This window comes from Pongo abelii, chromosome 1 (assembly GCF_028885655.2).
Source record: "Pongo abelii isolate AG06213 chromosome 1, NHGRI_mPonAbe1-v2.0_pri, whole genome shotgun sequence".
NCBI lineage: Eukaryota > Metazoa > Chordata > Mammalia > Primates > Hominidae > Pongo > Pongo abelii.
Genome location: NC_071985.2, coordinates 99,785,634 through 99,929,812, shown reverse-complemented (window position 1 = coordinate 99,929,812; position 144,179 = coordinate 99,785,634). Strand labels below are relative to the sequence as shown.

At 40.9% G+C, this 144,179-nt stretch overlaps 3 protein-coding genes, 1 non-coding gene and 1 pseudogene across 19 annotated transcripts; 1 reads left to right on the top strand and 4 right to left on the bottom strand.

Annotated features, from left to right (window-relative positions):
• Positions 1 to 3,216: 3,216 nt before the first annotated feature.
• CTSS (cathepsin S) lies at positions 3,217 to 37,143 on the bottom strand. The gene is made up of 8 exons (XM_009244702.4): positions 36,888 to 37,143; positions 35,821 to 35,947; positions 29,063 to 29,185; positions 26,219 to 26,368; positions 21,748 to 21,975; positions 19,972 to 20,137; positions 17,760 to 17,862; positions 3,217 to 3,982 (listed from the first exon to the last, which is right to left on the bottom strand). Exons 2-8 carry the CDS (start codon positions 35,944 to 35,946, stop codon positions 3,883 to 3,885), a joined length of 996 nt encoding a protein of 331 aa, XP_009242977.2. The 5' UTR covers position 35,947; positions 36,888 to 37,143; the 3' UTR covers positions 3,217 to 3,882.
• An 11,423-nt stretch (positions 37,144 to 48,566) lies between these two features.
• On the top strand, positions 48,567 to 51,480 carry LOC129057813 (short coiled-coil protein B-like; annotated as a pseudogene).
• A 13,201-nt stretch (positions 51,481 to 64,681) lies between these two features.
• On the bottom strand, positions 64,682 to 77,329 carry CTSK (cathepsin K). Of its 2 annotated transcripts, none has more exons than XM_009244699.4 (8): positions 76,659 to 77,329; positions 75,138 to 75,258; positions 74,551 to 74,673; positions 74,310 to 74,465; positions 72,479 to 72,697; positions 67,992 to 68,157; positions 67,620 to 67,725; positions 64,682 to 65,337 (listed from the first exon to the last, which is right to left on the bottom strand). In XM_009244699.4, the coding sequence occupies exons 2-8, from the start codon at positions 75,255 to 75,257 to the stop codon at positions 65,238 to 65,240; spliced, it is 990 nt and encodes a 329-aa protein (XP_009242974.1). In that variant the 5' UTR covers position 75,258; positions 76,659 to 77,329; the 3' UTR covers positions 64,682 to 65,237. The 2 variants fall into 2 exon arrangements, with proteins under 2 accessions (XP_009242974.1, XP_024102311.1); XM_024246543.3 differs by lacking the exon at positions 76,659 to 77,329 and adding an exon at positions 75,624 to 76,290.
• Positions 77,330 to 78,526: 1,197 nt separating this feature from the next.
• On the bottom strand, positions 78,527 to 143,058 carry ARNT (aryl hydrocarbon receptor nuclear translocator). 15 transcript variants are annotated; one of them, XM_024247751.3, is made up of 23 exons: positions 142,840 to 142,997; positions 128,221 to 128,255; positions 125,192 to 125,303; positions 119,503 to 119,547; positions 114,687 to 114,731; positions 110,830 to 110,874; positions 107,860 to 108,073; positions 104,706 to 104,919; positions 102,976 to 103,078; positions 100,776 to 100,841; positions 100,260 to 100,345; positions 98,345 to 98,421; positions 97,536 to 97,670; positions 94,932 to 95,006; positions 91,580 to 91,731; positions 86,318 to 86,428; positions 85,758 to 85,830; positions 85,479 to 85,599; positions 85,189 to 85,291; positions 84,660 to 84,807; positions 82,476 to 82,638; positions 81,588 to 81,754; positions 78,527 to 80,551 (listed from the first exon to the last, which is right to left on the bottom strand). In XM_024247751.3, the coding sequence occupies exons 3-23, from the start codon at positions 125,299 to 125,301 to the stop codon at positions 80,462 to 80,464; spliced, it is 2,343 nt and encodes a 780-aa protein (XP_024103519.1). In that variant the 5' UTR covers positions 125,302 to 125,303; positions 128,221 to 128,255; positions 142,840 to 142,997; the 3' UTR covers positions 78,527 to 80,461.
• LOC112130947 (U6 spliceosomal RNA) lies at positions 81,021 to 81,128 on the bottom strand. Its single transcript, XR_002913115.1, has one exon. It is a non-coding gene; the product is annotated as a U6 spliceosomal RNA (small nuclear RNA).
• Positions 143,059 to 144,179: the final 1,121 nt, after the last annotated feature.

Here is a 144,179-nt window from a genome sequence, read left to right as displayed (position 1 = left end):
GGCTGGAGTGCAATGGCATGATCTCGGCTCACTGCAACCTCTGCCTCCTGAGTTCAAGCAATTCTCCTGTCTCAGCCTCTAGAGTAGCTGGGATTACAGGCACCCACCATCATGCCCAGCTAATTTTTGTATTTTTAGTAGAGACGGGGTTTCACTGTGTTGGCCAGGCTGGTCTCCAACTCCTGACCTCAAGTGATCTGCCTGCCTTGGCCTCCCAAAGTGCTGGGATTATAGGCGTAAGCCACCACGCCCAGACTAGGTTGTCTCATTTTTAAATTTTATTTATTTTATTATTTGCCAATTTATTTATTTTGAAACAAGGTCACCCAGGCTGGAGTGCAATGGCACTATCATGGCTCACTGCAGCCTCAATCTCCTGGGCTCAAGTGATTCTCCCACCTCAGCCTTTCCCCTAGTAGCTGGGGCTATAGGCACATACCACCACACCTGGCTAACTTTTTTATTTTTTGTAGAGATGGAGATCTTTTTATGTGCTCATAACAAGAGGCAGGAGGATCACTTGAGCCCAGGAGTTCGAGACCAGCCTCTTGAACTTCTGGCTCAAGTGATCCTCCCACCTCAGCCTCCCACAGTGCTGGGATTACAGGTGTGAGCCATTGCACCTGGCTTTTAAAAAATTTTCTTCAAATCGTCTTGCATACTACTGTCTAGAAATTGTTTGAGAATAAGTTCTAAATGTTTTTGTTTTAAATTTATATTTTTAGATAATTTTTTATAAGTTTGAAATTACTTATTGTTAATAATTTCCCTTTATATTGGGCATACAGTGAAGATTTTTTAAAAATATTTTATTATTCTACTTGCTTAGTTCAGGCATTCTTTACTTGAGAGCCACAACTCTCAAAGTCTCCTTGGATAGAATTCAGGGAATTTATGAATTTGTATGGGTAAAAAATTCCATTTTTATTTTTACTAATGTAGGGGAAAACATATGTTTCCTTCTATCCATCCTAGGTTTAGGGCTGAGATCTCTATAACAAAAGAGAGATTAGCAAGAGAAAAACATGCACATTTATTTAATATAAGTTTTACGTGACACAAGGGCCTCCGTAAGGAAATAAATGCCGAAAGAAACAGTTGAACTTGAATGTTTTTTATAGTAGGTTTGATGAAGAGCAATCAGTGATGGAGAAATGTCATAGGGCAAAGTGTGAACAAGCTAAATGTAATAAACTGGGGGAAACTGAGCAGGCCTGTTTGTTTAGATTCCTCTTTGTGTCCCTGTGCTTTTGGAGGTAAGGATACTCCTTTTCTCTGGGTGCCAGGAGAGCACCTCTTACATGAGAGTCTTACGATCTACTTCAGGGGAAGGTCAGAAAATCCTTCCCAGGTTTTATGGCTGCTTCTGGGGAGAACAGCAGGCAGAAGGTCAGAGTCACCTTCCTGCTTCTGCAATTTCCTCAAATGCCTTCAGCTTAAAATATTCAATATGTCAAGATGCTATATTTTGTGTAGGGTGTCCTGAACCCCGTCACTAACCTCTAACTGAAAGTTAGGATTTTCTTCAATTCTGAACATAGTTCATAAACCACAGTAATATTAGCAATACTTCATCATCAAAAGAAAACCCAGATATTTTCATATCACATTACTTTTTTGCATCTATTTTCATTATGCTCATCACTATTTCAAATTTAGGATAGCTATTAACTCTTATTTAATGCACTTATAAAGAAGCATGCATATTAGTGTATAACAAACTTATCTTTTAACATTTTAATAACTGTATTTCGATATAATTAGATTCCTTTGTAATCCTATATATTTTATGCTTTAAAAACATGATTCTGAGAAGGCATTCATAGGCTTTATCAGATAGCTAAAGACTAAGAACCCATGTTTTTGTTCTACTTTCAATACTTGAAAAGTTGTGGATAAAACAAAAATTATGTTAAAAAATGAAAAGTAGGCTGGGCTCAGTGGCTCACGCCTGTAATCTTAGCACTTTGGGAGGCTGAGATGGGTGGATCACCTGAGGTCAGGAGTTTGAGACCAGCCTGGCCAATGTGGCAAAACCCTGTCTCTACTAAAAATACAAAAATTAGCTGGGCATAGTGGTGCATGCCTATAATTCCAGCTACTTGGGAGGCTGAGGCAGGAGAATCGCTTGAACTCGGGAGGCAGAAGTTGCAGTGAGCTGAGATGGTGCCACTGTACTCCAGCCTGGGCAACAGAGTGAGACTCCATCTCAAAAAAAAAAAAAAAAAAAAAAAACAAACTGAAAAGTAATCAACTAAATACTTTTTACCTATAATATTCTATACACTTTTGATGATAGCCATGTATTACGGTATTATTTATGTTTTTATATTTAGCAATTCTTGTTCCTTAAAATGTGCTTTATGGAGAAGGAGCCAGAGTTAGTGAAATTAGTTTAGGTTAATTTAGGATATATTAATGACATTATCCCACACATTGTTCATGTCATAGGCATGAACTTAAAAAGTTTAAAGTTCCTGCTGCCTGCTTAGATGCATCTACTAATCTAGAGCAGTTGTAAGGAAGATCCATCTGAATTAGATAAAAATATGAGTAGTGGAGTATTGGTTATTTTATTCTGGTTGGCTCAGTTATTTGCCAAAAAAAGGCCCTGGTCAAATTGTTGATGACTAGGTAAAAATAATTTTGACTAATACATTAAATTGTTGATCATTAAAATAATTCTTCCAAAGTGCTTGTCTTTTATGCATTTGTTTACTTTAACGTAATATAAAAATATGTGTTGAATCCTCTTTTTTTAAGACAGGGTCTTGCTCCGTCACCCAGGCTGGAGTGCAGTGGTGCAATTACAGCTCACTGCATTCTCAACCTCCTAGGCTCATGTGATCCTCCTATCTTAGACATCTGCATAGCAGGGACCACAGGCACACACCACCACTCCTGGATAGTTTCCTTTTTCTTCTTGTGGAGACAAGGTCTCACTATGTTGTCCAGGCTGGTCTTGAACTCCTGGGCTCAAGACGATCCTCCTACTTCAGCCTTCCAAAGTGTTGGGATTACAGGCATGAGCCACTACACGTGGCGTTTTGAATCCTCTTATGTGCAAAGATACAATCTGAGTCCTTAGGACATTTATAGCCTAATATTTTCTCCCATCAAAGTTGCTAAACTCCATCACCAGAATACCACAATTAATATTCTCAGGACAGATTATTAATAGTTGCCTAGGAATAAGAATGGTATGTGGCAATGATAGAAATTTGAAATGGCAGATTTATTAAGTACTTTTAAGCCATCAAGTTACAAAAGGCTATTAGGGGTCTTAAAAAGACAAAGAGTATACAATAAAACAATGAGCAATGACAGATTGTTTTAGGTTGCATAATTTTTGTACAGTTACATCTATAGTACATTACTAATTTACTTAGCATACTTTTTCCCGAGATTTGCAAATTTAAAAAAAAGGAAGAATCAAACTATATTTTCTTTGCTGTTTTTTTGAAACAGAGTCTCCACTCTGTCATCCAGGCGGGAGTACAGTGGTGTGATCTCAGCTCACCACAGCCTCAACCTCTTGAGTTCAAGGAATCTTGTGCCTCAGCCTCCCAAGTAGCTGGGATTACAGGCATGCACCACTGTGCTTGGCTGATTTTTTGTATTTTTAGTAGAGATGGGGTTTCACCGTGTTAGCCAGGCTGCTCTTTAACTCCTGGCCTCAAGTTGATATGCCTGCCTTGATCTCCCAAAGTACTGGGATTACAGGCGTGAGCCACCGTGCCCGGCCTCAAACTATATTTTCTGATTAGTACAATAAATACACATTAATCATGACACAATTATTTCTTCTGGATACAGCAGGAAAAATTAAGTTAAGAGAAAGTGCTTCATATTTCTTGATTTGTTATAAAAAGAAGAGATCCTCTAGATTTCTGGGAAAGAGGGAAAGCTAGCAATCCCACAATGATTTCCTTTATTTCTTGCCATCCGAATATATCCTTCTTCACCAAAGTTGCGGCCCCAGCTTTAGAAAAAGAAATAACACAAAATTAGAAATGCTTACAATCAAATCATGTTATCAACTTTTTATCTCATAGTTTTTCTCCTATAAGTGATTACATATGAAAGGCCGTAAAACAAAATTAGAATGCAATAATATAATAATTTCTCCAGGGATTTCAGGCAACTCAAAATAATGGTTTGGAAAGCTTTAGTGCTATATTGATAAATAGACTTAATACCTAAGGAAAACTATAGTAAGATCCATCCCAGTCCTTTAATCCTCCTACTTTGCAAATATGCCTTCTCTAAAGAAAGAGTATTAGTATCCTTTATAAGGCTTTATCTCTAAATTTTTTGATAACAGTATCATGTGTAATGATTTTCTATCAAACTTAAATTCCTCTAGAGAATGTCAATTAAGAAATATTTTTGAGTGACTACTATGAAAAAGGTATAGGGCAGGGAATTCTAAAGCAAATAACAAAAATGCAGCTCTGAAAGAGCTTTTTGATCTAGAAGTGGAGCTGAGATAAGACTTTCTCATAATTAAAGCTATTGAAAAATGAGCCAGGCATGGGGGCTCACACTTGTAATCCAAGTGCTTTGAGAGGCTGAAGTGGAAGAATTGTTTGAGGTCAGAGTTTGAGACCAGCCTGGGCAAAATAGCAAGTCCCTGATTCTACAAAAAAAAATTTTTTTTAATTAGCCAGACATGGTGGCATGCACCTGTATTCCTTAGCTACTCTGCAGGCTGAAGTGGGAGGATCACTTGAGCCAAGGGGTTTGAGAGTACCGTGAGCTATGATTGCACCTCTGCGTTCCTGACACTCCAGCCTGACCCTGTCTCAAAAAAAAAAAAAAAAAGGGAATATTTCTACCTGGCACTGGACGTGTTCAAGCAAGCGGAGGCTACTTGTTAGAGATGTTGCAGAGAGAAATCATGGGTTGGATTAGGGTTCGAGTAGATCAGTGTTTCACTTTTTGATTTAATGGACTTAGAGGAGTTCAGAAAGCTTTTACAGATCGATATACAGTTATCAATTTTAAAATTAGCATGTATGGACTTTTTTTTTTTTTTTTTTGGAGATGAAGTTTCGCTCTTGTTGCCCAGACTGGAGTGCAATGGTGCAATCTCAGCTCACCGCAGCCTCCACTTCCCGGGTTCAAGTGATTCTCCTGCCTCAGCCTCCCAAGTAGCTAGGACTGCAGGCATGTGCCACCACGATGGCTAATTTTGTGTTTTTAGTAGAGACAGGGTTTCTCCATGTTGGTCAGGCTGGTCTCCAACTCCTGACCTCAAGTGATCTACCCGCCTCGGGCTCCCAAAGAGCTGGGATTACAGGTGTGAGCCACCATGCCCGACTGTATGGACATTTTTTTAAAAAGCATACTATTGGCCGGGCATGGTGGCTCACGCCCGTAATCCCAGCACTTTGGGAGGCAGAGATGGGCGGATCATTTGAGGTCAGGAGTTCGAGACCAGCCTGGCCAACATGGTGAAACCCCGACTCTACTAAAAACACAAAAATTAGCTGGGCATGGTAGCGTGAGCCTGTAGTCCCAGCTACTCAAGAGGCCGAGGTAGGAGAATCGCTTGAACCTGGGAGGCAAGGCAGAGGTTGCAGTAAGCCGAGATTGCGCCTGTGCACTCCAGCCTGGGCAACAGAGTGAGACTGTCTCAAAAAAAGAAAATAAATAAAAACCATACTACTTACTGTCACCATTATGTTGTAAAAGAAAATACATTTTAACACCAAAAGCAAAAAATCCAAAGACATAATCTCTATTTTAAGGATAGTCTTTTGAGTAAATAAATTTAGATTAATGAAAAAGTCACCAAAATATTCTTATTTTTCTTACTTTACCAAGACTGATGAAAAAACTTAGAAAATCCTTGTAAGAGGAATGATTTCTGAAGCTCTTTATCATTCTGAGATTTTATAGTGGTAGGTATATAAATATCATACAAGGCAAAATTCATTAAGTCCTCTAGGATACAAATAAAAGTGTGAAATTGAGAAAATGCCTAGTGTGTCTGGAGAGCAGTAAGAAATTTAGTTGAAAGGAAAACTGGATATCTTTAGTAGAATAGTGGAAAAAGAGGATAGAAAGCTGGTTTGGGGCCATGTTGTCAACAGAACAGCAGGTGGAGGAACATGTACTTCAATTACAAAGGCAAAGGGAAGCTGTTATAAATTTTGGCTCAGGGACTCAAAGGTTGTGTTTTTGCATGCAGCGGAGAACCTAAGAAATGCTGGTTTATTGTTGGAAGACAAATGACACCATTTAAAAGGACTGTGCTTTAAGAGGCCTTAAATATTCTATGTATCAGCCCTCACTGGACATTTTGCAGGTCCTATTTTTTTCTCTCTGTACCATTTAACACAGTTGTCTACTCCCACCTTACTGGTCTCTTGGCTTCAAGACATTACTACGTTCTGATTTTCTTATCTGTCTCTGGTCATTCCTTCTCAAACATTTTCATGAGCTCCTTTCTTTACTTCCTTTCACTTAATTGCCACTCCACTGCTTAGAAATTGTCAATGGCTCTCCATGCCTTTACAATAAAATTCAAACTCCATCGTCACCTCTAATCAACCAATGGCTGTAGTGGGTTTGTTTGTTTGTTTTTGACAGAGTCTCACCATGTTGCCCTGGTTGGAGTGTGGTGGTGCAATCACAGCTCACTGCACCTTCGACTTCCTGTGCTCAAGCAATCCTCCTGCTTCAGCCTTCCAAGTAGCTAGGACCACGTGTGCATACCACCATGCTTGGCCAATTTTTTTTTTTTTTTTTTTTTTTTGAGATGGAGGCTTGCTCTGTGGCCCAGGCTGGAGTGCAGTGGCACAATCTCGGCTCACTGCAAGCTCCGCCTCCCGGGTTCACGCCATTCTCCTGCCTCAGCCTTCTCAGTAGCTGGGATTACAGGTGCCCACCACCACACCCGGCTAATTTTTTTGTATTTTTTAGTAGAGATGGGGTTTTACCGTGTTAGCCAGGATGGTCTCGATCTCCTGACCTTGTGATCTGCCCGCCTCGGCCCCCCAAAGTGCTGGGATTACAGGCGTGAGCCACTGCGCCCAGCCCAATTTTTTATTTTAGTAGAGAAGAGGTCTCACTATGTTGCCCAGGCTGTAGCAATGCTCTTTTAATATCTAGTTTGATAAGCAAAAGCAATAACAATAATCTGGCCAGGCTATTATTAATATTAATAGACACCACTTATTTAGCACTTACTCTGTGCCAAACAGATTAACATAAATTATCTAATTTAATCATCATCCTGTGAGGTGAATATTATCTTCTTTTACTAAAGAAAAAAACGGAAGGGCAGAGTGGTAAAGTAGCTTGCCAAAAGTCATGTAGATAGTAAATTGTGAAGCCGGAGTTCAAATCTAGGATTATTTTATTCATTCCAAAGCCCACTCTAGCTTTTATCTATGCCAATCCCTACAGTTATCTCTGTGAGTGAAGTCATATGGGGAATGAAATTCAGACCAGTACATCTAGGATCTCATGTAATTTATATCCTACTATGGTCACTGCCTTAAATAATAGGTAAAATAAATCATTTTAGGTGAACTGAATTTGGACCTGAGTTCTAGTATGAAAATTGAATTGAGGGTCTAGTACTAGCAGTATGAATTCAGTCAGTGGGACCAAGGAATCCCAGACCCCATTCAACATCTAGACAATTTACTTTTCTCAGTTTTACTGACCAAGATCAATTGCCCCCAATTTTGCAAAAGATCCCAGACCTCTTTTTGACTGAGTCCTGCTAACTTCCCTTAAACAATGAAACTGATAAAAAAAAAAAAAATCTTAAGCTAAATAAAGTATCTGAGGACAAAGTCTTGCCTTCAGAATTATACAAGATCTGCCCCAAATGTTCATTTCGGTACTTATCAAGTTGTATATTTTTATTAATTCTATAGCTCTTTCGCTCAAACTGTTCAACTTTAGGTAAGTTTGTTAACTAAATGCCTATCTCATAAGAGTACTTTAAAAATTAAATGGGAAAATATATTTAAAGTACTCACACAATATTTGGTATATAGCCAATGCTTACTAAGTGAAGGTAGCTATTTTTATTATTATCCAGGTATGAGTACATCTGATTGGACTCAAGTAGAGTCCATCTACTTTTTTTTTTGAGACGGAGTTTCACTCTTGTTGCCCAGGCTGGAGTGCAATGGCACAACCTCGGCTCACTGCAACCTCTACCTCCCAGGTTCGAGTGATTCTCCTGCCTCAGCCTCCTGAGTAGCTGGGATTACAGGCGTGCGCCACCATGCCTGGATAATTTTGTATTTTTAGTAGAGATGGAGTGTCTCCATGTTGGCCAGGCTGGTCTCTCGAACTCCCAACCTCAGGTGATCCTCCCACCTCGGCCTCCCAAAGTGCTGGGATTACAGGCGTGAGCCACCGAGCCGGGCTGAGTCTGTCTACTTTTAAAAATATATATAGCCTTCTTCTAGGGTGATCACCAGTCCCAGTTTGCCTGGGACTGTCCTGTTTTTAAAAAGAAAGTCCTATGTCCCAGAAAGCCTCGTAGCCCTTAGCAAAGTGGGAAAGTTGATCACCCTACCTTCTCCTTGCATATTATAAGGCTACTAACTTATTATTCCTTCTAAAATCAATGCCAGTTTCCTTTGTAATAATGAAGTCCTGGGCTTCTTAGGCTGTGCCAGACACTCTTCTAGGCATAAGGATTGCAGAGACAAAGTCTTTCTAAAGCCTAGGTTCTAGAGGAGAAACATACAATAAACGAAGAAATACTTGATGATATATATGATTAGTACAATAAAGAAAAATAAAGCAGGATAAGGGATACAGAGTGTTAGGAGACAGGGCTCAATTTTAGGTGGAATGGTCGGGAAAAGCTTCGCTGAGTGGATGTTTGAGCAAAGATGCAAGTGAGGCAAAGACCTGGATAAAGGGCATGGCAAGAAATAGCAAAAAGGCTAATGTGCCAGGAGCTGAGTGAGAGAGGGGAGAGTAGTTGGAGAGGTAGTTGGAGAGGCAGGCTAAGGCCAGATAATGTCATGCTTTTCAGGTCATGGGTTTTATTCTGAGTGGGAAGGAAAGCCATTAGAGGGTTTGGGGTAGAAGGGTAACATAATCTACTTTATGCTTTAAAAAGATAATTCTGGTTACTGTGTAGAGGATTGATTCCAAGCAAACAAGAGGGAAGCAGCTACCAGTTATGAGATTATTGCAATAGACCAGGAGATGGATTGGATGGTGGCTTGAACTCTAATGGTAACAGTAGAGGTATTGAGAAGTGCAAGCATATCTTGTTTTATTGTGCTTTGCTTTATTGTGCATTGCAAATTTTGCATATTTTACAAATTGAAGGTTTGTGGCAACCCTGCATGGAGCAAGTCCATCAGCACAATGTCTCCAACAGCCTGTGCTCACTTTGTGTCCCTGTGTCACATTTTGGCATTTCTCATAATATTTCAACTGTTTTCATTATTAGCAAATCTGTTATGGTTGTCTGTGATCAGTGATTTTTTTTTTAAATTTTTGAGATAGGGTCTCACTCTGTCATCCAGGCTGGAGTGCAGTGGCACAATCGCAGCTCACTGCAGCCTCAGCCTCCAGGGCTCAGGCTCCTGCCTCAGCCTCCCAAGTAGCTGGGACCACAGATATGCACCACCATGCCCGGGTAATTAAAAAAAAAAAAAAACTATCTGTAGAGACAGAGTCTTGTTATGTTGCCCAGGCTGGGATCAGTGATCTTTAATATTACTATTGTAATTGTCTTGGGGTGCCATGAGCCACGTGCATATAAGATGGTAAACTTAATTGATAAGTGGTGTGTGTTCTGACTGCTCCACTAACTGACACTTCCCCCATCTCTCTCTCTCTCCTCAGGCCTCCCTTTTCCCTGAGACACAATGATATTAAACTTAGGCCAATTAATAACCTTACAATGGGCCAGGTGCAGTGGCTCACGCTTGTAATCCTAGCACTTTGGGAGGCTGAGGCAGGTGGATCACCTGAGGACAAGAGTTCGAGACCAGCCTGTCCAACGTGGCGAAACCCCGTCTGTACTAAAAATACAAAATTAGCAGGGTGTGGTGGTGCGTGCCTGTAATCCCAGCTACTCTGGAGGCTGAGGCAGGAGAATTGCTTAGAACCTGGGAGGCAGAGGTTTCAGTGAGCCGAGATTATGCCACTGTACTCCAGCCTGGGCAACAGAGGGAGACTGTCTCAAAAAACAAAACCAAAACCAAAAACAAAAAACAACCTTACAGTGGCTTCTAAGTGTTCAAGTGAAAGGAAGAGTTATACATCTCTCATTTTACATCAAAGCTAGAAATGATTATGCTTTGTGAAAGCCAAGGTAGGCTGAAAGCTAGACCTCTTGAACCAGTTAGCCATGTTGTGAATGCAAAGGGAAAGTTCTTGGAGGAAATTAAAATGCTACTCCCGTGAACACATGAATGATAAGAAAGCTAAACAACGGGCCAGGTACAGTGGCTCATGCCTGTAATTCCAGCACTTTGGGAAGCTGAGGCGGGTAGATGACTTGAGCTCAGGAGTTCAAGACCAGCCTGGGCAACAAGCTAAAAATACAGAAATTATGCGTGCCTGGTGGCACATGCCTGTAGTCCCAGCTACTTGGAGGGAGGCGGAGGTTGCAGTGAGCTGAGATTGTGCCACTGCACTCCAGCCTGGGTGACAAAGTGAGACCTGTCTGAACAACAACAACAACGGGAAAAAAAAAAAAAAAAGAAAGAAAGAAAAAAAAGAAAAGTAAAGAAAGAAAAAAGTGAAACAGCCTTATTGCTGATATGATTTGAGTGGCCTAGATAAAAGAGCAAACCAGCCACAACATGACCTTAAGCCAAAACCTAATCCAGAGCAAGGCCCTAACTCTCTTCCACTGTAAGAAGGCTGATGAAACTAAAATTAAAGAAGTTAAATAACCTGCCGAAGTTCTTCTATGCCTCCCATGCAACCTATGCCACCTCGATTTTAGCATTTATCACATTGAGTTGCAATGGACTACACATGCACCTGCCTGTTTCCTTCACTCCATTAGACTATGAGTACCTTGAGGTATGGTAGAAGAGCTGCATTTTTCATTTCCAATCGCTAGTTCCTAGCTTGGCACATGGCAGGTACTCAATACATGTTTGTTGAATCAGTGTCCAAATGAAGATGCAAAAATGAACAAGAGACTATCCTACCTTGAAGAAGTTTACATTTTAGTGAATGGAGCATGGTTTGCACAAATAGCTATAACACAAGGGATATCTGTAAAATACTATAATAGAATTCATAAAGCATTGCCAAAGCTTAGGAATTAGAGAAACAATTCTAAGTGAATGGGGTATGAAGGAGATAGTATTTGAGGCAGGATTTAAAAAATGAATAGGATTTGTAATGACTTTTTTTTTCATTTTAAAATTAATACCTTTCTTTTTTTCTTTTTTTCCTTCCTTTTTTGAAATGGAGTCTCGCTCTGTCACCCAGGCTGGAGTGTGGAGCACAGTGGTGTGATCTTGGCTCACTGCAAGCTCTGCCTCCCAGGTTCATGCCATTCTCCTGCCTCAGCCTCCCGAGTAGCTGGGACTACAGGCATGTGCCACCATGCCTGGCTAATTTTTTTTGTATTTTTAGTAGAGACAGGGTTTCACCGTGTTAGCCAGGATGGTCTTGATCTCCTGACCTAGTGATCCACCTGCCTTGGCCTCCCAAAGGGCTGGGATTACAGGCATGAGCCACTGTGCCCGGCCTCCTTCCTTTTTTTTTTGAGATAGGGTCTCATTCTGTCACTGAAGCTGGAGTTGAGTGACATGATCATGGCTCACTCACAGCGGCCTCAACTTCCTGGGCTCAAGTGATATTCCCACCTCAGTCTCCCAAGTAGCTGGGACCACAAGTGTGTGTCACCATGCCTGCTCCCAGTTCAGCCTCCCAAAGTGCTGGGATTACAAGCATGAGCCACTAAGCCTGGTTGGACATACTGTGTTTAACTTAAATTTTTTTTTGAGATAGGGTCCTGCTCTGTCACCTAGGCTAGAGGGCAGTGGTGTGATCATGGCTCACTGTAGCCTCAAACTCCTCAGCTCAAAAAATCCTCCTACCTCAGCCTCTGGAGTAGTTGATATTACAGGCACATGCCACCATGCCCAGCTAATTTTTTAAATTTGTTTGTAGAGACTGGTTCTCCCTATGTTGCTGGTCTTAAACTCCTGGCCTCGAGTGATCCTCCTGCCTTGGACTCCCAAAGCTCTAGAGTTATAAGCATGAGCTTACCACATTCAACTAATGTTTACTCTACATATAAATTTTGTATTTATGTGTATCTTTTTTCATTTAAATATATATTCCAAGTATTTTTTTAGGTTATTAATAATAGTCTGAATAATTCTAATGCATGGAGTTGATTATTTAATCAATACAATAGTTTGATTATTTAATCAATACAATAGTTTATTTAATCATATACCTATTGTTAGGCGTTTTTGGCTACTTACTAGTTTTTACTATTAAAGAATAGTGCTACAATTCACATAAATTGTATATGAAAGTTTTCCCATATTTAGGATTATTTTCTTCATATAGATTCCAAGAAATAAAAGTAATGGGACACTGGCTGGGCGCAGTGGCTTGCGCCTGTAATCCTAGCACTTTGGGAGGCCAAGGCAGGCAGATCACCCAAGATCAGGAGTTGGTAGACCAGCCTGGCCAACCTGGTGAAACCCCATCTCTACTAAAAATACAAAAATTAGCCAGGTGTTTTGGTGGGCGCCTGTAATCTCAGCTACTTGGGAGGCTGAGGCAGGAGAATCACTTGAACCTGGGAGACGGAGGTTGCAGTGAGCTGAGATTGTGCCACTGCACTCCAGCTTGGGAGACAGCGAAACTCTGTCTCAAAAAAAAAAAAAAAAGGGAAAAAGAATATGAACATTTAAAAAGTTCTTTATCATATTGTCAAATTGCTTTCAAGAAAGAGAATAGACAGGGTAGGGTGGCTCATGCCTGTAATCCCAGCACTTTGGGAGACCGAGGTGGGCAGATCACGAGGTCAAGAGATTGAGATCATCCTGGCCAACATGGTGAAACTCCATCCAACGTGGTGAAACCCCATCTCTACTAAAAATACAAAAATTAGCTGGGCATAGTGGCACATGCCTGTAGTCCCATCTACTCGGGAGGCTGAGGCAGAAGAATTGCTTGAACCTTAAAGGCGGAGGTTGCAGTGAGCTGAGATCATGCCACTGCACTCTAGCCTGGTGACAGAGCGAGACTCCGTCTCAAAAAAAAAAAAAAAAAAGAAAAAAGAATAAATACAGCTTACTTTTCCATCAAACTGTATAAGAATGCCCATTTCACCAAGACAGGTGGGATTTCTGTAGACAGCATTGGACTTCACAGGCATTTCAGAAAGATACAGCATATATAAAGAAACAGAGGTAGGGATGTATCTGTAAACTTAGGGAATGATGAATAAGTACACTGTGGCCAGAGTATGACTGTGGGTATATGAAAATATAGTGGAAGAAATGTCTAAGGTTATGTTAAAAGCTAGATAATGGAGTACCTGGAATGCCTGGCCGGGAGTTTGGACTTCATTTTTAGACAATGGTGAACTATTCAGAATTTTTGAGCAGGAGTTGACATGATCTATATTTTAAGAAGATACCTCTATAGCTGGGTAGAATGGAATCTGAATTACAGCAGCGCCATTGGGGATGGCAAAGAGAAAATACATATAAAATATGATTCACAGGCTAAATGGATAGGGCTGTGTGGGTTGAGGGGGAAAAAGGGGAAGGCCAAGATGATGCTTAGGCTTTAATAATCTGAAGATGGTAATATATTACCCAAAGTAAGGAATAGTTTTCCCTTGAGCTTGTTTGAAAATCCTTTTCAGGGATGAGGGATGAAAGGAAGAGAAGAACATTGTAAACTTATTGAGTATGAGAGTGTGTATATGTTGGTAGTAGAGTGATGTAGGTGGGGAGTTTGGATTTTTCAAGGAGAGCTGCCAAATTGGAAGCTGGACAAGGAAGTCTGTCACTTAGGAGGTCATTTTCAGAGATTATGAACTGGGGATCATCTGCATAATGGCAATAGTTGAAACTGAAGGAGCAGATGAGTTTGCTTTGATATAGATGAGTTTGCTTTGATATAGCAAACTCATGTAACAGACAGGTGGATAAAATAATGTAAGATATGAGGCTAAAGTTGATGTAGCAAAATGAATCAAGATAGTGAGAAATGTGCCATTGCATATGTTTTTTGGGTCATTGAGAGCAACTTTCCAACCTCTAACACACTTTCCTCCTCCAATACATGAACAATTCCATACATCTGAAAACTTGATGCAAATAGTGTCTTCTCTGTGGAGGTTTAGGCTGTTAGGCATTTCTTTTTCAATAGTCCCATAGCCATTTAGACATGTATCATTATACCACGATGTGTTTTTTGTATCGTTTAAAAATATATCTAGGCTGGGTGCGGTGGTGGCTCACGCCTGTAATCCCAGCACTTTGGGAGGCTGGGATATATATATATAGAGAGAGAGAGAGAGAGAGAGAGAGGAGAGAGAGAGAGAGAGAGAGAAAGAGAGAGAGAGAGAGAGAGATTTATATGTATGTATACATAATATATTATATATTATGTATGTATATTATGTATTATATATTATATATTATGTATTATATAGTATGTATAATATATATCATGTATGCATACATGATGTATATTATGTATGTATATATAATATATAATATATATTTTCTTCATGTTAGATTGTGCGTGCCTTTAGGACAGGATGGTTTCTTACTATTTTTTGTATCTCCAGGGCCTAGATAATGCCAGTCACATTGTAGATGCCTAGTAAGTGCTTGTTGAATGAATGAGTGAAGAGAAGCAGATTTGAATTTCAACACTAAAAGTTATAGATGATCTTCAAGAGCAACTTCAGTAGAGAAGGGAATTTAGAACACCTGCTGTAGGGAGTTCCTTAGAGAGTCAATAAGATATGAGGGAAATGGTTTCATTTTAAAAAGCTATCACTGGTCTACACCCAAGCTGATCAGTGCTGTGAATAGGTTATCAGTGAACCAAGATATTGATCCCCTCAGCTACTTTCCCCATGGGCCATACAAATATCATCATCTTCTATGTGTGCCACAATGGGAAAAGGGTAGGAAGGCACCTTTTGTTTGATTTGTAGACTGTGTACTTCAAGTAAAGATTTAAGGGGTGTTATGGGTTGCATTGTGTCCCCGCAAAATTCATGTTGGAATCCTAACCTCCAGTACCTCAGAATGTGAACTTATTTAGAGATAGGGTTGATGTAGACATAATTAATTAAATTAAGATGAGGTCATTAGGGTGAGTCCTAATCCAACACGGACGATGCTCATGAAAAGGGAAAATTGGCCAGGCGCAGTGGCTCACACCTGTAATCCCAGTGCTCTGGGAGACCAAAGCAGGAGGATCACTTGATCCCAGGAGTTTGAGACCAGCCTGGGAGACATAGAGAGATACTGTCTCTACAAACAGAAATTAAAATTGGTCTGGTGTGGTGGTGCATGCCTGTAGTGCCAGCTACTTTGGTGGCTGATGTGGGAGGATTGCTTGAGCCCAGGAGTTTGAGGCTGCGGTGAACATTGATCACCCCACTGCACTCGAGCCTGGGTGACAGAGTGAGACCCTGTCTCAAAAAGGGGAAGAAAGTAAAATTATGAATAGAGACAGAAATGCATACAGGGAGAATGTCATGTGAAAATGAAGGCAGAGGTCAGGGTGATGGTTCTAAAGGCTGAGGAAAGTCAAAGATCACCAGCAAACTTTCAGAAGCTAGGGGAGAGGCATCAAACATATTTTTTTTTAATTAAAAGAACATATTTAATTGACAGACTGTATAAACTCAAGGTATACAGTGTGATGACTTGATGTATGTGCACATTGTGCAATGATTGCCATAATCAAATGAAATAACGCATCCATCTCCACCTGTGCTGTACCTTTGATTCCCAGAACCTGTTCATCTTATACCTGAAAGTTTACACTCTTTGATCAGTATCTCCTCATTTACCCAGCCTCCAGTCCTTGGCAGCCATCATTCAACTGTCTGTTTCTGTAAGTTTGACTTTTTTAGATCCCACATATAAGTAAGATCATACAGTTGTTTTTTTTTTTTCCTGTGTCCACGAATATTTTCTTCCTCACAGCGTGAGAAGGAAGTAACACCTTGATCTTAGACTTCCAGCTTCCAGAACTGGGAGACATAAATTTCTGTCATTTAAGCTGCTCAGTTCGTGGCACTTTGTCATGGTAGCCATAGCAAACTAACACAAAGAGAAACTCCAGGTGTGCCCCAAAGTCTCAACTCTTCATATTTCCTCCATTTTTTCCCTCTAGAAGTTATGTTCCTTTTGTTTATGAGTGATATAGATGTCAGTTCAATGCATATATTGAGGGGCCTTTAGGTGCCACCCACTTAGTCTGTGAGACATAATCTCTCCCCAAAGGCACGTACAGAACATTGGAGTGACAGACAGGTAAATATACAATTTAAATATAATGCCTAAAATGCTGTGATCCAGTATGCATAGGACATTTTGGCAGCATAGAAAAAAGACATTTTGCTCAGCCCAAGGATTCAGGACAGACTTTCTGGAATAGATTGTGCCTGAGCTGCTTCTGAAGAAAAGGAGAAGTAAACCAAAAGAGAAGACAGGATGTTCTAGGCAGAGGGAACACAAACCGAGATATGAAGGAAGGTATTACAGATAAAGTGGAATGTATGGAAACTACAACTGTGGATAGTGCAATATAACCAGAGTGAAAATAGGAGGTAACAAATGCCAGGAGGTGAGGCTGGCAAGGCAGGGAGCACAGCCTATAGGATTTGTCTTCTGTCAGGGAACATTAATTTTACACCGAATGAAACTCAGTAGAAGAGTTATAAGCCCAGACTTGTTCATATTTTAGACAAATAAGTTTGGCAGCAGTATGAAAGATGGATTTGAGGGTAAAGGGGAAGAAAATAGAAAGTAAAGGAGACCAGTTAGAAGGGTACAGCAATAGTCCACACTAGAGATGCCTGAACTAGAGCCGTAATAGAAGAAACAGAGAAGGAACAGAATCAAGGACATAGATGAGGTAAAATTGGTTTGACTAATTGGTTGCTTGGTTGGACTTGGGGAGGTCTCAGATGAATCCATCATATCTTATTGGGTGATTGTGTTGTGTGGCCCTTTACTGATATGGGAAATTCTGAAGGAGGAACAGTATGGGGGAGAGAGTACTGAATTATTTGGATGTATTGAGTTTGGAGAGACTAAGATATATGTAAGTGGGTGTGTCCAGATAAGTCTGAAGTTCTGGGAAGATGTCAGAACTAGAGCTAGAGATTCAAAAGCTATTGGCATATAAAGGTTATAGCTAGAGTCCTAAGAGTGGAATTATAGCACCCAAGAAAAAATAAAGTAAGAAGAGGAATGGGCAGAGGATAGAGCCCTGGGGAAAACTAACATTTTTGGGCTAAATAGAGGAGAGGAATAGGTTCATAAGAGAGGCTGAGAAGGAATAATCAGAGAAGTAGTACAGAAGATAAACCAGGAAAACAAAGCGATGAAGGCAGAATCGTAAGTGAAAAGATGGGGGCACTGAGTAATTTAGAATGTCACTTTGTAAGAAGCTATAAAGTTCATCATTGTCAATATCGTGATCATAATGATCATCATCAAAATCATGAGAGTATTTGCTGAAACTCCCTCAAATTCCTGGTTCCAATTAAATATAAAGTGTAAATATATTACCTGTTTTTCACAAGCCAGTATTCTTTCCCATTAAGATCACCATAGCCAACCACAAGTACACCATGATTCACATTCTGAGTACAGGATGGTTCATAGTAGACACCTGAGAATCAAATATGGGTGGGAAAAAAGAGTGAATACTATAGGATAATAAAGGGCATTTTAAAACGGTATTACTTTTTATTAGCCTGCTTTGGATACATAGCAAGGTTAATTTAAAAAGTTAAGGACATGTCCAGGCATGGTGGCTCATGCCTGTAATCCCAGAAGTTTGGGAGGCCAAGGCGGGCGGGTCACAAGGTCAAGAGATCAAGACCATCCTGGCCAACATGGTGACACCCTATCTCTATTAAAAATACAAAAATTAGCTGGGCGTCATGGCACGCGCCTGTAGTCCCAGCTACTCAGGAGGCTGAGGCAGGAGAATTGCTTGAACCCGGGAGGCAGAGGTTGCAGTGAGCTGAGATCGTGCCGCCTCACTCCAGCCTGGCAACAGAGCGAGACTCCATCTTAAAAAAAAAAAAAAAAAAGTTAAGGACATATACTCTCATGCATAAACTAGGGCTCATAATTATTTGCCACCAATGCTGTATTTGTCAGTGTTCTTGCCAAGCTTAGCATCACTCCAATCATAGTTCCCCCAGAAACCTTCTTTGATAAGCACACCACCTTTTTCTAAGTTTTTTCTTTTCTTTTTTGTTTTTTTCTAAGTATTTTTAAACTTGCATACAATCAGTTATTTTAATTCTCTGTGTATACAGGCATATCTTATTTTATTGTGCTTTGCTTTATTGTGCTTTGCAGATATTAGCTTTTTTTTTTTTTTTTTTTTTTTTTTTTTTAAGGAACAGAGTTTTGCTCTGTTGCTTAGGATGTAATACAGGTGGTATGATCATAGCTAATTGTAACCTCAATCTCCTAGGCTCCAGTCATCCTTCTGCCTTGGCCTCCCAAAGCGCTGGAATTATAGGCATGAGCCACTGCACACAGCTAGATATTGCATTTTTTACAAATTGAAGGTTTGTGGCAACTCTACATTTAGCAAGTCTATTGGTACCATTTTCCCAAAAGCATGTGCTCACATTGTGTCCTCGTATCACATTTTGGTAATTCTCACAATATTTCAAACTTTCTCATCATTATTATATCTCTTATGGTCATCTGTGATCAATGATTTTTGATGTTACTTTATAATTTTGAGGGTGAGCTACAAATCACACCTATATAAGATAGCAGACTTAACCCACAAATGTTGTGTGTGTTCTGACTGATCCACGGACTGGCCACACCCTTGTCTCTCTCCTCAGGCCTCCCTGTTCCCTGAGACACAATGATATTGAAATTATGCCACATAATAACCCTATGATAGCTCCTAAGTGTTCAAATAAAAAGAAAAGTTGCATATCTCTCACTTTAAGTCAAAAGCTAGATGTGATTAAGCTTGGTGGGAAAGGCATGTTGAAAGCCAAGACAGGCCAGAACCTAGCCTAGGCCTCTTGTACCAAACAGTCAGCCATGCTGTGAATGTAAAGGACAAGTGCTTGAAGGAAATTAAAAATGCTGCTCTGCTGAACACACAAATGACAAGAAAGTGAAACAGCCTTATTGCTGATACAGAGAAAATGTGAGTGGTCTAGATAAAAGAGTAAGCCAGCCCAGCATGCCTTTAAGCCAAAACCTAATCCAGAACAACACCCTAACTCTCTTCTATTGTAAGAAGGCTGAGAGGCGAGGAAGCTGCAGAAGAAAAGTTTGAAGCCAGCAGATGTTGGTTCATGAGGTTTAAAATTGCCTCGCCTCTCCCCGCCCCGCCCCACCCCGCCTTGCCCTGCCCTGCCCCTCTTTCTTCCTTCTTTCTTTCTTTCTTCCTTGTTTTTTAGAGACAGGTTTTCACTCTGTTGCCCAGGTTGGAGTGCAGTGGTATGATCATAGCTCACTGTAACCTCAAATTCCTGGGTTCAAGGAATCCTCCCGCCTCACCCTCCCAAGTAGCTGGGACTACAAGTGAGTGTTACCATATCTGGCTAATTTTTATTTGTATTTTTTGTAGAGATAAGGGTCTTGCGATGTTGCTCAGGCTGGTGTCAAACTCCCAGGCTCAAGCAGTCCTCCCACCTCAGCCTCCAAAGCTGGAATTACAGGCATGAACCACCGTGCTCAGCCAAAATCCTTTCTTTCTTTCTTTAAATTCTATTTATTTATTTTTTTTTACCACTTCTGTAGAGGAAGAAAGAAGGATGACGCGCATCTACACCAACAGACACTGGGCCTTTATTGGCCACAGCTTCTTTCAGGACATCTTCTCTGCCATAAGGAAGTTCAGTGTACTTTGAACATGTGGCAGCACGATATTTTGAGTCATATTGACATTTCTGATCCTGCAAAAAGAAGTATAAATCAGATAAAGAAGTATACTTCAACTCCTTTATAAATCACCAGCATCCTAAGCCTGGATTTTAAATGTCTTCCTTCCTTTCTTTAACTTTTTCATGTGTCTAAGGCTCCTTCCTTTGCAAATCTTCCAAATCCTAACAGTCCCGGGTTTCAGCAATAATGGAGGAAATACAGAACTATTCTGTTCTTTCAAATTGTGAACATCCTCATACATGCAAAACTTGCCAGGACAATGGCCCCTCAGACTTTGAGGTGGACTGTAGGGAAATATTACATAGAGATAATAAGCTGTAGATGAGAGCTTTAAAATTTTTTGATGCCTGCAAGATGATCTGCAGCTAAAATGATGGTATATAAAGACCATATAATATGGGAAACACAAGTGTATTTCAAGTGGGAAAAGGAAAGTTACAAATTCATGTTTGTTGTATATACAACTATGTTTTGTATTTATTTATATTATTTATTTTTTTGAGACAGGCTGTCACTCCATTGTCCAGGCTGGAGTGCAGTGGCATAATCATGGCTTACTGCAGCCTCCAACTCCTGGGCCAAGTGATTCTCCCACCTCAGCTTCCTGAGTAGCTGGAATTGCTACTCAGGTGTCCACCACCATGCCTGGCTAATTTTTTTGATTTTTAGTAGAGGTGAGGTCTCACTATGTTGCACAGGCTGGTCTCAAACTCTTGAGCTCAAGCAATCCTCCCACCTCGACCTCCCGAAGTGCTGACATTACAGGCGTGAGCCACCACACTTGGCCAACTATGCTTTTTAAGTGCTTAACAAGAAAATAACTTGAAAGAAATAAACCAAAACAATAGTGGTTAAGGTAGAAGGTTTTTGAGTGATATTTTTATATTTTTAAAATCTTCTGTAACATGGACACAATCCTTAGGTTATCGTTATATCAAAATGTATAATGAATTTGCAAGGAAGAGGAGAGCGTTATTTAGCTTCTCAGTGGGTGGAAGAATGATGTAGTTAATGAACTGAGAATAAGGCTGAGCATAGGAGGCTGCAGAAGAAAAAGTTTAAATACAGAGAAATAATTTTAAGGATAGTTTGCTTAAAATCTGTTTAATTTTGGGACGGAGTCTTGCTCCGTTGCCGAGGCTGGAGTACAGTGGCATGATCTTGGCTCACTGCACCTCCGCCTCCTGAGTTCAAGCGATTCTCCTGCCTCAGCCTCCCGAGTAGCTGGGACCACAGGCATGCACCACCATGCCCAGCTAATTTTTGTATTTTTGATAGAGACAGGGTTTCACCACGTTGGCCAGGCTGGTCTCAAACTCCTGACCTCAGGTGATCCACCCACCTCGGCCTTCCAAAGTGCTGAGATTACAGGTGTGAGCCACTACGCCCAGTCATTAAAATCTGTTTTTAAGCATGAATGCTACTTGCTTATTTGTACTACTGATATATTAAGAAGAGTACTTCATCAGAAACAGAACTCTTGAGAATTTAAGAATTCCTCTTCAGGGTTCTCTCACACACAATACTGCTTCTCAAGCAATTGGCATGGTGGCAAGCCCAGTGCAGTCAGTCAGAGATCATGAGATCATGGGGCAGCACAAAAAGTTTGCTTAAGACGCACCATGGCTTTGTAGGGATAGGAAGCGTCTGAGTCGATGCCCTTGTTATCAATGATGTACTGGAAAGCCGTTGTCATGAAGCCACCATTGCAGCCTTTGTTTCCATATTTTTCAGTTGAGCAATCCACCAGATTCTGGGCACTGAGAGACACCAGCTTTCCTGTTTTCAGCTTCAGCTGTGCTTCCAGGGCCCCCACAGCACTGAAAGCCCAGCAAGCACCACAAGAACCCTAAAACAGATACAAGGTCACAAACGCAAATCACAGAAAATCATTCGGAATGACTTCCATAACCCAAACTGGACAACGCTCAGCTACATCAGTTCTGTCCCTAGTTCCCAGAAAGAGCTCCCCCACTACAGTTTCCTTCTGTCTTTAACAATGGGAATGAAGACTAAATTTAACTCGATTGTTATCTAGGCAAGGTCCAACCTTGATAGAGATTTGCAATCAGCCAAGCTCAGAACATAATGGCCATATTCAAATATACTTAGAAACAATACTCACTGAGCATGTACCAAATTGCACCTATTTTCTCCCGTAAGTAAGGGAGATAGTTGCCTACAGTAATGAGATTTTGAGAGAGCTAGGATGATTTCCTTGACCTAAAGTACCCTTTCTCCTGTCAAATGATGCCTGAAACATAAGAAGTTTAATCCTAGGTTGGCATTTTTCAAACCTTTGTTAACTTCAGAATTTTTTTGATCAAAAAATATTTTACAAGGAGGCATAAACAAACAAAGGCAAAGCTGCTTTAGTTTTAAAAGGGGCAGAGTGTCCAGAGCCCCATCATAATTATTCTCTTTCTCTTTCCTTCCCTCCTCCCACCTTGCTCTCCACCCAAAGGAAGCAAACTGACATTGCTTTTGATTGAAGCAAAATTCTTCATTAAAATGCAAGCACCCAGAGAAAGGAGCTCATTAACTTACTCAGAGTTAACATCTAAATATGTGGTTTATTGGGTCTTCTAAAAGCTGTTATTTTAGAGAACCTCGGGTAAGAAATCCAAAACTAATTGAAAGAAAAATATGTAGGCGGAAAAGAATAAGAGATTAGCAGTACCACTTACTTCTTTTTTTTGTTTGTTTTGAGACAGGGTTTCCCTCTGTCACTCAGACTGAAGTGCAGTGGTGTGATCATGGCTCACTGTAGCCTCAACCTCCCAGGCTCAAGCGATCCTCCCATCTCAGCCCCTCAAGTAGCTGGGACTACAGGAGTGCACCATGCCTGGCTAATTTTTATTTTTATTTTTTGTAGAGACAGGGCCTCACTATATTGCCTAGGTTGGTTTCTAACTCCTGGGCTCAAGCGATCCTTCTGCCTCTGCCTCCCAAAGTGCTGGAATCACAGATGTGAGGCACTGTGACTGGCCACCGTTTACTTCCTAATAAATTTTTACTTTCTTCGTTGATCACAAGCTGGGGTAGCTGCTCAGAATGCTTTGATTCCTCTCACTTACCCTGACCTCTATGGTGATACATGTGTTTTACCTCTAACTAATTTAGGATTTTTGCAATTTTTTAAAACAAGCAAACTAAAGGAAAATACAACAGCATAGGAACAATAATTTTACAAGGCACATATTTCATATTCTAACGATGCAAGACTAGCCATGAATTAACTTGAGTGGCTCAATTTATAGACCACTCTAGCTCTAGTTCTTTCTTCTCCTTCAACTTTGAAATTCACAAGTGAAATGGAGAAACTTCCTGATCACCAGGGCTCTCTCACGCAACACTGCTTCTCAAGCAATTGGCTTATTGGAGAGTCCAGTGCAGTCAATGCGTAGTGTGAGCAATAAAAGTCTGTGTTAAACACCTATTTGCTTAGTTCAGTGTTTGTCTAAGTAGGTGGCTCTATGATCACTTAGAAAAGCACTGTGGGGGCTGAACACGAGGGCTCATGCCTATAATCCCAGCACTTTGGGAGGTGGAGGTGGGAGGATCACTTGAGCTCAGGAGCTTGAGACCAGCTTGGGCAACATGGCAAAACCCATCTCTGCTAAAAATACAAAGAAAAAAAGAAGTGGTGGTGTGTGCCTGTAGTCACTATGGAGGCTGAGATGGGAGGATCACTTGAGCCCAAGAGGCAGAGTTTGCAGTGAGCCCAGATTGTACCACTGCAGTCCAGCCTGGGCAACAGAGGGAGACCCTGTCTCAAACAAAACAAAACAAAACAAAAACCACTGTGGAGAATCCAGTTGTCCCTCAGAATCCACAAGAGATTGGTTCCAGGACCTCTGAGCATACCAAAGTCAAGAATTTTCAAGTTCCTTATATAAATGACTATTTGCATATAACCTACACATCCTCCTATACGCTTTTTTTTTTTTTTTTTTTAAGACAGGGCCTCACTCTATCGCCCAGGCTGGAGTGCTGTGGCAAGATCTCAGCTCACTGCAACCTCTGCCTCCCAGGTTCAAGTGATTCTCCTGCCTCACCCTCCCGAGTAGCTGGGATTACAGGCGCCCACCACCACGCCAGGCTAATTTTTGTATTTTCAGTAGAGACGGGACTTCACCATGTTGGCCAAGCTGGTCTCGAACTCCTGACCTCAAGTGATCTGCCTCCCTTGACCTGGAAAAGTGCCGGGATTACAGGCATGAGCCACTATGCCCAGCCCTCCCTTATACTTTACTTACTTTTTTTTTTTTTTTTGAGATGGAGTCTCGCTCTGTAGCTCAGGCTGGAGTGCAGTGGTGTGATCTCAGCTCACTGCAACCTCTGCCTCCCAGGTTCAAGTGATTCTCCTGCCTCACTCTCTTGAGTAACTGGGATTACAGGCGTGTGCCACCAGGCCCAGTTAATTTTTGTATTTTTAGTAGAGACGAGGTTTCATCATGTTGGCCAGGCTGGTCTGGAACTCCTGGCCTCAGGTGATTCGCCCGCCTCAGCCTCCCAAAGTAATGGTATTATAGGCATGAGCGCCTGGCCTATTTTTTATTTTCATTTTTTTCTGGGTATTTTTGATCCATGGTTGGTGGATCTGCAGATGTGAAACCTGTGGATATGGAGGGCCAACTGTATAAATAAAATATAATATGTGATCCCTTGCTGGGAAAACTGGCTAGCCATATGTAGAAAGCTGAAACTGGATCCCTTCCTTACACCTTATACAAAAATTAATTCAAGATGGATTAAAGACTTAAACGTTAGACCTAAAACCATAAAAACCCTAGAAGAAAACCTAGGCATTACCATTCAGGACATAGGCATGGGCAAGGACTTCATGTCTAAAACACCAAAAGCAATGGCCACAAAAGCCAAAATTGACAAATGGGATCTAATTAAACTAAAGAGCTTCTGCACAGCAAAAGAAACTACCATCAGAGTGAACAGGCAACCTACAAAATGGGAGAAAATTTTTGCAACCTACTCATCTGACAAAGGGCTAATATCCAGAATCTACAATGAACTCAAACAAATTTACAAGAGAAAAACAAACAACCCCATCAAAAAGTGGGCGAAGGACATGAACAGACACTTCTCAAAAGAAGACATTTATGCAGCCAAAAAACACATGAAAAAATGCTCACCATCACTGGCCATCAGAGAAATGCAAATCAAAACCACAATGAGATACCATCTCACACCAGTTAGAATGGCAATCATTAAGAAGTCAGGAAACAACAGGTGCTGGAGAGGATGTGGAGAAATAGGAACACTTTTACACTGTTGGTGGGACCATAAACTAGTTCAACCATTGTGGAAGTCAGTGTGGCGATTCCTCAGGGATCTAGAACTAGAAATACCATTTGACCCATCCATCTCATTACTGGCTATATACCCAAAGGACTATAAATCATGCTGCTATAAAGACACATGCACACGTATGTTTATTGTGGCACTATTCACAATAGCAAAGACTTGGAACCAACCCAAATGTCCAACAATGATAGACTGGATTAAGAAAATGTGGCACATATACACCATGGAATACTATGCAGCCATAAAAAATGATGAGTTCATGTCCTTTGTAGGGACATGGATGAAATTGGAAATCATCATTCTCAGTAAACTATCGCAAGGACAAAAAACCAAACACCGCATGTTCTCACTCATAGGTGAGAGTTGAACAATGAGAACACATGGACACAGGAAGGGGGACATCACACACTGGGGACTGTTGTGGGGTGGGGGGGGGGAGGGATAGCATTAGGAGATATACCTAATGCTAAATGACAAGTTAATGGGTGCAGCACACCAGCATGGCACATGTATACATATGTAACTAACCTGCACACTGTGCACATGTACCCTAAAACTTAAAGTATAATAATAATAAAATTAAATTAAAAAAAAATATGTGATCCTTGCCCTTAAGGAACTTACAATTTAGTTGGGAAGACAAGAATAACAAAAATAATTAGAAAGTAACACGTGGGACTGTAAGATTCATTGTCAAATTCTGTAGCTAGACTAAGCATTTAAAGAGCTCTACCTAGGGTTCAGAGGCTTGGGATGGCAATACTCACTTGATATTTCACTTCAGTAACACACCCTTTCTCTCTCCAGTCCACAGAATCAGGCAATATCCGATTAGGGTTTGACTTATATGTGATATTTCTCTGCCACTGGCTGGGAACTCTCAGGGAACTCATCAAAGACATCACTTCTTCACTGGTCTACAAAGCAAATATACAGTCAGGCATCGTTTAATGACTGGAATATGTTCTGAGAAATGCATTGTTAGGTGATTTTGTCATTGTGAAAACACCATAGTATGTACTTACACAAACCTAGAGCGTATTGGCGCCTACATACCTAGGCTGTATGGTAGGGCCCATTGCTCCTAAACTACAAACCTGCACAGCATGGTACTGTACTGAAGGTTGTAGGCAATTGTAGAACAATATGAAGTACTTGTGTATCTAAATATATCTAAACATAGAAAAGGTACAGTGAAAATACAGTATAAAAAGTAAAAATGGGGGCTGGGCATGGTAGCTCACGCCTGCAATCCCAGCACTTTGGGAGGCTGAGCCAGACAAATCACCTGAGGTCAGGAGTTCGAGACCAGCCTGGCCAACGTGGTGAAACCCCATCTCTACTAAAAATACAAAAATTAGCTGGGCATAGTGGTGTATGCCTGTAATCCCAGCTATTTGGGAGGCTGAGGCAGGAGAATCACTTGAGCCTGGGAGGCGGCGATTGCAGTGAGCTGAGATCACGCCACTGCACTCCAGCCTGGGCGACAGAGTGAGACTCTATCTCAAAAAAAAAAAAAAAAAAAAGTAAAAATGGTACTTCTATATAGGTCATTTACTATGAAGAGTCTGGAGTTGCTCTGGGTGAGTCAGTGAGTGAGTGGAGAGTGAATGTGAAGGCCCAGGACATTACTGTAGACTTTATAAACACGGTGTACTTAGGCTACACTAAATTTGTTAAAACATTTTTCTTTCTTCAATAATAAATTAACCTTAGTTTAATGCAACTTTTTTACTTAATAAACTTTTAATTTTTTAAATGTTTTGTCTTTTATAGTAACCCCTTAAAATACAAACACATTGTATAGCTGTACGAAAATATTTTCTTATCACCTTCTTCTATAAGCTTTTTCTGTTTTTAATTTTTTAAAAGTTTTTACACTTTTTTGTTAAAAACTAAAATACAAACACACACACACACATTAGCCTAGGCCTATACAAGGTCAGGATCATCAGTATCACTGCATTCCGTCTCCACCTCTTGTCCCACTGGAAGGTCTTCAGGGACAGCAACACGTATGGAGCTGTCATCTCCTCTGATAACAATGTTTTCTACTGGATACCTCCTGAAGGACCTGCCTGAGGCTGTTTTACAGTTAACTTTTTAAAAGTATAAGTAGGAGTACACTCTAAAATAACAATTAAAAGTATAGTATAGTAAATACATAAACGAGTAACATAGTCATTTATTATTATTAAGCATTTTGTACTGTGCAAAATTTTATGTGCTATACTTTTATACCACTAGCAGAGCAGTAGGTTTGTTTATAGCAGCATCACCACAGACAAGTGAGTACTGTGTTGTGCTACATTGTTATGGTGGCTACAACATCACTAGCTATGCAAGAGGAACTTTTCAGCTCCATCATAATCTTAAAGGACCACCATGGTATATGTGGTCCATCAGTGGCTAAAATGCATATGACACATGACTATGTATCTCTTTCACTTATATCCTTCTTTCTTTTCTTTCTTTTTTTTTTTTTTTTTGAGATGGAGTTTCACTCTTGTTGCCCAGGCTGGAGTGCAATGGCGTGACCTGGGCTCACTGCAATCTCTGCCTCCCAGGTTCAAGCGATTCTCCTGCCTCAGCCTCCCAAGTAGCTGAGATTACAGGCGTGTTCCACCACACCCAGCTAATTTTGTATTTTTAGTAGAGACGGGATTTCTCTATGTTGGTCAGGCTAGTCTCAAACTCCCAACCTTAGGTGATCAGCCCACCTCGGCCTCCCAAAGTGCTGGGATTACAGGCGTGAGCCACTGTGCCCAGCCTATCCTACTTTCTAATATTCTAATAACTGTAACTGTGAATATATTTAAAAACTGCCATGGAATAAAAAAACTGAGAAAAACCAGTAATAGTTGTGACCAACACAGGTTCCGTTAGGATCTGGTGGGGTGAATTACCTGGGTTTGTTTAGTTTCATTCTTGGCACTAGCATCCCAGTTAGACACCCTCATGGGGAAGGAGAAAAAGAGAATGGTAAAAACTAGAAGTTACAGGGAGGCAGATTTTTGTTTCAAAGCAAGGCAGAATTTTATAAAAGGGCTGTCTAAAAAGTGAACTAAACTGGTTTCCCATGTGAGAAAGAATGACAAAGGAGATTCCTGCATTTAAGAAGGAATTTAGTCTACCTAGGGCGTTCCCTTCTTCACTTTGGCAACAGTGGTAAAGTTTTGTAGGACAGAACAGAATCTGAAAACCAACAGAGGATTATTTGTGATATTAAATACTCACATGCTCCCATTAAGAAAGCAGATGGATCATACTAAATTGTCAATCTAGACTTAAATAAGTATAGCAACTTTCTATAAAAGCCTGTCAATAGTCTTTAGGTAATACTTTCTAGAATTTATTTAAAAAAAAAATGGTAGTCTGTGAGTTTAAAATTTCCTCTAAAGAAGTGATTTGTTAAAGAAAGAAAGCAGTCAAAATAGAACTAAGTAAGAAATTTCTGTACAAGTTCTTATGTCCTTAAATTCTACTGTTTTCCAACTTTGTACTATACATTCCTTTGTTATTGTTGTTTACCTTCAAATTGCTTTTGGGGAGACAGAAAGGAAATGATATTTACCCAGACATGAAAGTGGGATTCCTTGTAATGTACCTACCATATCTCCCAGGTGGTTCATGCCCAGATCATATGAGTGCATTCCCATTGAATGCTCCAGGTTGTGAATCATCACAAACTTTAGATTCTTTTCCCAGATGAGACGTCGTACTGCTTCTTCATTCTGAAACATAATGAAGACGAACATAGTCATACTGCATCCTGGACAAATAAGTGTTTGATGATGAAAATGGCATTTTTTTTTTTTTTTGAGATGGAGTCTCACTCTGTCACCCAAGCTGGAGTCAGTGGCACGATCTCAGCTCACTTCAACCTCCGATTCTCAGGTTCAAGTGATTCTCCTGCCTCAGCCTTCCGAGTATCTGGGATTACAGGCCTGTGCCACCACGCCCAGCTAATTTTTGTATTTTTAGTAGAGATGGGGTTTCGTCATGTTGGCCAGGCTGGTGTCAAACTCTTGACCTCAGGGGATTCGCCTGCCTCGGCCTCCCAAAGTACTGGGATTACAGGTGTGAGCCACTGCACCCGCCCAAAAATAGCACTTTTGAAGCATTCTACCAAATGTAGATCTGCCTGAGAGCATGCAAATACATAAATATATCCAGTATAACTGTTAACTTCACATATTAATCTTAATTCTTGCTCTTAACTGCTTTGATGGTTTAATATTATTTTATGATAAACATGAATTTCCTTCTCTTTTTAAAATTTATTATTATTATTATTATTTTGACAGAGTCTTGCTCTGTCACTCAGGCTGGATGGAGTGCAGTGAAGTGGCCTGATTACTGCTCACCGTAGCCTTGACCTCCTGGGACCCCGCAATCTTCACACCTCAGCCTCCTGCATAGCTGGGATCACTGGTGTGTGCCACTGCAGCCAGTTTTTTTGTTTGTTTGTTTTGGTAGAGACTGGGTCTCCCTATGTTGTAGGCTCATATTGAATTCCTGGGCTCAAGCAATCCTCCCCTATCAGCCTCCCAAAGTCCTGCAATTATAGGTGTGAGCCACTGCGCCCAGCAATTTTTTTTTTTTTTTTTTTTTTTTTAAGACAGGGTCTTGCTCTGTTGCCCACCAGGCTGGAGTGCAGTGGTATGATCACAGCTCACTACAGCCTCAAACTCTTGGGCTCAAACTATCCTCCCATCTCAGCTGCCCAAGTAGCTAGGATTGCAAGCCTGCACCACCACAACCAGCTTATTTTTAATTTTTTTTTTTTTTTTTTTTTTGTGGAGACAGGGTCTCCCTATGTTGCCCAGGCTGGTCTCAAATTCCTGGCCTTAAAGGATCCTTCCCCCTTGGCCTCCCAAAGTGCTGGGATTACAGGCATGAACCATACACCCAGCTATGATTTGCTCTTTCTTTTTGATGTTTTACAACTTCGTTACATGTATCTGGGTGTCGGTTTCTTTATTTACCTTCAGCTGTGTGCTTTTGATTGGAGGACTCAGGACCTTTTCTCATATCTGGAAAATTCTCAATCAGTGTCTCCACATATATTGCTTCTCCACCATTCCACTTAATTCTCTTCTTCAGAAACTCCTATCCGAAGTATTTTGGAGCCTCAAACTCTCTTTCATCTCTCTTACTTGCATTTTCATATATTTTTCTTTTTATTTCTAGGTGCTGCATTCTGGGTGAATCCCTCAGTACTATCTTTCAGATTACTGATTCTATCCAGCTCTTCCCAGTCTGGAAATCCTTTTGATTTTTATTGCAATGACAATATTTTTTATTTTCAAGATTTCTAATTTATTTCTTGGCCATTAGTGTGCATATTATTCCTTTATATATAGTCTTTTGAAAATTCATTTTTGGTTCTATTATTTTAATTTTATTCAGAGTGAATTTACATGCTGACCTACGATTTTCTTGTCCTTCAGGAGATTCATTTACGTAGAATACAATGATGTAGAAGGCAAGGTGGATAGTGCCTCCTAGAGTAGCTGAAGCCAGAGTTTCCAATAAGCTAGAACCCCAGGGAGCAGTCAGCAACAACTCCGTTCTGCCTCATTTCATTGAGCGAGTGAGCCCAGGCCCAGAGGCACTGGGTAGCAAGTCTGGATGCAGGTTTCTTTCCCTTGGAGCAAGGTTTTACTGTTACCCCAGTAATGGACATAATGGGCATGCGTGATGGGCTTACTTCCAAACCACAAGATGAGAAGCAATGGTATAAAGGCAAACAAATCTAACTAAGTGCAAGAAAGGAAAAAAAAAAAGTGCACTTTGAGATCAATTATAAAGGTAGGATATGAATCAAAAGTCAGGTTCATTCCTCCTGAGGGACTGGAATTATTAAACAGAGGGATAGCATTCATTTAACCAGATAGTGGTGCTAATTGCACATCTAACTCCAGTCAATCTTGAAATGAGGAACCTGTTAATAAAGGGTGTGGGTGAGGGTGAAATTCATCACCACCAAGGAAACCATATGATCATTTAAATAGATGCAGGAAAAGCATTTGACAGAATTCAACATCCTTTCATAACAAACATTCTCAACAAATTACATATAGAAGGAATGTTCCTCAGCACAAATAAGCCATATATGGCAAGACTACAGCTAACACCATACTCAATTGGGTGAAAATTTAAAGGCCATTCTGCTAAGATCAGAAAAAGACAAGGGTACCCACTCTCACCATTTCTAGTCAATATAGTGCTGAAAATCCTAGCCAGAGCAATTAGGCAAGAAAAATAAATACAAGACCTCCAAATAAGAGAAGGAAGAAGTGGAATTGCGTTTGTTTGTTGATGACATGATCATATAGAAAGTCTTGGCCAGGTGTGGTGGCTCATGCCTATACTTTGGGAGGTTGAGGTGGGAGGATTGTGTGAATCTAGGAGTTCAACACCAGCCTGGACAACATGGCAAGACCCCTTCTCTACAAAAAACAAAAATAGAAATTAGCCAGGTGTGGTGGCATGTGCCTACAGTCCCAGTTACTTGGAAGGCTGAGGCAAGAGAATCACTTGAGCTGGAGTTTGAGGCTGCAGTAAGCTATGATCACACCACTTCACTCCAACCTGGGTGACAGAGCAAGATCTCATCTCAAAAAAAAAAAAGAAGGTTGGGCAAGGCGGCTTATGCCTGTAATCCCAGCACTTTGGGAGGCCAAGATGGGTGGATCACAAGGTCAGAAGTTCGAGACCAGCCTGACCAACATGGTGAAACCCCGTCTCTACTAAAAATACAAAAATCAGCTGGGTGTGGTGGCTTGTGCCGGTAATCCCAGCTACTCAGGAGGCTGAGGCAGGACAATTGCTTGAACCTGGGAGGCAGAGGTTGCAGTGAGCCGAGATTGCGCCACTGCACTCCAGCCTGGGTGACAGAGCAAGAATCTGCCTCAAAAAAAAAAAAAAAAAGAGAGAGAGAAGAAAGACTCCATCAAAAAACTATTAGAACTGATATATGAATTCAATAAAGTTGTAAGACACAAAGTCAACATAACAAAAGTCAGTAGTATTTTTATACACTAACAACTATTTGAAAAAGAAAGTAGGAAAACAATTCTATTTACAACAGCATTTAAAACATACTTAGGAGTTAACTTAAGCAAGGAGTTGAAAAGTTATATGCTGAAAACTATAAAACATTGATAAAAGAAACTGAAGACAAAATAGGCCAGGCGTGGTGGCTCACACCTGTAATCCCAGCACTTCGGGAGGCCGAGGCAGGTGGATCACCTGAGGTCAGGAGTTTGAGACCAGCCTGACCAACATGGAAAAACCCTGACTCTACTAAAAATACAAAATTAGCCGGGTGTGGTGGCACATGCCTGTAATCCCAGCTACTCAGGAGGCTGAGGCAGGAGAATTGCTTGAACCCCGGAAGAAGAGGTTGCGGTGAGCCGAGGTCACGCCACTGCACCCCAGCCTGGTCAACAAGAGCAAAATTCCATCTCAAAAAAAAAAGAAAAAAGAAAGAAAAAAATTTAAGATAAAATAAATAAATGGGAAGATATTCCATGCTTATGGATTGGAAGAATTAATATTGCTAAAATGTTCATACTATCCAAAGCAAACTAGAAATTCAGTGCAATTTCTACCAAAATTCTAATGTTATTCTTCACAGAAATAGAAAAAACAATCCTCAAATTCATGTGGAACTACAAAAGTCCTTAAATAGTCAAAGTAATCTTTAGCAAGAGGAACAAAGCTGGAGGCATTACAAAATGCCTGGTTTCAAAATGTATTACAAAACTATAGTAATTTAAACAGCATAGTACTGGCATAGAAACAGACATGTTTACCAATGGAATAGGATATAGAGCCCAGAAATAACCTGCAACTTTATGGTCAATCGATTTTCAGCAAAGGTGCCAAGAACACACAATGGGGAAAGGATAGTCTGTTTAATAAATAGTATTGGGAAAACTGGCTATCCAAATGCAGAAAAATGAAATTGAACCCTTATGTCACCCCATATACAATAATCAACTCAAAATGAATTAAAGCATAAACATAAGGCCTGAAACTATACAACTACTAGAAGAAAATATAGGGGAAAACTCCACAACATTGGTCCGGGCAATGGTTTTTTGAATATGACCCCTAAAGAACAGGCAACAATAGCAAAAATAGACAAACGGGACTCCATCAAACTAAAAAGCTTTTGTACAATAAAGGAAACAATTAACAGAGTGAAAGGATAACTCATAGATTGGGAGAAAATATTTGCAAATCATACATTTGATAAGGGGCTAATATCCCAAATATAGAAGGAACTCAAAGTAACTATCAAGAAAACAACCCTGTTTAAAAATGGGCAGAAGACCTGAATAGACATTTCTCAAAGCAAGACACATACAAATGGCCAACAGATATATGAAAAAAATGCTTAACATCACCAGTCATCAGGGAAATGTAAAGTAAAACCACAATGAGATATCACCTCACATCTGTTAGAATGGCTATTATCAAAACGATGAAAGATAAGTGTTGGTGAGGATGTGGAGAAAAGGGAAGCTTCATACACTGTTAGTGGAAATGTAAATTAGTACAGCCATTTGGGAAAACAGTATGGAAGTTCCTTAAAAAACTAAAAATATAATTACCATATCATCCAGCAATCTCACTTCTGGGTATATGTCCCAAGAAAGCGCAATCAGTATGTCAACGAGGTAGCTGCACTTCCATGTTCATTGCAGCATTATTCACAATAGCCAAGATATGGAATCAACCTTATAAAGTGTCCATTAAAAGATGAATGGATAAAAAAGTGTGGTATATATTGTGTTCCATACATAATGGAATACTATTTAGCCTTAAAAAAAAAAAAAAGGAAATTCTGTCATTTTCAACAACATGGATGGGTCTAGAGAACATTATGCTAAGTGAAATAAGCCAGGCACAGAAAGACAAATACTGCATAATCTCGTTTACATGTGGAATCTAAAACAGTTGAACTCATAAAAGTAGAGAGTAGAATGGTGGTTAGCAGAGGCTGGAAGGAGGGTAGACAGGGAAAGGGGAGATGTTAGGCAAAGAGTACAGAGTTTCATTTGACAAGAAGAATACATTCTAGCAATCGATTGCATAGCATGGTGACTACAGATAATAATAATAATGTATTTTATATGTCAAAATTACTGAAAGGGTAGATTTTAAATGTTCTTATCACAATGAAAGGATAAGTATGTGAGGTGCTGAATATGTTAATTAGCCTAATTTAATCATTCTGCAATGTATATTTGTATCATAACATCACATTGTACTCCATAAATATACACAATTATTAAATTATAAATAAATAAAAATAAAACTTAGAGTGTATGACCTAAGAGTGTCATTTTTATGCAAAATAATATGTCAAATAAATAAATATATGATGCTAGCTTACAAACAGAAATATTACATAGTTACAGGACTTAGTTATTTAAAGCAGTAGGGTTAAGGTCTTAACATCAGCAAGTGTGCTTTGAAATAAAAACAAAAGTACAAAATGGGAAGTGATAGTCAAGAAACAATATCTGGCCACATTATGTGGGTAATAACGCCTTTTCGCTCCTCGGCCATCCCAAATGTGGCCCTTTCTCAGAAGCTTCTGCTCGTTTGCCCTTGGCCTGAGACCTTCACTCTATTATGTATTTTGCTTGCTCCCTGGCTTCCATGAATTCTCTGCTCAAATGGCACCCTTATCTGTGAGGTCTTCCCTAACCCTCCTGTCATATAGATAAACTTCTTACCACCACCACCACTCAGGGCACTTCCTACTCTCCATGCCTTCTGTTATTTTTATCTACAACACTTATCACCATCTAGCATACTACATATCTGCTTGTTTATCTTCTTATTTCCTGTTTCTCTCACTATAATATAAGCTCCATAACAGGAATTTTGTTTTGATTCCTGCTGTATGGTACCAAGAACAGTATCTGGCAAAAACAAGTACATAATATTTATTTATTTATTTTTGAGATGGAGTCTCACTCTATCACCCAGGCTGGAGTGCAATGGCACAATCTTGGCTCACTGCAACCTCCACCTCCCCAACTCAAGCGATTCTCTTGCCTCAGCCTCCCGAGTAGCTGGGATTACAGGCGCCCACCACCACATCCAGCTAATTTTTATATTTTGAGTAGAGACGGGGTTTCGCCATGTTGGCCAGGCTGGTCTGGAACTCCTGACCTCAGGTGATCTGCTCACCTTGGCCTCCCAAAGGGCTAGGATTACAGGCGCGAGCCACCACACCTAGCCTAAATATTTACTGAAAACACTGCCTGTAAGAACACAATTTTGAGAGGTAGAAATCAGTACTCCTTTAAAAGCATATCGCTCGAGTGGCAATCCAATCTACCTTTTCCTTGTATTGTTTGCCATAGGTTTTCTTCCAGAGATGCCAGTGGTGATCCAGGGTAGGATCTTTATGCAACTGCGCCACTGCAGAGGAGCACACCAAGAGCACACAAACCAGCTGTTTCATTCTGTGTAAGGAAAGGTAATATAGGAAGTGTTGCTATTAGCTGCATATGTTGTGACCACATGTTTTCATAAGAGAAAATAACAATGCAAAGTCTATCAAAGGGACAGACTATTATAAACAGAATTATACAGGAAAATTCCTCGGATATATAGTCACAGGGAACAGCTGCAGATTTATGTCTGAAATACTACTTCCAATGCTTAGTAGCACTTTAAAAAGTGATTTCCAGGAATTTCCCAATATCTGGTAAACCAAACACATCTAGAGGGTTAGAAAACAGGGACTTTCCAGGATTTGCCAACAAATCTAATCAAAGGAAATCTCTTTCTCTCTCTCTCTCACAAAAAAAAAAAAAAAAAAAAAAAATCCTTAAGAGAGACAAACCTCTGAAAAATCAGTTTATCTCCTGAATTTTTGAATACATGGGCTCTTCTTAACTGACCTATTTAAATATCCACAGTCTTTACAGATAGTTAAAAGACAATTCTCATCTATTGCTTTCACATCTTTAGGTAGGTAATTTTCCTTTTTACTTTTTTTTTTTAACGATCAGACATCTGTTTCAAATGAGGCAATTAACTACTCTTTAAAATGCCACTTCTGTATTTAATTCAAGAGACTTCAACAGAAATTCAGCGACTAGCTCCCTCAAACTGGATTCTACTTTCTTTTCCATTTCTTTTTAATTGAAAACATCTAGAATTTTAAACATGTAAACCTTTACATTATATTCCAAAGAAAGCCATGTTTCAGTCTCAACTTAGATGCTTAGATGCTCAAGCAGACATTAACTTTTTAAAAATAGAGAAGAGGCAAATTGAACGACACAATTTTTTAGTTTACTTCCTGAAACCAAAGATTTAAAACCTAGCAGGCAGAACAAGTTACAAACACAGAGTGTTTGAAGACCAAATGGGAGAAAAAGGACAAACAGTACATACGTGATAGAACCAGCAGGTGCTCCCACAGTAAGAGTCCTTGAATTAGTGGGCTCTCTTCTAAGATTTCAAAGCAACAAGGAGATTTCAGTTAAATTGACTTTAAAAGAAATTGGAACTTGTCACATGAGGTACTCATAATGAGGAAGTGAACTTTCATTTCAGTTTCGTTTAAAATCTAGCTAGTACAGTCACCTCTAGTCATTTCCCTATGGTTTTGGGGACAAAGTGGATACAGTAAGCCATCAAGAAGAGCCCTTATCTGAGCCCAGTGGCTCATGCCTATAATCCCAGCACTTTGGGAGGCTGAGGCGGGAGGATCACTTGAGGCCAGGAGTTCAAGACCAGCCTAGGCAATATAGCGAGACCCTGTCTCTGCAAAAAAATTTTTTTTAATTAGCTGGGCATGGTGGTGCATGCTTGTAGTCCCAGCTGAGAGGGAGGGTGAGGTGGGAGAATTGCTTGAGTCTAGCAGTACAAGGCTGCAGTGAGCCATGATTATGCCACTGTGTTTCAGCCTGGATGACATATCAAGACCCTATCTCAAAAAAAAATTAAATTAAATTTTAAAAACACCAACTTTTACATGGAAAACATTTAGTTATAAAGAAATTAAGATAAAGCTCCCCAAATCCCAGCTCCTTCTATGATTTCCTAGGAAAACCTGTCTTACTGCTTTTAACACAACTCATTCATGATCTGATATTGTCTGGTTCTCACTCAGCCATTACTTCGTTCATCAACTCAAAATGTCTTTATTAATATATACTATATGTATAGTTTAGTAATATGCATGTGTGTGTGTGTTAGTATATTCATGGAAAAAAGGATACACTCAAATATATCCAATTGAGAACGGTTACCTGGGTGGGGTGGGAGCAAGATGAACTATCATCTTTTAAATTTGCATTTTCCTAATTACTAATGAGGTTGAGGATCTTTTCACACATTTATTGACCGTTTGAATTTTCTGTGAATTTCCTGTTCATCTTTTTTGCTCATTTTTCTCTTGTTGCATTTTCTTAGTGATTTGTGGGAGGGGTGTGTGTGTGTGTGTTTGTGTTTTCCGAGACGGAGTCATACTTTCTTTCCCATGCTGGAGTGCATTGGTGCGATCTTGGCTCACTGCAACATCCGCCTCCCAGGTTCAAGCGATTCTCTGCCTCAGACTCCCAAGTAGCTGGGATTACAGGCACCTGCCAGCATGTCCAGCTAATTTTTGTATTTTTAATAGAGACAGGGTTTCACCATCTTGGCCAGGCTGGTCTTGAACTCTTGACCTCGTGATCCACCCACCTCAGCCTCCCAAAGTGCTGGGATTACAGGTGTGAGCCACGTGCCCAGCCAAGGTGTATGTGTTTTAAAAATATATTCTGGCTTCTAATCTTTGACAGTTATATACCCTTAAAAACATCTTCCCTTAGTCTTCCATTTGTCTTTTATTTTATTTTTTCTTCCTTTGAATAAGCCTATGAAATTCCACTTGTCCTTTAGCCTTGTTTATAGTGAGTTTTTCTATATGAAATTTTTTTATGTTGAGGTAGAACATTTTATTCAGCTTTTCCATATAATCAATCTATACTGTTTGTGTTTTGTATAAGAAAGTTTTCCTCATCCAAATGTAATAAAGATACACTCATCTTGTTTTTATACTTTCAGAGAGTGTTTTATTTATCTTTTCTGTGGCTACTGCTTTTAGGTGTTTAATTCACCTGGAATTTAGTTTTGTGTATGGTATGAGGTAGGGAGCTTATTTTCTTTGTTTTCCAATTTTGATTCTACCTCTATCGTACACCAAATTCTCATACGTAGATAGGTCAGTTTCTGAGCTCATGAAGCTGTTTCTTTTTATCTTTTGCTACTTCAGTATCACACAGTTTTAATTAAAACAGCTTTGTAATATGTCTTGATGTCTGGTGAGGCAAGTCATCTAGGCCACCCTATCTTTGTTCTTCTTTTTAAACATTGTCTGCATTTTGTACTTGTTAACTCTTCTTTATATGATTTTTTTGAATCAGTTTATCAAGTTCCCTGAAAAACTCTGTTAGTTTTTTGCTTTTTTCTTTTGGAGACAGGGTTTCATTCTGTCACCCAGGCTGCAGTGCAGTGATGCAATCATGGCTCACTGCAGCCTTGACCTCCTGGGCTCAAGTGACCCTCCTGCCTCAGCCTCTGGAGTGGCTGGGACTGCAGGTGCACACCACCATGCCTGGCTGATTTTGTTTTTTGTTTTTTGTAGATAAGGGGTTTCACCATGTTGCCCAGGCTGGCCTCAAACTCCTGGGCTCAAGCAATCTGCCCACCTCGGCCTCCTGAAGTGCTGGGATTACAGGCATGAGCCCCCACATCTGGCTATTAGACTTTTTATTTGAATATATGCATAAATTTAGGGAGAAGTAACATCATTATAATGTTGATTCATCTCAGCTGTAGTAGACATGTTTGTGTTTGTAGCCATACAGTTTTTTTTAAAAGATACTTCTTATGGAAAATTTAAAACACATGTAAAAGTAAAGATAGTAGTAAAATGAGCTGCCATGAAACCATTGTCTTGTTTCAACAATGATCAGTATATGGCCAATCTTATTTTATTTATATTCCCACTCCCACTACCTGAATTATATTAAATAAATTCTAGACATTCTATCATTTCATATGTAAATGTCCCTGAGTGTGTCTTTAAAAGACAGAGACTATTAAACAAATATAATACCACAATACCATTATCACATCTAAAATAAATGAACAATAATTTTCTTTTTTTTTTTTTGAGGTGGAGTCTCGCTCTGTAGCTCAGGCTGGAGTGCAGTGGTGTGATCCCAGCTCACTGCAATCTCTGCCTCCCGAGTTCAAGCGATTCTCCTGCCTCAGCCTCCCAAGTAGCTGGGATTACAGGCATGTGCCACTATACCCAGCTAATTTTTGTATTTTTAGTAGAGATGGGGTTTCACCACGTTGGCCAGGCTGGTCTCGAACTCCTGACCTTAGGTAATCTGCCCACCTCAGCCTCCCAAAGTACTGGGATTACAGATGTGAGCCACTTTATTGTCATAAGAAATTAAGACAATAATTTCTTAATGTCATCAGCCATCCTATCAATGTTCACATTTCCTGGACTGTCTTATACATTTTTTAATAGTTTGTTTGAATTGAGATTTAAATAAGCTTCATATATTGTGAAAGCATTGAGTTATGTTTATTTCATTATGAATTCATGGATTTAAACATATTTGATGTGTTTCAATCCATTCCAGTTTTATCCTTATTGATACTCATATTGTCTCATTTTTGGTCTGTAGGAATTTATTCAGACTGGCTCTTTAGTGCAGACAGAGTTTGTATATTTGGCATAATATTAGTACTCGTTAAAAGCTCCCTTTCTTTCTAATATGACAGGCTATTGCAGGTTTGTCTTGAACAATTCCTGCCCCAGACCTGGAATCAGCCATTTCTCCAAGGAGCTCTGGTTCCTTTTAGTGGAAACAATGTTTAAATACCATAATCTAGGAACTAACAGTGTTTGGGATAGCGGATTGACCATTGTTGCTAAGCCTTTTCAGTAGACAGAGCTAAGAAATATCTTTTTTAAAAAAATTAAATAGATCACAAGCTGACACTAATTCAAATTCAAATTCAAGACTACAGGGTTTACTCACCCCATCAATCTTATATCTGCAGTTCTTTTCAAACATGCTTAAAAAATCTGGGTTCTCTAAAATATCAACTCAAGTACTTGTTTAATTTATCCTGTAAAATTGCAGAATAACAACAACAAGCCTACGCCAATAAGATTATTAATGAAAACAAATTAGAGATTTTAAGTGGAGGGGGACAGGTTTTTCTCCATTAAGCCAAATGTCGCTAACGATGTAAGTCAACTACTGTGTTTTGAAGTCACCTGGAATAGTTCCCTGTATGGTTATGCTCCACCTCCATGCACAGGTTTATTTGTTTCATTTCACTTCTTCCTTTTAGGGATTGCTTTTTACACTTATGTAATTTCATTTTATAATTATGTAAAACATTTATGTGGATCCAAAGTGAAATCAACACAATAAGGTATATTCAAAGAACTCTAGCCTCTCCTTTTGTCTGTTTTACACGATTTCCTTTTTTCCTTAATTGGTAATCATTTAAACAATTTATGGTTTATCTTCCTATTTTTAAAAATATGCAAATATGCCTATATATTAATATTCTTTCATCTTAAGTGAACACTTAACATTATACATACTTTATCTTGTTTTTTCACTTAGCATTTTTTTTATTTCAGTCAATCACTTAACATTTTATTAAGAAAAATTATTCAGGCGAAAGAGATTAGCAGGTGTCCTTTCAGTGATGTGCTGGGTATTATTTAGTGGACCTTTACAGGAATTGTTTGATTCTTTTTAGAGTTAAGTTGTAAAAAACTGATAACTATGCAAATGTTCCCTATACATGGCAATGCAAATAAGTTTTGTATTGTAGATTTTACTGAATAGAGAAATAGAGAACGTAGATCTCTGTCAGTCAAATTCTTTTTTTTTTTTTTTTGAGACACAGCCTTACTTCATTGCCCATGCTGGAGTGCAGTGGTGCAATCTTGGATCTCAGCTCACTCTAACCTCCGCCTCCCGGATTTAAGCGATTCTCTTGCCTCAGCCTCCCCAGTAGCTGAGATTACAGGTGCGCACCACCACGCCCAGCTAATTTTTGCATTTTTAGTAGATACAGGGTTTCACCATGTTGGCCAGGCCAGTCTCGAACTCCTGACCTCAGGTGATCCACCCACCTCGGCTTCCCAGAGTGCTGGGATTACAGGCATGAGCCACCATGCCTGGCCTCAAATTCTTATTTGAACTACCTTTAATCTTACTGATCCCTTATTAATTAATGAGTTAAAGAAAATCTTTGATGCGTTCATTGTATATTTGTTCTCAGCTTTTTAGAAACTATAGCAATTAAATCCTGATAACTCCACAGTAGTATATATAGTGTTCATTTATTTTTATGGCCACCTAGCATCTTTTGAACAATATTCCCATGTTTGGAGAATTTCCCACATTATAAATTTTGCTTCTCCAAGTTGAAGCCAAAACTCCATCTTCAAGGCTCCAATGCAGTTAAGGCACAGACATGAGACCTAGCCTTTGCCAGTCAGGCACACCTGTATAGAACATCATTTTGCAAGTGGGTAAGTGAGGAACCAGGAGTATGTAAAATCCTCCTTTTGGTGAGAATGGCAGTAGAGATGTCTCCCAGCAGCAGCAGCACCAGCAGGAGCAGGAACAGCAGCAGATATTCTAACATCTGGTCCCCAGTGTCACCTGTTCAAACTGTAGTGTTTATGTCAAATATTGTGTCTGCTCAGTGGCATCATAGGTTGAGCAGTCCTCTCTGTGTGGTTTTGGTGATGTTTGTGGTTACACAATAAACAAACCTCACCTACTTTCTGGCCTTTCATAGGTTCTTTGAGTTTCCTGCACTTTTTTTTTTTTTTTTGAGATGGAGTTTCACTCTTGTTGTCCAGGTTGGAGTGCAATGGCACGATCTTGGCTCACTGCAACCTCTGCCTCCCGGGTTCAAGCGATTCTCCTGCCTCAGCCTCCCAAGTAGCTGGGATTACAGGCATGCGCCACCATGCCAGGCTAATTTTGTATTTTTAGTAGAGACAGGGTTTCGCCACGTTGGCCAGGCTGGTTTCAAACCCCTGACCTCAGGTGATCTGCCCGCCTTGGCCTCCCAAAGTGCTGGGATTACAGGCGCAAGCCACCGCGCCCGGCTGCTTCCTGCACATTTTAAATAAACTGTAGTACCCGGATAGATGAACCCAGTATTGTCATCCACAGCCGTGTTGCGTTTGGAAAAGCAAGGGTGGGGTGTCAGAAGCTAGAATGGGGAAGGTGCTTTTCTCAGGCTGCGAACACAGGAAACTCAAGAAGAAAGCTATTGTGGAGCTCTCAATAATTTCAGATTGCCTTCTCTATCCTTCTTTACACATCTGATCTCATACCTGATGTTTTTTGCTTTTAGCCTTGATACCTTCATATGTATTTCTATCCACAGAAATAGATAGTTCAATTTCCTTAATGAGAAATTAGCATAGGAACAAATTTCTTTCCATTAAGATTAAAATGGTAGACAACTGCTTTTACAAGGGACCATGTATTTTTCCAGTCATTATTTCTCTGTCTGATGAGGTCTATAAATCTACACTCAGTACAGAGCATAAATGTGGTGATTAGGCAATAGCACACCTTCTGCCTCTATTCCTGGGTATTGCCTACATGGAATTGTGTATGAAATTATGTCTCTAGCTGTTTCCGGTAATCCTCTACCAAGTGGGAAAAAATTTGGGGGTTAATTGTGTTTTCTAATGGTACTCTAAACCGGATTCAGGACGGCAGCGGCCATCTAAATGTCTTCCCTTGTTTATTTCTAAATCCATAAATTAATTCCAGATTTACCAAGAAACTAAGTTGAGTTGGTCCCAAAATGAAACAGGGCTCTCAGGGACAGACCCACTTCTTCCCAGCCTGCCTTTGGACTCAGTAAGTAAGCATAGACTGTGTTTATTTGTCTGATATACATGACCCCTGGTTAATATGTAGGTTGTAGAAGAAACCAAAATTTTACTTATGGAAGGCAGGGAGAATAGAGATGAATTACCTTTTGTGAGAAAAAGAACAAGTGACATATTAACTGCTGTTGTATTTTCTGTTGTCAGGACGTGGGCTGAGTAAAAAGCTTAAAAGCTTTTGCATATGTCTTGGTTCTGCCATCTATTGGTTATAAGGCCTGGAGCAAGTGAGTTAACATGCCCATGGCTCACTTTCCCTATGCATAAGTATGGAAATGCTGACTTAGTGGCAAATAAACAGTGGAAGACACCAGCAGTAGAATGTAATTATAATATCGCTCCATGAGATGGTAAGATTTTACAGTTCCAACTAATTATTCCTGAGTCCGTTCCTTTTGCAGAACAAGTTTCTAATAAAGTACTCAGGATTAAGATAGATGGTTATGAGCAAGTGCTACCATTTAGGATATTCATTTGAAATACTAATGCTCCTGGCATTTTTTATTTTTATTTATTTATTTATTTGTTTATTTTTTTGAGACAGAGCCTTGCTCTGTCGCCTAGGCTGGAGTGCAGTGGCACGATCTTGGCTCACAGCAAACTCTGCCTCCTGGGTTCAAGTGATTCTCAGCTTCCTGAGTAGCTGGGATTACATGCATGCCACTACGCCTGGCTAGTTTTTGTATTTTTAGTAGAAACGGGGTTTCGCCATGTTGGCCAGGCTGGTCTCAAACTCCTGACCTCAGGTGATCCGCCCACCTCAGCCTCCTAAAGTGCTGGGATTACAGGCATGAGCCACCACGCCTGGCCAAGAAAAACATCTTTAATACAAAAACACAGAAAGGTTGACAATAATAGGAAGCTAAAAGCTAGATCACACAAACGCAAGCAACAGCAAAATGTGGGTATAATTATTCAAATATCAGTCAGAGTAGACTTTAAAGCAAGAGGCATTATGAGGCTAAAGAGGGAACTTTCATAATGATAAAGAAATAAATGATAAAGAGACCCGCCAGGAAGAGATTACAATCTTAAATCTGTATGCTCCTCAAAACATGGCCTCAGAGTCCCATAAAGCAAAGATTGCCAGAGCTAAAAGGAAAAATAGACAAAATCTGCAATCATAGTGGGAGGCTTTGAGATACCTCTTTCAATAGCTTGTAGAATAAGCAAATGGAATAAATTAATAACGATACAGAAGATTTGAATAACGCGATTAATGAATTTGTCCTAATTAAGATATCTAGAGCCTGTCCTCAACAACAGAATCCTTTTTTTTTTTTTTTTTTTTTTTTTCACCCAGGCTGGAGAGCAGAGGCAGGATCATGGCTCACTGCAGCTTTGAACTGCTGGGCCCAAGTGATCCTCCCAGCTCAGCCTCCCAAGTAGCTGGGACCCCAACCCCAAGCCACTGCACTGGGCTCAGAATATTTATTTTGAAGGGCACATAGAATATTTAACAAAATTGACTCTGTATGTGCTGGGCCATAAAATATTCAAGTCATTTAGAGTATGTTCTCTGACCACAGTGAGATTAAGCTAGGCCCAATAACAAAAAGGTAATTAGAAAACCTCCCATTTAAGTGATATACTTCTTAATAACATGGTTATTAAGAAGAAATCATAATGGCAATTAGAAAATATTTTGAACTGAGCAATAATTTTTTTAAATGACAAATAAAAATGTGTGAGATCCAGCTAAACCAGTGCTTAGAAAGAAATTTATAACTTTTTAATGCATATATTAGAAAAGAAGAGGCCGGTTGCGGTGGCTCATGCCTGTAATCCCAGCACTTTGGGAGGCCGAGGCGGGCGGATCACGAGGTCAGGAGATTAAGACCATCCTGGCTAACATGGTGAAACCCTGTCTCTGCTAAAGATACAAAAAATTAGGCGGGTGTGGTGGTGGGCGCCTGTAGTCCCAGTTACTCGGGAGGCTGAGGCAGGAGAATGGCGTGAGCCTGGGAGGCGGAGCTTGCAGTGAGCCGGGATCGCACCACTGCACTCCAGCCTGGGCGAGAGCGAGACTCCGTCTCAAAAAAAAAAAAAAAAAAAGAAAAGAAGAATGGCTAAAAATCAGTGGTCTAAGCTGCCACCTCGAGAAGCAAAGGGAAGAACATCAGAGGAGATGTTTTGATGTTCTGTATTTCCCGCCTTTTTTTTTTTTTTTTGAGATGGAGTCTCACTCTGTCACTCAGGCTGGAGTGCAGTGGTGCAATCTTGGCTCACTGCAATCTTGGTTCAAGTGATTCTTCTGCCTTAGCCTCCCTAGTAGCTGGGACTACAGGCGTTCACCACCACACCCAGTTAATTTTGTATTTTAAGTAGAGTTGGTGGGGGTTCTCCATGTTGATCAGGCTGGTCTCAAACTCCTGACCTCAGTTGATCCACTTGCCTTGGCCTCCCAAAGTGCTGGGATTACAGGCATGAGCCACCGCACTTGGCCATCTTTTGGACTAAATAAAGACTGTTGAGCTACTCTGGCAGTACTCTTTCTAGAAAAGCACTTGCAGCAAAATTGTGCTTTCAATAAATGATATTAAGTTGTGCATTTTATCTTTGAACTCTCAAACTCTGTTATTTTTTTTCAAAATAGGAAGTTTCTAGCAAATATGGAAAAGAGGAAATACCCAAATCAACATGTTTTAATGAATTAAATACAGATATTATGCATCTTCTGTGCCAGGCATTGTACAGGGCACTGAAGCTCTTTCCTGCCCATTATTTTATTTGATCCTCCCAACAACATATGAGGTGGTAGCGGTAGCAATAGTATCCCTATTCTATAGATTAGGAAACTGGGACTTAGAAAGCCTTGTCTAAAACCATTGTGGAAATAAGTGGTGGAACTGAAACTCGAAGTCCACACCATTTTCAACATCCTTGATGCCTGGGCTAGATATTGTATTTCATACCAGGCTGGAGCAGTGGTGTCTCAGAGCTGGCTTGTATTGACACTCGTTCACGAAAGCTACTTATACCCATTTCATCCTCACGCCATCTTTAATAGCATTGCATTGGTAGCTTAAAATAAGCAAACTCTACAAATCAGGTCTCCCTTATTTTATTTTATTTTATTTATTTATTTATTTTTTTGAGACAGAGTCTCACTCTGTCACCCAGGCTGGAGTGTGGTGGCGTGATCTTAGCTCACTGCAGCTTCCACCTTCCAGGTTCAAGTGCTTCTCCTGCTTCAGGTGCCCACCACCATACCTGGCTAATTTTTTTTTTTTTTTTTTGAGACAGAGTCTTACTCTGTCGCCCAGGCTGGAGTGCAGTGGCATGATCTCGGCTCACTGCAACCTCCGTCCCCAGGGTTCAATCAATTCTCCTGCCTCAGCCTCCTGAGTAGCTGAGGATTACAGGCATGCGCCACCACACCCGGCTAGTTTTTTGTATTTTTAGTAGAGACAGGGTTTCATCATAATGGCCAGGCTGGTCTCAAACTCCTGACCTCAGGTAATCTGCCACCTCAGCCTACCAAAGTGCTGAGATTACAAGCGTGAGCCACTGCGCCCAGCCCACGCCCGGCTAATTTTTGTATTTTTTTGTAGAGATGGGGTTTCACCACATTTGCCCAGCTGGTCTCCACCTTCCTGAGTTCAAGTGATCTGCCTGCCTCGGCCTCCCAAAGTGCTAGGTTTACAGATCTGAGCCACTGCGCCCAGCCTATTTATTGTTTTAATCTGGAGAGCCAGTTGTTAAACACTTACCAGCATGCAACTGGGCTGGACTCAGAAGGCACAGCATCTGCTTAAGTTCCTTTTCTTTGAATCTTTCTTATTTTGTTCAAGACTTGGCATTGTAAGAAGTCGCAATACTGGCTTGAATTACTATAGTTTCTCAGTTTCAGATTTTACAGAATAGTAAAACTTGAAGAAAATATTAGAGGGCCAACTTAAGTTTTTTTTTTTAGTTTATCAAATAAGGATATTTAAAATGTATTATCTTCACTCATCATCATTTCAAAATTGAAGGAGCATTTTAACACCAAAAAAGGATAAAAAGGAAATAATCTCAGAATTTAGATGTTGATTATATTTAGTTTTGTTAAAAACTCACTCCAGCTGGGTGTGGTGGCTCATACCTGTAATCCCAGCACTTTGGGAGGTCAAGGCAGGCAGATCACTTCAGGCCAGGAGTTCAAGACCAGTCTGGGCAAGATGGCGAAACCTCGTCTCTACTAAAAATACAAAAAATTAGCTGGGCATGGTAGCGTGTGCCTGTAATCCCAGCTACTCAGAAGGCTGAGGTGGGAGGATCATCTGAGTGCTGGAGGTCAAGGCTGCAGTGAACCATGATGGCACCACTGCACTCCAGCCTGGGTGACAGCGAGAGAGAGACCCTGTCTCAAAACAACAAAACAGAACAAAAAAGTCTCACTCCATTGTCTATATTTTAATCATTTAACTGAAGACTAATGAAAATACTGTCAGGGACAAATATCCCACAAAACAGGGATTTTTGTTTGTTCAGATGTATCTCAAGCACCTAGAACAATATCTAGCACTTAGTAAATATTTAATGAAAGAATGAAGGATTTGCAGGAATCTGGTGATTAAAGTTTGGCCACCAGAGGTGTAAGCTACCCAACTTGGCATCTTAGCTAGTCAGTCAGCTAACATATTTGAAGTATTTAAGAAGATATGAAAGAAAAAGTGCACAAATCCTATCTTAGGTTGCAAAAATCTAGTTGGGAGTTATAGAAGATGGATGCCTAAACATGGCTTAATCTCAAGGACAACTAATATCAAATTAGTTGCTCTACTTTTAAGAGAACTATGTAGTGCCTTTATTCAAGATATTAGAAATGCCTTTGCTAGAAATGGGAGAGTCTTTTCATGGTTCACTAATTTTCCCTAGGAATCTGCAGAACCAATGAGAATGAAAGCTTTTGAACGTACGATGATGAGGCAGGATTCTGAAGCTTCTATTTAACTGTATTGTCAGGGACATTGAAAACATCAGTTGTAACTGTACCAATGAGACGGTGTTGGTAGCAGCGGTGTCCCTCTTCTATAGATGAGGAAACTGGAACTTAGGGAGGCTTAAGCAAGATCATTGCGGAAGGAAGTGGTGGAAGTGTGGGCATAGTGCCACAAACATTAAAAACACGAAACATGAGCACAGAACAACTTTCCTTCAAGTCATTTCTCCTTCTTACATCTACGTGGTAAGTCAGCCCAGCCCTTTGGTAGAAGCACCTGTTACCAATGGCAGCAATAACAGAAGAGGCAGAGGAAGTGAAGATACCCAAGGTGGTGCTAAGGCTGAAGATGAGTGACAGTTGCTTCATTTTATTTGTAAAGTTCAAGTGCAGGCCAGTAATAGCCTTCTTTAACCAGTGTATTTTAAGTCCTATACATACAAGCAGTTTCCAACTTGCAAAAGGGTTGTGTTCTAAAAGACATGTAAAGAGGCTGTTTAAAACCAAAAATAGAGGCCAGGAGCAGTGCCTCACGCCTGTAATCCCAGCACTTTGGGAGGCTGAGGCGGGTGGATCACCTGAGGTCAGGAGTTCAAGACCAGTCTGGCCAACATGGTGAAACAAAAAATACAAAAATCAGCCGGGTGTGGTGGTGCATGCCTGTAATCCCAGCTACTCGGGAGGCTGAGGCAAGAGAATCACTTGAACCTGGGAGGCAGAGGTTGCAGTGAGCCGAGATGGTGCCACTGCACTCCGGCCTGGGCGACAGAGACTCTGTCTCAAAAACAAACAAAAAAAAAACAAAAATATACTCTCCTTAAGAAGTATTATAAAGTGGTTATTTTTTTCTTAAACATGTCAATAAAAATTCATATGATTTAGTCCATAATGTAGCTGAAAAATTATGTGTACACAATGGAAAACAGTACTAGAAATATTGCTGTAAACATAATAGACTTGACCTCAATTAGACTTGTTCCAGCAGCTCCTGAGACTGGGCTTCTATTGAATGAGCCTGAATTTCATTCCCACTGATTCAACAGTGGTAGCCAACTCTCATGTAGCAGACATTCTGACTCTGGCCAGGCACTGCTCTAAGCACTTTACATATGTTGACTCATTTCATCACCACAAAAATCCTGCGAGGTAGGTATTATTCTTTTCTCTATCTTACAAAAGCCCTAACCCTAGCTCAAGATCACCTTGCTAGTAAATGGAAGAGGCAGAATCAGGATCCAGGCTGCCTGGCACCAGAGTTCATGCTCTTAACCACTATGTTATGTTGCCTTTCACTAAAATATAATTGGCTTCTTTCATATCAACCTTTAATTCAATAGAGAGGAAAGGGAAAGTAATTCTCGAGTGTGTTGGTGTGGCAGGTAATCATGCAATTCTATAGAGAAGATACTCAGAATTTTTTTATTGAATGCAAGTGATAAATTATTACTGCTTTGAGTGATGGGGGTCTTACAAATTAATTTGTGTACTTTCATGATAGCTAGAGTAAGAAGGTATTCAATAGAAAGACACATGGTATCCAGAAGCAGGTATGAAAACAATAAAATAAAATAAAGATGCAGATGGAATTTTCTACTGAGGCTAGGAAGATGCTAGCCTTTCCCTGGTTACTTAAATATTCCATCATTACACTTCAAACCGCAATGCCATGTAAGGTTTCAATCTGTCCCAGTAAGTCCTTGCTATTTTGTTAAGTCTCTGAGGGCTTCAAGTAGATACTTTTGATGTATTTTCCAGCTTTTCTATTTGCCCTCAGTGGGAAGGCTGGTCTGAATTATGTAGTTCACCATGCTGGAAGGGCAAGTCCCTGAGTCCCTGATTCATGATTTTACCATCCTCCACGACCTCTGAAACAGCGCCGTCCAACAGAAATGCAGTGTAAGGCACATAGTAAATCTAAGTTCTCTAGTGGCCATGTTTAAAAAGTAAAACACAGGCCAGGCACGGTGGCTCACGCCTGTAATACCAGCACTTTGAGAGGCTGAGGTGGGTGGATCACCTGAGGTCAGGAGTTTGAGACCAGCCTGGCCAAAATGGTGAAACCCTGTCTTTACTAAAAATACAAAAATTAGCCGGGCGTGGTGGTGGGCACATGTAATCCCAGCTACTCAAGCGGGTGAGGCATGAGAATCATTTGAACCCAGGAGGCAGAGGTTGCAGTGAGCCGAGATCATACCACTGCACTCCAGCCTGGGCAGCAGAGCAAGACTCCATCTGAAAAAAAAAAAAAAGGAAAACAAAAAAGCGAGATAACATTAATTTTAAACCACATTTTAGGCCAGGCGCAGTGGCTCACACCTGTAATCCCAGCACTTTGGGAGGCCGAGGCAGGCAGATCACAGATCACGAGGTCAGGAATTCGAGACCAGGCTGGCCAATATGGTGAAACCCCGTCTCTACTAAATATATATAAAAATTAGCCGGGCACGGTGGTGCGCACCTGTTGTTCCAGCTACTTAGGAGGCTGAGGCAGGAGAATCGCTTGAACCCAGGAGGCGGAGGTTGCAGTAAGCCAAGATCGCACCACTGCACTCCAGCCTGGGGGATAGAGCAAGACTCTGTCTCAAAAGGAAAAAAAAGAAGAAAAAAGAAAAACACATTTTATTTAACTCAATGATAATATCCATAACATTATCCTTTCTATTTATAATCAATAAATTATTAATGAGATTATTTTTGGTATCATCTTCAAAATTCAGTTTTGGAGAGCACCGTTGTCAGTTGGTCCAAGTGTCCAGGTCTGAGGCATCTGCCCGAACCCTCCCACTCCTGGCCCCTCAAACTGGAAGAACATTCATCATGCATTTTGTGTCCAAGGCTCAAAAGTTTGTTACCCAAGATGATGAGTGCTGACATGGATGCAGTTGATGCTGAAAATCAGGTGGAACTAGAGGAAAAAAACGTGACTTATTAATCAAGTGTGGAAATTCCAACACACACTTGAAGATCTCTCTGCAAGAGCAAATGCAGGTAAGGAAGAAAATCTGAAGCTAAAATCAGAAAACCAAGTTGTTGGACAACATATAGAAAATCTCATGTCAGCTTTTGGTGTTTTTCAAACAACTGACACAGAAAGCAAAAGAAAGTAAGGAATTGACACACTTCTGTTTTACAGAATTGCTGCTGATAATTTTTTTCTTTTAAACTTGGACAGATTCCAAAAAGTTATAGCACCTTTGTTTGTGGCTTCATTGAATATTTATGAAGAAAATGTCAGGGGAGGCAAAATTAACAGCATTAACAGGAGACTTCCCTAAGTTTGTATATTATATTAGTCTATGAAAACATGCAAATGAATTGTAGAAACTTTATCATTACAGTTGCACATATTGGCCAGGTGCAGTGGCACATGCCTGTAATCCCAGCACTTTGGGAGGCAGAGGCATGTGGATTGCCTGAGGTCAGGAGTTCGAGACCAGCCTGGCCAACATGGTGAAACCCCGTTTCTACTAAAAATACAAAATAATTAGCCAGGCGTGGTGGCTTATGCCTGTAATCCCAGCTATTCGGCAGGCCGAGGCAGGGGAATTGCTTGAACTTGGGAAGTGGAGGCTGCAGTGAACTGAGGTCGCTCCATTGCACTCCAGCCTTGGTGACAGAGCGAGACTGCATTTAAAAAAAGAAGAAAGAATTGCATATATTTATGAAACTTAAAGATGAATGTTTTATCAAATTTTCCTTGATTTGTAGATTTAGCACTGTCTTTTATTAGAGGCTTACTAAGATATACAAGAAAAATAACCACATGTTGTGAAAAACTGACCGGAATCATGCACTGAATGCGCAGCCTCATGTACCCTGTCCGTCATCTTATGCCTCTTCTCCACTTGCCTCTTCCTCTTTACCTTCCTCGAAGGAAAGAATTGGTTTCACATTTGTAAAAGTCATTTTAATAGTTAATCATCTCAGAGAGTAACCTGCACTTTAATTGTTGAAACTTAACCAAAATAAGATACAGAAAGTGTCTGTATCTGAGAAACAGCTAGCGCTTGTCATTTTTTATATTTAGTATTAAGACAGGAATGCTGGTTTCTCTTTAATCCATTTAAAACAAAGGGAAGCTATAAAAATAAAGATTTTTATTTGAGGCTGAATTGTCAACTTAGGAAGATTTGTTGTTAAAAATTTGTTTTTGCACAAAGTAACTCACTTCATCTTATCTGGAAAGATAAGCTGGTCATGTGTATGTTTACAATACAAAATTTAGAGGAAAACTAGAAATAGGGTGAAAAAGTACTTGGTAAACAGTAGTGACGAACTGTAAATATTTTCACTCCAGATTTTGTTATCTCTGGCACAGAGTAGATCTTTTGGGAAATATATATGAAAGTGGATTAAGTTTGACTAACCTTATGTAAGCCACATCTAGAAGAGAACAGTTACAAAGAGTTTGGTCTCTAGATTTATTTGTACCCAGCAGATCAACTTTTGCAAAATTCCTTTGCAGTGCAGTAGTATTAGAATTGTGAATTAAATAGGAGTGTTTCACATATATGCTTACTGACAGTCTTGCTCAGCATTTTATCTTACTGGTTCTCTCAGAATTTTCTGTCAACTCAACTACTTGATTTGCAGTCATCCTTTGTTATTATCCTTTAACAAGTTTTATCTTATTTTATTTATTTTTTGAGACAGGGTCTTCCTCTGTCATCCAGGCTGGAGTGTAGTGGCACAATCTCGGCTCACTGCAACCTCTGCCTCCCAGGCTCAAGCAATTCTCCCACCTCAGCTTCCCAAGTAGCTGGGACTAAAGGCACATGCCATCACACCTGGTTAATTTTTTTATTTTCTGTAGAGACGGGGTTTCATCATGTGGCCTAGGCTGGTCTCAAACTCCTAGACTCAAGCGATCTGCCCACCATGGCCTCCCAAAGTGCTGGGATTACAGGCATGAGCCACCACGCCCAGCCTGGCCTCAAATTTTAAAAATTTATAGGTTCCATTTGGTAAAGAAATCAGTATCAGAAGTAATGCTAAAATCTTATAATAGGAAAAGAGATCCACTAATATAGCCTATGGTTATTAGATTTGGGCTACTTTTAATCATGGAATAATCTTATGCATTGGTGTAAGAGTTGATGAATGACTTTACCTGTATGAATTAGAATATTCAAACTGCAAACATTTTGTATCCCTTTTGTGACCTCATTTACAGACATTTAAATTGTGCTGCAATTCTGCTTTGCCATTTAATAAAAAGCTGTTTCAGAAAAAAAAAAAAATCCAGTTTTGTATTTTATACTTACAGCACATCTCAATTTGAACTTTTCAGTGTCACATCTCAAGTGCTCAATAGCTTCTTGCAGTTAATGGCTACTGTATTAGACCACACAGGTCTAAGCCCTCATCGCTTTTCCAAAAGCAGAGTTCTGATCAAAAGATTGCCTGTTTTGGCCAGGTGCAGTGGTTCGTGCCTGTAATCCCAGCACTTTGGGAGGCTGAGGCAGGAGGATTGCTTGAGCCCAGGAGTTCATGACCAGCCTGGGTAACATGGCAAAGTCCCATCTCTACAAAAAATACAAAATTTAGCTGGGTGTGGTGGCATGCGCCTGTGGTCCCAGCTACTCTGGAGGCTGAGGTAGGAGGGTTGTTTGAGCCCAGGAAGTCAAAGCTTCAGTGAGTCGTGATCATGTCACTGCACTCCAACCTGGGTGATAGAATGAGACTCTGTCTTAAAAGATATAGATAGAGATAGATAGAGATAGAGATAAATATAGCTATAGATATGGAATAATATTTTTAAAATATATTATTATATAATTATAGATCTATTTCCTGTTTCGGCACTGTGGCTCACACCTGTAATCCCAGCATTTTGGGAGGCCAAGGGAGGGAGGATCCCTTGAAGCCAGGAGTTCTCAAGACCAGCCTGGGAAACATAGTGAGACCCTGTCTCTGCAAAAAATAAAAGCCAGACATAGTGGTACACCCCTGTAGTCCCAGCTACTTGAGAAGCTGAGGCAGGAGGATCCCTTGAGCCCAGGAGGTTGCCACTGCACTCCAGCCCGGGTGACAGACTAAGACCTTCCCTCTAAAAAAATAAAAACAAACAAAAATATTTTCTGTGTCAAAACTCTTCAATAATTCCATATTGCCTACTAATTTGAACCAAAGTCCTTATTCCAGTATTTCAGATGCTGTACAAAACAAAAGCATCGCCCTATCTTTGCAGTTTCATCTTTGCTGTCCTCACACAAGAACCTTATACTCTAAGCAACTAGTTTTCCTCGTATTTCCAGATCATCTATGCTTGTCACCCTCTGAACTGTTGACTTGCTTAATGATCATAATAGTCCTAGCTAACATTAGTTGGATGCCAATTATATGCCAATGAGTGTGCTAGACTCTTTGTGCATTATTATTTAATCTTCACAACTCTATAAGGTAGATATTATTATCCTCATTTTACAGAGGAGAAGTTAAACTTCTGAGAGACTAACTTGTTCAAGAGGACAAAACTGTCCATTGACCTAGAAGTGAACCAATCTTGTTTTTAAAGTAGTGCTTTCCCAAAATTATTATGTTGCCTTTCTGGAATTTCCTTTTCTCATTTGTGCCTCTTGAAATTCTGCTCCTCCTTCATGGCCCATCTCTGCTCTTACAAAAAGCCTTTCTCGGCCGGGCGCGGCAGCTCACGCCTGTAATCCCAGCACTTTGGGAGGCCGAGGCGGGTGGATCACCTGAGGTCAGGAGTTCGAGACCAGCCTGACCAACATGGAGAAACCCCGTCTCTACTAAAAATACAAAATTAGCCGAGTGGGGTGGCACATGCCTGTAGTCCCACCTACTCGGGAGGCTGAGGCGGGAGAATTGCTTGAACCCGGGAGTTGGAGGTTGCAGTGAGCCGAGATCGCACATTGCACTCCAGCCTGGGCAACAAGAGTGAAACTCTGTCTCAAAAAAAAAAAAAACAACCTTTCTTTATCCCCAACTTGATGTCACTTTTTGAGCTTCTGCCAAGCTTTGAGGCTTTGAGGCTCCTTGTGGCAGACACATAGACTGAGTGCAGAAAAACCATCCTCTTAATTTTCTGCCTAATATGATAATTATTTGTATTTTTGCCTTATGTAACTACCTGTTAGCCCATAAAGTACAGGGACCCTGTAGCTCCTACTCTTCTTCGTATCCTCCACAGTATATGATGCGATGGTCAGCAGACACTAAATAAATATTTTCTGATGATTTAAATTATTTCAGCACCTTCAATCCAGTCTGTTGTGGAATCTCATCCTGCACATCACTGCCAAACTGTGCTCCTAAAACACATTTTTATCATGCTATTTTCTAGAAATGTTTTCTGTTGCCTGCTGCATGAAGTCCTGCGCCCCTGCCTTCCAAGGCTCTTTCCCCATGCTCTGGCCCCCTTTCCTGAGCATTTTACTCAATTTGTTTTTGTTTTTGTTTTAAAGAGGGGGTCTCACTCTGTTGCCCAGGCTGGAGTGCAATGGCATGATCTTGGCTCACTGCAAACTCTGCCTCCCGGGTTCAAGCAGTTCTTCTGCCTTAGCCTCCCGAGTAGCTGGGATTACAGGCACATGCCTCCATGCCAATTTTTTGTAGTTTAGTGGAGATGGGGTTTCACCGTGTTGCCCAGGCTGGTGTTGAACTCCTGAGCTCAGGCAATCTGATGGCTCATGCCTGTAACCCCAGCACTTTGGGAGGCCGAGGCTGGTGGATCACTTGAGGCCCGGAGTTTGAGACCAGTCTGGCCAACATGGTGAAACCACGTTTCTACTAAAAATATAAAAATTAGTGCCTCATCTGTAGTACCAGCTACTTGGGAGGCTGAGGCACGATAATCGCTTGAATCCAGCAGGCGGAGATTGCAGTGAGCTGAGATTGCACCATTGCACTACAGCCTGGGCGACAGAACAAGACTAGTCTCAAACAACAACAACAACAAAAACAAACAAACAAACCAAACCCCAGATTTTGAAAACTCAGCCTCTGATGTAGCCATGCTGGTCCCATGGACCTCCCCAGTTGCCCAATCATTCTTGCCTCCTTTCTAGAATGGCTCTCTCCATTCCTTGGCCTCTTTGTTCTGCAAGATCCACTTCAAGTACTGCCTCCTCACAGAGCCTTCTCTAACTACCCCAACTCTTATTCCCTCTAGATATACTTGCATGACACAAATTGTACCACGAAATTCTGATTCTGTATTTGTAGCACATAAGATAGTTTTATCTCACTAGCTAACTTGAAAACACAGGATCTTATCTTACTCATCTTTGTATTGCACTGTGGCTTAACATATATTTAGATAATAATCAATAAACATTCGTTGAATTAACTTTTCCTAATTATAATATTCTACATGGTTTGTCTTCATTTCTGGTTCATCATGACTTGGCAGTGGCTTCCGAGGCTTTAAGCTTTAGATTTCTCTTTGAATCTCCTCCTGGTATGCAAAAGTCTGTAAACACATACAGTGTTTGAATACATTAGGGGAACATGTCATTAGTTATCTATCCTTGTATCACTTAAGGTATTTTATAAACTTACACATAATCCTGTGACATTCCAAAGCTGTAAATTGGATTTTTCCAAAGCTGTAAATTGCCCTGAAATGGGGCACACTTGTTGTTGCAAATTTATTTCAGTAGCGATTGAAAACAAAAAAACAAGGCAAATGTTTTGCACAACAGTTGCGCAACAACTAAGTCTTATCCAGAATGCTGCACAACACTAAGTCTTATCGGGAATGCAGACTCCCTTTCATCACAAACGAGGCAACATCTCCTGAATAACGTGGAAAAGGAGAAATGAAAGCAAAATAAGGAAGCTTTGTCCCTACGTGTTACAGTTGTGCCTTCTCCAGCTTTTGAAGTCACCATCTCTTAGCTTCATGCCCCCTGAAAATCAGCTGCTTCAAGTTTCTCTGTCTTAGTCTGTGCGTGTGTGTGTGTGTGTGTGTGTGTGTGTGTGTGTGTGAGAGAGAGAGAGAGAGAGACACAGTCTCGCTCTGTTGCCCAGGCTGGAGTGCAGTGGCACAATCTCGGCTCACTGCAACCTCCACCTCCATGTTCAAGCAATTCTCCTGCCTCAGTCTCCTGAGTAGCTGGGATTACAGGCGCGCCATCATGCCTGGCTAATTTTTGTATTTTTTTTTTTTTTTTTTTTTTTGTAATAGAGACAGGGTTTTGCTATATTGGCCAGGCTGGTCTTGAACTCCTGACCTCAGGTGATCTACCTGCCTCAGCCTCCCAAAGTGCTGGGATTACAGGCGTGAGCCACTGCGCCCTACCCTTGTTTAGTCTTAAAGAAAAGGATTTTGAATTTTAGGATGATTCCAATACTAGTTCTGGTCTCTGTTAATTTACCCAAGTGTGCTAGGAATTTAATAACATGCATTATTTTCATAATAAAATAGCTTACTTCTTACTGACCTCACTGTCCAAGAAATGCACGAAGGTGAGGTGGGGAATACCCTTCATGGACTATAGGAGAATATGGGACTAGAAAAGAGAATTTTACCATAATGTTGAGTTTCCCCCTCAATTTATGTTAATATTATGCAATAACTTTCTGAAGAAAGAAAACAGAATTATTGAGTCATTAGGGAAAATAGGAATGTTCTGAATTGAAAATATATATTCTTTCTGATATTCTGTGTAGCTTATCTGCTTGGTGCATTATTTGATCCTAGTAGACATCCCCCATTATCCTACAAGTACTCCCTGTCACCTAGCAATGTGTGCTCAAAGAAGGAACTTAATTTTACCAAGAGAACAAAATAAGACATAATTAGGGAGTACTCTAGAAGCCAATGATAAGACCCCTCCCCTAACAAATGAATAACAACAATTGGTGTGACACATTTGATGTGTTACAATTAATTACAAGGTAAGTCACGAGAAATGTGTTACTAATAAAAAAGTACCAACATTTGAAAGTGATATGTTTAACAATTAGAGCCAATTCAGCAGATTATCCCTATAATAATATTATGTTGATATATGTGCATTCCAGTATGCTTTCTGGGAGAGAGAAGGGGAGAATTATGGGTAGCTACCAACGACTGATATTATTTTGTGAGCGTGTCCATGGAAGTGTGTCAAAAATGTGAACAACATCTGTCTTCTGTATAGTAATATGGGAAAGTTGAGAATAGCTAAGCTAAAAGATGTTGGAAGTATACTTTTTTTTTCACCAGCTTCCATTCCTCCTTCTCGTGGTAACAGCACCCTGATTTTAAAATGGGGAAACCCCGACACTCCTGGGCTTAAGATAGAACCAATCTTGCCCCTAGCTTCAAGAGTGGGCATAGGACCCAAGGCCAGCCTGTCAAAGCTTTGTATCCCTCCGGCTACAATGACTGGTTGGGGAATGAGCATGTGACACAATCACAGCCTGCAAGACCTGTATCACGAGGTTCTTTGTTGCAAAGAAGACTAGTCGATTTTGGCTGACTCAGAATTTGGTAGAAGTTACAAACTCTAAAATGTGGAATTGGCTGAATGGAGGGCGTGGGGATAGGGCAATGAGGACTCTAGTCCAAACTGGAAATTATGAATTCATGAAATATCTGTTGCCTATTGTTTTGGGGTAAGACCACAGGCCCACTGGAGTGTGGTATGAGAAGAAATGATAGTGCCGGGCGCAGTGGCTCTCCCCTGCAGTCCCAGCACTTTGGGAGATAGACAAGTGGATTGCTTGAGCCTAGGATTTAGAGAACAGCCTGAGCAACATGGCAAAACCCTTCTCTACAAAATACATGCTGGGTGTGGTGACACACACTTGTAGTCCCAGCTACCTGGGAGGCTGAGGCAGGAGAATTGCTTGAACCCGGGAGGCAGAGGTTGCAGTGTGCCAAGATCACACCACTGCACTCCAGTCTGGGCAACAGAGCAAGACTTCGTCTCAAAAAAAAAAAAAAAAAAAAACAAAGAATACAAGAAAGTTACTTAATCTGAAAGTGTTCTATATAAAAGCATAGAGAGAATAATATATCGCTTTGCTAAGTGAAGTTCTTTCTGCCTATAGCCTGCAATATAAAATCTCATAGTTTAGAGCCCTATAGGGTAGAAAAAGTACCAAACTGGTTGGACGCGGTAATCTTACACCTGTAATCTCAGCACTTTGGGAGGCCGAGGTGGGCGGATCACTTGAGATCAGGAATTTGAGACCAGCCTCACCAATATGGCAAAACCCCATCTCTACTAAAAATACAAAAGTTAGCCGGGTGTGGTGGTGGGAGTCTGTAATTCCAGCTACTTTGAGGCAGGAGAATCACTTGAACCCAGGAGGCAGAGGCTGCAGTGAGCCAAGACTGTACCACTGCACTCCAGCCTGGGCAACAGAGCAAGACTCCATCTCAAAAAAAATAAAAATAAAAAGCACCAAACTAAACTTAATGCAGAGGCAAGGAGGCAAAAGATTTAGCAAGAAATAAGACCAGAGTTCCAGGCTTCTGTCATGTACCTCCAGCTAAGCATTTTCCCAGAAAAGAGGGCATAGCTCAGATTATGGGTATACATCTGCTCTTATGGCTTTTATTTTGAGCTACTTAGGACAAGTACCATTAAATGGAGATCAGGGGATGGCACAGCACTGAGGTTGATTCCTAGGAGTTTGAAATTCTCAGGTTTAAACATTTTATCTAGAAAAACATTTTTTGGGTGTGACAACTCAGACCAAAAGCTACTGAGCTTTTATGGGAACGTATTGCCAAAGAAACCCCAGGCCCAGCAATCTATTGTATTTTCTAGGTTTCCAATTTGTACCACAACTAAAGTTGAGTAGGGCATGCCCAGAAAGGGCATTTCCGTGTGCCCATCTCTGGCATAGCCATGGAGAATAAGAGACAAGTAAGATCCTCTAGCAGGAAGAAGCAGGAGCCATGCTAGACCATAAAGAAGATCCCCATAGAGAGCGAGCCTCGAGTTTCCCAGTTACCTCGCCAAGGAACTCATTCTACTGCCAGGCAGGGAGTCTTCCATATTCCTGCCTAGCAGGACATAATTTATGCTACAGATCAACAATAACTGTGTGCTATTTTTCATCCATTCTCCTCTTTGCAGAATTAGAGTTTTCATTGTAATTACTCTGTTCCTTTCCATTTTTTTTAAGATATATTGGCTAAGATAGTTTAAGTTTTACCCAGTATAACCGAATCTGGCCACTTCTCTCTCCCTCTACCATGACCACAGTTTAAGTTCCCACCATTTCCCCGCTGTTACGTAACAGCCCTCTAACTTCCCTACTTCCACGCCACACTCCGCCCTACAGTCTATTCTTCCCTGTACCCCAGTTCACATCACTCCCCTGTACGAAACTCTCCCGTTTCTCTTTCATTTATTTAACAAATATTAAGCATCTGCTTGCCAGGCCTCAAGGAGCCATATCCAAATTTGAGAAAGAAATCATCAGCCAGAAATCTTGGTCTTAGAGTTGAACACAGTAACCAAGTAAGGCCCTGGGTTGTCTCTGGGGAAGAGGTGTTGATAAGCACTCTTTTATACAGGCATGAGCATTTCTTGAACAACTCATTTCTAACGGCATTCTAATTTTGTTTAGATAACCACTTTCCATAACACCACAGACTGAAATGAAGTCAGACAGGTGGCCTGGGCCGGGCACGGTGGCTCACGCTGGTTAATCCTAGCACTTTGGGAGGCTGAAGCAGGTGGATTACTGGAGTCTAGGAGTTCGAGACCAGCCTGGGCAACATGGCAAAACCTCATCTTTACAAAAAATACAAAAATTAGTTGGGCATGGTGACATGTGCCTGTAGTCCCAGTTACTCGGGAGGCTGAGGTGGGAAGATCGCTTGAGCCCGGGAGGTCGATGCTGCAGTGAGATGTCATTGTGCCACTGCACTCCAATCCGGGTGACAGAGTGAGACCCTGTCTCAAAAAAAAAAAAAAAAAAAAAAAAAAAAAAAAAAAGTCCGGGCCTGGTGGCTCACGCCTGTAATCCCAGCACTTTGGGAGGCCAAGATGGGTGATCACTTGAGGTCAGGAGTTGGAGACCAGCCTGGCCAACATGGTGAAACCCCATCTCTACTAAAAATACCAAAAATTAGCCGGGCAAGGTGGCAGGCACCTGTAATCCCAGCTACTCAGGAGGCTGAGACAGGAGAATCGCTTGAACATGGGAGGCACACGTTGCAGTGAGCTGAGATCATGCCATTGCATTCCAGCCTGGACAACAAGAGCAAAACTCAATCTCAAAAAACAAACAAAAAAAAACAGCCTGGGACCAGATCACGCTGCTTGTAGGCCACTTAAGACTTCTGTATTATATTCTAAGTTCACTAAAATATAAACCCAATGAGGTCATGAATTTTTGTCACTGTTGAATTACCAGAACAGTGCCTGCCTCATAGCAGAGGCTTAATATTTGTTAAATAAATGAAACAGTAATGGGAGAGTTTTGTACAAGGAAAAACAGACTGTAGGGCAGAGTGTAGTGCAGAAGTAGGGAAGTTAGAGGACTATCACATAAGACTAGGGGGAAACAAAGGGAACTGAAACGGTGTGGTCATTCATGGTAGAGGGAGAGAGAAATGGCCAGATTCATATTATATTTTGAAGAGGCAGGGACAGAATTTGCTAATATGGACCAAAAGAGAAGTAGAGAAGAATAACAACAAAATGATTGAGCAATATTTGATTTGGAATCACATGGCTAAATAATAAAGTCTTTTTTTTTTTTTTTTGAGATGGAGTCTCACTCTGTCGCCCAGGCTGGAGTGCAGTGGCGCGATCGCAGCTCACTGCAACCTCTGCCTCCAGGGTTCGAGCGATTCTTGTGCCTCGGCCTCCCAAGTAGCTGGGATTACAGGCATGAGCCACTGCGCCCAGCTAATTTTTGTATTTTTAGTAGAGACAGGGTTTCACCTCACTGGCCGGGCTGGTCTCCAACTCCTGGCCTCAAGTGATCCACCTGCCTCAGCCTCCCAAAATGCTGGGATTACAGGCTTGAGGCACTGTGCCCGGCCTCTTTCTTTCTTCTCTCTTTCTGTTTTACCTGAGATGGGGTTTCACTATGTTGCCCAGGCTGGATTCAAACTTCTGGGCTCAAGCGATCCTCCCACCTCAGCCTCCCTAGTAGCTGGGACTATGCAGGCATGCCACCGTCCCAGCCAGAATTTTATTTCTTTTTATGGCTGAATGATATTCCATTGTGTAGAATATTACCACATTAGGCTATCCATTCATCTGTTAATGGACACTGGGTTGTTTCTACCTTTGGGCTTTTGTGAATAATGCTGCTAAGAACATTGGTGTATGAGTATCTGAATCCCTGCATTCAATTATTTTGGATCTAAACCCAGGAGTGGAATTGCTGGATTCTATGGTAATTGTATGTTTAAGTTTTTGTGGAACCAACACACTATTTTCCACTGCAGCTGCGCCCTTTTACATTCCCACTAACAATGTACAAGAGTTCAGTTTCTTCACATCCTCATCAACACTTGTTATATTCCAGGTTTTTTGTTGTTGTTGTTGTTGTTGTAATAGCCATTCTAATGGGTATGAAGTGTATCTCACTATGGTTTTGGTTTACATTTCCTTATAGGCTAGTGATGCTGAGCATATTTTCATGTGCTTATTCACCATTTGTATGTCGGTTTTGGTGAAATATGTATTCAAGTCCTTTGCCCATTTTAAATTTTTCTTATTGTAGAGTTGTGGGAGTTCTTTGCATATTTTGGATATTAATTCTTTCATCAGATATATGACTTGTGGATATCTTCTCCCATTCTGTCTTGTCTTTACCCTCTCTTAATAGTGTCCTTTGGTGCAGAAAAAAATTCTAATTTTGACAGAAGTCCAATTTATCTAACTTTTTTTCTTTTTTTTTTTTCTTGAGACAGAATCTCACTCTGTCATCCAGGCTGGAGTGCAGTGGCATGATCTCAGCTCCCTGCAACCTCCGCCTCACAGGGTCAAGTGATTCTCCTGCCTCAGCCTCCCAAGTAGCGAGGATTACAGGGGCCCGCCACCACGCCTGGCTAATTTTTGTATTTTAGTAGAGACGGGGTTTCACCATGTTGGCCAGGCTGGTCTCAAACTCCTGACCTCAGGCGATCCGCCTGCCTCAGCCTCTCAGAGTGTTGGGATTACAGAGTGAGCCACGGCGCCCGGCCCTAATTTTTTGTTGTTGTTGCTTGTGCTGTGGTGTCATAACCACTGCCTAATTCAAGGTCAGGTAGATTTACCCCTGTGTTTTCTAAGAGTTTTAGCTCTTACCTTTAGGTTTTTAGCCATTTTGAATTAATTTTTTATATGAGGTGGAGTAGTGTTCCAACTTCATTCTTCTCCATGTTGTTATTCAGTTGTCCAGCATGACTTTTTGAAAAGACTATTCTTTCCCACCTTGAATTGTCTTGGCACCCCATGTCAATTGAACGTGGTTTATTTCTACACCCTTAATTCTATTCCATTGATCTGTATGCCTTGACTACTATTGGTTTGAAGTTAAGTTTTGAAATTGAGAAGTGCAAGTCCTCCAACTTTGTTCTTTTTCAAGGTTGTTTTGGCTATTCTGAAGCCCTTGAATGTCCATATAATTCTTAGAGCCAGCTTGCCAATTTCTGCAAGGAAGCCAGCTGAGATTTTAATACAAATTGTGTTAATTCTGTAGATCAATTTGGGGATTATTGCCATATTAACAGTGTCATGCTGGGTGCAGCGGCCCACACCTATAATTCCAGCACTTTGGGAGGCCAAGGCGGCCAACATGGGGAGACAAGCTGGTCTCAAACTGCTAGGCTGAGGCGATCCTCTCACCTCGGCCTCCCAAAAAATAATTTTTAAAAAATCAGCTAAGCATGGTAGTGTTCACTGTAGTCCAAGCTACTTAGGAGACTGAGGTGGGAAGAACTCTTGAGCCCAGGAGATCAAGGCTGCAGTGAGCTATGAGTGCCACTGACTCCAGCTTGGGCAACAGAGGGAGACCCTGACGAAAGAGACAGAAAGAGACAGAGAGAGAGAGAGAGAAAAGAAAAAATAAACTTAAAATGTTTTTCAAGACCCAAGTTTCCATATCACTTAATTCAGTCTCCCCTCAGGCAGATTAAACACTGAGATCTCCTTATATCCACTTAATCCCAGAAATGTAGTATAGTTCTTGTTACAGAGTAAGAACTCAATATATATTGGCTGAAGGAATGAACAAATAAATGAATTGGGATTAAATGTTTAGGTGACAGTCTCTACAACCAGACTGTGAGCGCATGAAGTACAGAGAAGATGTTCTATTCATCTTTTTTCCTCCAGCACCTAACACAGTATCCAACACAAAATGAATGTGTACTAGATGCTATTTATTAAACCGTAGTCAAGAGATAAATACTTTATTTCAAAAGTGCAAAGAAGGGAAGATAAATCACATTTCTTTTTATCATGTAAACTTGTACCAAAGACTTATGAATAGATTTATGAATTGGAGTAGAAAACACAGACATTTCTACCTTGAGGATATAGAAGGGAACTTAGGAAGTGAGAAGTCAGGTTACTCTAGTCCTCTAGGGTGCTTAAAGCTAACTAGTCCTGTGAATGAGAATCTAACCTATGTGAAAATCTCCAGCCTGTACCTATACAGCATCAGCCCTGGGACAACACAGTCAGGGGCAGGCTGTAGTCACATCTCTTAGCCTAAGAGTACACAGCTGTCAGGGAAAGTCCTGATGGCCACAGTGAAAAAGGTCATGGGTGGAGAGAAGCAAAGTAGGAAGGATCGTTTGAAGCACAAACAAATGGGGAAACTGAACAGACAATCTCAGTATCACCACATCTGCTTCAAAAATGGCACACCAACTCCCTTCCAAAGTGCATCGTTACACTGCACCATCGTGGAAGAAATGGAAGAGCAGGATGGATTTGGCTGGCTGGAGTCACATCTTGGGGAAGCTGGCCAGGTTGGCAATGCCACAGGCGTTGTTCTTATTTCGAGCCATGAGGATATATCCTTTGTTTCCCCAGTTTTCTCCCCAGCTGTAAGACCAATCAAGAAAAATACTTAGTACTCTCAGTTTATTTATTCATTAAAATATTTACTGAGTATTGTGCGAGGTACTGATGGTACACAAAAATGAATATGATGCTTTTTACCTTTAAAGAGTTTAAAGTCAAGAAATAGGGAGAAGGCATAATACTGTAGGTATCAAAGGAGGGAAAGATTCCTTCTGATCAAGAAAATCTTAGAGGCTTGATGTAAGAGACGGCATTTGAGCTGAGCCAAAAGGCTGAGTAGAATTTCGACCTGTGGGAAGGGGATGCCAGTGGAAGGGTGTGAAATGAACAACAGAGGCAGGAAAGTGTGGGGCACTGTTAGGATCATGTAGCTGAAAAGCAGTGTGCCTAACAGGGTGTAGTGGGAGAGATGTCTGGAAAGGCAGATTGAGATCAGGTTGAATTACCTTTACTGCAAGGTTAAAGAGCTTCACCTTTCCTCTGTGACCCATCATAGTGAGGAGCCAGTGAGGGATTTTGACTGGGAGAGTGATATGATCAGAGCTGTATTTGGGGAATATTAATCTTGAAAATGTAAGTTTAGAGCATAAGAAAGAGGCTGAAGCTGGTGATCTTGATGTGGGAGTAAACGCCATAGGAGAGATGGATGAAACTATGAGAGTGGATGAGATTACTAAGGAAATGAGTAGCGAGACTAGAAGACAAGAGAGACGACGTGAGACAGAGGAGAGAGAAAGAGGAGAGAGGACAGATTGTCTGTATATCTTCCTAAATTGTTTTCAGTCCTCTTTCCCCAACCAGCAACTTCTCTAATTACCCAACACATTTTATTTAAAACCTGTACCCTCCCCAACTCTCCCCTTCTCCAGGGACTCCCAGTGTTCCTGATCCTGCCCGGGTGTGTCTTTCTTCCTCCCAGCTCTCTTGGAAGCTATCTCCACACATGGCACCTGATCATGAAAGAACAGGGTAAGTGCTTGGACCTGGGAGTCAAGAGAAGAGACAACACAGGGCAGAAGCTGTGGGAGACTTGGGAAGATGCTCAGGTTCACCTTGAGTTGGAACTGTGATATAAAAAGTTGCTTCAGGTTTGAACAACACCACTGCGTGAGTCTGTGAGCGACCCAGAGTCTAGGGCTCCTGCTCCTTGGAGGGCACTAAGGACAGGAGATTTAGCCAGTGCTGCTGCCAGGTTAATGGTGATCAGCCAGGAAAGGAAAACTATAATTGTTATCAATCTGCCCCTCCCCAAAAGTCACAAGGTGCTAAAGAGAAATGGGAAGCAAGGTACCCTGGAGTTTTCTTTGTTCCCCAGCATAGGAAAGTAAACACTAACTTTTTTTGTTTATATCTTATTTCTAAAAAATGTTTCTCTTCACAATCTTTGGCAAGTTCTTATATACGTGTATCCTAAGTGTATCTTGAAGGAAAAAAACTGTTCAAAGGAATATTAAACCTTTATACTGTTCCCCTACTGTTAAAGACAGACTGCTAATGGAAACCACCCTAAGAAACTGATCACATTAGAGACAAAAGAAAGTAAAAATATGTAATCCCAAAGCTCCTGCTGGTTCTTTGTATTGCTTTATCTCATGGTTAGTTAGGTCTGTCTTATTGGGCTCTGAGCTCACTGAAGGTATCATCTGCTCATTGGTTTATGTATGTCACTAAGCACCTTGCACACAGGGAGCATCTGCCCAGCACATAATTGAGCACTATTGTCTGGCGGATATGGTTTGGATGTGTGTCCCCTCCCAGTCTCATGCTGAAATGTGATCCCCAATGTGGGAGGTGGGGCATAGTGGGAGGTGTTTGGGTTATGGGAGTGGATTCCTTATGAATGGCTTGGTGCCATCGCCTTGGTGATGAGTGAGTTGTCACTCTATTAGTTCATTGAAGAGCTGGTTCTTTAAAGAGTCGGCACCTCCCTCTCTCTCTTGCTCCCTCTCTCACTATGTGACATGCCTGCTCCCTCTTTTGCCTTCTGCCATGAGTAAAAGCTCCGAGGCCTTATCAGAAGCTGAGCAGATACTAGTGCCACGCTTTATATAGCCAAACAAACCTCGTTTCTTTATAAATTACCCAGTCTCAGGTATTCTTTTGTAGCAATGCAAAATGGACTAACACACTGGCCATTAAGTGTCGGACTCAGAATTAAGAGCCTCTGACTGAGAAGACAGAAGTGAGAACTCTGAGATAATTTTTTCTTGATTTGGGACAGAGAAAGGAATATTGGGAAGCTGGAGGTGAGGCTGAGTGTTAAAAGGGTGACTGAATAACAAAAGTAGTGTTCCCATCATTACCTGTTTTTAATTATCCAGTGCTTGTTTCCCTTCTGGATTCCATATCCCACTGCCAAAACCGCATGGTTCAGATTATCGCTATTGCAGCTTTCATCATAATACACACCTAGAATACAAACTACCAGTGTGAGGCTCTGTGCAATCCAAGGGTCACCCTGTGGGATCTCCCAGTCTAGGAGACTGAAGAATTCCATCCGTGTCAGGAGGGTTTACCACAGAGATGCTGCTCCATACTGCAGCAGTTGTTAATTTCTCTCTGGCCACCTCCATGTGAATACAAAAACTAAGTACTGAAAATACTCAAGGTCCTTCGAGAAGCCATCAAGTTTGTATTATAAAAGACAGTGCTGTATAGGATCAGCAGCTTCTTACCTTTGCTGTAAAATTGGAAGGAAGTCAGGCTTGCATCAATGGCCACAGAGACAGGTCCCACTCGGGCCACTGCCCTCTTCAGGGCTTTCTCATTCCCCTCGGGGATCTCTCTGTACCCTCTGCATTTAGCTGCCTTGCCTGTTGGGTTGTACATACAACTCTCCTCCTGGAAGAAACAAGATTGTAATAGGACTAGGACAAAGCAATAGGCAATGAGTCCGTGAGTGAGAAACTCAACCAATATTTTGAGTGATGACAGTGAACTAACAGAGGCAGCAGTCTAGGGTTTCTAGAGAGGGTCTGTTCTTCCTCAGAAAAATGAATATGAAAAGAGGATTCCCTCCTTCCACCACACATAAAAATCAACTAACTACAGGCCGGGCGCGGTGGCTCATGCCTGTAATCCCAGCACTTTGGGAGGCCGAGGCGGGCAGATCACGAGGTCAGGAGATCAAGACCATCCTGGCTAACACGGTGAAACCCCGTCTCTACTAAAAATACAAAAAAATTAGCCAGGCGTGGTAGCGGGCACCTGTAGTCCCAGCTACTCGGGAGGCTGAGGCAGGAGAATGGCGTGAACCTGGGAGGCGGAGCTTGCAGTGAGCCAAGATCACGCCACTGCACTCCAGCCTGGGCGAGAGCGAGACTCCATCTCAAAAAATAAAAATCAAATAAAATAAAATCAACTACAGGTGTTTAAAGACATAAATGTGGGAGGAAAACCTGTAAAACAGTAGGGAAAGATTTCTGAAATAAGATTTTTTTAAAAAGCATAAACCATCTTCTGGCCACATAGTATGTATTAGCCTCAGGGGGCAGGAAGGCACCAGCTGCTGTGTGGGTAGGAGGCCAAGGCCAAGGCTTAGCTAGAGGGAAGACCTGGGCCCTCTGCACCTATATCAGGGGAACTGGTGTGATCCTTATGCTCTCATCAAAGACAAAATATGAAAGTACATAACAAGACACTAAAATAGATTAAAGAACTTAGCAATTTAGCCTATGACTTCCAACACTATATTTTACAGGTAGTTAGCAATGTTTTGTTGGCAAGCCACAATTATGGAATCGAACAATAGCCCATGTCAAGGTGGTGTATTATCTTCAGCAATTCATTTTCCTACAGACTACCCCTTCAGAACCCTAAGGTTGCATCCACAAGAACATATTATCTACTACTCAGGTGGCTGAGGCAGGAGGATTGTTTGTGCCCAGGAGTTTGAGGCTTTAGTGTACTATGATCATGCTGTGAATAGCCACTCTACTCCAGCCGGTGCAAGATAGTGAGATACCCTCTAAAAAAATACATTATCTAACATTATCTAAATATTAACAGCAATAGCAGCATTTGATATGCTATTTTAAGATTACAGTGGTCTACTGCCTTGATATTTTTCAAGATACCTTTGTTTCTCCATGTGCTCCAAATCCCTGATGCTTCCTCGTGCCAAAAATTACACAGAATTACAAGTGAAACAGAATATCTTGGAAATTTACTCAAAAAGATATTATGTGATGATACTTTAAAGTCAAAATAACCTGCATTATAGCTGGAACAAACTTATAATACCATCCCTTTAAAATGTTATCTGGCCGCCCTATCAGATCTCTTCTTTTTTATCTTTTTATTTTTTGAGACAGACTCTCTGTCACCCAGGCTGGAGTGCAATGGCATGATCTTGGCTCACTGCAACCTCTGCCTCCTGGGTTCCAGCAATTCTCCTGCCTCAGCCTGCTGGGATTACAGGTGTGCGCCATCACACCTGGCTAATTTTTATATTTTTAGTAGAGATGGGGTTTCACCATGTTATCCCAGCTGGTCTCAAACTCCTGACCTCAAGTGATCTGCCTGCCTCAGCCTCCCAAAGTACTTGGATTATAGGTGTGAGCCACCATACCTGGCCATATCTCTTCTTTTTTCAATTTTATTTTTTCTTACCTTTCTCCATTCATAAATGAATAAAACACATTACAAAAATTGCAAAGGAAAATTAATCATTTTACTATATTAAAATTAACTTTTTTTTTTTTTTTGAGACGCAGTCTCGCTCAGTCGCCCAGGCTGGAGTGTAGTGGTGTGATCTCGGCTCACTGCAAGCTCCGCCTCCCGGGTTCACGCCATTCTCCTGCCTCAGCCTCCCGAGTAGCTGGAACTACAGGCACCCGCCACCACGCCTGGCCAATTTTTTTGTATTTTTAGTAGAGACAGGGCTTCACCGTGTTAGCCAGGATGGTCTCGATCTCCTGACCTTGTGATCCACCCGTCTCAGCCTCCCAAAGTGCTGGGATTACAGGTGTGAGCCACCGCGCCCAGCCTATTAAAATTAACTTTTCTAGATTGAAAGACATCATAAAGAGAATGAAAAGACAAACCTCAACTTTTAAGTACATAGTATTATATCCAAATATTCTTTTTAAACTTTTAAGAATCACTAAGAAAGAGAAAAAACAACCCAATTAAAAATGGGTAAGAGGTGGGGCATGGTGGCTCACACCTGTAATCCCAGCACTTTGGGAGGCCGAGGCGGGCGGACCACCTGAGGTCAGGAGTTCAAGACCAGCCTGGCCAACATGGTGAAACCCTGTCTGTACTAAAAATACAAAAACTAGCTGGGCGTAGTTGTGGGTGCCTATAATCCCAGCTACTCAGGAGGCTGAGGCAGGAGAATTGCTTGAACCCAGGAGGTGAAGGTTGCAGTGAGCCAAGATCGCGCCACTGCACTCAAGCCTAGGCGACAAAAGCAAAACTCCATTTCAAAAAAAAAAAAAAAAAGGGTAGGCCTGGCATGGTGGCTTACATCTATAATCCCAGCACTTTCGGAGGTGGGAGGATTGCTTGAGCCTAGGAGTTTGAGACCAGCCTTGGCAACATAGCAAGACAATGTCTCTACCAAAAAAAATTTTTGTTGTTTTTGGGGACAGGGTCTCACTCTGTCACCCAGGCTAGAGAGCAGTGACATGATCATAGCTCACAGCAGCCTTGAATTCCCAGGCTCAAGTTGTCCTCCCAACCAGCCTCCTGAGTAGCTAGAACTACAGGTGCACGCCATCATACCTGGCTACTTTTAAAAAAATTTTCTGTAGAGATGAGGTCTTGCTATGTTGTACCAGGCTGATCTGAAACTCCTGGGCTTAAGTGATCCTCCCACCTCAGCCTCCCAAAGTGTTGGGATTACAGGCATGAGCCACCATGCCTAGCCTCTACAAAAAAAAAATTTCAAAGGTTTTTTGAAATTGGGTGGGCATGATGGCATGCACCTATATCCTAGCTATTTGGGAGGCCGAGGCGAGAGGATTGCTTGAGCCCAGGAAGTGGAGGCTGCAGTGAGCTATGACTGTATCACCACTCCCCAGCCTGGGCAACAGAGTAAGACCCTGTTTCAAAAAAATAAAAAGAAAAACAAATGAGCAAAAGATAAAACAGTTAATTCACTGAAGAAGAAATGCAAATGGCCAGATAAACATACTGATAAAAAGGTGATTGAATGGGATTTCTTATACATTGCAGGTATAAATTTTTCCAAATATTTTGGCAAACAATTTGACATTGTGTAGTAAAGTTGAAGATAGACATACCCTAAGACCCAGACAATTCAGTTCCAAGGCATTATATCCTAGTAAGAAATTCTTGCACATGTGCATGGGAGACATACCTAGGAATGTTTGCAGAAAATAAACATCCCTGGTAGATACATCTTACATTGTTACATACTAGTGGTATGAATTATACTGTCTTATCTCCTTAAGTGTCCATTTCCTCACCTATACATTGAAGATAAGTCTACCTTACAGAGTTGTTATGAGATTAAATGAAAAAAAGAAAAAGAAAAAATGCACTAAGGACATGGCTTAGAACACAGTAGCCATCATTTTTATTCTCAAACTTGCTATCCCTGTTTCAGAGGTTTCTGTTGTGAAGGCCCTACATTATATTATCTATCAGACCCAGCCCTATGTGTATAAAAAAACCCCTCAGGTTGCCTCCCTTTCAGATATGATTTCCTTCCTATGCAGGAGGAACTGAGTTAATCCCTTATCTCTTATATGAAGCAACTTGTTTTTTCTCTCATTTTATACATGTTAGCATGTAAACTTACATAATTTGCTGAAATGTTCTGAAAACTCACACTGAGATCATATAAAATAAAGCCACACAATTTGTGAAAATAGCATGGGGGTTTGTGGGTTTGTTGTGGGAGTGAGGAATTGAGCAGAGGGTTATAGAACCCTGCTCAGAAGTCTATGGGGTAGGTAGCCTAGCCTCTGTTTTCTCTCCATGGCAGAGATGCAAATAGGAGCTATAGTAGCTTAAGCTCCCTAAATTCTCCCAGATTGTGGAAATCTTCTTGGCCTTCTGTGGGAAATTATTCCATCAAGAAAGCAGGATAGGATAACAGAAAACAGTATTTCTGGAATTGTTTCCAGTACAAAATATCATGCTGGGGAAGGAGGAGCCGACAGAGCTGTATAATTGTGTGGCGCAATCTCACCTGTCCCACATATGGGTAGGCATCTTCAGAGTCAATACCCCGGTTCTTCTGCACATATTGGAAGGCATTGGTCATGTAGCCCCCTCCACAGCCATCATTCTCAGACACACAATCCACTAGGTTCTGGGGACTCAGATTTAACAGTTTGCCAGTTTTCTTCTTGAGTTGGCCCTCCAGGGCACCCACAGAGCTAAAAGCCCAACAGGAACCACACTGACCCTGAGAGGCATACAGAGAAACTATCAATCTTTGCTGTTTACATTTTCTATATCTTTTCTCTACCTGCCTGAAGAAATTCCATGTGTTCTAAAAATTTCAGCACAAATGTTGTCTTTGTTGTGAGTCTTCCTCTTCCCCTTAACATCTGTTGCATTGTTCTACTGCTATTGATTTTTGCTACCATTTTTACTATTAGCTACAGTAAAGCAGAGCACAGTACCAGCTTTGGAGGCATTTGTCCTGGGTGCTAACCCTGACTTTGCCACCCAGTAGCTATGTGACCCTGGGTAAGCTACTAAACTTGCCTGTGTCTCAGTTTCTCTATGCATAAAATATTGTTATGAGGATTAAAATATTTAACTCATGTAAAGAGTTAAGAAGTTCCTGACAAACAATAAAATCTCGAAAAGTATTAGCTATTATTGTTTGTGCAGCTAGATTGTAGATTCTTCTTTCTTTCCTGTTCTATTTTTTTAGATTGAGATTTCCTGAGGACACAGGTTGTATCTTAGTCATCTTGAATCTCTGCTGCCTAACACTGCATCTGGTAGGTTCTGGGGGTCAAGAAGTATTTGTTAAATGAACGTTAAATCAATTGTTTATCTTGCTGATACAATCCTGTGTTGTTTGGGTTGTGAAAAAACTGACATTCTCATGCTAGTAAGAATGTAAGATTGCAAAAACTTTTTTGGGCTGGGCATGGTGGCTCAGGTCTGTAATCCTAGCACTTTGGGAGGCCGAGGCAGGCAGATTGCTTGAGCCCAGGAATTTGAGACCAGCCTGGGCAGCATGGCAAAACCCTGTCTCTACAAAAAATTTTAAAAAATTAGCTGGGTGTGGTGGCATGTGCCTCTAGTCCCAGCTACTAGGGAGGCTAAGGTTGGAGAATCACTTGAGCCTGAGAGGTTGAGGCTGCAGTGAGCCATGATTGCGCCACTGGACTCCAGCCTGGGTGACAGAGACGCTGTCTCAAAAAAAAAAAAAAAAATTTTTTTGGGGGGAGGAAAGGATTATTTGTGACCTAACAATTCCAATTTTAGGACTTATTTTGCATAAATATTTGTACATGTGCACAAAAACATATGCACAAGGGTGCTTATTGCAACACTATTTGCAATAAAGAAAAACCAGGCCGCGATGGCTCATGACTCTAATCCCAGCACTTTGGGAGGTTGAGGCAGGTGGATCACCTGAGGTCAGTTCAAGACCAGCCTGGCCAACATGGTGAAAACCCATCTCTATAAAAATAGAAAAATTAGCCAGGCGAGTGGCGCATGCCTGTAATCTCAGCTACTCGGGAGGCTGAGGCAGGAGAATCGCTTGAACCCGGGAGGTGTAGGTTGCAGTGAGCCAAGATTGCACCACTGCACTCCATCCTGGGCGACAGAGTGAGACTCCATCTCAAAAAAAAAAAAGGAAAAGAAAAAGAAAAACCAGAAACAACCCAAATGTACAGAAACAAACGAGGTTAAATAACGGAATGGGAATGGGGAGATGTACCTTAATTCCTTGCCCTCTCTTCCTGGTGCCCTTTCACCTCAAGAACAAAGCAGCAGAAAAAGGAAAAGGTCATGCCAGATTACATATGCACACCCAGAAGAAAGGAGAGTACCTGATTTTTGACAGGAGTAACATATCCTTTCTTTCGATAGTCGACAGAATCTGGGGCTCTACCTTCCCAGTCTGGGATATAAAGGGTGTCATTACTGCGGGAATGAGACAGGGGTACTTTGAGTCCAGTCATCTTCTGAACCACCTCTTCACTGGTCTGAGACAAAGAAGAAAGAGGCTAGGCATCAGCAGGGAACTAAAGCAAATGGTGCAGGCGGGACAAGAGCTGAAGCTATATTTACCATGTCCCCCAAGTGGTTCATAGCCAGTTCATATGTATGGACACCAAGAGAAGCCTCAAGGTTATGGATGGAAATATACTTCAGGTTTTTTTCCCAAATTAAACGCCGAGAGATTTCATCCACCTAAACAAAGCATAGTCAGTACTTGCATAGACTGTGTACCGTTACATATGTAATATTGTGAAAGGTTTTAGGAGAATAAAGGAAACTCACAATCATAAAAATTTACAGTTTAGTTGGGGAACTAACCATGGAATTATTAAGAGCCTGCAAGAAGAGATAATATGTAAACAAATACAACACAAAGCTCTGGAGAGACAGAAAAATTGCTTATAGATTAACAGCATTAATCTTAGAACTCTTCCCAAAAGAGAAATGTAACACACTTATAAAGCAAAGGAAGGATACAATTTGACAGAGGATGATTTGAAGCATAGGAATGAAAACCGTATGTTAACATGAGTTAGGGAAGAGGGACTGATTTGCTTGGAATAAAGCATTTGGATTGAAGAAGGGAGTCTGGAAGCTAAGATGGGAGAGCTCAGGTCTCAGCCTTCCTGCCATGCCCCCTCCAGGACCCCAGGCACCTTGTTGTTATATTGCTTCCTGTGGGTCTTCTTCCATAGCTCCCAGTGGGTGTCCAGTATCTCCTCAGGGTACAGAGCAAAGCTCACCACAGGTAGCAGCAGAACCTTGAGCCCCCACATCCTGCAGAAGAATGTAATTAGGGAAAACTCTTCCATTTGGCAGGGCAACAGGGGAAAGCTAGGCTTTATGAGGAAGAGGAAGGTAGACGGAAAAAGAGTGATAAAACAATGATAGTTAGGAGGGGCCTGTGTTTAGATAGAGTGCTGGAACATCTGGTTCCAAGGACTTTGATCTAGGGAGATTTCGCCATTTCTCTCTTTCTCTCTGTCTCTCTCTCTCTCTCTCTCTCTCTCGGGAGATTTAGCCAACATACACACTCTGTTTCTCTCTCTCTCTCTCTCTCTCTCACACACACACACACACACACACACACGTACACAACCAGAAATGGGATAGAAACTGGACAATCAGAATGGGCTCAGTGCCTGTTTCCTCCAGGGTCCCTAGCAGGCTTGGAGACAGACAAAGAGCAAGATGGTAGTGGGGTTCAGAATACACAAAGGAGAGACTTCCGTCTAAGTTTTGCTTCCTGATCATTTCTTCGAAGCATTCTTCTCTTTCTTGCCTAAATTCTGGTACTTTCCCAGATCTTGTCAGAAGAGGACAAGGGAAAATATGACAATGCTTCCTGTTTTCTGAGACATTTTATATCTCCTCATTCTCCTTATGCATTTCTTCCTCCTTTTTCTCTCCCCTCCCTCCTTAGGCAGGAAACTGCCCTAATCTTAACCAGATGCTGCGGGCAAGATTTTTTATTTTTCCCCTAACAACAAAAACCCACTGTGGCTGCCGCAAAGGACAAGAAGCCTCAGATCCAAGGTTTGTTAGAAGAATGTTCAGACTGAAAAGCAACGTTCTATGATGATGAAATTCACAGCTTTTCATAAGTTTACTCTAGTTAGCTTCACTCATTTCTTGCATTGGCTTTCTTAATTACAAATCCTCCATTTTAAGAACAATTTGCAGCCTGCAGCATGACATATGGCTTACACAATTGCTTATAGTCCATTTACATGTAATTTTGCAAACTGGCAAAATGTCCAGTAGGACATTTAAAAACTAGAGTGTTAAGGGCTTTGAGATGTCTCAGTGAATAGGAAGCACTCAGCTACTACCTCCCCATACCACTCTCCTCCTCCTCACTAAGGAGTTAACCCTTTTGATCCTTGTTGGCCAAAGTAGAAAATGCTGCAGAAAGGCCACTCTTGAAGGATGGGCAAATGATTCCCTATATACTTTGCTTTTACTAACAATCATGTATGTATATATATAAATCATACAAGGAATTCTACAGATTTCCAGGCAGATTTTATTTAGCCAGAGAATGACCTAAGAAGTGCATCTCTGTTTTCATCTGCAGAGGCTAAAAGTTTATGTGATCCTCAAGTCACTACATCCCTAATACTCAGAGAATTGACAGGAATGAAAAGCTAAAAGATCTAAGAAGTTGCAAACGTTACCTGCTGATGGAAATCTGTTGTCTGGCTTCGTTTCGGCAGCAAAGTGTGGGCACACCATCAGGGGTGCTAGATTTATTCCATCGGGATTGCGGAAGTCAGCTCCAGTGGTCGGCTGGAAAATTTGGGTAAGAGGAGGAGGCGGGGATAGAAATGCTGAGAGAAGGAAGGGTAGGGAGGAGGGAAGGAGGCAGTGGATTTGTAGTGTTTCTGTGTGTGTGCAGCATGTGTGCCAGGGTAGGGAATTACTAGGTATTTAGTCTCACAAGACTGTCTTTGGTGGCAAATAACAAGACCTCAATATCTATTGACTCAAATAGGAGCTTACTTTCTCTTTTGGTGAGTAAAAGGAAGGACACAGCCCTAGTCTCTCCCATCCTTCTTCTTCAATATCTTTATTTTAATATTGGGGGATTACATCTTTTCCTACCCCTTTCCTGTTATGATTTACCTCTCCAACATTGAAACCTATTTTCAAATTTGTGTCTGACTCTCACCTCTGGGACGTGGTAATGAACATAAAAGGCTATAAAAGAATAACGTAATGGAAGCCATAGGCTCCAGAATTCTTTGTATTTTTATAAGCTTGTTGGTTGCAAGTTGTCATTACTTCCAGGCAGAAGAATAGTTTTCCCAGCCTAATGTGGTTTTGCTGAAGGAGGATATGCCCAGAAAGTCCAGGTGAAACTGTCTTTAAAAGTAACCAAAAACAGCAGTCCTGGTTATTTATGACAGCACTTGAATCAATGCCGTAAGTTCTGATGGACTCACATGTGACCCTGTTGCTAAAACTCTCAGGTGGTGGGATGCCCGATAAACATCATCTGTCTCAATTAAAATCCCCAATCTAGGACAAGTCACATGAGCTTCTCCAAATGCTTCCCCAACATCCAGGCATGTGACAGATCATAAGAATCTAGCTGAGTCCTCAAACCACACCCCAAACTTCATTTTCTTCCATAAACAGATGTGGGGAAGGAGGAAAAAAGGCTTCTTGGAATAGAAAAGATAATAAATGGGATCTGTAATAGACTCAGTTTCTAGCTGGATTCCATGCATAAACCCTCAAGAATACAGGCTTATGCCTCTGGATTTTAAGAGTTGCTAATGGGCTAGGCGCAGTGGTTCACGCCTGTAATCCCAGGCCTTTGGGAGGCCAAAGCATATGGATCACCTAAGGTCAGGAGTTCAAGACTAGCCTGGCCAACATATAGTGAAACCCCATCTCTACTGAAAAAAAATACAAAAATTAGCTGGGCATGGTGGTGCACACCTGTAGTCCCAGCTACTTGGGAAGCTGAGGCAGGAGAATTGCTTGAACCCAAGGGACAGAGGTTGCAGTGAGCCAAGATCGTGCCACTGCACTCCAGCCTGGGTAACAGAGCGAGACTCCATCTCTCACAAAAAAAAAACACAAAAAAACAAAAAAACAAAAAAAAACTTGCTAATGAACCAACATAGTCTCCTTGAGGGAAACCAGGTCCAGACTTGAACAGTTTAAATTTCACTCATCTTAATCCAGAAAAGGACATACTGGGGGAAGGCATCCAGATGTGCCCTAGTGGTTTTCCCAACTCTTCCCCTCTCCCCCAAGAACCCGGGCAACGCCCACCCCAAAACCCCCACCTCATAGTCAGAGCATTCCTGCTGATGTTACTCAGAATGTGTCAGGATCAGGAGGACAAGTGGGGGGGAGGCATGCAATGTGATCAGAACCCTATGATTTCTGATTCCTGAAATTAAAGACACAATGTGCCTTATGTTTGTATGTCTGGAGCTTAAACTATAGATTCCTCTAGTTGTGGGTGCCTGTTGTTTATGAACTGGAAAGGAATGATAAAGCCGCAATCAAGATCACACAACACAAGAAATTTTACAAAAGGAAAAAATATTTTGTTTGAAAATCTTTGCTACATGTCATTATTTTTGCCACTGTAAAGCTTAGCACAGATGCCAGCAATACAGAAATGGCCAACAAGAAAACAAAACAATCAAAAATAAAACCCTGAAGGAAAAGCAAAAACAAAACCCCCAGAGCATCTTCTCGCTATCCTCCCCTTCCCCAAAAGCCCTATAATAACTGTACAATATTATAGTCCTGATCACATTTAAAAACAGTCGATTATTAAAAAACAAGGGTTCTATTGGAAACTCAACTTTTTGGTTTCATAAATTGTGATATAAATATATATGTATACTGTAAGTGTGCACATAGAATAAAAAAATAAACTGTCTCCTTTTTTACTCCACTACCTGGCATCAGACTGGAGACATAAGGAAGGGAAACCCAGCAAATGGACATTCCTTTGGCCTCTTCAAGGCCATCCTTGCTCCTCAGTCCCCTATGACTACATTTAATATATCTTCTCATTAATTCAGTCTTGCACTTTAGCTACTGGCCAAAGCCAATTAAAAAAAGAAAAAAAAAAGCTGGTATCTACGACTGTTACCTGAGGAAGGTAAAGGGTGAGGGTAGTAACCTGTATCCACATTTATATGGCTATTGTCAATTACCAAGTGACCCTGTTGAGATGGGTGTCCAGGCCCCATCTATCATACGGAATTATGATACTTGCACTCTAAAGCAAAACCCAATCTCAAGATTGGAGGGAGCAAAGAGGAAAAATCTCTTAGGGCCAGAGAGACTTAAATCTCAGTTTCTTGCTAAACTGGGTATTTTGAGTATGGGATGAAAGAGGCTACTTTGCAAGAGGGCTTCGTATTTGGTTTACACTCCAACAATGAGGATTTTCACTGGGACGGCTAATCCAAGAAGTTGAGTTTCCATGCAGAAATAACCTCTACAGAACACACATCATATGTGATTCTGACAGAAAAATGCAGCATTATCTTTATGGCCAAGTCTTGGGTTCCAGAAAGTGTTTATCTTGCCAGCCTATTTAGGTAATGTTTGCAGATCTTCCAGATAAGGTGAGAGCACCAAAAGCAGGAGTAACCCAGCTTTATCACTGAATGTGTTCGATAACAGACAACCGTATTAACAGCCGACTTTCTATATTTGCTTTACAGTTGTATATTGGCTGGGCATGGACGCAAGCGCAGCAAAGACATTTATTTAAATATTCTTTGGCTGCAATACTAAGTGGAAAACACCTGGAAGATTTAACTCCTTAGGACTCTTTGAAAAGTACACAGAAAGACAAAGGTAAAATCGGGGACAAATTTTGCATAACTCCCTAATAGGGAGAAAGAGTGAAATACAGAAGCACATGCGTGTGCGCACACACACACACATACACGTACACACACATATACACTCTCTCACTTACTCACATGTTTCTTTCCAGAGGGATTGCTCACAGGCAGCAAAAAGAGCCTATGCTCACTTGCTAAAGCCCCATATATACCTACCATGTTTCATGGTCCTCAAATATGAGGACATTTCTCCTCTCCTCCACTCTCTTCAGAATTTCTTTCTAAAAACAAGCCATACTATCCAAGGCAAACAGTGGATGTCAGGTTCTTCTAACCTGCCTCTTGATCTTAGCACAAATCAACACTATACAATTTCAGGTCAGGAGACATAAGGAAAGGTGTTTTAACTTCACCCAGCCTTAAATTTTCAGAGAGTCCTAAAAGCCTTGGAGATTCATTCCATTTCTTCTATAAATGTTACCTTAGAGAGGCAACAGAGCAGGGGAACAGCCAGAAGGGAAAGGGGGTACATGTCAGGGGTGAGGAAAGGGAAAGGAGAGGAACTTTTATTCCGTTTACACAAAGATTTGCTTTTTAAAAACAAACAGTGATTTTTTTCTCCCCCACCCCTTATCCTCACCCCAATAGTTCTATTCTGAAAAGGGGGGAAACATAGTTAGATCAGGGAATTCTTCATTGTTGTAGCTGTTGCTCTGATCTCCCAGCATGGACAGCATCTCCTGATAAAAGAAAAAGATTAAGTTTGGGTCACACACCTTGATCTCTTACACTGACCAAGTTCTACTCCACCATTCCTCTGCACTACCATCCTTGACCCCGAGTCTTTGCTGTGCTGAGCTCTTAGCCTTCCTTACTTCCAACAACTTTGACTCCTTTAGATCGCAGCCTTTTTTCCTAATCCCTTCTGTCTTCCTCCTACAGTTCCACCTTTTTCCTTTTCCTAGTTCTCAATATTTTCAAAGGGAGAAAAATCTGCTTGCTGTATTTCATATAACCCCCTATAGACATATATGGAGTCTTGTTTTCCACCAAGACCTGTTTTGCTTTCTTTCAATCTTTGCTTTAAACCAGCTCTTCCTTTGTCTTGCCTAAGATTACTCCCTTCACTCTTGCAGTCCCTCAGGACTTGTGTAAATAGACCATTATGGCTATAATCATTATGTTCTATTTCATTTACTTTTTATAATTTTTTAAATGGAACACTTCATGAATTTGTGTGTCATCCTTACGCAGGGGCCATGCTAATCTTCTCTATATTCATTCCAATTTTAGTATATATGCTGCTGAAGCGAGCACTACTTTTTATTTTTAATCATTCTGTCTCTTTTAAACCCAAAGCTACTGGGACTTGGGTATGTGGAGCTATTTGAATGAGCTAAAGTAACTTTCTTTGGCATCTTCCTATAGTGCTAAATTTGTCTGTTCTGGTTAAATGGTATGTATCACACTCAATTCATACCCTTTTTTGTTTGTTTGACAGGGACAGGATCAGGCTAGTTGCTCAGCCTGGGTTTGAACTCATGGCCTCAAGTGATCCCCTGCTTCAGCTTTCTAAGGGGTGACATTATATACACAAGCACCACTGCATCTAGCTTCCGTAATCTTTTCAATAACTGACAGTGATCCCTACATTTATCCCTCTCTGTCTTCTCACATATACCCCCAACCAAACACCTCAATCGAGGCATGCTTCCTTCACTGTCTCTCCTCCTCCTGGACCCTTTCTAATTTCTGAAAGTCTTTTCACTCTCTTACCTGGAAGACCTCAGGCTGGCCAGGTTGCTGTGCTGACGGTTGTTGAACATGTTGCTCACTAGAACTTGAACGATGATGAGGCTGCTGGCCCTGCCACTGTGGCCAGACACCCACACCCTCTGCTGTCCGTGTCTGGAATTGTCCTGCAGTCTGTCCAGTCTCAGGAGCTAGAAATACAGCAAGGAAGAATAAACAACTCCAATCTACACAATTCCATTGTGTACTAATGCCACAAGTAAACAACTATAGGTAAGCCATTAATTTTACCTAGGATAACTCTGTCCTTCTCTCTGCCAATCAATGCCTTTTCTATCTCAAAACTCAGCCCTAAATTAATTCTTCTTCTCCAGGCAGCCTTTCCATAGAGTTCTTTACTCATTTAGGATAAATGTGCATACTATTAAATGTATAAAAATTTACATGATTTTTGTTATATGTGCTAAAGTATTTTTCATGTGGGTAGTTTTTTTTTTGAGACGGAGTTTCGCTCTTGTTGTCCAGGCTGGAGTGCAAAGGCGCGATCTCAGCTCACCGCAACCTCCGCCTCCTGGGTTCAAGCGATGCTCCTGCCTCAGCCGCCCGAGTAGCTGGGATTACAGGCATGCGATACCACGCCCGGTAGAGACAGGGTTTCTCCATGTTGATCAGGCTGGGGTTGAACTCCCAACCTCAAGTGATCCGCCTGCCTCAGCCTCCCAAAGTGCTGGTATTACAGGCGTGAGCCACCACGCCCAGCTGGTAGGTTTTAAATTCTAAATAGATTGTCACCTTGCATTTCCCTACAATCAGGTCAGTGTACCCAGAACACAGGCAAACAACTTTAACTACCAAATCCTTTCTCTTTAGCGGTGCGATTTTCCTGTTACTCTCCTTATGGTCTGGACTCACCAAAGTTAGATCCACGATTGGTGAGACTAGGGTAGGCAGCAGCACCAGGCGATGCAGTTGGAGCACCAGGGAGGGACATTGAGCTGAAGGAGGATGAAGTCTGAAAGCTGCCCACACCAAATTGGGAAGTACGAGTCTTAGCAGTAGCCTGGGTAGCCACCTGCTAAAGAGAGATGGAGAGGGGATACAGAACAAATACAGCATTAACATCATTGCGCATACCATGCCTATGAGAGTCAACACTGTCAATCACTGCATCCTTCTGAACCAAGCTCATCACTTATTTCCTATTGTATATTTCTTCCAGTTAACTCTCAATCTCTCTTGACACTATTTTTTAGGCAGCTGAGATAAAAATACAAAAAAGCAATGAACTATGGGATTAATAAAAGTTGTAAGAATTAAATGAAAGCATCTTATAAACTGTGAAGTTATATAAAACTAGAGGCATTCATAACAGTAAAGTATTATATGCAGGCCAGGCGGGGTGGCTCGTGGCTCATGCCTGTAATCCCAGCACTTTGGGAGGCCAAGGCAGGCAGATCACCTGAGGTGAGGAGTTCGAGACCAGCCAGGCCAACATGGTGAAACCCCCGTCTCTACTAAAAAAACAAAAATTAGCTGGGCATGGTGGCACGTGCCTGTAGTCCCAGCAACCCAGGAGGCTGAGGCAGGAGAATCACTTGAACCCAGGAGACAGAGGTTGCAGTGAGCCAAGATCACGCCACTGCACTCTAGCCTGGGCAACAGAGCGAGACTCTGTCTCAAAAAAACAAACAGCAACAAAAAAAGTACCATATGCAGAGAAAAACTACTCTGCACCATTATTCAGTCTGTTCTGCCTTCATTTTTCCTAATGATGTATTTTTTATAAAAACTATTTTCTCATGAGAGTTGTGTATATGCATTATAGAATATTCGGAAAGTGAAGGAAAATATAAAGAAAATAAGAATCATTCATAATTCCATGGTTAACATGTTTGGATAATTTCTTCCAGTTTCTATTTTCTCATGCATTTTGTACACAATTGAGATCATATTGCATATAACATTCTGGAACCTGCTTTTGGTTTTGACTTTTTAAAACTATTACTTGTATAACATAAATATATAGTAATATTAAAGAATCTTTCTTTAGACAATGTATTTATTGTGTGTTATATTATATATATGAATATTATATAAGAATTTTTCGGCTGGGTGCAGTGGCTCATGCCTGTAATCCCAGCACTTTGGGAGGCCGAGGCAGGCAGATCACGAGGTCAAGAGATCAAGACCATCTTGGCTAACACGGTGAAACTCCGTCTCTACTAAAAATACAAAAAATTAGCCGGGCATGGTGGCGAGCACCTTGTAGTCCCAGCTACTCGGGAGGCTGAGGCAGGAGAATGGCATGAAGCGGAGTTTGCAGTGAGCCGAGATCGCGCCATTGCACTCCAGAGCCTGGGCAACAAAGCGACACTCCGTCTCAAAAAAAAAAAAAAAAAAAGAATTTTTCAGCCAGGCGCAGTGGCTCACGCCTGTAATCCCAGCAATTTGGGAGGCCAAGGTGGGCGGGTCACAAGGTCAGGAGGTCGAGACCATCCTGGCTAACATAGTGAAACCCCATCTCTACTAAAAATACCAAAAAAAAAAAAAATTAGACAGGTGCGGTGGCGGGCGCCTGTACAAGGCCCAGCTACTTGGGAGGCTGAGGCAGGAGAATGGCGTGAACCTGGGAGGCAGAGCTTGCAGTGAGCCAAGATCGCGCCACTGCACTCCAGCCTGGGCGACAGAGCAAGACTCCGCCTCAAAAAAAAAAAAAAAGAATTTTTCAACTTTTTTGTAAGCAGACATCACTGTAAGTTAGTCATTAATTTTCTCCTTTGTTCCTGCCTTATGGAGTCCTAAACAAAGAGGAAACATCTTAGAATTTACTCCAAAACAAATCTGAAAATCAGACGTGCTCAAAATGTTCCAAGTGAGCAATTCTGATTTAAGGTGAAAACCACAGACTCTACTGAGATTTTTTTTTATTGTCTGTGATTTTTAATTAGCTACTCTCAACAAAGATGGAAATTGGAAACTGGAGAACAGGGGTTGGGGAGAAAGTATTTAAAATAGAAAACACTGATTTTACATATGGAAAAAAGCCTAAACAAACAAAAAATAATACACAGGGAACAAACAGATGATAAGTTTTACCTGGGCAGAAAAGCCTGAGCGGGTAGTAGGGGTCCAAGTTGGGGCTGCTCCTTGGGTGGGGTTGGAGTGGCGGGAAATCTGGGCCAACATCTGTCCTGCAGAAGCTGATGGCTGGACAATGGTTACAGGAGGGGCTAGGCCACTATTCCTAGGAGTGAATAAATGAGGTAAAAGATTAAAAGGATAGATTTATCACAGAAGCTAGGAATCAAAGGACAATCTAGTGCTATCCCTAGATCCCCTTGACTTCCTGCAGGTTAAGGAAAATTTGATAACAATTTGGAAAAGACAAGAAAGACTGACAGTCACACACTGACCAGGACACACAGAGATGGAGCCTAGAACATGGCAATAGGACAGGTGCAAAGAAATAGGAGGAAGAAAAGCAGCTTGTTTGCCTCACGCTAGGCCCTACAAGCTTCACTGCTTTTTCTGAAATAACCGGAGAAAGCAAGGGAAGAATAAAATTTGGATTCAGCAGCTGAATCCCTCAGGGCCCTGTAAAGCAGCACATATATACGGGGCTCACCTGAAATTCTCTGCCGGCCGGGGGGTAGGAGGGAATGTGTTGCCCTGGGAGAATAGCTGTTGGGTGGCAGGGACAGTGCTGGAGGAGATGCCTTTACTCTGATCTGTGGACCAAAAGGAGTTGGGGGAGGGCCAGTCAAGGGGCAGTATATTAGTTCAGCAAGTTCCTATTTACTCAGGTGGTATTATGATTAAGTGGAAATACACTGGAAGATTACTGATTGGGCAGTGGCGTGCCCATCAGTAAGTGATCTAAATGAGAATTTAAAAGGATAATGAGAAGGAACATACCCGCATTGATGTTATGATAGATTTCTGAAAATCTTGGATCTCTATCCTGGGCAAATAAACCATCTGACTTCTCAAGGGGCTTGCTGTGTTCTGGTCCTGTGGTTGTCACAGGCTGAACCACCTGTGGAATACAATGATAAAAATGACCATTAAAGATTTAACATGACAATTCAATAACCCTAAAATTCATATACAACATATGTACATTCTAACTAGTACTGGAGAACACTTCCTAAGTAAATACTCCCTACCCTCTTCAACGAAGAGGACACAACTCACCTGGGAATGATTGTAGCTGGCCAGTCCATCTCTTCCTGGTACCATGTCCAATTCTGTTTGCTGTTGCTGCTGCCTATACGTCAAAGGCCAGTTGAGAAGAGAAATAGAAAAAAAAATTTTTTTTTAAAGAATCTGGAGAAAGAACCTTAAAACAAATTAAACAGGCCAGGCATGGTGGCTCACGCCTGTAATCCCAACACTTTGGGAGGCCGAAGCAGGTGGATCACCTGAGGTCAGGAGTTCAACACCAGCCTGGCCAACATGGCAAAACCCCGTCTCTACTAAAAATACAAAAAATTAGTCGGGGGTGGTGGCAGGCACCTATAATCCCAGCTATTTGGGAGGCTGAGGCAGGTGAATCGCTTGAACCCGGGAGGCGGAGGTCACAGTGAGCCTAGATCGTGCCATTGTATTCCATCCAGCCTGGGCAATGAGAGCAAAACTCCTTCTCAAAAAAAAAAAAAAAAAAAAATTAACCAACCAAATAAAAAATATATGGGATTGCAAATGACCACCCCCCAGGTGACTGCTCAACAGATTATTATTTCACCCTTTCTTACCTGGGTGCCAGCTGTCCTGAGCCCATCTCCAGGGGTAAATTAGCTGTGGGACCTAGTTGTGGCCTCTGGATTGTGTTGGAGAGTGTAGGCCGTGGTTCTTGGCTAGAGTTCCTAGGAAAACAGAGTAGACAGTAAAGAGGGGGTGGAGGGGGAAGAAGGGGGGAGAGAGAGAAAAAGAATCAGATTCTGTATGTAAAGCTCTATAGATTCATCTGTAGGTGGAACAATCAATAAATCTTTCATTAAAGTCCAATCCTACAGTTAATCTAGGGAGTCAGTTTCAGCAAATAGAAACTATGTTCTATGACACAGGGGTCATCTTGTTGGGTTCTAACTCTTTCTAGGTATTCAAAACCTGGTTGTTGTGGATGTGTATATATATTCATATAAGGTATTTTTTAAAAGCATAGTTAAAAAAATGAAAGTACGTACACTGTAGATCAACAAAGACTATCTGGAGTGTGAGAATTTTATTCCTTCTCTTTGTATTTTTCAATACTTTCCACATTTTCTATAAAGAATATTTATTTAAAAATAAAATACTGGCCAGGCACGGTGGCTTACACCTGTAATCCTGGCACTGTGGGAGGCAGGGCGGATTGCTTGAGCTCAGGAGTTTGAGACCAGCCTGGGCAACATGGTGAAGCCCCGTCTCTACAAAAAATACAAAAATTAGCAGGCGTGGTGGCGGGCTCCTGTAGTCCCAGATACTCAGGAGACAGGTGGGAGGATCGCTTGAGCCAGGGAGGCGGAGGTTGCAGTGAGCTGAGATAGCGCCACCACACTCCAGCCTGGGTGACAGAGTGAGACACTGTCTCAATGAAACAAACAAACAAACAAATCCCTAAAAGCTAATTAAAATTAATCATGGTAGGGAAAATGATACATAAACATGGAGAAAGCAATTATTTCCAGAAACTCAAGTCCTTAAAACAACTTAAATTTTTAAAAATTTAAACAAAATGGAAACACAAAAATGATGGCTGTTGTGTAATATAAAGATGCAAAAAGACAAAAATAAAGAAATACAATGACCATGACCATCCACTTGAGTCCTAAGTTAATAAAAATTTCTAACGCAATCCACTCTGTTATACTAAGTTAGTTAGCAAAGAATTAAACTTTACAAGTTCTAAAGACTGAATTGGACAAAACTGTTGTCACTAGGTATTATTCATACTTGCTAAGTAGTCATAATCTGATCTTCAAGAGGTGGATTCAAGGCCAATTCTACAGAAAAAAAAGATTAAATGGCAAGGTGGTAACCTGACAATTGATACCTACTAGATGGCTATTATAAAAAAAAGGCAATAACAAGTGTTAACAAGGATGTGGAGGAATCAGAGCCCTTGTGCACTGCTCCTGGGAATGCAGAATGATGGGGCAGCTTTGGAAAACAGTTTGGCAGTTCCTCAAAAGGTAAAACAGAGTTACTATATGGCCAGCAATTCCATTCCTGGGTGGAATTCAAGAGAATAAAAACATATATCCACACAAAAACTACTAAACAAATATTCATGAAAGCATTTTTTCAGTTCCTTATCCCTATTTTATATATGGAAGCATTTTTGATAACCAAGAAGTAGAAACAATCAAATGTCCATTAACGAACATACAGACAGTATGTGGTATATCCATACAATGAAATCTTATTTGGCAATAAAAAGAAATGAAGTACTGATACATACTACAACATGTATCAGTACAGATAACCTCTGTAAACATTATACTAAGTAAAAGAGGCCAGTTACAAAGGAACTACAAAGTCTATGCTTCCATTTATACGAAACGTCTAGAACAGACAAATTTATAAAGACAACAGATTCATAGTTATACAGAATTTCAGAGCCGGGGGAAAGAACAGGGAATGACTGTTAACTGATCTAGAATTTCTTTTGGGGGAATGAAAATATTCTGAAATTAGACTGCAGTAAGTGTTACATAACTATGTGATATACTAAAAAACACTGTATACTTTAAATGGGTGAGGTGTATGGTATGTGAAATATATCTCATAAAACTTTTTAAAAAAGAAACTGAGAAAGAAAACTCAAATACAAAAGTGCAAAAGAGAGGAACAGTAACTAATGAAAGAGGAGGATGTAGCTATGCTCTAAAGAAAACTGACCAAATCAGGCCCACTGCCTGTTTTTCTAAATAAAGATTTACTGGAACACAGCCACATTCTTTCATTTGTCTATGACTGTTTTCATGCTACAGCAGAGTTGAGTAGGTGGAATAAAGACCACATGGCCCACAAAGCCTAAAATATTTACTATCTAGCCCCACTTATAGAAAGAGCTTGCCTACCCCTGCTCCAGAGGAAAATCCTGCCAGACTAGAGCAATAAACTGGTGTACAAAACATAATCCTTTCCAGAAAGCATTGATACATAGAATTGAAACTAAACCCTTCCATCTCAGGACCTAGTCTCTGAATTATTGTTTGTAAAATCTTACTCTGGCCAGGTGCAGTGGCTTACACCTGTGATCCTAGCACTTTGGGAGGGGGATGGACTGCTTGTGCCCCGGAGTTTAAGACCAGACTCTGCAACATGGAAAAATCCCATCTCTACAAAAAATACAAAAATTAGCCAGGCGTCTTGGTGGATGTCTGTAGTCCCAGCTACTCAGGGGACTGAGGTGGGAGGATCGCTTGAGCCTGGGAGGTTCAAGCTGCAGTGAGCCATGATCACACCACTGCATTCCAGCCTGGGTGCCTGAGCGAGACCCTGTCTGAAAAAACAAAACAAAACAAAACAAAACAAAAAAAACCTTACTCTACTCTGATCAACTATCCCAAATCCTATAAGCTGGAAAATGAGGAACTTCAAACTAATGGTGTTTAATACTAGAAAAGTAGAGGAGAAAGGGATAGCTTGATAAGACTAAGAAGAGTTGGTACATTAGAAATCCCAACACTGGAAAATGCCTATGTGATATTATGAAATACAACTGATTGCTCAACATGGAGGCTAGGGGCACTGACCCCTGTGCCATCGAAAATTCCACTGTAAACTTCTGACTCCCCCAAAACGTTACTACTAATAGCCTACTGTTGGCCAGAAGCCTTACCAATAACATAAACAGTTGAACACGTTTTGTATGTTGTACGTATTATGTACTGTATTCTTACAATAAAGCTAAAGAGAAAATGTTATTAAGAAAATCATGAGAGAAAACGCATTTACAGCACTGCACTGTATTTATCGTTATCATAAGCTTATATCATCTTACAAGATGACTTACAAGATGAGTCATCTATATGAAGTGGCAAGCAACCACAGATGCAGACTTCATTCTACAGTACATATCAAGCAATTCACCTTTTTCTTATAATGTCATGACTTTTCCCTGCTTCTTGGGAAGACTTCCAGCATCACTAGTGGCACTTCATACTGTTCCCAAATGTTATTCAAGGTTTCAGTATTGCACTAAACACGATGAAAAATATGCAAGAACCATGAGATTTCACTTTTTACTGCAATATGCAATTTACTGGAGTGAATTGCTCATGAAGAGATGATTAGCATCACACAGCATTTTAAGCAAACTGGCAACAATTGAGCAATAGGAGGTGGCTACCAAATTATTACAATAGTACAATATATACTATAGTTAACTTTACGCAGTTATGATTTAAAACTGCATCTTTACATTTGTTTACATTTATTTCAACTACAAATGGTGCCATTGTACAAATGGTGTGTATGTATACGTTGTGATACATTTTTACTTTTTTTTTTTTTTTGAGATGGAGTCTCCCTCTGTCACCCAGGCTGGAGTGCAGTGGTGTGATCTCAGCTCACTGCAACCTCCACCTCCCAGGTTCAAGTGATTCTCATGCCTTAACCTCCCAAGTAGCTGGGACTATAGGTGTGTGCCACCTCGCCCAGCTAATTTTTGTATTTTCTTTGTTTTTTTTTCAGTAGAGACAGGGTTTCACCACGTTGGCCAGGCTGGTCTCGAACTCCTGACCTCAAGTGATCTGCTCAACTCGGTATCCCAAAGTGATAAAGTGATGGGATTACAGGTGTGAGCCACTGCACCTGGCCAGCATTTTTACTTTTTATAATAGATTTGTATATGTTGTATGGTAGTAAATGATAAAATAGACTAGAATTTATATATATTTAATACATTCATGCATGACATGCCTAACTTTTTCTAATTTTTTTCAATACATCCAAGCTATGTAACTTATTTTTGGGTTTTTCAAATTGTCACAAATATTGAAAGAATTTTCTAATATATTTACTGAAAAAAATCCATGTATAAGTGGACCTGGATTTTTACCAATTAAAATCTTTGGAATCTTCAGTGTGATAACTGTCTTTTTGTCTGCTAATGAGTTGACTGAGGGCTGGCAACCCCTAGGGAGCTTTAAGATGGGGGCTCGTCTCTGGAAAGATCAAAGCAAAATTAGAGGGCTGGGACTTTTAGCCCTAACCCTCAACCTCATGGAGGGGAGCGATACCTAAGGTTAAGCTGATCACCAATGGCCAATGATTTAATCACTCATGGCTACATAATGAAATTTCCATTAAAACCCAAAAGGACTGGGTTTTAGGAGCTTCTTGATAGGTAAACACATGGAGATCCCTGGAGGGTAGCCCACCCAGAAAGAGTTTGAAAGCTCTGCGCTCCTTCCTCCTTACCTTGCCCTATCTATCTCTTCATCTGATGTACAAAGTATCCTTTGTAATATCCTTTATAATAAACTGGTAAACATAGGTGAATGTTCCCTGAGCCATTCAAGCAAATTGACTGAACCCAAGTAGGGGGTCATGGGAGACAGGTGGTCAGTCAGATGCACAGGTAAAACAACCTGGGGCTTGCAACTGGCATCAGAAGTGGGAGCAGTCTTGTGGTACTGCATACACAAATTGGGGGATCTGATGCTATCTCCAAGTAGATAGTGAACTGAATTGAATGGAAGGACACCCAGCTGGTGTCCACTACTGATTGCTTGATTTCTTTTTTCTTTTTTTTTCTTTTTTTTTTTGAAACGGAGTCTCGCTCTGTAGCCCAGGCTGGAGTGCAGTGGCGTGATCCCAGCTCACTGCAACCTCCACCTCTCAGGTTGAAGCGATTCTCCTGTCTCAGCCTCCAGAGTAGCTGGGACTACAGGCGCATGCCACCACGCCCGGCTAATTTTTGTGTTATTGCTTGATTGTTTACCCCTCACATAGGGCATCAGAAGTGTTTTGTGTTGTGAGAACAGATGAAAAACAGTTTTTTCACACTCCTGTATAATACATACTTCACATTGGTGTTGGTACAGATGATGTACTCAATTTCATCTGAGTAAGGGTTCTGGAAAGTAAAGGAGCTGGTTCTCATCCAGAGCCATTCTTGGTTCTTAGACCGGAACCGGAACATGACAGACAGCACTTGGCCTTTTAATTTCACTACCTGAAAAAGTTTTCATGCCATCAGTGGAACTCACAGAAAATTTTCATTACAAAAATAAATAAAAATTTTCCAATTTCTACAACTCTTGTCATTGTCCTTGAGGCACCAATATTTTTCAATATTAAAACAAAATGAGAGTAAAACCTAAGTGATTAAACATGGAAGCATATTTCTCACATTTCCTTTCAGAGACTTAAGATTTTTGTTTTTTTTTTTTGAGACAGAGTCTCCCTCTGTCACCCAGGCTGGAGTGCAGTGGCACGATCTCTGCTCACTGCAACCACCACCTCTCAGGTTCAAGCGATTTTCCTGCCTCAGCCTCCCGAGTGGCTGGGACTACAGGCGCGTGCCACCACGCCCAGCTAATTTGTTGTATTTTTAGTAGAGATGGGGTTTCACCATGTTAGCCAGGATGGTCTTGATCTCCTGACCTTGTGATCCGCCCGCCTCGGCCTCCTGAAGTGCTGGGATTACAGGTGTGAGCCACTGAGCCCAGACTTTTTTTTTTTTTTTTTTTGAGACAGAGTCTCGCTCTGTCACCAGACTAGAGTGCAGTGGTGCAATCTCAGCTCACTACAACCTCCGACTCCCTGGTTCAAGCGATTCTCCTGCCTCAGCCTCCCAAGTAGCTGAGATTACAGCCACGTGCCACCACGCCCAGCTAATTTTTGTATTTTTAGTATAGATGGGGTTTCACCATGTTGGCCAGGATGGTCTCGATTTCCCGACCTCGTGATCCGCCTGCCTCGGCCTCCCAAAGTGCTGGGATTACAGACGTGAGCCACTGAGCCCAGCCAGAGACTCAATCTTTCTTATTAGGTTGGTGCAAAAGTAATTGCATTTTTTGCCATTAAAAAAATGGCAAAAATCACAATTTCTTTTGCACCAACCTAATACTATTCTAGTCAAATAGGAATAATAACTTATTTCCAGGAAAGAAAAGACTGTTTCCCTACTTCCCTTAGGAAATCCATTAAAGATACTCTGACCTAGCTTTACAAGTCTATACCAGAAATTTGGTAAGTTTAAGGACACAGAACATAGCTTACATATTGCTCTTTAATCCTATTTTTTCCCCTGAAACCTGAGAACATGTTTTCTTTTCTTTTTCTTTTTTTTTTTTTTTTTTTGAGATGGAGCCTCGCTCTGTCGCCAGGCTGGAGTGCAGTGGTGCGATCTTGGCTCACTGCAACCTCACCTCCTGGGTTCAAGTGATTCTCCTGCCTTAGCCTCCCGAGTAGTTGGGGACTACAGGCGTGCACCACCATGCCCAGCTAATTTTTGTATTTTTAGTAGAGACTGGTTTTCACCATGTTGGCTAGGCTGGTCTCAAACTCCCGACCTCAAATGATCTGCCTGCCTTGGCCTCCCAAAGTGCTGGGATTATAGGTGTGAGCCACTGCACCTAGACGAGAACATCTGTTTTCACAGCATCTACAGAGGTTTCCATAAATAAAATTAAGTTGGCTTTAGTCTTGTTTTGCTTTTATTTTTTAAAAGTAATTTTAAGTTATTTTATTTTTTATTTTATTTTACTTTTAGACAGTCTTGCTCTATCGTCCAGGCTGGAGTGCAGTGGGGCAATCTTGGGTCACTGCGACCTCTGCCTCCTGGGTTCAAGCAATTCTTGTGCCTCAACCTCCCAAGTAGCTGGGACTACAGGCATGAGCCACCATATCCAGCTAATTTTTGTATTTTTAGTAGAGACAGGGTTTGAAGATGTTGGCCAGGCTGGTTCAAACTCCTGGCTTCAAGTGATCACCTGCCTCAGCCTCCCAAAGTGCTGGGATTACAGGCATGAGCGACCAAGCCCAGCCAATTTTAGGTTATTTTAGGTACTAGTCTCATGGAATAGAAAATAATCTTTTAACTCTATATTCCAAAAATTAAAAAAATAAAAATAAAAAAACAGTATTAGAAGCTAACCACTTATTTTGTAATACTATGTATCAAATACTGGGTGATGTGTTTTATATTCACTACCTTATTTAATCTTCCCAACAACCGTCTGAATTTAGGTACTATTAATATATTCATTGTATCAATAAGGACAGTACTGAGAATTAAAGAGGTTAATTAACTTGTCTAATACAAAGTAAAAACTGTTATCAAAAGCCATGTCTATAAAATTCACCAGATATTTTCAGGAGCTGGAGCCTGAGAATGACAATTAACAGTCAGCTTATATAATTCATTACAACTCTCACTCATCCATAAAAGAACGGTCTAGGCTGGGCGCAATGGCTCATGCCTGTAATCCTAGCACTTTGGGAGGCTGAGGTGGGTGGATCACGAGGTCAGGAGATCAAGACCATCCTGGCCAACATGGTGAAACCCCGCTTCTACTAAAAATACAAAAATTAGCTGGGCGTGGCAGCATGTGCCTGTAATCCCAGCTACTTGGGAGGCTGAGACAGGAGAATTGCTTGAACCCGAGAGGCAGAGGTTACAATGAGCCGAGATTGCACACTACACTCCACCCTGGCAACAGAGCTAGACTCCTTCTAAAAAAAAAAATAACTATATAAAATGAATTTTTCTACTACAAGCTTAGTGAAGTATACAATTTTCTTTTTTATCTTTTTTTTTTGAGACAGAGTCTAGCTTTGTCATCCAGGCTAGAGTACAGTGGCATGATCTCAGTTCACAGCAACCTCTGCCTCCCGGGTTCAAGTGATTCTCATGCCTCAGCCTCCTGAGTACCTGGGATTACAGGCATGCACCGCTATACCGGGCTAATTTTTTGTATTTTTAGTAGAGATGGGTTTCACTGTGTTGGCCAGGCTGGTCTTGAACTCCTTGCCTCAAGTGATCCACCTGCCTCAGCCTCCCAGAGTGCTGGGATTATAGGCGTGAGCCACCGTGCCCAGACGAGGAGAACATCTGTTTTCACAGCATCTACAGAGGTTGGGCGCATGAGCCACCATGCCTGGCCCATTAGTTTAAATACCTTAAAGACAGCTCCTTGGATACAGTTAATTGAATACAAGACGGTAAATAGCCAAAGCCAAACAGAAATATCTTGGCCATTATCCATAATTTCAAAGTATTAGTCCTTTTCTATTCCTTAAAAATGCAGATTAACTACTAAAGAACATAAAACTGTAGTGCCTGCTACAGTGTTCAGTTAATCAGTAGTCAATATTTATGGAGTGAATATGATAAATATTTATTCAGAACCAAACCAGGAAAAAAGTTACCTGTTGGAAGCTGTCTCTTAGAAGCTGCTGGTCTTCAGGATGACAGAATTCTACAATATTCTTTCCTAAGAGTTCCTAGAATAGAGAAAGAAGAGTAAGATATATACTTTTTTATTTATTTATTTATTTTAAGATGGAGTTTCGCTCTCGTTGCCCAGGCTGGAGTACAATGGCGCGATCTTGGCTCACTGCAGCCTCTACCTCCTGAGTTCAAGCAATTTTCCTGCCTCAACCTCCCAAGTAGCTGGGATTACAGGAGTGTGCTACCACGCCTGGCTAATTTTGTATTTTTTTTAGTAGAGACGGGGTTTCACCATGTTGGTCACACTGGTCTCCAACTCCTGACCTCAAGTGATCCACCCGCCTCGGCCTCCCAAAGCGCTGGGATTACAGGTGTGAGCCACCGCACCCAGCCAACATATATAATTTTATGGTCATCTAACTGGCCTGGTCCATCAGCTGGGGACCTGGATTTTATTTCTTCTGTTTTAATCCTAAGATTATAGTTAAGTGAGGAGGAGAAAAAAAAAAGACAATAAACAAAAGATGAAATCTACTAAAAAAAGGCAGAATCTGTTAAGGAGCTGGCTTCTAAAATATTTTTCTTTTTCAGAATATTATACATTTATTTTAATGAATTATAAATTTTAGATATAATTTACATTCATAATTCAGCCATTCTAAGTGTATGATTTGATGATTTCTAAATTTATACAGTTGTGCAATGATTACCACAATCCAGTTTTAGAACACATTCACTGCCCCAAAAAGTTCCCTTGTGCCATCTGCAGTCAATCTCTGCTCCCACTGCCCTCCCCAGCCAACCACAAATCTGCTTTCTGCCTCTCTAGTTCTGCTATTTCTACAAATTTCATACAAATAAAACAACACAATGTGGTCTTTTGGGTCTGGCTTCTTTCACTGAGCATGGTATTTTTGAAGTTCATCTACATGGTTGCATTATCAGTAGTTTATTTCTTTTTATGCTCAGTAGTATTCTAACATGGATACAACACAGTTGTGTATTCATTTACAAAATATTAATGGACATTTAAATAGTTTTCATTTTTTTGGCTATTATGAATAATACAGATATGAACTGTGTACAAATCTATGTGTGAACATGTTGTCATTTCTCTTAGGTAGATACTCAGGAATAAAATTGCTAGGTTATAGGATAAGAGTATGTTTAACTTTGTAGGAAACTGCCAAAATGCTTTTGCAAAGCTAGTAGCTATACCATTTTACATGTCTATCAGCAATGTATGAGGGTTCCTTCCAGCTTCTACACATTTTCACCAATACTTTTTGATTACAGCCATTCTAGTGGGTATACAGTGGTATCTCATTGTGATTTTAATTTGCATTTTCCTAATGGTAAAAAGATGTTGAGCATCTTTTCATGTGCATAAATGCATATTTATTCTTCAGTCAAATGTCAAGTCTTGTGCTCTTTTTTTACCAGCTGTTTGTCTTAATGAGTTGTTTATATATTCCTGGTACAAATCCTCTTTCAAGTATATGATTTGTAACTATTTTCTCTCCATTTATGTCTGGTCTTTTCATTTTCTTAATAATATCCTTTAAAGAGGGCAAATTTTAATTACAATTAAATCCAATTTATAATTTTTTTTCTTCTGTGAATCATGCTTTTAATGTCATGTAAGAAATCTTTTGCCTAACTCAAAATCACAAAGATTTTCTCCTAGGAGTTTATTTGTAACTTTAGCTCTTACACATTTAGGCCTCTAAGCTGATTTTTGTAAATTGTATGAGGTAAGATCTATGTGTTTTCATTTTTGGGTGTTTTTTTTTTTTTTTTTTTTGCATACAGATATCCAATTGTTCCATTTGTTAGAAATATTTATTTTATCCATTGAATTGTCTTGTCACCTTTGCTGAAAATTAGTTGACAAGGATAAGAATAGACCTTGTCAACTTAGTTTAGCTGAAAATTAGTTGACAAGGATAAGAATAGAATATTCTGGTCTATTGATCTATATATCTATCCTTACACCAACACCACAATGTCTTAGTAATAGCTTTATAGTTAGTGTTGAATCAGGTAGTGTAAATTCTCTTTGTTCTTTGTTTTCAAGACCTCTTTTTCACCAACCTCTTTCACATAGCCACAGCCAGAAGTCCTTCCGACCCACAACAGTTTTAAAAGTTTATATGATGCGTCAATTCAGAGATGGCTAACTGCTCTGTTGCACGAGTAAATTATAATAACTGGTGCTAAATCTGCATGTTTTATGGGCCATTATTCATTTAGATAATTACATGAATTATCTAAATGTGGCTATACTGGTATAACTAATTAATATGAGTACCTTTGAATCATTATCTGTATTAATATCAATAACAAAATATAAATACATATTTGTACCTGCTGCTCCCACCTGGTTTGACAAGCCGTATTTCTCTACATGAGATGACAGTCCTAATAGGAAGCTGAAAATAATGTTAGGTACTAACAGAATATGATGATCTCTTTTTCTCAACTGAGGTTGATATGTTTTGGCTGTCTTAGGAACTACATGATTACATAATGTCAACATAGCCAAAGGAAAATGGAGGCCTAATGGAGCTCCAGCTCCTCACCTGTGGCTGGTAGCCAACAGTAGCCACACAGCGGTGATCCACAAAAGTGAAGATACCCTCAACGTTGTGTCGGGAGATGAACTCTGTTGGTTGACAAACATTACTCATGTCTGTACAGTTGGGAGAACTAGTTACCTGAGAGTGAAGAGATAAAAATGAGGTAAAATGACACCATTATTTACAGATGTATTTCCTATCTCCTCATGGTCTCTTGCATAGACATAAGATTCCCAGTTTTAGGACTTTCTAAACTTTCACATTTTATCCAAAAAGGAGAAAAAAATGACAATCACAATCAGACAAGGCATAAGGTCTAGCTCTACTCCCATACATTTACACTCTACCAAGTTAGTAAAGTAAGAATAAAGTTTATTCAATCTAAAATCCACATACTTTCATCTGGCTAGACTGAACTCATTACTCAGGGTACAAGTAACCAAGAAACTTATCTATACTTATGAAAAATCAATATAATTCCACTTTTCTATTGTTAGTCAGGTAATGATAAAATGAAAAGGATCTTTCTTTTTTTATATGGGGCAAAGGAAATTAACTGGAAATAGAAAATTAAGCATAGTAAAGCTAAAATTAAGACAAGGGGAAAAAGATCTCCCTCCTCTCATACTTTTCAACTTCTACTTAAATCCAAGAATAGCAACGGTCACTATAAATGCCATATTCCTTCAAATTTTGAGAGTTTTATGGAATTCTTCATTTGTATTCAGAAAGTAAAAGAAAATTAACAGGAATGAATCCTGAAGATCTGTTCTAATTGAAAGGGGATATAGATGTGGAAAATTCATACTTGCCTGCAATCTGCCAATGGCCACTAGGCAAAACTTGCTTCCCTGGCCAGCCTCTGGGTCATCATCTGGGAGGGAAACACCTTCAGAAAGGTGAGGTTAAAAGGTTTAACGGAGACCTCCAACTCAAATGCCTTCAAAACTCAGACAAGTAAAGGTCAAAATAGACCTATTTATGGGCCAGGCACCGTGGCTGACGCCTGTAATCCCAACACTTTGGGAAGCCAAGGTGGGCGGATCACTTGAGGACCAGCCTGACCGACACAGTGAAACCCCATCTCTACTAAAAATACAAAAATTAGCCAGGCTTGGTGGCATGCACCTGTAATCCCAGCTACTTGGGAGGCTGGGGTGAGAGAGTCACTTGAACCCAGGAGGCGGAGGATACAGTGAGCCGAGATCGTGCTACTGCACTCCAGCCTGGGCGACAGACAGAGTGAGACTCCCTCTCAAAAAAAAACCAAAAAGCAAAACAAAACAAAATACATCTAGTTATGAAGAGGCTAAGCATAAAGCAATAGAGAATGATAAATAAGAATAAAAATAAACAATTATATAAAATTTACCATATATGCCAGTCATTGTTTTAAGTATTTACATATATATTAATTCCTACATTTTACCTATGTTAATTATAGTAAACTGGAAAATACAAGTCCTATCCAGAGTATTCTAAAAAACTATGCTGGCCAAATATGGCACATATGAAGACATCCATTCTATGACCACGTTATAGGCAGAAAATTTATGCTTTGCCTAATCTGTAACTTTTAAAGTTAGCAAGCAACCCAAAATGAAGTTATACCAACCATCAATAGTTATTCATGTCCCTTGGAAAAGAGAAAAACCAATGTTTTACACAGAAAGGGAAGAAGACTGCATTTCTCCCGTTTTTGCATAGTTATATTCTTTTTATCCAGAAAAATAGTATTCCTTGATGCTACACAGAGGTATGAAAGATCACATACTTTAAATGTGTGGTTTATATAGTATATAGACTAAGTAGTTCAAATGTCATTACTACTTCAGTTAAATTTTTTAAAATTACATTAATTACTTTTATTGGGTTACCTGCCATATGCCAGGCACTGGGCTGGATGCTTTCCTTAAATTAAATCTAATCCTCACAAAAACCTATACAGGATGTACTAACTCTGAATTACAGATGAGAAAACTGAGCTTTATAAAGGTCAAGCAACTTACCCTAGGTGATGCCACTAATAAGTAACAATGACAGGAATCATATCCAGGTTTTTCCACATCCAAAGTTTAACCTCTTTCCAAAACACATCACCTTGCTTCTCTTTTCTCTTAGTTTCTGTCTCCCCAAAACCCCTACTTTCCAATAATACCCAGGCAGCAGGGAAGTAATAAAGTTGCTAAGATTTGGAAACTCTGACAAGCCAACTTAAAACGTTGATCCCTGCAACCCAATCACCTTTCTCACATTCCTTGTTTGACCTCAAGTTCTAGTAAAGCTAATCTGCTCAAAGCTTGATTTAAAGCCTTTGCAGAGAATATCCTCTTGATAAATTATTACAATAAAGGCATTTTCCCCTTTTCCCTCAAAGTCTTGTTCCTACTTTAGAAATCTTTCTCAAATTAACTGCATTCAATGTCTATGTTTCTTTGCAACAAATGCTTAGAATACATATGTTCAGTATAAATTTGTGCATATAAAAACCACATTCTGTGACACAGCCAATACTGAATCATTTTCCAGCCTGAGTTATCTATCTCCTCAACTGGTATAAAAGCTCAATAATGGAAGGGAAGGATTGTACATTTTCTTTTCCTATTTTCTTTCATTTTATACAAAAGTACATTTCATATACCAGGTATATAATAAATATTAGCTTTCATGGACTCTGTGAGGAACCAACTGTACCAAGGGGAAATATTTACTATTTCACTTTCTTACCTGCTGGGGGCCAGGCCTTGATGTAGCCTGTGCAGTGGACCACCACGAAGTGAGGTTCCCCATCCTTTACAGAGCCAAGTCCATTCCTAGAAGAGTTTCAGGAGTTTGGAAAAAAAAAAAAAAAATCTACCCATAAAACTCAAAGGGCAATGCTGGCTTAGTACTTTTAAGTTTAGGCTCTTAGGAGTTTAGAAAACAGGATAATCATCTTTCCCACCCAAAAATGACCACCACATTTTTACCCTTGCCAAAGTAAAGTAACCAAAAGGTATGCAGTAGGAGGAAAGTAGGTAAAATAGCATAGCAACTTCCTTAAACAGGATTTTCAAGAGAAGTTTTAGAAGTTTAGGAAAATATTGCCAGAAAAAAAGTAAGTGGGAGGTAAGGGATGTAAGTGGGAGGTAAGGGATACAAGTGAGGGCTGCTGAAGGAACGACTACAGTAAGACAGGTAAAAATGTGATGATCTCTGCAGGCATTTGGCCATCCGTTTGGTTTTCACCACTTAGGATCTCACCTGCATCTGTTCCTCACAAAGCTCAGCCTATTCACAGAAACTGGGTCCACAGAACTACTGCCACACCTGTTTCAAGGAACAAAGAGATTAAAAGCAATCAGACTGCCCTATCAAAGAACTTTCCATAGTAATAGCAGAATAACAGGCTCTGGATACAACTAGACATAGAAAATTGGTAATGCTACTAATAATGAAGGATAAAGATAGGTCAAGTTTAGTATTTCTAGAACTTTTAGAATTTAAAGTCAAAATATTCCATATGTTCTTCATATGCAAATATTCTCAACATCAAGAGTTGGCAAGCTTTTTCTGCAAAGGACCAGATAGTAAATATTTTCAGCTTTGTGGGCCAGAAAATCTGTTGCAACTAGTCAACTCTAGCATTATAGCATGAAAATAGCCATAAATAATATGTAAAAATATGGGCATGGCTATGTTCCAATAAAACTTTATTTACAAATAAAGGGCTGTGGTTTGCTTACTCCTGCTCTACATTAACCACAACTTAATGTAATTGCTACAGTTCATTATTATCTTGCTCTTGCCTATGTCTTTGCATTAGCCATGTCCACATATTGGGATACTCCTGCCAATGCTACTTTCCCTCTCCCTATTCTTTAAAATAAAAATAAAACTTACATAGGGTTAATATGTGTCATGCTCTGTTCTAAATATCTTTACATATATTAATTCATCTAATCTTCATAACAACTTTATAAAGTCAGTATTAACATTATCGCCAATGTGAGATGATGAAATCAAAGCACAATGTAGTCATGTAATCATCCAAGGTTTCAGAAGATAGCATCAAAGCTAGAATTCAAATCCATAGAATATGGATTAAAACAAAATCCAGCAGTCTGGTTCTAGAAGCTACTCTAAATTACATGCTGGGTGCAGTGGTTCAGGCCTGTAATCTCAGCACTTTGGGAGGCTGATGCAGGCGAATCACTTGAGGTCAAGAGTTTGAGGCCAGCCTGGCCAACATGGTGAAACACTGTTTCTACTAAAATACAAAAATTAGCCAGCTGTGGTGGCATGTGCCTGCAATCCAGCTACTCAGGAAACTGAGGCATGAGAATGGCTTGAACCCAGGAGGTAGAGGTTGTAGTGACCCAAGATCATGCCACTGCACTCCAGCCTGGGCAACAGAGCAAGACTCTGTCTCAAAAAAATAAATAAATAAAAATAAAAATAAATCACTAAACTACATAATGTTCAATTTTGTGCCTCTCCAAGCAAACCTTTAATATCCTACCCGTAATTTCTAGCAACCATCCTCTCAGTACAATGTAGTCAATTTCCATTATATAGCCTGAACTTTGTGACCCTGAGATGCCTTTTGTACCTGTATAGAAAGGACCACCGTATTTTCTACAGAATCCTAAAATGTACAGTATATAATTTATAAACACTAAACACTACCTGAAAGACATAGGAAGTCTCAAATTTCTAACCCAAAAAAAAAAAAAAAAAAAAAGAAGAAATGGTCTGAGTAAATGGATATTGCCTTGTGTTGTAACGGGGAAAAAGTAGAGGTTTTGTAGTCAGACTACTATGAATTCAAACAAAATCCTATATCAAACAGTATGTAACAGTGGGAAATGCATTTCTTTTTCGAGACAGAGTTTCACTCTTTTTGCCTAGGCTGGAGTGTAATGGCACGATCTCGGCTCACTGCAACCTCCACCTCCTGGGTTCAAGCAATTGTCCTGCCTCAGCCTCCGAGTGGCTGGGACTACGGGCGCACACCACCATGCCCGTCTAATTTTTTTTTTTTTTTTTGGAGAGACGGGGTTTCACCATGTTGGCCAGGCTGGTCTCAAACTCCTGACCTCAGGTGATCCACCCGCCTCAGCCTCCTAAAGTGCTGGGATTACAGCTTGAGCCACTGCACCTGGCCAAGTTCATTTCTTTATGTCTGTTTTTTCATCTGCAAAATGGTAACCATCAATCTTACACTACAGGGCAATTGTGAGGATAAAATAAGATGACAGATATAAAGCACCTATCATAGTGTCTGGCAAGTTCAGAAACGTTAGTTCCCTTACCAAATACTTTATTCTGTGTTACAATCCATCTGGGTATGGAGAGTTAAATTTAATCCACTGGAGCTAATCCAACTTAACTCTGACAGAAATAAAACTCTCAGCTCTTGATCCTTCCTATACCAAATCACAATCCTCAGCTTGACACTCACCTCATTCGGCAAATAAACGATCTCCTTGAGCCCATACACATTCTCATGGAAGACTGCTGACCTTCCTTTTTCACTGTTCCAGTCTTTAGATCCAGGATACGCCCTGAAGGAGGATGTGAAGAGCAGTCTGGAGTGCATTTTTGTGTGTGGGGAAGAGGGGGAGAGATACTGAAGGCAAAGATTAAGTAAGCATCCTATTCATGCCCTTAATCTCCTTGCTTATAACAGAACTGACCAAGCAAGAGATGAATTTTTTTTCAAGCCTAAAATACTTCAATTATCATCAATGAATCTCACTCTTAAGTTCAAAGGCAGCACTGAAAATAACATTGTGCAAGGAAAAGTAGGAGTGGAAAGTAGTAGTAGAAAACAAGAGGCAAGGCTATATTCTCATGGCTGATTATCTGTATACACATACAGACATATATACAGAGTAAATGTCATTGGTTGAAAAACAAGTACTTTTCTGTAGTCCCAGCTAATGAGGAGGCTGAGGCAGGAGGACTGCTTGAGGGCAGGAGTTTGAGGCTGTAGTGTGCTATGACTGTGCCTGTGAAGAGTCACTGTACTCTAGCCTCACCAATAAAGCAAGACCTTGTCTCAAAAAAAAAAAAAAAGAATAAAAATAAAAAATTTTAAAAAGAAAAAAACCAAGTAATTTTATATGTTATAGAAACATATAGATCTGTTTGTCCTCTTTATTATACAGAAACGAAGAACAACTTTTGGGGAAAAGGAAGAACTAGAAAAATGAAATCATAAAAACATAAAGGAGGGGAAAACTGGTCAAGTGTGGTGGCTCATGCCAGTAATCCCAGCCCTTTGAGAAGCCAAGATGGGAGGAATGCTGAAGGCCAGGAGTTTGAGACCAGTCTGGGCAACAGACAGAAACTGTCTCTACAAAAAATTTAAAAATTGGCCAAGTGTGGTGACATGAACTACTCCTAGCTACTCAAGAAGTTGTAAGCAGGCAGATTACTGAGCCCAGAAGAGTTCAAAATTACAGTAAGCTACGATGCGCCACTGTACTCCAGCCTAGGCAAGAGAGAGACCCTGTCTTTTTTGGGGGGGGGGGAGAAAAGGAGGAAAACTAAAGATCAACAACACTAATATGAGTATATTGAAATTTCTTGCATTTTAACTACCAGTTTTTATCTGCTTCCATTTTAAATTTTTTTCTAGAGTTGCTCTAGCTATGACTTGTTTCCTCTAGCCAAACTCTGGCCTAAAGACTGAACATAATAAAATAGGGGAGAAAAAAAGAACAACAGTACAGATACAAACAACAACAACAACAGAAAACACCTTATACATTGACCAATAACCATATCTATAGAATAAAAAGCTGTTATCATTGAACCTAGCACAAAGCCAAGCACCAGGAAGTAGAAAAAATACCAGATAATTATCCATACAAATGAGATAAAAACATGGATAATTCTTTTAGAATGGAAAAAAAAAAGTATTGTAGGTTTGGCTTTTACTGTTCTATTTACACTAATATTAAGATAAATGTAAAATATTATCACCAATGAAATATTTTCTAAGGATGAGCCACAAAGTAGATCATCTCATATGGATAAAAAGAACTGACTATATTCATTAAAGGAGAAAATTCTTGAAGCCTTGCCAGAGTCAACAAACCAATTTAACAGCTAAAACATCTCTTAAGCCTCAGGAAAAAAACAAGAAAGGACTTCTCATTCATTTCCCATACACATAACTCTCACCTGTCAGGGCATTTTCTGAAGTGGAAAGCTGCTCACGAAGTTTATCCACATCATCTGGGTGCACCTGATCATAGAGTGTGCTGCCAAACCATTCAGACTGTGGCTGGTTCAAAACAGGAGTCACGGAGTCAGAGACATACACCACCCTGCCTGTCTCACATGAGACAATAAACAGAAAGCCATCTGCTGCCTCCAAGATCAAATGTTTCAGTTCCTGCCCAAGGAAAAGAAATAGAAGTTAATATTGAACTCTGAAAAAACAAGTATTCCTATTCACAGGAAGAAGTAAGACACTTCAGGCCACATGCATCTCTCCGTAAGCAACTGCTGGCTCACACCTGATCCACAGCCACAGGTTTCCACCCTAAATGTAGTTCATCAATAAGAAAGTTTTTTCTAATACATGTTTCCTCACTTTCTCTATGTCACTATCCACCTCTTCCTCTCTATCTCAGGATTCAAGAAGAATAAAAAGGCTTGGGCTAGGCACAGCGGCTCCCACTGGTAATCCCAGCTCTTTGGGAGGTCAAAGTGGGAGGGTCACTTGAGTCCAGGAGTTCAAGACCAGCCTAGGCAACAGGGCGAAACTCCATCTTTACAAACAAACAAAACAAAACAAAAACAAAAACAAAACTAGCCAGGTGTGGTGGCACACGCCTGTAGTCCCAGCTACTCAGGAGGCTGAGATGGGAGGATCATCTAAGCCTGGGAGGCAGAGGTTGCAGTGAGCAGAGATCATACCACCACACTCCAGCCTGAGCGACAGAGCAAGAGACCCTGCCTCAAAAAAAAAAGGCTTACCATGAACAATAATTGACTTCTTAATTCCATCCTCTCTGGTCTCTTTTTAGGATCTTGCTTGACAAATATTCCCACTTTCTCTCTTTCCCTTCAGGCCTATAAAAATGATCAAGTTTTCTCAATTCTAGATAAATCTTCCCTCAATTTGACCCATCTCATCTCTCTTTTTCAGCAGCAAGCTTATGCTAAGAATAATGTTATAGTCACTGGATTTATCCTCTTACCTTTCAATTATTTCTCAATCCCACTTCAATCTCACTCTAAACTACTGCTTTTCTGTTTGGTTTGGTTTTTGTTCTGCCAGGAACAGCATACATATATTTTTAAGGAGGTTACTAATGTCCTCCTAATTACCAATTCAAGTCCCTTTTCCTGGGTCTTCATCACTTTATTCAACCTCTCTGCAGAATGTGACAATGTTGTCCATCTTATCCTTTAAATTTTATTTTTCTCTACCTTCTTCTAAGAGACTGTACTCCAATTTTTGCTTCCTCTTCTGTTTCAGACTTCCTTTCCTTTGTTCAAGTCTTAAATGTAGACATTTCCAAAGTTCATCTTAAGTCCTCTTTATTAATACCATACTTTCTTCCTGGGAAATCATATTCACTCTTCCCCACTACGAAATAATACCCAAGTCTATAGCCCTAGACCTGACTAATGTTTTTTCCTGAGCTTTCAGCAGACCTGAATTTCAGGTATCTATAAAACATTTATAAATATTCTACCAGCAACTCAACATCAACATCCCAAAACCTGAATCACTATTTCCCTCTTAAAAAAAACCTGCCGTGCTCTTCCAATATTAACAGCATCCTCCCAAGCTACAAGCCTCAAAATCTAACTATTATCTCACATTCCAGTGATAATTCAGTTTTATCAATTCTACTTTCCAATGCTTTGTCACTATCCTAGTCATCTTTTGCCAAAACTAATTAAGTAGTCGCCCTGCTTTCAATCAATCCTCAAAATGCTACTAGATCTGCTAATACATTTATGTCTCCCCACTGCATAAAAATTAAAATCTAAATTCTTTAACACCTAAACATTCCATCATTAGATCCCAGCCTACCTTCCTATTATCTACCAAAAACATGCTAAACCACTTGACTTTCTTTGCATAACCCAATTATTCCACACTTCTAGGTTTTTGCTCAAGTGTTTCCCAAAATCCACAACACTACTCCCCAACTCATTTTCCATATCTGCATTTCTACAGGATTCATTACAGCACTTCTATTATAGAACTAGTTCTAAGTTTAATTTATCTATTTACATGTCTGTTTCCACCAGAAAACCATTTGTCTTACCATTCTTTCTATTTCTCACAGCACAACACACCTGGTTTGCCCACAAAAGGTGCGTAACTGGAGTCTGTTGAATACTTGCACATGTACTGTTAGAGCATATTAACTATTTCAGTGTATATAGCTATAAAGTATGTAGTTTTAAGTAGACCATCCTATTTGGAAAATTCTTATTTCATTTTCTCAGCTATATTCTCTCCTTCTTTCTAATCATTTGATTAAACTGGTGGCATTAAGGGCATACTTGATTGATACTGAAGTAAATTTTTTTCTTCCTTATACCTCCTACATTTTCCAAATTTTTCTGCAATGATCATGTTATTTTAATAACCAAAATAGAGCATGGCTTCCTTACCCTCAGAAGTCTTCCCTAACCATCCTCACTCAAGTCTAGCCATTCTATTCACTTTAGCCATCCCTTCAGTATGTCTATCTAGTCCCACATAAAATTACTAATTAAAAAATATAATTCCTCTCTTTATGCATTTTCCTGTCATTTTCTGTGATATCCTGCTACTCACATACTTATATTCAGATGAAGTTCCTGAAAGGCAGAAACTGTTTACGCGTTCTCTCTTTTTTTCATAGTGATCACATGTAACAGAGCACATCCCTAAGCAACAATTAGACTCTCAGTTCTTCTATCACCAAAGGAGGGACAGATTCATTCTATTACTAAAACTAGAAGCTGCTTCAGGGATAAGAAACAGATTTCTTCCATCTTCTATAACCCTAAAGGCAAGAAAGAAAATTGGTTCCATGGACATAGTCATTTCCTCTGTGATTCCATTGTTCTTCTTCCATCCTATATGCTATATTCATGAGTCAAGTTCTCAAATATTAATACTTATTAGTTTATTAAATGGTTTTCACAGCTCTTCTCCACTTCTCATTGTCCCAATGCTAATTAATGTTATAGCCAAGGACTGAAATTCATTTTCCCATTGTCTGACTTCTTCCTGAAAAGCTGAATTCTTGTCCAAAAAACGAAAACTTTCAAGAGATTCACCCAGATTCTAGACTCTCTCAGAACTATAAGTCCCAGAGACCTGATCAGTGAGGAAAGATGGCTTATAGGAGCCATCAGTGGATGTGTTGCCAGTTCCCCGCAAGGACTTCATGTGAGAAACTGCCATGCGTAAGATGGTTAGCTTGTCTGGTTTTCGAGCCAGGGCACTACAGGTGGGTACCATATCTGACAGTTCTGTGATGTAGGCTGTCATCTTGTTCCGTCGCCGCCGTTCAATTTCACTGTGATTTTCCCTGCATGGAAAGAAAGAGAAGCCCCATCCAGGTGGTCACGTCAGGTCATTTGGTAGCAGGGAGAGTGATATGGATACCAAGTGTGTTGCTGAAGAATGTGGTATTCAGATTTAGTGATGCTTAAGTCTCAGCAGTTAAAATAAGGTTTGCCAACCTTCTCATGCAAAGCAAGCATGAAACAGAACTAATAAGGCAGACAGAGAACAAGAAGATAATGTAATTCCCTTCCCCCTATTTCCTGGAAACTTCACATCCTTTATAAATTACCACTCCCTCAGAACAAAAGCTGTTTTAAGAAACGACAGGTCGGGCATGGTGGCTTATGCCTGTAATCCCAGCACTTTGGGAGACGGAGGCAGGTGGATTACTTGAGGCCAGGAGTTCGAGACCAGCCTGGCCAACATGGTGAAACCCTGTCTCTACTAAAAATACAAAAATTAGCAGGGCACAGTGGCATGCGCCTGTAATCCCAGCTACTTGGGAGGCTGAGACAGGAGAATCACTTGAATCTGGGAGGTGGAGGTTGCAGTGAGCTGAGATCACACCACTGCATTCCAGCCTGGGTGGCAGAGTGAGACTCCATTTCAAAAAAAAAAAAACAAAAGAAAAAAGAAAAAAAATGATAGTATTTTTAAATGCTGATTTTACTCACTTAAGTTCCTATGGAACATATAACCTCAGCTTGGTTAACTCCCATGCTTACTAATTCAACTATTTAAAGGCCAGAAAATAAAAGGACCAATTTTTGCCGACTCAAGTATGTGGCTCCATAGCTGATACAAGAATTGATAGTATAGATTTCCTTGGTCTATAAAATATGGTAAGCCTCTCTCTTATTTGCAACATTAAAAGGCAGAATTTGAAGATTTTGAAGTTTTATTTGGCCCATTAATGTACAAAGTCCTACCTTCTTTATCTGGGTGTGCTGCCAGTGTACTAAACTTCTTACAAGACTTAAGATACACCATCTATTAAAAGTCCCATATGGGTCCCCAGTCTGGGACGAAGTTAACTGGAGGAGTGGAGTGGAGAGGAGGATGATTAAAGGTCTGGCAAGAAAATTTGAATCTCACCCAGGTAAACAGACCACAGCTCCAACACTGACTTCCTCAAAATTAAGACAGAAAGATGTCACTGTTAACAGGAATAATCCAGTGGTTTTCCAACAGGAATTTTTAAAAGCCCATTAAGTTTCTCAGTGTCCTCCATGGGGATGCCTCAAGGAGATAACCAAGCAACATGCTGCATTTCTGCTTCTACTCAAATATTTGCCTTAACTCTCTTTTTTTTTTTTGAGATGGAGTCTCGCTCTGTCACCCAGGATGGAGTACAGTGGTGGGATCTCGGCTCACTGCAACCTCTGCCTTCTGGGTTCAAGCAATTCTCCTATCTCAGCCTCCCAAGTAGCTGGGACTATAGGCGCACGCCACCACGCCCAGCTGTTTTTTTTTATTTTTAGTAGAGATGCGGTTTCACCAAGTTGGCCAGGATATTCTCGATCTCTTGACCTCGTGATCTGCCTGCCTCGGCCTCCCAAAGTGCTAGGGTTACAAGCATGAGCCACTGCGCCCAGCCTGCTTTTCTCTTTTATTTATTTCTGTTACCACTTAAGAATTCTATTTGAACAAAAGTTCTTTGTCCCCAAAAAAAAAAAAAGAAAGAAAGGAAGAAAATTAAAAATCTAACATAAATCTCTTTTTTCTGAGAAGAGCAAAGGGAGGTCAAGTAGGTAAGTGACTTTTCCCAGGCTGCTCTCTTCCCAATACAATGTTTCCTCCGCCACATCATGCCAAATCCATTTTCTGAACAGTGAAAGGGTTAGTAAGAAGCTCGAGTTAAACTGGCAGCAAAATGAGTTTGTGACCCAGATTAAAGAGGAAATAGTAGAAAAAAGGGGGAATATAGTAAAAATGGGTATTGGCATCAATGATCTATTTCCTAAGTCACCCCCAAATCACAGATACTAGAAAACAGAAAAGTCTGTGCATATTTCTTCTGCAGTATTTCTACATTACAAACAACAGTCTCCAAAGAGAATTCTAGAGTCTCCTTTCTAAATGGCAAAAAGGGTCTTACCACATAGGCCCATATTTAGTTACACTTTGCCTAAGACATAAAATTCTATTCTCAAACATAAAGCCCTCATCTTCCTGGTATCTGACAGATTTCTGACACGTAAGTACAGAAACCTGGTCTTTTAAATAGCCACATCAAGGAAACTAAAACTTTTCTAGAAAACTACCGCAAGAAAGGATTCGGTCACCAAAGGAACACTAGTTCTGTTGTGAGAATAATCTAGGCTGTGAGTCTTCATAGGAAAATAGGTGTGAGTTTCCTAGAGGTGCGGAGTAAATGCTGAGGCCTAAATACTGGGAACTAATCACAAATACAGATATATTTATTGGTTTTCTGATAAAAAGAGTATTTCCCTGTTAAAGCACCAACTGGCACAGTTACATTACTTCTAAGAGCTTTTTGTTGTGTGAAACTTAGTACTGACATAAAGAGAAAAAGAAAAAAAACTTAAAACTAATAGCAATTTCTTAAATCCCTAAGCAAAGTTCCCTCAACTCACCCACTTTCTGATGGGGGAAGCCAAAGTTCCTGTTACACTCAAACTTCTAAAAAATCTTGTCCTCTCTTGCCACAGATAAGGAAAAATACAAAGAGAAAGGGGAAGAAAAGATAGAGTAAGAAAAAGGATAGAAAAAGCAGCATCATCTGCTTCATCATGCTAAGAGACACTGTTCTCCTACCTGGCAAGTCTCTCTTTATCCGCAGAACTCTGCTCATCATCCGACCTAAAAATAGAATTAATGAACTAAGCTAAAATTAAAATAAAAAAGAAGGAAGGAAGGGGGGAGGGAGGAAGGGAAAAAAGGAAGGAGGGAGGGAGAGGAAATGGAGGGAGAAAAAAAAAAGAAAAGGAGAAAGAAGAGAGAAAAGGATATAGAACTAAACAGATGCAGAGAAGAGAGGAGGGAAATGGAATTATAGGCAGGAACCTTGCCTGTAACTCTACAAAGCCATCTGTTAGGATAAAGAAAAAGTAACTTACAAGATAAAGGTCAACATAAAAGCAAAGCCAATATATAGTAAATTAACATGATCTAAACACAGAAAGCATTTTGCCAATCGATCTCTGTAGGGACCAAAGATATAGAGTCTGAACAAGAACCAACCAAGGGAATTCAGGAATACCATTTTCATGCACTGCTCCCAATCTGGAAAGAAAATGATATCCACATGTGCTATTCTATAATGAAAAAATTAAAGACAGAGTAAATTAAAGATGATACTATCAAACAAGTGATCACAAATATAATCTCTCTCCCTCTCACACAAACAACACACGCACGTGCCACACAATGACAAAATAACCAACCAGATTTCACTGGAGAAATTATATAAATAACTCTAAGAGGTAGGTTTCTGGCATATCTTCTATTATTGATTTGTTCCTAAAATAATTATTAACTTTGATTCAGTCCTTTTGCCATTTCTCTGCAGTACAGCCACACAGGAATGGATCAAAAGTAACAATTCCCTCTCCATGGAGAAGGATACAAAGAACCATCACTAAATTTTTCCAGAAAACTGAGATACTGTAATGATGGGTGGCAACTGAGGAAATAGCAAGGTGTTGGCAGGCCATTGTGTCAGGAACATGTCAATTCCATTTTAAATATATTTATATAGATAAAGAGGCCCTGAATAAAATGTCTAAGTATGACAGGTTAACAAGCTAAAAGATTATTTAGCTATTAAAAATGAATTAAATAATGTATTAAAAAATACAATAACCTTATCAATATATGGGAAAGTTTTTATAAAATGGTCAATAGGCAGAAAATAACACAGTAACAATGAAGAAGAATGTAAAAATTTACGCATATATTCTGATGACAAGAGAAGGAGAACTGAGTGATATTCAGCAGTTTAGAGTTTTACATTCCTTGGGTTATTTCTTCTAGATAGCTCCTTAACAAACTACAAACTTCTTTTTTTTTCAAAAAGTTGAGCAACTTTTGCCTCTGCCTCCCAAAGTGCTGGAATTACAGGCATAAGCCACCACTCCCGGCCTCTTACTGTCATTTTTAAAAGAACAGGACTAACCAGACATGGTGGCTATGCATATAATCCCAAAAGTTTTTCAAAAAGTTTTCAGCTTTTAAGACCCTCTATTGAATTCCCAAGGAGGATATGTGAGGTGCGCTACCTTAACAAATCATACGAATGAATTGTTATTTAAAAAAAAGTTAAGCATCTAAAATTCCTATTTCTACTACTCCTACTACTACAGATCCACAATCCCTTATCCACCTCAGTATTTCTGAATGAAATATATGCACATTAAGCAGGACAAATAAAAACCAAAATCATTCATGCTATGTTTTCATGGCTTTTTGAAATTTCATCAAGATACTGTGAACCTGTACTGCCAATAATAACTGATGGCCTGACTTTTTAATGAAGCTTGAAAAACTATCCTCCAAATATCTATAATTAACTTCTCATTTTAGAGATGGTTCACATCCTAAAGACTTTACAAATATTTACTTCAATTAGCTTCGACAAGCAAATTATTCTTCAAAAACCTCTTAACTTCACTCCTTTCCTGTTGCCACTGCCACTCTAGCCCAGGCCTTCATGATTTTATAGCTGTCTTATTTCAACAGCTTCCTATCTACCTCCCTATAGTCCAACAGCCCATCCCTTTAATCAATTCTATAACTGCTACCAGAGAAATATCCCTACAATGTATTTTATATAATATCCTCTAATTCAAAGCCTGAAATTGCATCTCACCACTCCAGAATAGTTTTTAACTACTTCCCCTGATATTTCTAATCTCTCTACATCAATGGTTCTCAAAGTATGTTCCTGAGACCAGGAGCATCAGCAACGAACAAATACTAAGAGCTAAGTGCTCAGTTAATCACTGGATTTTGAAATAACGAATTATTCATCTTTCTGAGGTAGCTACAAACTTAATTTTTTAAAAAAAAATTTATTGCCTAATATTTAATAAAAACTTTCTAAAAAGAAAACTGACATTTGAGTTAAGAATAAAAAAAGTATATTTCATCATCTTGATAGGTAATTTAAACAAATTTTTTTCAATCAAAACTCTACTTGTCACAAAAACTGTTTCCTTACTGTCATTTTTTTTTTTTTTCCGATACAAAGTCTTGCTGTCACCCAGGCTGGAGTGCAATGGTGCCATCTCTGCTCACTGCAACCTCCACCTCCCGGGCTCACGCAATTCTCATGCCTCAGCCTCTAGAGTAGCTGGGATTATGAGTGCCCACCATGACGCCCGGCTAATTTTTATATTTTTAGTAGAGATGGGGTTTCACCATGTTGGCCAGGCTGGTTTTGAACTCCTGACCTCAAGTGATCCACCTGCCTCTGCCTCCCAAAGTGCTGGAATTACACGCATACGCCACCACTCCCGGCCTCTTACTGTCATTTTTAAAAGAACAGGACCAACCAGGCATGGTGGCTATGCATATAATCCCAATATTTGGGAAGCTGAGGTAGGAGGATCACTGAAACCCCAGAGTTTGAGGCTGCAGTGAGCTATGATCATGCCACTGTACTCCAACCTGGGAAACACAGTGAAAACAATGTCTCTAAAAAATATACATATATTAAAATAAAATAATAGGCCGGGCACAGTAGCTCACACCTGTAATCCCAGCACTTTGGGAGGCTGAGGTGGGTGAATCGCTTGAGGTGAGGAGTTTGAGACAAGCCTGGCCAACATGGTGAAACCCCATCTCTGCTAAAAAAAATTATTACAAAAATTAGCCAGGCATGGGGGCACATGCCCGTATTCCCAGCTACTCGGGAGGCTGAGGCGGAAGAACAGCTTGAACCCAGGAGGCAGAGGTTACAGCGAGCCGAGATTACACCACTGTACTACAGTATGGGCGACGGAGTGAGACTCTGTCTCAAAAAAATAAAATAGGCCGGGTGCGGTGGCTCACACCTGTAATCCCAGCACTTTGGGAGGCCGAGGCGGGCAGATCACAAGGTCAGGAGTTCAAGACCACCCTGACCAACATGGTGAAATCCCATCTGTACTAAAAATACAAAAATTAGCTGGGCGTGGTGGCAGGGGCCTATAATCCCAGCTACTCAGGAGGCTGAGGCAGGAGAATTGCTTGAATCCAGGAGGTGAAGGTTGCAGTGAGCCGAGATGGTGCCATTGCACTCCAGCCTGGGCAACAGAGCAAGACTCTGTCTCAAAATAAATAAATTAATTAAATAAAATAACAGAACCATTATCTGTATTCCTATTTTTGTAGATCCATTTAATAATAAATGCAAACAAAAAATCCATAATTTGTACTCCTATGGAAACCTTGCAAGGGCATTGCTTTAGTTATCACATACACAGAAAAACACTGTATAAAATATACTGCCGGTTTGAAGCCATGTCACCTGAACATAAATGATAGTTATACTAAGTTTCACATACTTCCAAATAGGAAAGATATTGAACAGAGAAATTCAGTCTCATCCAGAAAAAATTAAAAGTCAATATGCTAGGATTGTTTGGTTCTACAACATGGATCATATTATATATTACCTACTACTATATTACCTGGCAAACCGCTCCTTATCGTTAGATATCTGATCTTCATCACACCTGAAGGAGAGAAAAAGGATTGTTTCAAAGCATTACGCTTGTTACATCTATTTCACACTGAAAAGTAAACTAGAAAGGGGTGAAAATATTCAATAGAAAAAAAGCCAGTGGAAAAGCATCACTAAGTGATAGAAATAACAGCAGCACCCCATAGAACTTAAAAGACCCACAACTATTATTTGTCAGGTTTCTGGTATTTCCATTACCCTTACCAGACATACCAAAAAAAGATGATGATCTAATGATAACACAGCTGACTGGCCTGTCAGCACAATTCTAAAGTAAGGGGTTAGTTTTGTTTTTTTTTTTAATTCTGGTAAAAAACACATAAAATTTACCATACACCATTTTTAAGTGTACAGTTGAGTAGTGTTAACCATATTCACATTGTTGTGCAACAGATATCTAGAACTTTTTCATCCTGCAAAACTGAAACTCTATACTCATTAAACACCATTTTCTCATTTCTCCTTCACCCTAACCCCTAGCAACCACCATTTTACTTTCTGTGTCTATGAATTTGACTACTTGTAGATACCTCATGTAAGTGGAATCATACAGTAATTGTCTTTTTGTTATTGGCTTATTCTTTTAGTATAATGTCCTTAAGGTTCATCCATCTTGCAGCATATGACAGGTTCTTTCTTTTTAAGGCTGAATAATATTCCCTTGTATGTACATACTACATTTTCTGTATCCATTCATCTGTCAGTGGACATTTCAGTTACTTCGACCTCTTATCTATTGCACAAAATGGGCCAATAAACATGAGTGTGCAAATATCTCTTCAAGATTCTGCCTTCGATTATTTTGTATATATATACCCAGAAAAAAGAAGGGGGAGGTTGGGCGCAGTGGCTCACGCCTGTAATCCCAGCACTTTGGGAGGCCAAGGCTGGGCGGATCACGAGGTCAAAAGATCCAGACCACCCTGGACAACATGGTGAAACCCCGTCTCTACTAAAAATACAAAAATTAGCTGGGCGTGGTGGCACGCACTTGTAGTCCCAGCTACTTGGGAGGCTGAGGCAGCAGAATCACTCGAACCTGGGAGGCGGAGGTTGCAGTGAGCCAAGATCACGCCACTGCATTCGTGGTGACAGAGCGAGACTCTGTCTCAAAAAAAAAAAAAAAAAGAAGGGGAAAGGGAATTTGGCAGTGCTTTTCTCAGGCACAACAACCCGACTTGGTAAGATAAACTATGATAGTCTTTTTTTATGGTTAGGAAAAGGACAAACGAACCTCTCTTTGGATCTGCATGTAGTTGTGACTACTGGATTTTGTGGAAGCAATGACTCAGGGTTAGAGCTAATTCATGGGTATAAAAAAAGACTAGTGGTTACCCTCACATCTTTCATACACACAGTGAAGTTCCACTAATAGCATATATCATTATAATTCAGTATTCTCAATAGGAGGAATTCTCAATAAAGCTGTTTGAAAAAGTCTATCTTCTCCAGAAATTGAAATCTCTTCCCTTCTTCACATTTATTGAGACTCATTAAGTCTCAAGAGACCTCTTAGAGAATTATACTTCCACTTGCAACTATTTCTTTATGATGGCCAAGTCACGGTTGTTGTTTTCAAGAGTATTTGGCAAAGTTCATCTAGTCAGTAGCCAGAAATATGAGCCTTAACTTTAAATGTTACTATAAAAAAAGATAGATGCTATTAACTGTATGAAGCATTATAAAACTAAAAAATGGCAAGCAATTTACAATATGGACATCCTTTGTGTAAAAAAAACTGAGGAGATAAGTGTGTGTATGCTCACACATACACATTTATATACAATTGTATATACACTATTTTTGGAAGGATACTCAACAAACTGGAAACTGTAGTCGTCTGAAGAGTTTTGAAGGTCCAGGCTGGGCGCAGTGGCCCACACTTGTAATCCCAGCACTTTGGGAGGCTGAGCCGGGGGGATCAGGAGTTTGAGACCAGCCTGGCCAACATGGCAAAACCTTGTCGCTACTAAAAGTACAAAAATTAGCTGGGCATGGTGGCAGGCACCTGTAATCCCAGCTACTCAGGAGGCTGAGGCAGGAGAATAGCTTGAACTCAGGAGGCGGAGGTTGCAACGAGCAGAAATCGAACCACTGCACTCCAACCTGGTCAAGAGCGAGACTCCATCTCAAAAAAAAAAAAGGAGTTCTGAAGGTCCAAAGTGAAACGAAGATGTGCTTTCACTATATATACCTCTGTACTGTTTGAAATTTTGTTGTTTTTCTTTTTTGAGGCAAGGTCGCCCAGGTTGGAGAGCAGTGGCACAACCTCGGCTCACTGCAATCTCTGCTTCCAGGACTCAAGCCACCCTCCCACCTCAGCTTCCCGAGTAGCTGAGACTACAGGCACACACCAGCATATCCAGCTAATTTTCGTAATATTTTTTGTACAGATGGAGTTTTGCCATGTTGCCCAGACTGGTCCTGAATTCCAGAGCTTAAGCGATCCACCCACCTCAGCCTCCTAAAGTGCTGGGATTACAGGTGTAAGCCACTAGGCCCAGCCTGAAATTTCTGTAATAAAATACACTTATATTACTTTCCCAATTAAAGAAAAAACTTAGTTAACGAAACAAACAAATAAGAAAAAGAAATGGGCCAGGCGCGGTGGCTCATGCCTATAATCTCAGCACTTTGGGAGGCCGAGGTGGGCGGATCACCTGAGGTCGGCAGTTCGAGACCAGCCTGACCAACATGGAGAAACCCCATCTCTACTAAAAATACAAAATTAGCCGGGCATGGTGGTGCATGCCTCTAATCCCAGCTACTCGGGAGGCTGAGGCAGGAGAATCGCTTGAACCCGGGAGGCAGAGGTTGCGGTGAGCCAAGATCATGCCATTGCACTCCAGCCTGGGCAACAAGAGTGAAAATCAGTCTCAAAAAAAAAGAAAGAAAATAAATAAATGATATTAAATCTGGGCACCCACACAATCAAATCATTTTTTTTTCATTGGGCTCCTTTATCAAATTGTCTGTTACTCAGCAACGTACAGACTACCTGGGTAATATTTTCAACTCTGGAAAGAAAAGCAGGTTGCAGTCAAAGTTATCTTCCTTTCGAGTCTTACTGTTTTTCTTACTTGAAAACAAGACAAGCAATTGGTCTTCAGCAAGAATATCCCCTTTTTCTGAAAGAACTCCTTCATCAATATATTAAAAAGTCCATTTTCAGGCCGGGAACAGTGGGTCATGTCTGTAATCCCAACACTCTGGAAGGCCAGGGTGGGAGGATTGCTTGAGCACAGGAGTTTAAGACCAGCCTGGGCAACATAAATTTAAAATCAGCCAGGTATTATGGCTCACACCTGCAGACCCAGCTACTTGGGAGACTGAGGTTGGGAGGATCGCTTGAGCCCTGGAGGTTGAGGCTGTAGTGAGCCAAGACTACGCCACTGCACTCCAGTCTGGGTGACAGAGTAAGACCCTGTCTCAAAAAAATAAGAAGAAAATACGCCGGACATGGTGGCTCATGCCTATAACCCCAGCACTTTGGGAAGCTGAGGCGGGTGGACCACTTAAGGCCAAGAGTTCAAGACCAGCCTGGCTAATATGGTGAAACCCCGTCTCTACTAAAAATACAAAAATTAGCCAGGTGTGGTAGTCCCAGCTACTCAGGAGGCTGAGGCACGAGAATCGCTTGAACCTGGAAGGCAGAAGTTGTAGTGAGTCAAGATTGCACCACTGCACTCCAGCCTGGGCGACAGAGGAAGACTCTGTCTCAAAAAAACAAACAAATAAATAGTCCATTTGAAAAGCTCCAGAATATTAACTACTCAAAAATACAAATTCCTCACACCTGTAATCCCAGCACTTTGGGAGGCCGAGGAGGGTGGATCACGAGGTCAAGAGATCGAGACCATCCTGCCCAACATGGTGAAACCCTGTTTCTTCTAAAAATACAAAAATTAGCTGGGCATGGTGGCACGCACCTGTAGTCCCGGCTACTCAGGAGGCTGAGGCAGGAGAATCGCTAGAACCCAGGAGGCAGAGGTTGCAGTGAGCCGAGATCGCGCCACTGCACTCCTGGCGACAGAGCGAGACTCCATCTCAAAAAAAAACAAAAATAAAAAATACAAATTCCAATTCCTGCTACCTATAAGAGGAGTCAACAGGCGTCAGAGGGTATGACAAAGTCACAGATTAATGACACCTCAACCAACGAATTACACCTCTCAGTATGTACTCCCTTGTATAACCCCCTCACACACTCACAACTGGAACATATGACTTGCTTTGGCCAATGGGACATAAGCAAATGTCATATAAGCAGAGGTTTGATAAGCACTTGCACACTGGGATTTGTGCTGTAGATTGTAGCCATCACCACATGAAAAAATTCAGTCTGGCTTCCTTGAGGATAAAAAAACCACATAGACAGAAATACCCAGCCATCCCAGCTGAGTCCAGTTCTCAGCTGACCAGCTAAGAATGCAGTCTTATGAGTGAGTCTAGGTGAAATAAGCAGAATAAACATGCAGTCAATCCACAGAATTGAGAAATAACAAACTGTTGTTCTTTTTAGGCTATGAAGTAGTAGAGAACTGATACAGAGGGTTTGTAAATGCTGTCCTCTCCTCACTGAGGTCCTTTCTCTAGAGATATTAATGGAATGCTTAAAAATTTTCTGAGATATATGAATATTTATAGTTTTAGGATGAAGTACTCTCCTTAGACCTAAGGACAAAAATTTACAAGTCAGAAGTATAAAGATCATAAACTAATTTTTAATATCAGACACTAAGGAAAGTTTTTCAGTCACTTACCTCAAAAATTTACTGTTCCCTTCTCCATCATCATCAAAATCCAGCCTGAGGAAAGCCAACAATAAATACTTTAAGCCTGCTGATAATACAAAACATTAAGAAGTTAAAATTTCTCAACACAAGCTACCGGAACACCCACCCAAATGGAAGAATGAAAAGAGGAAGTGGCAGAAGTCAAACAAAGCTACATTTCCTCTTCTTCATAGTCCCAAACTAGGCAAAGAAGTACAAAACTGGGGCCAGGAGTGGTGGCTCACACCTGTAATTCCAGCACTTTCGAAGGCTGAGGTGGGTGGATCACCTGAGGTCAGGAGTTCAAGACCAGCCTGGCCAACATGCTGAAACCTCGTCCCTACTAAAAATACAAAAATTAGCTGGGCATGGTGGCGGGCGCCTGTAATCTCAGCTACTCAGGAGGCTGAGGCAGGAGAATTGCTGGAACCCGGGAGATGGAGGTTTCAGTGAGCCAAGATCACGCCATTGCACTCAAGCCCGGGCGACAACTGCAAGACTCCGTCTCAAAAAAAAAAAGTACAAAACTGGGCAATAGAAAAAAAAAAGTACCTTCTGCTACCTCAACACTTTCCTAGAGTAGCAGTCAATCTTTGCCAGTTTTCAATCAGACTACAACCTCTGTAAAGGGAGCAGGAATCCACTCAGAAAAAATAAGAAAAAATTAACATAAATAATTCAGGTCCATGTTTCATTTCTATAGTCTGCTCTAAGCCATGTTACCAAATTTCTGAAACATCTTTCAAAGCAGTGATCTTACATAAAGGAGTGACTTAATACCTACGAAGATTGTTAGATAATGTTTCTTTCCTTCATTGATCTAATAAACATGTAATATATACTTCATTCAAGACACTGTGCTAGGTGAGGTAAAAACAAGAACCTTGCCCTCAAGGGGCTCTTCACCTAGAGAAATACAAATATAAAACAAGTGAGAATAGGAAAGTGTCACATAAGGGGTACAATCAACATGCTACAGACATTCAGGGAAAGAAGAAGTGAATTTCATTTAAGGAGATTAGGAAAGATTATAAATAATAAAATAGGCTGATCCCCTTGTAATCTCTATACACTATTGAACTAAAATATTGCTCATGTTACCACCTTAACCTAGTGATCACTCTTTTTACTTCTACTATTGGGATACCTTGATATTATGGGCCTCTAGATGGGTCGCATTTGAAGTACACATACAGCATCAATCCTGAAAGTGTTTGCTCCTCTTCCTCCTTCCTGAATCCCCTAATCTGATCACCTGTAAAATCCTATCCATCTACCCAGTAACTCAAATTCTTTCTTTCTCTCTCTCTCTTTCTTTCTTTCTTTTTAAGAGACAAGCTCTCACTCTGTTGCTCAGGCTAGAGTACAGTGGCATGATCATAGCTCACTGCCACCTTGAGCTCCTGGGCTCAAGGGATCCTCCCATCTTGGCCTCCCAACTAGCTGGAACTATAGGAGCACACCACTGCACTCAACTAAATTTTTTTATTTTAAAAAATCTCAGCTGGGCATGGTTGCTCACACCTGTAGTCCCAGCACTTTGGGAGGCCAAGGCAAGCAGACTGCTTGAACTCAGGAGTTTAAGACCAGCCTGGGCAACATGGTGAAATCCTGTCTCTACAAAACATACAAAAAACTAACCAGGCATGGTGGTGCACGTGTAGTCCCAGCTACTTGGGTTGGGGGGACAGGAGGGGCTGCAGGCCTTGAGCCTGGGAGGTCAAGGCTGCAGTGAGCTGAGATTGGGCCACTGCACTCCAACCTGAGTGACACAGCAAGACCCCATCTCAAAAAAGAAAAGGGGCCAGCCACTGTGGCTCACATCTGCAATCCCAGCACTTTGGGAAGCTGAGGCAGGCAGATCACTTAAGGTCAGGAGTTCAAGACCAGCCCGGTCAACATGATGAAACCTCGTCTCTACTAAAAATACAAAAATTAGCTGGGCATGGTGGTGGGCACCTGTAATCCCAGCTACTCGGGAGGCTGAGGCATGAGAATCGCTTGAACCTGGGAGGCAGAGGTTGCAGTGAACCAAAATGGCACCACTGCACTCCAGCCAAGGTGACAAGAGCGAAACATCTCAAAAAAAAAAAAAAGGGAAGGGGAAAGAGAGGGAAGGAGGGAGGGAAAGGTAATTGCTAAGTCAAAGAAAAAAAATGAAGGAAGGAAGGAAAAGAAAGATAATTGCTAAGTCAAAGAAAAAAAAATCTCGCCATTTTTCCCAGGCTGGTCTTGAATTCCTGGGCTCAAGTAATCCTCCTACCTCAGCCTCTCAAAGTGCTGGCACTACAGGCATGAGCCTCCGTGCTCAGCCCAATAACTCCATTTCTAAGAATCTAAAGAAATAATATGAAATAGGAAAAAAAAAGTTTAGGTACAAAGAAGTTCTTTGCAGCATCATATGTAACAGCAAAATCTTCAAAACAATTTAGATGTCCCAAAACAGGAAGTACATCCTTTCATGCAACCATTAAAAATTATGTTTATGGCTGTGCGCAGTGGCTCATGCCTGTAATCCCAGCACTTTGAGAAGCCAAGGCAGGCGGATCACGAAGTCAGGAGATTGAGATCATCCTGGCTAATATGGTGAAACCCCATCTCTACTAAAAATACAAAAAAAAAAAAAAAAAATTAGCCAGACGTGGTGGCAGACGCCTGTAGTCCCAGTTACTCGGGAGGCTGAGGCAGGAGAATAGTGTCAACCCAGGAGGCGGAGCTTGCAGTGAGCCAAGATCGCATCACCGCACTCCAGCCTGGGCAACAAAGCGAGACTCCGTCTCAAAAAAAAAAAATTATGTTTATATAGAATATGTAACAATATTTTTTTAAAGGGCTGGGTACAGTAGGTCATGTCTGTAATCCCAACACTTTAGGACGTCGAGATGGGAGGGCTGCTTGAGCCTAGGAGTTTTAGACCAGCCTGGGCAACGTAGTGAGACCCCGTCTTAAAAAAAAAAAAAAAAAAAAAGTTAGCCAGGTATATGGCATGTGCCTGTGGTCCCAGCTACTCAGAGAACTGAAGTAGGAGGATTGCTTGGGCCCAGGAAGTTGAGGCTACAATGAGCCATGATCGTGCCACTGTACTTCAGCCTGGGCAACAGAGCAAGACTCTGTCTCCAAAATATGTGTGTGTGTGTGTGTGTGTGTGTGTATTGCTTATTATTTATATAAGGTGCCAAAATGTGTGTGTGCGTGTGTATTGCTTATTATTTATGTAAGGTGAAAAGACCGGGGGGGGGGTGTGTGTGTGTGTGTGTGTGTGTGTATTGCTTATTATTTATATAAGGTGCCAAAATGTGTGTGTGCGTGTGTATTGCTTATTATTTATATAAGGTGAAAAGACCAGGCCATGTAAAACTATATAATTACATAACTATTAAAAACAATTTACATATAAAGACTGAAGGACATGCACTAAAAAACATGGTAGTAGATTTTGGCCTTTTTATTGTTCTTTCTAATTTTCTGTATTTTCCAATCTTTCTTTAAAAGAAATATGGGCCGGGCGCAGTGGCTCATGCCTGTAATCCCAGCACTTCAGGAGGCCGAGGAGGGTGGATCACGAGGTCAGGAAGTCGAGACCATCCTGGCTAACACCGTGAAACCCCGTCTCTACTAAAACTAAAAAAAAATTAGTCGGGCATCGTGGCGGGTGCCTGTAGTCCCAGCTACTCGGGATGCTGAAACAGGAGAATGGCATGAACCCGGGAGGCGGAGGTTACAGTGAGCTGAGATCGCACCACTGCACTCCAGCCTGGGCGACAGAGCGAGACTCCGTCTCAAAAAAATAAAAAATAAAATAAATAAATAAAAGAAATATTAGGCCGGGCATGGTGGCTCATGCCTGTAATCCCAGCACTGAGGCCAAGGTGGGCATATCACCTGAGGTCAGGAGTTCGAGACCAGCCTGGCCAATGTGGTGAAATCCCATCTCTACTAAAAATACAAAAATTAGCTGGGCGTGGTGGCGCACGCCTGTAGTCCCAGCTGCTTGGGAGGCTGAGGCAGGAGAATCCCTTGAACCAGAGAGGTGAAGACTGCAGTGAGCCGAGATCACACCACTGCACTCCAGCCTGGCAACAGAGCAAGACTCTGCCTCGAAAATAAATAAATAAATAAAAATAAAAGAAATATTAAAAGACTTCTTTTAGGACAGGTGAAGTGGCTCACGCCTGTAATCCCAGTACTTTGGGAGGCCAAGGCAGGAGGACTGCTTGAGCAGGAGTTTGAGGCTGCAGTGGGCCATGATTGTGCCTCTGCACTCCAGCCAGGGTGCAAGACCCTGTCTCTAAAAAAACCAAAAAGAAAATTTTTAAAGACTTCCTTTATTTTTCTGATTACCAATCATACATGTTCATTTCAGAAAATCTGAAAAATCAAAAACAAAAGAAACCATAAGCCACTCATAATACTATTACCCAGTAATCTGGTATATATTCTTTCAGTTTTTTCCTATGTACATGTTATACATATCTTTTGACAGTGAAATACTATAATACTGTAACCTTTCTTAATAGATTGTGAACATTTTTCTACACTGAAACATATTTGTCAATTATAACTACATAGCATTCCATTTTAAATATACTATGACTTTCTCAAGTGATGCCCTAATTTTGATAATACTTTTGTTTGTTGCTGTACATAACCATAACACAGTGTTTAAAGAGTAAGCTACAAAGCTAAACCCCCAAGGTTCATATCCTATATCTGACACTTACTAGCTTTGCAATCTTAGAAAGTTACTTATTTAGCTTATGCTTCAGCAAATGGTTAAAATCTGTAAAGCTACTGAACATACAGCAAGTCTTAATATGTTACTCATGTTACCACTGAACCCAGGCATCACTCTTCCATTACTATTGGTGGGACAAAACTTAAAGACTGGTTATAATTAGCCCCACAATTTTTAAAAAGAAAAAGAAGGAAAAAGGAAAATTTAATACCAAAAAGTAAATAAAATAGTGCCCATTCTTCCAGGCCCCTCTAAGGCAACCTCCTTTCTGAAGCTTTTCTCAGTCTTTACCAACAAATGTATATTTCCATACACAGAAAAACATAGTACCAAATTTGTTCCTAACAAAACTAGGCATATTCTATCATATATTCATGTGTATAATAATTATTTCTATCAGAACACAACCAACTTAGAAACAAGGACTGTGTCTTATTCATCTTTGTATCCTACCTGGAATCAGCACAATGCCAAAACACTAATTAGGAATTAAATAATACTTTTGGAGCTGAATGGACTCTGCATTTCAAACCAAGCAACATACCAATAACTTAGAAGACAGCTATTCTAGAGCTCAGCATTCTCTAAATTCAGAAAAGCAGCCTACCAAAATGATTCTGGGAAAACAGAAACAAAGCTTAATGAAAGCAGCAAACAGTTTTCTCAGGCATAGTAAAATCTCTGGGCTTAGCCACAGTCCTTTACCTTACAGAAATTTTGGCTTAAAAAAAGAACTGCTTACGGGAAACTTGGATAAAAACATAAATTCTTCATAAACAAAAATACAGGGACTAAGGAGACTTATATGACAGTAGTGTAGTAAGTAATCAAGCTGAAGTGAGATGGTCAGGAATAGCGAAGTGAGTCCAGCAACTAAATAAATTCAGCAACTAAAGTTGGTTTATAGGAGAGATATTCATAACACACTACACTCAAACTCACCCTGGTCGCCGCTTAATAGCCCTCTGGACAATGGCTCCTCCACCTTGAATTCCAGGTCCAGGGTTTCCAGAGGCAATGGCTGGACCCAGTGATGGTACATCTGATGTCATTTCTGTCAGGAAAATAATGAAGTAAACATTTTTAAAAAGACGGTCCTTGCTTATCATCAGTATCATCAAGTTAGCTAAAAGAAAGGTTCAAGCTATAGACAAAATCTCAGCAGTTTGCTAAAAATCCCAAATGCTCATATCCAGATTGCTCTTCTTGATTTTTTTTTTTTTTTTTGAGACCAGGTCTCACTCTGTTGCCTGGGCTAGAGTGCACTGGTATAATCATAGCTCACTACAGCCTCAAACTCCTGGGCTCAAGCAATCCTCCCACCTCAGCTTCCGGAATAGCTAGGACTATAGGCCCGCACTACCACAGCCAGTTAATTTTTTTTTTTTTTTTTAAGAGATGGGGTCTTGATATGTTGCCCAGGCTGGTCTTGAACGCCTAGCTCCAAGAGATCGTCCCGCTTTGGCCTCCCAAAGTGCTGGGATTATAGGCATGAGCCACCACACACGGTCTCTTCTTGAATTCTTACACTGGTATGAGATATCCCCATACTTCAGTTCCCCCCACGTCATAGAGTTTGGAAGAAGTACTATATTCTGCAAACTTCATGTTAAAAAGCTTGTACATATTTAACAATATACTAATATTGTACAGACTTAATAATATACTAATTTTAAAAAAATACATACATAAATGGGTTTATACATTTCATTCATGCAACAAATATTTATAACTTATTTATTGTGATTGGAAAATACAGAAAAACCCAAAAGGAAAAATCACCTAAATTCCAATACTTAAAATTATGTAAAGTAAAACTGAAAGTCCCTCATTATTGTCTCCCTTTCCTGCCCCCCCCCACCCGTACCTCTCCTCTCACCTTCCAATTCAATCTCATCCCCCAGCAGTAACCATTACTAACAGCTGAGTACTTTTTTTTTTTTTAAGACAGGGTCTCATTTTCTCCAGCCCAGGCTGGAGTACAGTGGCATGATCATGGCTTACTGCAGCCTCAACCTCCCGGGCTCAAGTGATCCTTCTGTCTCAGCTTCCTAAGTAGCTGGGACTACAGGTGGGCACCACCACACCTCGGTGATTTTTTTTTCTTTTTTTTTCTTTTTTTTTTTTGTAGAGATAGGGTCTCACTATGTGGCCCAGGCTGGTCTCAAACTCCTGAGCTCAAGCAGTACTCCCACCTCCGCTTCCCAAAGTACTGGAATTACAGGTGTGAGCCACTGAGCCCAGCCCTGAGTATATTTTCTCTTATTTTTTAATCTCAGTTTATATATACCTAACTCTGTAATCAAAAAGAGGTGCAGGCTGGGCACAGTGGCTGATGCCTGTAATCCTAGAGCTTTGGGAGGCCAAGGTGGGCAGATCACTTGAACCCAGGAGTTCAAGACTAGCCTTTGCAACACAGTGAAACCTCATCTGTACAAAAAATACAAGTTAGCGAGCATGGTGGCCCATGCCTGTAGTCCCAGCTACTCAAGAGGTTGATGTGGGAGGATCACTTGAGCCTGGGAGGTCGAGGCTGCAGTGAGTCGTGACTGCACCACTGCACTCCACCCTGGGCAACAGAGCAAGATCCTGTCTTAAAAAAAAAAAAAAGGTGTATTTTCTTCTTAGTAAAAAATGGAGGCCTGATCTTCAACTTGCTCTTGTCATTTCAATATACATCATGAATATCTATCTACACACATCTCATTGTTTTTTGTTAGTTCATACTGTATAATGTACAATATTTTGTGCATCAAATAACACTACCAACAGAGTGAAAAGGCAACCCATGGAATAGAAAAAAAAATTTCTTTCTTTTTTTTTTTTGAGACAGAGTCTCACTCTGTCGCCCAGGCTGGAATGCAGTGGTGCCATCTCGGCTCCCCGCAACCTCCGACTCCCAGGTTCAAGCGATTCTCGAGCCTCAGCCTCCCAAATAGCTGGGATTACAGGCGCGCACCACCACGCCTGGCTAATTTTTGTATTTTTATTAGAGATGGGGTTTCACCATGTTGGCCAGGCTGGTCTTTAACCCCTGACCTCAAGTGATCTGCCCGCCTCAGCCTCCCAAAATGCTAGCATTACAGGCGTGAGCCACCATGCCCAGCAGAAAAAAAAATTTTCGAATCATATATGCAACACAGAATATCCAAAATATATAAAGAGCGGCCAGGCATGGTGGCTCACACCTGTAATCCCAGCACTTTGGGAGGCCAAGGAGGGCATATCACCTGAGGTCAGGAGTTCAAGACCAGCCTGGTCAACATGGTGAAATCCCATCTCTACTAAAAATACAACAATTAGCCAGGCAGGGTGGTGGGCGCCTGTAATCCCAGCTATTTGGGAAGCTGAGGCAGGGAGAATTAATTGAACCCAGGAGGCGGAGGTTGCAGTGAACCAAGATCGCACCACTGCACTCCAGCCTGAGCGACAGAGAAAGACTCCGCCTCAAAAAAATAAACAAATAAAAAATAAAACAAAATATATAAAGAGCTCCTACAATTCAACAAAAAGCAAACCCAATTTTAAAATGGGCAAAGAACTTGAACAAGCATTTCTACAAAGAAGATATAACATAATATAAATACATGTAAAGTGCCAATAAATACATGTAAAGTGCTCAACATAACCAATCGCTAGGGAAATGCAAATCAAAACCACAATGAGAAAGCATTTGCTACTCATTAAGATGACTATTATCCAAAAATATATAAATAAATGAAGGGTTGGCAAGGATGTGGAGAAATTAAAACCCTTATACACTGCTAGTGGAAATGTAAAATGGCGTAACGGCAATAGAAAACAGTACGGAGATGCCTCCAAAAATTAAAAATAAAGCTGGGTGCAGTGGTGCGCACCTGTAGTCCCAGCTACTCAGGGGTCTGAGGCAGGAGAATCCTGAGCCCAAGATCAGGCTGGGAAACAGCAAGACAACATCACACAAAAAAAAATTAAATTAAAAATAGAATTACCACATGATCCAGCAATTCCACCTCTGGGTATATACCTGAAAGAATTGAAAGCAGGGTCTCAAAGAAACATTTGTACACCCACGTTCATAGAAGTACTATTCAACAATAGTCAAGGGTGAGGGCAACCCAAGTGTCTATCTACAGGTTAATGGATAAAGAAACTGTGGGGCTGAACATGGTGGCTTACACCTGTAAGGCTAGCACTTTAAAAGGCCGAGGGAGGAGGATCATTTGAGTCCAGAAGTTCAAGACCACCCTGGGCAACATAGTGAGATGCTATCTCTAAAAAAAATGAACAAAATTGGCCATACATGTGGTATGTGCCTGATTACAGGCGTGAGTCACCACGCCCGGCCAGGGTTTTGGTAATTTTTACCAAAAAAAAAGGGTCATACTATACAAACAGTCCTGACTTAGAATGGTTCCATGTAGGGCTTTTCACCTTTATGATAGTGGGAAACCATCACAATTTCAGTGTAATGTACAGTGTTCTGTAAATTACATAATATCCAATACTTTATTATAAAGTAGAATTTAAGTTAGATTATTTTGCCCACTGCAGGCTAATGTAAGTATTCCACACACATTTAAGGTAGTCTAGGCTAAGAATAGGTTAAGTGTATTAAATGTATTTTTGACTTAGGATGTTTTCAATTTACAATGGGTTTATCAAGCCATAACCCCACCATAAGTACAGATGTACTTATTCTGAACTTCTTCTCTTCCACGTAACAATATATTGCTATGGCAATGAATACACACGTAGATCATTCTTTTTAACAGTTACATAGTACTCTGTACTATAAATGTATAGTTATGACATTCAAACCTTCACTATTATAAATAATGTTTCAATGAACATCATTGTGTATCTTCATGCACAGGTTCCAGCACTTCCATATTATTTCTGAAAATGACTCCCTGGGCCTAAGGGTAGACACATTTAAAACTCTGATTGCCCATTACCTGCCAAGGAGGTTATATCAATTTAGAGCCTCATCCACTGCATCAATTTAGCCATATCTCCAACAGCATTGTGTTTTGGGAATCCTTCAAATTTGTGGTCATTTTCTTGGTAAAAAACAATTATCACTGTTAGTTTAACAAACATTAAGGCTAAGTATATTTTTATGTTACTGCTAATTTTTCTATTTCAGCCTATAAATTTGAAATAGTAAGCATATGTTACTTTCCTAAGAAAAAACACTTTTTCCATTAAAAAAAAAAGTTCAGGGCCAAGTGCAGTGGCTCATGCCTATAATCCCAGCACTTTGGGAGGCCAAGGCATGAGGATTGCTTGAGCTCAGGAGTTCAAAACTAGCCTGAGCAACATAGTGAGATCCTGCCTCCATAAAAAAAAAAAAAGTTCATACTTTTAGTAATACGTTTATATAGGATATAAGAGTACTGTGGAGTCAAACCTGTAATCCCAGCATTTTGGGAGGCTGAGGCGGGCAGATCACGACATCAGGAGTTCGAGACCAGCCTGGCCAATATGGTGAAACTCCGTCTCTACTAAAAATACAAAAATTAGCCAGGCATGGTGGCGCGCACCTGTAGTCCCAGCTACTCGGGAGGCTGGGGCAGAAGAATCGCTTGAACACAAAAGGCGGAGGTTGCAATGAGCCAAGATCGTGCCACTGTACTCTAGCCTGGGTGACAGAGCAAGATTCTGTCTCAAAAAAAAGATTACCACGGAGGCCAGGCACAGTGGCTCATGCCTGTAACCCCAGCACTTTAGGAGGCTGAGGTGGGTAGATCACTTAAGGTAAAGTTCAAGACCAGCCTGACTAACACGGCAAAATCCCATCTCTACTAAAAATACAAAAATTAGTGAGGTATGGTGGTGCACATCTATAATCCCAGCTACTTGGGAGAATGAGGCATGAGAATCGCCTGGGAGGCAAAGGTTGCAGTGAGCCAAGATCATGCCACTGCACTCCAGCCTGCACAACAGAATGAGACTCTGTCTCCAAAAAAAAAAAAAAAAAAAAAAAAGAGTGCCAGGGAAATTCAGAGAAGATAATCCTGGTTTAAATTAAGGCCTGGCATACTATGTTGCAGAGAAGATGCTCAATATGAAGAGGAAACTGAAAGAAATAAAGAAGGCAGGCAACCAGCCCATGGGGAAGTTTCAAAAAGGTAAATCAAGCTGGGCCTTAAAAAAAGTAAAGGAGACCAGGCGCAGTGGCTCACACCTGTAATCCCAACACTTTGGGAGGCCGAGGTGGGTGGATCACCTGAGGTCAGGAGTTCGAGACCAGCCTGACCAACATGGTGAAACCTCGTCTCTACTTAAAATATAAAAAATTACCAGGCACCTGTAATCCCAACTACTCAGGAGGCTGAGGGAGGAGAATTGCTTGAACCCAGGAGGCAGAGGTTGCCGTGAGCCAATCGAGCCACTGCACTCCAGCCTGGGCAACAAGAGCAAAACTCCATCTCAAAAAAAAAAAAAAAAAGTAAAGAAGAAGAAAAAGGCATTCCACATAGATAAAAGTACATGAGCAAGTCTAAAGGGAGATATGAAAATACAGTTATGTATCACTTAACAACAGGGATACGTTCTGAGAAATGTGTCATTAGGAGATTTCAACATTGTGTGAATATCATTGAGTATACTTACACAAATCTAGATGGTACAGCCACTACACACCTAGGTATGTAGGTGTATAGACTACATACCTATATGTAGCCTATCACTCCCAGTAACAGCCTATTACTCCCAACCTGTATAACATGTTACTATACTGAATACTGTAGGCAACTATAACTCAGTGGTAACTATTTATGTATCTAAACATAGAAAAAGTAATGTGTTGTTCTAAGACCTTATGACAACTATGATGTCACTGGGCAACAGGAATTTTTCATCTCCATTATAATCTTATGGTACCACCAACATACATGCAGTCCTTTGATGACCAAAGTGTCATTAGGTGACACATAACAGCAACTGTGAAGAGCTGTAAAGAAAAAGACCTATAAAAGGTAAGATGTCAAGTGCTAACCGAGAGAAAGCTTTGAATGCCACGATGAAACACCTGGATCAGATTCAACAAAGACAAACATATAACTTTAAGTCTGAGTAACAAGATGAAAATATGAATTAAAATTAATCTGACAGATTTAAAGTCTGAAGTAATAGAAGTAGGAAGACAAGATTAATAAAAAAAACAAGGTGATAAAGGCCTAAATGAGGATGGCATGACGAAAAGGTAGTTACTTCTAAAATTTTAAACTATGCAACTTCTGAGTAAGGATAGTGAATTAAATGTATCTATCTATTTCTACTCTCTTCTCTCTTCACTCACACACAGAAAAAAATTTTTTAAAAGAAAAAATTTTTACACAAGACATAAGGATGGAAAGAATAAGAGAAGAAGAGCAATAATTTTTTTGAAACTAGAGATAAAATGGACTATTGCCTTGGGAGATCGACAAGAACTAAATCCTAAACTGACAAGGGAAAAAGTAGAAAACCAACTCAATTTACACTATGGAATTCCCCAAAGTCTCAGAAGCTGGTGAGTACAGGTAACTCTGGGTATGCAGGGTAGGGTGAATGAAGTGAAAATAAGGAGAATTAGTTCAGCATCTGTTTACTACAGAGATGGATTCCTAGATCCTTTTCTCTATTCCTTCTAACCAACGCAACTACCCCCTCCATTCTGGCAAAAGACAGATTTACTCTCTGGAGAGTATAAATCAAAGGTCTTACAGTCTAGTGAACACCAGGTAAAGGTGAAAGTGAGGGAGCCGTACTGAAAACAGGAAAACTAACACCAATGTATGCATACTACATGTTTCATTTTTCTTCGGTGTTATACTGCCTATTTCCTATATTTCGTATCTCCACTTTCTTGGTTTACTGTCTCCTACTGGTAGAGCCTATCTTCTAGTGGATTCCTGAAAGGGTGTAAGAAATGCCTTGGATGTATGAAAATATTTCTTCTATTTCACTAATTGATAGTTTGCCTAGCTATGGAATTCTAAATTAGAATTTATTTTCCCTCAGCATTTTGAAGGCATTGCTCCAAAGTTTTTTTTGTTTGTTTTGTTTTTTTTTTTTTTTGAGACAGAGTCTTTGCTTTTTCGCCCAGGCTGGTGTGCAGTGGCACGATCTCGGCTTACTGCAACCTCTGCTTCCCAGGTTCAAGCAATTCTCCTGCCTCAGCCTCCCAAGTAGCTGGTACTACAGGCATGCACCACCACGCCCAACTAATTTTTGTATTTTTAGTAGAGACGGGATTTCACCATGTTGGCCAGGCTGGTCCCAAACTCCTGACCTCAGGTGATCCACCTGCCGCAGCCTCCCAAAACGCTGGGATTACAGGCGTGAGCCACCAAGGTCAGCCTGTTCCAAGGTCTTCTACTTTCCAGCATGACTACTGAGAAAAAAGACCAATCTGATACCTGAATCTTTTCAATGTGAATAATCTTATTCTCTCTGAAGCTTATAGGATATTCTCTATCTGATGCTGAAATTTCAGCATAATGGGCCTTGATGTGTGCACAGCCCCTTTGATCCGGAAACTAATGTCTTTCACTGGGACATTTTATTTAAACAGAAACAAAGAATTCTGTTAAAAGAAATAAAAATGATGCCACTGGAGAGAAGGAAATGAGAGAAAGGGAGCAGAGGACTCCCTTATAATTTTTTTGTAACAAATATTTTATAAAACTATCTAAGTCTTTAAATATTAATATATGCATGTATAATTTTGATTTAAATAACTTTTATATATGTATGTATACAAACATACAAATATACACACACACACACGTATATTTGACAAAAGACCTGAGAAGAGGTAATAACCCAGATAAACACATAAAAAATAAAATCCAAACACTTATAGTTCCTTAGCCTGGGGAAATGAAAAACTGAATTGTGACAGTGATGAAAGATACAGAAAGGTAGGAAGGACAGCAGATTTAAAGGAAATACTGGTGAGTACATACATATATAGGATGTTAAAGATTATTCAAATAGATGCTGGGCGCAATGGCTCACACTTGTAATCCCAGCACTTTGGGAGGCCAACGCAGGCGGATCACTTGAGGACGGGAGTTCAAGACCAGCCTGGCCAACATGGTGAAACCCCATCTCTACTAAAGATACAAAAAATTAGCCAGGTGTGGTGGCACACTGTAGTCCCAGCTACTCGAGAGGCTGAGGCACAAAAATCATTTGAACCTAGGAGGCGGAGGCTGCAGTGAGCCAAGATCGCACCACTGCACTCCAGCCTGGACAACACAGAAAGACTCTTGTCTTAAAAAAAAAAAAAAAAAAAAAAAGGATTACTCAAATAGAGCTGGGCATGGTGTCATACACCTATAATCCCAGCTACTAGGGAGACCAAGACGGGAGGACTACTTGAGCTCAGTAGTTCAAGACCAGTCTAGGCAATACAGTGAGACCTTGTTTCTATAAATTAAAAAAAAACAAAAAAAACTATTCAAACAGAGATGCAGCCAGGCACAATGGCACACACCTGTAGTCCAGCTACTCAGGTGGCTGAAGTGGGAGGAATGCTTGAGCCCAAGATTTCAAGACCAGCCTGGGCATATAGTAAAACCTTGTCTCAACTTTAAAAAAAGACAGATATCTTCTAAATAGATAAAAATATAGGCAAGTAGTTTATGTGAGAAGCCAGGAATGAAATTTTTGGAGTCTTTTATAAATAAAAGATAAATGAAGGGTGATATGGTTTGGCTCTGTGTGTCTCCACCCAAATATCATGTCAAATTGTAATCCCCAGTGTTGAAGGTGCAGTCTGGTGGGAGGCTATTGGATCATGGGGGTGGTTTCCAATGGTTTAGCACCATTCCCCTAATGCTCTCTCATGATAGAGTTCTCAAGAGATCTGGTTGTTTGAAAGTGTATAGCACCTTCCCCTTCTCTCCCTCTATCCTGCCAGCCATGTGAAGACATCCTTGCTTCCCCTTCGCCTTCCTCCATGATTCCAAGTTTCCTGAGGCCTCCCCAGCCCTGCCTCCCATACAGCCTGCAGAACTATGAGTCAATTAAACCTCTTTTCTTCATAAATTACCCAGTCTCAGGTAGTTATTTATAGCAGTGTGAGAATGGACTAATACAAAGGGAAGAGGATTATGGTAGGTACCAAGTGAATGTCAAATTGAAGTAGGAAGGCAAGCAGCTAGGAAGGCAGGTAGGTAGCAAATGGGAAGAAATGAAGGAAACTGCTTGGTTTACTGAACTAGCCCCAAGCCGGGCACTGTGGTGTACACTTGTAATCCCAGCTACTCGGGAAGCAGAGGTGGGAGGATCATTTGAGCTCAGGAGTTCAAGACCAACTTGGGCAACACAGCAAGACCCTGTCTCAAAAAAGAGTCAAGACCCTGTCTCAAAGAAGAGTCCTAGCCTCAAGGGTGAGAAGAGAAAAGTAGAAGCATACTGAACAAGAGAAAGAAACAAGCAGAAAAATAAGCGAAAAGGACAAAGAAGGAACAATCAGTGATAAAGACCTAACAACAGTGTCTCTGAAACCAAGTTTCTAGGAGAGGCTCAATTATGGAGTATCAAGAACTTGTAGAGGATTCTAATAACAACCCTAAAAGCTGCAGTGCATGATTCATGCCTGTAATCTCAGCAATCTGGGAGGCCAACAGCAGGAGGATCACTCGAGGACAGTAGTTCAAGACCAGCCTGGACAGGCCAGGCGCGGTGGCTCACGCCTATAATCCCAGCACTTTGGGAAGCCGAGGTGGGCAGATCACGAGGTCAGGAGATCGAGACCTCCTGGCCAATATGGTGAAACCCCGTCTCTACTAAAAATACAAAAATTAGCTGGGCATGGTGGCACGCGCCTGTAGTCCCAGCTACCCAGGAGGCCGAGGCAGGAGAATCGCTTAAACCCTGGAGGCGGAGGTTGCAGTGAGCCGAGATCACACCACTGCACTCCAGCCTGGGTGACAAAGCAAGACTCCATCTCAAAAAATAATAATACAAATTTTAAAAAAAAGACCAGCCTGGGCAACATAGCGAGATCCTGTCTCTACAAAATTAAAAAATTAGCTGGGCATGATGGTGCATACCTATGGTCCCAACTACTCAGGAAACTGAGGAGGGAGAATCACTTGAGCCTAGGAATTGGAGGTGTTGCAGCAAGCTATGGTCATGCTATTGCACTCCAGCCTGGCTGACACAACAGGACCTTGTCTCAAAAAAACCCTTAAAAGTATTTAAAGAATTGAAACACAGAACTAGGAGAAAGAAATATAGAATGTTAGGCTGGGCGCGGTAGCTCACGTCTGTAATCCCAGCACTTTGGGAGGCCGAGGCGGGAGGATCACGAGGTCAGGAGATCGGGACCATCCTGGCTAACACAGTGAAACCCCATCTCTACTAAAAATACAAAAAATTAGCGGGGCATGGTGGCGGATGCCTGTAGTCCCAGCTACTCGGGAGGCTGAGGCAGGAGAACGGCGTGAACCTGGGAGGTGGAGCTTGCAGTGAGCCGAGATCGTGCCACTGCACTCCAGCTTGGGTGACAGAAGGACACTCGGTCTCAAAAAAACAAAACAAAACAAAAAAAAAGAATTATAGAATGTTACAGAAAAGATTTTAGGAAACTACTCTTTTTTTTTCCCCCCTAGAGACAGGGGCTCACTCTGTCACCCAGACTAGAGCCCAGTGGCGTGATCATGGCTCACTGCAGCCCTGACCTAGCAAGCTCAGAGATCCTCCCACCACCTCAGCCTCCCAAGTAGTTGGGACTATAGGCATCCAACACCACATCTAGCTAATTTTTTATATATATTTTTGTGGAGACAAGGTCTCACTATATTGCTCAGGCTGGTCTCCAACTCCTGGGCTTAAACAATCCTCTCACCCTGGCCTCTCGAAGTGTTGAGATTACAGGTATGAGCCACCACACTCAGCCTGGAAACTACTCTTCTAGCTCCTTTTTTCAGCACCTTGCACTTGGTTCTCCAACCAAGCAATGCCTTGCCCCCAGGCTGCCTAATGTGGTATTTCACCCTTTTCATCTACAAAAAAGACAATACTCCACCTACCTCCTTCTCAAAAGATATCCATTGTACTACATTTCAGTAGGAAGGTGACTCTAAGTCACAATGGAAGAAATCATAACTTAGAGATTAAGAATGATGACTGTGTAGATGAACTGCCAACAATAAAATTCTGTCTCTATCTTCTAGTAGCTATGTGACTTCAGACAAGTTACTTATTCACTCTCTGTGCCTTAGTTTCCTCATCTGTAAAACAAGGATAATAATCCCTAACACAATTGTTATAAAAATTAAATGAGAACAGCTGGTATGTATTACTAATAAATATTAGACATTATTATAGTTAGTACAAATTCATGATGTCAATGGCTTAATTAGTCTTACCCCTTCAAAGGTATTTCATATTAACAGTGGGTTTTACATTCATTTTTATTCCACAAACATACATTGAACTCTAATCCAACATACTAGGCACCCACTGTAAGCACTGCAATGCTCTGGTAAACAAGGAAAGCAAAAGTTCTGCTCTCATGGAACTTATATCCTAAGTATGCTGGTTTTGTTTTGTTTTTTGAGACAGGGTCTCACGCTGTCTTCTAGTCACCCAGACAGGAGTGCAGTGGCACAATCATGGCTCACTGCAGCCTCAACCTCCCAGGCTCAGGTCATCCTCCCATCTCAGTCTCCCACGTAGCTGGGACTACAGGTGATGCCACCACACCCTGATAATTTTTTGTATTTTTTTGTACAGATGGTGTTTCACCATGTTGCCCAGGCTGGTCTCAAACTTTTGGGCTCAAGCAATCCACCTACATCAGCCTCCCAAAGTGCTAGGATTAAAGGTATGAGCCACCATGTCCAGCCCTAAGTATACTGTTGAATCCATAAACTTACTTGTCCATTCAACTACAATGAAAACGTGGAGGGAAAATATAAAATGGGCCTCGTAGGGCGGCTCACACCTGTAACCCCGGCACTCTGGGAGGTCGAGGCAGGAGGATTGCTTGAGCCCAGGAGTTTGAGACCAGCCAGGGTAATACAGTGAGACCCGGTCACTATCTAAAATAATAAAAACTTTAAAACAAGAAAATACATTGATGAAATTATGAAAAGTGACAAATTTGAAGAGTTTATGTGAAAAGTTGGAGACAGTTGCTACAGACTAAACATAAAGATTAGTCAACAAAATAGCAAAGTGCAGCCCGGCATATAGAAGGAACTTAATTATCTACTCCTTTCCCTGGGTTTGTCTCCTTAAGTGTAAAATGATAAGTGTTGTCATATTTCCAACCTGAAGATTCACTGATGTCTACTTACTAAAGTCATTATGGCATATTAGGCAGTTTTTTTTTTTGTTTTTTTTTTCAGACAGAGTCTTACTCTGTCGCCCAGGCTAGAGTGCAGTGGTATGATCTCAGCTCACTGCAACTACCACCTTCCAGGTTCAAGCGATTCTCCCACCTCAGCCTCCCGAGTAGCTGGGATTACAGGCACCTGCCACCATGCCCGGCTAATTTTTGTATTTTTAGTAGAGACGGGGTTTCTCCATGTTGGCCAGGCTGGTCTCGAACTCCTGACCTCAGGTGATCCGCCCACCTCGGCCTCCCAAAATGTTAGGAATACAGGCGTGAGCCACCGCTCCCGGCCAAGGCAGCATTCTTAAAAACAGATGGCGGCGGAGCACGGCGGCTCACGCCTGTAATCCCAGCACTTTGGGAGGCCGAGGTGGGCGGATCACCTGAGGTGAGGAGTTCAAGACCAGCCTGGCCAACATGGAGAAACCCTGTCTCTATTAAAAATAAAAAATTAGCCGGCGTGATGGCAGGTGCCTGCAATCCCAGCTACTCAGGAGGCTGAGGCGGGAGAATAGCTTGAACCCAGGAGGCGGAGGTCGCAGTGAGCCAAGATTGCGCCATTGCACTCCAGCCCGGGCGACACAGTAAAAGACCCTGTCTCAAAAAAAAAAAAAAAAAAAAAGCCTTTGCAATATAATAAAATACTATCTCTTTTTTTGTTTGGGGACAGGGTCTCACTCCAACACCCAGGCTGGAGTACAGTGGCATGATCACAGCTCACTGCAGCCTCAACTTTCCAGGCTCAGATGATACTCCCATCTCAGCCTCCCAAGTAGCTGGCACTATAAAAGTGCACCACAGTGCCCGGATAATTTTTTGTATTTTTTGTAGAAAAGGGGTTTCATCATGTTGTCCAGGCTGGTCTCAAATTCCTGGGCTCAAGCAATCTGCTTGCCTCGGCCTCCCAAAGGGATTAGAGGCACGAGCCACCACACCTGGCCATAAAAGAATCCACCACACCTGGCCATAAAAGAATATCTTGACATCTTAACTTTACATTGCATGAATTCCTATTTTACCATATCTGAAAAAGGTAAATAAAGGTAACAGGTAAGAATTGTGTTAACTGACGCAGTTAAAACTAAGTTACATAGGTGAAAATTAGCTAAAAAAATTTTCTTCCTAAATGACAGCCTTACAAACCCAAACAGTATTACCCTTTTCCTTCTACTACATTCTTCATCCACAGTAACTTGTACATAATAGCACAAAAAGAATTATCTGCTAATGAGAATACCAAAATCAAGAGAGAGAAAAACCTACACTTACTACAAACTCATTCAACATCTCTAGTTTGAATTTGGAATTGTAAATCAAATACTTAATCTCCTCCCAACTGTTCCCTCAGCCAATGCATTACAAATCACACATTCAATTTAAAAAGTGTTCCACCTTGGCTGGGCATGGTGGCTCATGCCTATAATCCCAGCTCTTGGGGAGTGCCCAACACAGGAAGATCACTTGAGGCCAGGAGTTAAAGACCGGCCTGGGCAACACAGCAAGACCCTGTCTCTAAAATAAATTTAAAATTAGCCAGCCACGGTGGTGCACACCTGTGGTCCCACCTACTCAGGAGGCTGAAGTGGGAGGATCACATGGTCCCAGAAGGTCAAGGCTGCAGTGAGCCATGATTGTGTCACTGCACTCCAGCCTCGGTGACAGAGCAAGACCCTCTCCTATGGGGAAAAAAAATTTGTTCCTCAAAACTTGTCTAGTCCAGGCCGGGCGCAGTGGCTCAAGCCTGTAATCCCAGCACTTTGGGAGGACGAGGCAGGCGGATCACAAGGTCAGGAGATCGAGACCATCCTGGCTAACACGGTGAAACCCCGTCTCTACTAAAAATAGAAAAAAAAAATTAGCCGGGCGTGGTAGCAGGCACCTGTAGTCCCAGCTAGTGGGGAGCCTGAGGCAGGAGAATGGCTTGAACCTGGGAGGCGGAGCTTGCAGTGAGCCGAGATCGCGCCACTGCACTCCAGCCTGGGTGACAGAGTGAGACTCCGTCTCAAAAAAAAAAACAAAAAAAAAAACTTGTCTAGTCCATAGATAAGAAAGAAATAGCCTAAAGTTTCATGGACCACCTACCCACCGAGTTCTACTTGCCAGTGATAAGTAGAACTAGTGAAAAATGATAGAATATGAAGAATTATCAATTTGAGAAAAAAAAATCATCACGGAACTATTACTTCAACACAACTCTTAGAGAGTATCAACCATATTTTACTCTTCTTCTAATGCAGCACCACAGTGAAAAATGCAGAAGAACCTGGTTCCCTTGAAAAACACTGCAGGGCCACCAGCACAATTAACATGTTCAAGCACTATTACTAACCCTAAGGATTAACTTGGCCGGGTCAGTGGCTCACACCTATAATCCCAGGAGTTTAGGAGGTTAAGGTGGGAGGATTGCTTGAGGACAGGAGTTCAAGACCAGCCCGGGCAACATAGCAAGATCCCATTTCTACAAAAAGTTAAAAAATGTATCCAGGTATGGTGGTGTGTGTTTGTAGACCCAGATACTCAGGAGGCTGAGGTGGGAAGATCACTTGAGCTCAGGAGTTCAAGGCTGCAGTGAGCTGTGATTACACCATTGCACTACAGTCTGGGAGACAGAGCGAGACCCTGTCTCAAAAATAAAAATAAATATTATTTTTAAAAAGGATTAACTCAAGTGAAGCTTAAAGAGAAGAGTGAAATATTTTTTAAAATCTTCTTGATAAAACTAACAAGAATTGTTAAAAAAAAAAAAAAGAAAAAAAAAGAATTAGTACTCCAGTAAAAATACAAAGTAGAAAAAACTCAAAGAAATAGGCATGGTGTCCCTGGTCCTTAAAATGGCTCTAAGGAAAGAAGGTATGACAGTGTAGCAAAGAATTCTGACCTGAAAACATTTACTTTCACTAAGCACAGTACATTTCCACCTATGTCCCTCCATTCATTAATCTCATTTCCCAAAATGCAACAGGCTACTGAAAAAATCCACAACGTATCTATGATCTCTTCCTCTTGATATACAAGTGCAAAGGGAGAAAAGAAAAAAGAAAATATATCTTCTGATTTGATTGAACCGAACATGGGATCAATAAGTCAGAAGAGATGGAATAATTTTTCAACATCAAAAAAGAAATCTGGTCAAAGTGTCTAACATCAGTATTCCCAACTTTGAGAGACTGAGGCAAGGCTTGCTTGAGACCAGGAGATGAAGATCAGCGTTGGCAACACAGCAAGGCATCTGTCTCTACAAAAAAATTTAAAAATTAACCGGGCATGGTGGCAAGGCACCTGTAGTCCCAGCTATTCGGGAGGCGGATCGTGAGAGGATCACTTGAGCCCCCGATGGAGGCTGCCGTGAGCAGTGATCTCGCCACTGCACTCCAGACTGGGCGACAGAGCAAGGAGCAAGACCCTGTATCAAAAGAAAAAGAGGGGAGAGGGGTCAGGAGAGAGGGGAGAGGAGAAAGGAAAACAAAGAAAAAGAAAAAGGAAATCTAAAAATTGCAGAAGCAAGCAGCCAAAGCATAGTAAACAAAGCTGTTTCATTAACAAGGATTCTGTACACACACATACACGCTAACACATGCTATTTTCTACTAAGATTTAAGCTGATATTGATCAGCTTATGAAAATATGGTCAAGAGGCTGTCATTCTGGTTGCTGTTGTTCAAAAAACAAAACAAAATAAAGCAACCCCACCCACACAGCTGGAAAAAAGCTTCTTACATATGAACTAAAACTTGTTTACCCAGGCCACTTCTTCATAAGAGAAATGCTTTGCAATTTAACTAGGGTTATATAAGTATTTTGCAATGTGTGATCAGTTAAAAATCTTGTTTATTTATTCCATAGTTCACAGATAGGTTATATTACTACAAGGTCAGGTTTGCCATAACGGCATTTTTCCTGTTTTATAGTTTTATTCTATCACTCAGCACTTCCTGCAATGTAATTTTTGCGATTAATTTTACCTCCCTTTCCTTTAAAAAAAATTTAAAAGATTAAAAAAAGATAATGACATGTGACAAATTAACCATTTCTTAAAATAGCTACTCCCAGAAACATGGTAGAAAAGAAATTTCAGTGATTCAACTGTCCTATCAAAATCTGGATATTGCAAAATCATACTGCCTTTCAGTAACATGAAAAAAAATCTAATTTAAATTTCAACGTGGGGATGGGGGTAATCACTCCCACTGTTTTATTTTCAAGAAATTCTCCGCCCCACGCAACACACACACACACACATCTCAAGGCCCTTTCTTTTTAAGGCTATCAAATATATTGGTTTTTGGAAAAGGATAGACTTTATTTTGCAAGAATGACCAAGGTCTGCAAGATAAAACTAGACCCCTAAAATGAAATGCCTTCTAAGGAGAAATAACTGTAACATAGAGGAAAGAGGGCTGGGACTAGTAATTTGAAGATCTGATCTCTCTAGAACTGCACTACACCCTACTCCATCTCTTAGACAAAACAGACCAAATCTTTTTGATATTTGATTATTTTTTGAAATTGAGGAATGGTGTGGAATCAAACTTTTCTGAAAGAGTTTGGAAACTGCCTCGACCTAGGCCTAACAAGATTTAAACCTGGGGCTGTGGAACTAAAGACCTGTCCGGAACCACAACCATTACACAAACCCCTGCCCTCAGCAGGCAAAGACACTACAGGCCCTCTTAACACAAGATCTAAATTTCAAAGTATAGTCCGGGGACGGAGACGGGGACGGGGGTTGCGGGTGGGAGGTAACAGGCTAAAGAAACGTCGTATATATCAAAGAATGTCCATTTTTTATTTTTTAAATTAAAATCTAAACCTTTAAATCTTTGGAAGCAACACCTCAACTAAAGAGCAATGTGGTCCAGGGTTTATGAATCCAAACTACTCTTAAAGTAAACCGAGCCACTCTGCCTACAGTTTTCGGCATCAAGCGGCTCCAGCGGGCAGAGGGTTAAAAGAGGACCACATCACAGACCAGACGCCGCCCGAGGAGTGAGGGCGGGCTAGCCCCGCACTGGCTGCCGCTCCAACGGAGGTCAGGACAGGGAGCCCCCAACTTCCACCTGCCCCCTCGCTCCCTCCACCTCGACTCTACCCAAGTCCCCAGGATCGGGCCCCTCCCCAGGTCACCGCTCCCCCACCGTCTCTCGCGGCCCCCGCCCCGCCCCGGCGCCTTCAGCTCCAGCTGCGTCCCCTCAGCCCTGGGTCTCCTTAGTTGTCAGCCCCTTCGGCCCCTCCCCTTTAGAGGCGCCCCAGTCCTCCGTCTCCTCACCGGGGTTGGCAGTAGTCGCCGCCATGGCCGCGGATGCCACCGCCGCCGCGCCACCCCCCCCCAGTGGGAGGAGCCGCCGCCACCGAACCGGGAGGGAGGGGAAGAGAAAAGCCACTCCCCAGAAGCGGCGCCTGACCGCCGCCTCCGCTACCGCGGAATCCAATATGGCGGCTTCAGCAACCCCCACCATCCCAGCCCCTGTGGCGGGGAGACCCCGCCTATATAGTAGGCGGAGTCAACACACGGCCAGCCTCCTAAGAAAAGTTGACCAATGAAAATGCCAAATCGACCAAGGGCAGGGCTACTCACTGCGCCAGTCAGTCCAGTGAAGGGAGGGCGAGGAAGAAGTCCAGCTGTCTCCCTAATCCCGCCCTCCTTGCGTAACAGGTCAATGACCGAGTAACGTCATTGAAATGCAATTAAAATGGTGTTTTAGGCTGGGCGCGGTGGCTCGCGCCTGTAATCCCAGCACTTTGGGAGGCCGAGGCGGCCGGATCACCTGTGGTCATGGGTTCAAAACCAGCCTTGGCCAACATGGCGAAACCCCGTCTCTACTAAAAATACAAAATTAGCCGGGCGTGGTGGCGCATGCCTGTAATCCCAGCTTCTTGGGAGGCTGAGGCAGGAGAATCGCATGAACATGGGAGGCAGAGGTTGCAGTGAGCCGAGATAGCGCCACTGCACGCCAGTCTGGGCAACAAGAGCGAAACTCCGTCTCAAAAAAAAAAGGATATTTTACTAAAAACCTTCGCTTGGTGGTGGATTCGTCTGAGTGGTTGCCCTGCAGACAATGTATCTAAAAACTTCACATGGTGATTTGTAATCCTTTCCAGTTTTTTTCCTCTTTTAAGGACTTTTGTCCCTGGTGAAAAAAGTTAAATGACTAACTTTTGAATGCCTGCTATGGAACTGGCAGTCTGAAAGGATCCAGGTGTTAACGGTTTGGTATGGGAGATATTGCCAGCCAAAACTGGAGGCAATGGATGAAGAAAGTAATTTGAAAATGGGTAACTTCCTTTGGTCAGTGACAGGGACATAATGAGAAGTTTTGTTTGTCTGTTTTTGAGACAGTCTCGCTCTGTCGCCCAGGCTGGAGTGCAGTGGCACAATCTCGGCTCACTGCAACCTCCACCTCCCTGGTTCAAGCAATTCCCCTGCCTCAGCCTCCTGAGTAGCTGGGATTACAGGCGCACACCACACGCCTGGCTAATGTTTTTTGTATTTTTAGTAGAGATGGAGTTTCACGATGTTGGCCAGACTGGTCTCGAACTCCTGACATCAGGCAATCCGCCCGCCTCAGCCTCACAAACTGTTGGGATTACAGGCGTGAGCCACCACAC

Coding starts and splice junctions, on each gene's coding strand:
- CTSS (XM_009244702.4), bottom strand. CDS start 35,946: ATGAAACAGCTGGTTTGTGTGCTCTTGGTGTGCTCCTCTGCAGTGGCG. Junction 21,976..26,218: donor TTACTGAAGTGAAATATCAA/GTGAGTATTGCC, acceptor TATCTGTTTTAG/GGTTCTTGTGGTGCTTGCTG. Junction 17,863..19,971: donor TTTCTTCCTCTACAGAAGTG/GTAAAAAAAAAT, acceptor TTTGATTCTCAG/GTGTCTACTATGAACCATCC.
- CTSK (XM_009244699.4), bottom strand. CDS start 75,257: ATGTGGGGGCTCAAGGTTCTGCTGCTACCTGTGGTGAGCTTTGCTCTG. Junction 74,674..75,137: donor GGAAGCAATATAACAACAAG/GTGCCTGGGGTC, acceptor TGCTTTGTTTAG/GTGGATGAAATCTCTCGGCG. Junction 65,338..67,619: donor CACTGGATAATTAAAAACAG/GTAATGATGGGA, acceptor TTGGTCTTACAG/CTGGGGAGAAAACTGGGGAA.
- ARNT (XM_054554920.1), bottom strand. CDS start 143,029: ATGGTGGGGGTTGCTGAAGCCGCCATATTGGATTCCGCGGTAGCGGAG. Junction 125,304..142,839: donor GGCGACTACTGCCAACCCCG/GTGAGGAGACGG, acceptor TTTTCCTGACAG/AAATGACATCAGATGTACCA. Junction 84,808..85,188: donor CGGCCGGCAGAGAATTTCAG/GTGAGCCCCGTA, acceptor ATTCACTCCTAG/GAATAGTGGCCTAGCCCCTC.